This window comes from Lepisma saccharinum, chromosome 1 (assembly GCF_977018435.1).
Source record: "Lepisma saccharinum chromosome 1, izLepSacc3.1, whole genome shotgun sequence".
Lineage (NCBI taxonomy): Eukaryota > Metazoa > Arthropoda > Insecta > Zygentoma > Lepismatidae > Lepisma > Lepisma saccharinum.
The window spans coordinates 197311186-197455364 of NC_139229.1; the positions used below are offsets into that span (position 1 = coordinate 197311186).

A 144179-nucleotide genomic window follows, 5' to 3' on the forward strand; every position below is an offset into this window, starting at 1 on the left:
ATCAGAACTTCAATTATAGTGTCAGAAATTCATTCTTTAGCATGTTGACAAGTAGAACACATTTACGAGCAATTTTCTAATTACCCCAATGAGGTAATATGGGAATTGAGGTAGTAAGAGAATTTTTTTTACCCCAAAACCATACATTTCCATTCAAACTTTGTTGTATGTCAATGTTCTTATGGGGAATAAATTAGTGAAGTATTCAGTCATGTAAATTCAATGATGTGGTACCCCAGTTCTCTTATTACCCCATCTTTATATTCCAGCGTTAGTTCATAACTTGATGTGAAAAAAAGTAAGTGATAGAAATTGCTCCAGAACCTCATAATGTTCCCACTTTATTTGCAATTCTCACATTACCATTTCCTTCTTTTAAACAATGTTAGAACATAAAGTAAGTATGATGTATATTTACATTTTGTTGCAATGGGACACATTATTTACTAGTTTTCCTTTGAATTTCTGTTACAGAGAGAACACCACTAGCAGTATGTATTCTAGTCTTTCTTGCAGAAACTTTCAACTTCTTCACACACTTCTTTACTTTTACATCATCTTTGGGTAACTTGTGATCGGACTCAATTATGCAATCACTTTCATCACGATTTGCTTCAACTGTCTCTGCTGTAGAAACTTTTAACTTCTTCATACACTTCTTTAATTTCACATCATCTTTGGGTAACTCGTGATCGGACTCAATTATGCAATCACTTTTATCAAGATTTGATTCAACCGTGTCTGTTGCAGAAACTTTTAACTTCTTTTCTTTTGCATCATCTTCGGATAACTCATAGTTGGACTCAATCACAGAATCACTTTCAATGAAATCGCTTTCATTTTCTTCAACTGTCTCTGTATTCTCATGACTTCCACCTTCTTCTTCAAAATCCACACGTACACGTATTTTGCTGAAGTCTTGAGAGACCTTCAGGTCCTTCACTGATGTAGGTTTGAGAGTTGATTCTTTGTCCTCAATATTTACAGTCTCTTTGCTGGGACCTTCCTCGGACTGTGTGGGTGGTTCTTGATCACCACTCTCACCCTCAATACCTTGTGAAACGGTGAGAGGAACTTCGAAACCAGGTGGTGGGGTGTAGAAGGGTAACTTACCCCTCTGCCAATCGTTAAGGACAATTTTAGCTACAGCATTTACATCTGGTTCAGCTTTTTTCATCAGCTTCCCCATTCTCTTTGCTAACTGTTCCAAAAAATCCTGGGTATCCGTCCAATCGCTCACTTTGTATGTTTTCACGAGATACTCTTTTTTTACTTTCTCCAAAACTGCAGTAACATAATCTTCAGGAAACGTTACTAGCTCAACACGAACAACACCCTTCAATACCTTCTCTGTATCTGTCTCCCCAGATGGATATACAACTCCAGGACAATCGATCAAATAGATCTTACGCATCAGTGTAACATACTGCCAAACCTTAGTCTCCCCGGCAATAGGAGCAACACTACAAGCTTTCTTAGAACATAATGCATTAATGATGGAGCTCTTGCCAACATTAGGGTACCCGATCAAGCCTACACTAATCTGCTTCTTATCTGAATGAAGCTTTGAAAACTGTCTAAGCAAATTAATTAGTGAACCCTTACCAAATGAATTAGTCAGGGATGCATGGAATGCTACGGTGGGATACTCCTGACTCAATATTGCAACCCATCTTTGTGTAGCCCAAGTAGGGATTAGATCAACTTTATTCAAAATGAACATGAGATGTTTGTGTTTCTTCTCTGTAGCAAGGAAATTTTCAATGTATTTACATCTGGTGCCCATAGGATCTCGTGCATCCAGAACCTGCAACACCACGTCTGATGAATCAACGACTTTGTGCAGCTCATTCCAAATCCTCTTACTCTGTCCTGCATTCATCACCCAATCCCTCTTTGCATCTCTGACTCCTCCATCATCTCGTACCAAATCGTAGTCCTTGGAGCTGTCATATGAATCTTGGATTTCCACGCTCTTCTTAGAAAACTCCTCCAAGTCCGTTGTATTCAAGTTTGGTCTCTTCCTTGTCTTCTTGGGTCCGAAAACTGCACTAAATGGTTCCGTATCAAGTAAGTGAACTCTTGTATACTTCCGAGCTTCATTTAACAGCGTCACTGGGAGTTTTGTTTGCCTCATTACAACTTGGTACGGATCCTTCAAGGCAGTACCAAGTTGCTGCTGGAACTGCTGAAGGGCATTCTGGCTGATAACTCGAGAGTTGCTGAACCACTTCTGATTAGGCTCTACCCTTGCCATAGTACCGGGTGCAACCCAGCCTTGGAATGGTGCTGAAAGTAGTATACGGCCATTCCTGTCTCGCTTAGCCTTGAAGTTTCTGTACATCTGTAGTCGCTTGATGGTTGCTCTATCTCGAGGTCTGGCTACCCCTTTGAGATTCTCCACCTTCCTATCGATATTCAAGCAGTGGGCCGACTTCCCAATCGGCCCCTTGTTCTTGGCTCGCAGCTTATCTTTTCTCTTCGTCATTTTGATGAAACTGTAAAGAAAGAACACATTCATTTCATTAACAGGTAAATAATGGGAAATGCACATTAAAATAAATGGAAATATCTAATACACTGCAAATAAGACATTTTTCATCTAGCAGTGTGTTTTTTTTACCACACACATCTGTGAAGCCTATGCTGTGTGTATAATTTATATTCTTGTGTCATATAAATGTTGTGATGGTTGTCTCTTGCTGCTTATTCAAATGGGGACTGGGCAGTTTTCACACATATATATTATACATATAAAAACCCAATCCCAACTCTAAGATGAGGTCAGTGCAGCATACAATTCAAGAGTGCAGAATCACTAGTTTGCTTGAGACATGGTGTATGTAGGGACTCTTGCATGCTAAACTGCGGGAGTGATATAGTGCTATGCTACATGGTGCATAACTTCACAGCATTTTATGGAAGAGAGGGTTGTGTACAGACTCCTGCATAACTGTGGGAGCAAGTTAGCACTATGATAAATAGTACACTCATAGCACAAAGTAAATAGAAGGGCTAGCTAGAATATGTACCATATCATAACCAGAAGTGTGTATACCACGATTCAGCCTCACTTTTGAGATTAACCAAAAAAGAGGCAGTAAAACAACTTAAAATAAATCAAATCAATTATTATTGACATTAATCATTGTCATATTTATCAAGGTTATTATTACATACTTATATTATTTGATTTGATTTATTTTACTTCACTTCTTGTGTCACTTTTGGCTAATTTGCAAAGATGGGGATGAGTGATGATATGATGCAATTGATGCATAGACATCACAAACGTCCATGCCCAAGCCAGGATTCAAAGCCGGGACACCTGGCATCACAAGGCGATGTGCTAAACACTCTGCCAGGGGGGGGCCAGCATACTTATATTATTAGCTTCCACCATATACAGGAAAGTGTCAGTAAACAACACACCATATTGATAGCAAGTTTTACTTACATATGTGTATTCTAATAAGCTAAATTCCTTGCTTGGGTTATTTATGGGGAGACTGAATCTTTATAACCTTAATAATTTCAAAGAAGATAATTAATTTATGTCACTTCAGGAAAATGCATTGGATGAGATGAGAAGTGATATTTTAAACATATGTGATTCCACCCATAAGGATTTCTGGAAGAAAACCTCAATAATATTAAACAGAGAAGTATTTAGTGGCACTTTATTGTTAAGTCCTTTTGGGTAAAGGGTAAATTTTATACACAGCTTTCTTTTTCAAGTGCAATCACCAATGTATTCGAATGAGCACCCCTTCACAAAATCTCATTTCCACCATTTTATAACAGGCTAAGAATGTATTATAAACATATGCATTTGTTACAACATGAACTTAACCTAGACAAGCAAGTCACCATGACTAGTAAATACGACATAACAATGTTGAATAAATTATTAGGATGGAGAAATAGAAGTGTTACGAAGTTAAATAGGTATACAGAGAAAAAACAGACTTAAGTTTTTGGGTGCCAAAGCAAATATATAGAAGCTCACATCATAAAATGCTGCCTATAGAAATTTACTTCAAATGAAGAGACCAATTCTGAACTGACACTCGGAAAGAACAGCCATGTCCAGGCCAGGACTGAAACATGGGAACTTTGCGAGATCAAAGAGCAACCAAGCCAGGAAGGGACATTTTGACTGTTAGAAAACTTGCCTCATGTTTACCCATGTGATGACAGAGAAGGTTTTGGTGTTTTTCTTAATCATTTGGAAAATATTATTATTATTATGAGTTACAGACTCAATGAAACAATTATGAGGCACTTTGGAACCACCCATTAAAAAGCTGTGAACCAAACAAAAAGTTCCATAAAGTGACATTAATAGGTTTTGCAATTTGCATGCGGAAACTATTAATCAGTTACAAAGGTACAACCCTTTGAGGGGTAGAGCACATTTTCTTTTTCACAAGAGTCCTGTCATCATAGCTAACTGGCTATCTACACCAGAGACCTCTACTTCTTATTATTAATCAGTTTTCCAATTATCATTCAGATGCTGAGTCAACATCAACATTTTGAAACCAATTCTGGCAGCCTTTCAAAACAATTAGGACAAAGACACATTGCCCCTTGTGAGATGTAGAAATGGTATTATTAATGTCTACGTTAGTTTATTAACTCCATGATAAGACTAAAAATTCAACATTGTCTCTTGGAAAATATATATTTAGAGGAATATGGTTACTTTAGTTGCAAACATAATATGTTAATTGTGTTTTACATTATTGCAAAATGGTTGTAGTGTGTGCTTCAACATTTAAGAAGTTACCAAATTTCTAGTATAATTTATTACTGCTTGTATTTTAATTAATTCTGTGTCCTTAAAATAAATATGTACAGAATGTTTTGAAAGTAAACTTTATCATTATAATGTGAACATTTTTAGAGAAATTTACATCAAATTTACTGCATTACATAAACCCATCCTTAAAGATATATTGAAAATACTTATGCATATCAATTTACTCCATACTCTCTTATTATCCCAAAGTGCAAATTTCCGCAAAGGAGAATATTTAAAAAATTAAATTATAATTCAAAATATTGTGACAGTTGCCATGCTATATACCCTGGTTTGTGGCTAAAGGGGGAGAAGGGCAAGGCAGTATGCTCAATTACTGGTTGCATGACCAAAAAATGACATGAACATTATAAACCATAATTTTAGTCCCAAATTATATTTGCAATTGTAAATTTCATTGAATCTGGCAACACAAGTGGAGTATAACAATTCCAATAGGGTTTAAAATCAACATTATGTTCAAGTACGCTAACGAGTACTGCATCGGAACCTCTGTGTCATTTGATTCCACTTGGGGTCAAACCTGAGACTTCTCGATTGCAATGCAATAGTGTTACCACTACACCATTGGTAAAGACAACAAGACTACTTGTCTATTTCCATAGAGCTTGTAATGGATTGTGGGGTGACGTCAAACCAGGACAGCCTTGAGCAACTTAAGACTAATTTCAGGACAAGACAATATTTCACTATAATGTTAATTTTCATACTTTGCTCATGAAATGTCTATTCTGAACAATATAAAGAGCTCCACATGGATTGAACACTTTTAATTATGACCCAGTGGTAATTAATTTTATTCTGCCAAAATTAGTATTCTGGGAAAATATTTATCCTAAATTTCCACATTCATTAATTCGTAGAGGTATCTATATGGCACAAATTGGCAGTTAAAAGAAATAAAACTTAATGTAAAAATGTTTTACAGCTTTGGAATTAGAAGTGATCACAGTTAAAGATGGTTGACTTTTGAAATGCACCACATACTTTGATTTTTCTTTGTAAGTGTAAAAATAATGCTGTAAAAAGATCATTGTCAAACAATAAGTATTTCATAAAATACCAAATGCAGTTTACTTACGTGATGTGAGTATGTTCCGTGTACAAAACAACGTTTCGGAAGTTGACTGCTCACTTCTTCAGGTTACTTCCTTGCCTTGCGTTATCACTTCTTGCCACATCAAATTAGTGTAGAACAAGGAATAATGTCATTGGTTTCACTTTGGTAATAAAGGGTTGCTAAAAATTTGCCCATGTCTTGATAAAACTTCCCTTCCTCTACTCATTCTTCGTAAAAACCACCGAAAGTATTTAAATGTCAAAACGTAAAAATTTTTAAGCTTAAAACAGTAAAAACACACTCTCCTCATTTGCCCATGTAATATCCGGTTTTCTTACTTGCAGAATGCAGGAAGTTCCTTCGATTCTATTCCCCTTCTGCGAGACTCCCCTCCCCTCTGCCGAAATCCTATGTCATTTCCAACTTGAAATCACGTGTCTCCTGAACAGCATGGATTACGCCTGGCGTGACATGAAATCCTATTTATTTATTTTTTCTTGCTTACCTCCCACCTTTTAAACATCTTTATCCACATTTCATCTAGGTTCCAATCATCTCTATTTAGTTTAATATTCCTATCTTTGCATATATTAGCAGCCTCATATACGTTTATGTTTATTTGTTTGTTTTAATTTCTAATTACCTCCCTTTTCTTAATTTTATGTTCATCTTCAATAATGTGTTAGGATAAACCCGTTCTTGGTACTTCCTTCCTAATATCTTTATCGTGTTCTCTCCACCTTATCTCCATGCTTCTTCCTGTTTGCCCAATATATTTCTTATTACATTCACACCGAATCCTATAAACACCTTTTTCTAACCCCCCCCCCCCTTTCCCTGTTTTCCTTTGTCATTCCTTCCTTCTTGTATTCTGTAAAATGTTTTTCAATATTGCACGGAGCCCTCATCCCACATTTAATATCATAATTTTTTACTACTTTTTCAAACTTTTCCAAAACCCCTATAAAATACCCCATATACCTATACTTCATTTTCTCTTCCCCTACATCTACCCCATCTTCTACTTTTCCCCCATCCTTATTCATTTCCCTTTCCTCTCTCGCGGTGCGTGCTCGCCTTTGTATCCTCCTCATTTCGTTCTCCTTTTACCCGTTCCTCTTACCTATTCTCATAATCCAATTTTCCTCCTTTTTCAATTCCTCTTACCTTACATAACCTTTTTGCTCTTATATAGAAGTTTAAAATTAAAAATACATTGTTTTTGGTTCTCCTCGCATGTTCAGATTCTTTATTAATGTATAGATCCCCTGCTAATACTTTATGAAAAATACCTGTTCTAATTCCTATTCCAGTGTTTATAATCCTAAGGTCTAAAAAGGGAGGTAATTAGAAATGAAAACAAAGAAATATACATAAACGTATATGAGGCCGCTAATATATGCAAAGATAGGAATAATAAACTAAATAGAGATGAGGGAACCTAGATGAAATGTGGATAAAGATGTTTAAAAGGTGGGAGGTAAGCAAGAAAAAATAAATAAATAGGATTTCATGTCACGTCGGGCGTAATCCACGCTGTTCAGGAGACACGTGATTTCGAGTTGGAAATGACGTAGGATTTCGGTGTAAGGGAGGGGTGTCTTGCAGGAGGGGAATAGAATCGAGGAAGTTCCTGCATTCGGCAAGTAAGAAAACCGGATACTACATGGGCGAACGAGGAGAGTGTTTTTACGTTTTAAACTTAAAAAATTTTACGTTTTAACTTTTAAATACTTTCGGTGGTTTTTACAAAGAATGAATAGGAGCATGGAAGTTTTATGAAGACATGGGCAAGTTTTGAGCAACAGTTTTTTAACAAAGTGTAACCTATGACCTTATTCCTTGTTCTACACTAATTTGATGTGGCAAGAAGCGATAAAGCAAGTGAAGGAAGGAACCTGAAGAAGGGAGCAGTCGACTCCCAAAACGTTGTTTTGTAAACGGAACGTAAGTAAACTGCATTTGGTATTTTACTAAATACTTATTGTTTTACATAGTGAATAATTCGCACATGCAAAAAACATGAAGATCATTGTCGTAGACTCTGTATTCAAGTTTGCCCATTGTCGTAGCATTAGGGTAATTCCATGTCAAATCAACCAGTGCATAAACCTTTGATGTCATGGTTTGATTGATTTGGTGTTTTAAGTCCACTTTATGCACAGTAAGGATAATCAGGACTGGACCTACAGTTTAAAGTGGGATCCGAACTACTATGTGTCTCCACCGGGTATCGAACCCAGGACCCCTTGATTACAAGGCAACAACGCTATCACTGCACCTTCTTTGATGTCATAGATTTGGCAAAATTTTAGTATCCATGTTTCTTATCGTCTGAAATATAGAAAATATTTTTCTTGTTGCTGGTTTTTGAGTTATTGAAATTTGAAGATCGACAAAATTGCCCAAAAACCACTCACTGCTGAAACTATAAATACAATTTGCAAGAGACCTGTTTCAACTACAGTGTTGGCATGCTCTCATTTTAAAGCTTATGAAGAGGGCTTACATTTGATATACAACATGTTTGGTTTTTTGCAAAAAACAAATTTTGAAAGTATTTTCAGAATTTTATTTTACAATTTCCAAAAAACTAAATTTTCAAAAATTTTACATATAGGTACACATCTACTAAAGGTTCAGTCAAAATTTCAAGGTGGTATCTCTTTGGTATCATATGAAAAGTGAATTCCTTTCAAGACCATGCGATGATTTAAGTTAACATATTTTACATATCTAACCACATTATATATATAGAAGCAATATTCACGTCACAACAGTCATGTTCAAATTAAAGCTCATTAAAAGCTGAAGAGAATGACACAAATTTGAGCTCTCTACATCAAATAGTTTTTGATCTACTTAAGATTGGGTTTTCAAAATTTGTAGAATTAAGACCATAGAGTTGCATAACAGCAGGAGCCAGTGGTACCCACACTGTATGTGTTTGTACCACTCATCAAAATGTTAAACTAATGATAGCTGGAGCTCACTCAAATAAAATAACTCTCCCAGGACATGAAAATCCATGAAAAACATACCAAGATTGTCTTTCAAAAATAATGTGTAGGGTACCACAACAGAAGTGGTACATAGATGAGTGTGATTCCTGTCCCAGCATAATTGATTTCAAGGAAGCCTTGCTAACAAGCCTTGAGGAAGAGATGATTGAAAATATAACCTACAAGCAGTGGATCGCTGTTCTTTTGAGACAATTACTAAATCCACAGAGGAATTTGTTCAAGTTTTCAAATCAGTTGATCAACCGCAAGAAACACGATTTTATAGCCAAACAGCAATCAGTATATTTTTCTGAAAAGAAAAGTTCTCTAGTGCATGATGAAGCTGTGGTGACATGTGATTTTGCTGAGAATTACTAATTTATTTTGCAGGATGAAGTGCAAGGGTTCCACTGGAACAACTTAATGGCAACAGTTCATCCATTTGTAGTATATTTTAAGGACAACGAAGATATTCTAAAACATAAGAGTTATGTCTCCATTTCAGACTGCTTGATTCACAACACAGTTCTTGTCAATGTTTTCCGAAGAAAGCTTTTAGATATCTTGAAAATTGATTGCCTCACAAACTTACAGAAAGTATATTACCGTACTTCTCTGATGGTTCAGCAGTGCAATGTAAGAATCGCAAAAACTTTGCAAATTTGTGCAACCATCATAGAGATTTTGATGGCATTGCAGCTAAGTGGCATTTTTATGCAACAGCACATGGTAAGGGAGTGAGTGATGGTGTTGGAGGAACAGTAGAGAGGCCGGCAGTCAAAGCCACCGGTAGAACATACCAGCTGAAGCAAGGGGAGATGACACAAGCATCATATATTTTATCAAAGAAAGACTTTCTGTATCACTAAGCAGTTTCTTGGTACGTATGCTTCTGTATTTATAATGTGCTTAGGTATGTAAAATATGTTAACTTAAATTAGAGTTGGAAGTGGTCCGAAAAAACTGACTTGGGGGGGGGGGAACGGAGTTTTTTTTCCGCGACTTTTTTGGTTGGGCTTTTTTTTTTTGGCTTTTTTCACAAAGTGTGTCAAATCAATGAAAATACAGGAGTTGGCAGTATTTTTCCTCTTCCATGGTTTCGTGTATCTCCATACACTTCAAAATCTCTTTTTCGCAAAAAACCAAGCATATATCAAATGAAAGCCCTCTTCATAAGCTTTAAAATGAGACAATGCCCAGGCCTGTAGTTGAAACAGGTATCTTGAAAATTGTATTTAAAGTTTCAGCGGTGAGCAGTTTTTGGGCAATTTTGTCAATTTTCAGAACTCAATAACTTAAAAATCGGCAACATGAAAAATAAAATAATAAAATATTTTCTATATTTCAGATGATAAGAAACGAGTATACCAAAAATTAGTCAAATCCATGACATTAAATTCCAAAATTTATTTCTTCTTGTTGAATTGACATGGAATTACCCATTTTGCAATTTTGAATTACCATGTGGGCTAGCAAGCATTTTTTGGCCAGTGGATGTTCAATTGAGTTATTTACACAAGCAAATATTTTCTCCCTTCTATCATATGCATGCGTATTAAAACAAACACATGGCAGAATTATGGCGGCTTCAAGTCACGAAGTGGCCACCCCGTAAGCATGCATATCTAGCCTGCAAATTCAGCATGCAAGTGGAGGGGCTTGAAACTGATTAATTGATGAAAATGAGAGACAAACATTGCAACAATGCTCCTTTTTTAAATTAAAAAATTAATGAAAAAACTCTAAATTGGATCAAATCTAGTACATCAATTAAAGAAAAGGTGATATTGTCACAGAAAAATGAATGATAAAGACTCCAAGTTTGATGAAAATGAGAGAAAAACATTGAAGAATAGCTCAGATTTTTGCTGAAAGATGAATGAAGAAGGTTAAGCATTAACCTTTAGTAGATGGGTACCCCTCGGGATGGGAGGTTTTTAAGCAATATTCACTGCTGCAATCATACAAAAAAAAATCATAGAAGGAAAACTAAATGTTATAGAGCGATGAAATTGCTTTTGCACAATGACAGGATTTAAATTTAAACATTTTATCTCTCAGTATTAAAAGGTAACTATGGAAGAAGAATACAAAAAATGAAATTTTACAAAATATACATATTATTGATCAAGTTGATACGGTCACCACAATAAACTAAAGTGAAGGAAATATGTTGTAGTGGAGGGAGGTAAAATATTAATAATGTACTTATGAAAAAGCATTGCAAATTTTCTCGGGAATTCAGTTCTTGCATTGTCCCTAAAGAATCTAATCACTTTGGAGATTTTCAGAAAATTAGCACAAAAGAACCACCTTAGATGTCACATGGACTTGTCATATTACTGTGACAACAACGTTTTTTTTTTGTTGTTTTTTTTTTAAAAAAAAAAAAGAAATATTGGACTTCAGGTAAATCCTACCAGACCCATAACAGGTACACACAGAACAAAACAGTTTGTTCTTCAATCCACAAAAGATTCAGTGCTTACCTTTGCACATATAATCTATGCTCCCGGGAATCTCTGGGACAAGTGAATGAAAACAAGTCTGTGCAAGTGGTGACTCGAGAGGGTTTGACCAATGAACTAATGAGAAGTGAATGCGGCTACCAGCCATTTGCAGCAGTGTGTACTGCTTTGCTCTGCCAACTCTGTTTCTCTCTTCCTCTTCAGTTATGCGTAACCTTGCTCCACAGATCCCAGGGACAGATTATAGGTGGATTGAGAAACTTTTGGAGAGGGTCACAGTATGTGATGTAAGCAGCCACATGAAATCATACAATTGAAAGACAAAAACTTGTTTCATAGTCACGGATTTGCTTCAATATTTTTTTACTGATAGATACTTGGTCCAATATGATAATGTGTAATATTAGACTAGTCCAACAAATATATTGAAAGTTACAAATATTTGATAATTTGAAAGTTTTCAGAAATTGGGTGGATGACAGAAAATGTGCCATATCTCAGAAACAATATGGAATATTGTGATGATTTAGGTATTGTTGGAGACAGACTTGTCAAAATTATTGGGGGGGGGGGCTCTGATCACTGAAATAAATGAATGAATGACTCACTCACTCCCTTTTTTTAAAAATAAAAATTACGTCCTGGTATAGCAGTTTTTAAGCAGCTATTATATTCCTCATGCAAATGAAATGTAACAGGAAAAACATTTAGAAAATGTTTCAAAGTCTCTTTATGTCTTTTGTCTCTGCTCATCTGTTTTTTAGATAACAATTAACATTTTTATTGAAAAGTATGTATTTACATTAAGAGACCAACCTAACAGTTTTATGATGGCCTCGGTAGCCGAGCGTGTTGGGTGGTCGACTTAACTCGCTTTGATCCAGAGGTCTCGGGTTTGAGTCCCGGCGAGGGCATGGGTGTGTTTTAATGTCCACAACAGACATGTGATGGGTTGCAAATAATGAATATTTAACAGTTTTATTTAATTATTTACATAAATGCTAACACAAATCACAGGAAAATAGTTTTACTTGTTTGTTCTTGCTACAATATTTTACTTTTTAAATTTAATTTTGCAATAATAAAAAAAAAAATAGCATGTACACTAAGATATAAAGTGACATAAACAACAAAAACATATGAACATGATTTAAAAATAAAGCAAAAGTTGCTCTACGCAGTGGGTTATTTTTTATGAACTCGTCAACCAGCGGTCTCAGGTCCAAATTATCAAGCACAGTTTGATGTATGTGGAGTACCGCCAAGCTGCTTAGTCTCTTCTGCGTCATTGTAGATCTCAAATATGTCTTTAGCCGGCTAATAGCACTGAATGACCTATCGGCTGTGGCTGTCGTCACTGGCACAGTGCGGAGGACCATCATGAATTTAGCTCCTGGAGGGTGGTATCTTGCAAAAGAAACTTCCTTATGTCATGCATGGTAGTTAGAACCACTTTCTTCTGTTTGGCGATATCACCATGCATGGACATGTGTAAGCAGAGCCTATCGGCATCCAAATCTTGCCGAAAGAATTATCACGTTTGCTGAAAGTTTGTTGTGCAACTGTTCACAGACGAGATGCTTTCTTTCTCTACGGCTGTTACTCTTTGTAGTCCTGTACATTCATGTCCTTGTTTAACACATGATTTTGCTGTGTCACACACGTCAGTGTATATTGATTTATAATGCTATTTTGGAGTGTAGAACTTGTGATGTTTGGCAGCATCAGGATTTTCAAGTCTCTTAGGGACGTGACGTAGCTGGGGCAATTCTGCCTCATCAACGAGGCTTGATTTGACCTCTGTGCATTTCAGCCAGAACTGCTCAAAACCCATTCGCTTTTCTTGAACGATGTCAGTCAAGTATTTTAGTTTCGATTCCACTTCTGTAGCACCAATGCGTGGAAACTGAATCTTACAGTTTACCTCTTCTATTGGACCCATCACATGGCAGTAGAGGGAGAGAAAGAAAAATGTCTTGAAGTGAAGCATTGTCTCCAGGTATCCAGCACATTTTGATGATGCGTCAGTAGAATCTTCTTCAGAAAATTTCTCAAGAAATTTGAGAAGGTTTTCATAGTTCCTTAAGATCTGTTGCATACTGGAGGCTCTCAACGTCCACCGACGAGGGCAAAGTGGACGCAGTCCTTCTCATTCACATCAATAATATTCCTAAATATTTGCATTCTTTGAGGGGATTCCCAAACAGTCTTTAACAAGTCGTTGGCTAAATTCATTACGTCTCTGATTAATATATGTAAAATAGTAAATATGTAAAATTATATACTTAGTATATAGTAATTAAGTCATGTGTTTTGCTGTCTCCGGTCATAGAACCCCCAAAGTTGATGGTTTAGCAGTCTCAGCCCCCCAAAGTTGATGGTCTAGAACATTTCAAATATGTATTTAATATGTGGCACAATTCAGAATAAACTTTACAAGAGAAGAAAAATAATACATTAGATCCTCTTATAATAATTATTTGGGGGGCTCTGCCCCCACATAATTAACATTGGGGGGGCTCGAGCCCACCTAAGCCCCATGGAGTCGGCATCTATGGTTGGAGAGGAGAAGGACAGTACTAACAGAAAATAACCATGTTACCATTCTTACCTGTTCAGAAAGTAGAAAAATCTTTAAAGAAAGTAATATGTTGTGATGAAAAACACATTCCACTTTGGGTAATTGTTTGATAGGGAATCCCAGGTTTTATCACAATGAATTATTACACAGTACAATCAATACATGTCATATATAATGTTAAAAATCAGAAAGATAATATTGTTCATAATAAAAACATCACAGGTTTCAGTATTCAATGCATGAACCATTGTTTCCACTGGCACACAATTATATTTTTGAAGCATGGCCCTAAAACACTCACAAATTACCAGTAATATGAGTACACATGATATTGTTAAAAACGTTGAATACATGGGAGAAGTATTACTGTGATGTTTATCCACTTTTAGCTCACTGAAATTGTACTAACAAAGAAGGTTATCTAAGTGTCCGCCTCCGATTTCCATGAAACTTGGCAGGTGTATAGAGGGGCCCAAAGGAAGGAATACGTGTTTTTTGTTTCGGCAAAGAAACGGTTTTAGGGGGCAAAACCTCCCCTCCAATGTCAAGATGAGGATAAATTGAAGTGGGGATCTGACCCCTGTCCCCCCCTCCAATTTCCATGAAACTTGGATGGTGTATAGATGGGCCCAAAGGAAGAAATACGTGTGTTTTGTTTTGGCTAAAAACCCCCCTCAAATGTCAAGGTGAGGACAAATTGAAGTGGGGATCTCCCTGTATCCCCCTCCGATTTCCATGAAATGTGGCAGATGTATAGAGGGGGCCAAAGGAAGAAATACGTGTTTTTTTGTTTCGGCTAAAAAATGGTTTGAGGGGGCAAAACCCTCCCTCAAATGTCAAGATGAGGACAAATTGAAGTGGGGATCTGACTTCTGTGTCCCCCTCAGATTTCCATGACATATATAGAGGGGCCCAAAGGAAGAAATACCTGTTTTTTTTTTTTGTTTCGACTAAACAATTGTTTTAGGTGTTAAAAACCACCCTCAAATGTCAAGATGAGGACAGATTGAAGTGGGGATCTGACTCTGAAACCACGTAAATCTGGCATAGGAAAAACACACTCATATAATTATAATTGGAACACACACCGCACAGAACTGTAGGATTGTTAGTACCAGACTCAGTGCAATTGTAGAGATATGCCGAATTCATAGACACCGTTCGGATTACTGTCACCACCAAAACAGAATGCCACCGGATTCTCAAATGGAGGTGGCCTTTAGGGAAGATACCCACTCTTACACTATGCGTATTGGAAGACATGTCGAAACCTGGGTGAGGACAACTGGTTATGTGTGAGTGATTGTAGTTTGATAATGTTATTGCGTAGGTGGAGATTAATGTCACTGTGTAATAACAGGACAAGATCGGAAAACCGTCGCACGAAAATTTTCCAAATCCTAAATCCATACACATCTAATGGTTGGAGAGTGCCAGTCAATGCTTTAGGTATTGTCAACAGAGTAATGTTTTTGTCCCGTGGTGTCACCTCTCGCATAACAATATCACTATGTCCACTCCACGAATCCAATAGCAGAGCATGGAAACCCGAGGGGGACACAGGGGTCAGATCCCCACTTCAATCTGTCCTAATTTTGACATTTGAGGGGGGTTTTGGCCCCTAAAACAGTTTTTTAGCCAAAACAAAAAAACACGTATTTCTTCCTTTGGGGCCCTCTATAAATCTGCCACGTTTCATGGAAATCGGAGGGGGACAGATGGGTCAGATCCCCACTGCAATTTGTCCTCATCTTGACATTTGAGGGGAGGTTTTGCCCCCCAAAACAGTTTCTTTAGCAGAAACAAAAAATATGTATTTCTTCCTTTGGCCACTTCTATACACCTTCCAAGTTTCATGGAAATCGGAGGGGACACAGGGTCAGATCACCACTTCAATTTGTCCTCATCTTGACATTAGAGGGGAGGTTTTGCCCCCTAAACCAGTTTTTTAGCCGAAACAAAAAACACGTATTTATTCCTTTGGGCCCCTCTATACACCTGCCAAGTTTCATGGAAATCGGAGGGGGGACACTTAGATAACCTCTCTTGTAAGACCAGAGTTTTTGTCCAGAATGCATATGGGTGAGTCTATACCGAATGGTCCAGCACTGGGTGCTTCACCATTTTTTAAATTTTCAATATTTTTTTCTGCCTTACACACCTTTTCATTCATAATAGCTACTAACCGACTTACTATCCCATTTGCATTATGTAATTAATAAATACAATAATTTCAATTGCATGATATTAAAAATATTTTTATTTGTAACCAATAACATGCATTTGCCTTTTTTGCCCAAATTCTCAGTTATACTTGGAATCTCAATATAATTTATTTTTTACAGGTACCTCTCATAGAGTACTCTTTGTGCTGTAAATATCAAATTTCTTTTAGATTCCCCACATTTTGAAAAAAATGAAAACCTAACATTTTCAAAGAGCTATAACTAAAAGACCAAACCAGTAGCAGAGTTCAAATATGTATATGTTTCCTCTAAAAAAAAATAGCTTTGATATGACATTACTTCCCTACTAAAGAAAAGCTTAAACTTGATTTTTCATCAATATCAGTTTTGGTCCTAAATTTCAGCCATTTTCATTAGAGATCGTGAAAAAAAAACAGAACATAAGCTGGAAATGTACTAAAAACAACGTTTTTTACCACTGCTTTCTACAAGGGTTGGATAAAAAGTAATGGCAACACTGGTAAAATTGGTACTTGACTGTATTGGCAGAGGAGCACGTGTTACATTCCTTCAAAGTAATCGCCCCTCATCTCTACGACCTTCTGTCACATGTATGGAAGGCGTCGTACACCGTCAGCGCGTCCATCTCTGTCGATGTCCCGCAGTGACCACCCTATAGCACGTATGATGGCTTCGCGCGTGTCGTAGTGCTTCCCGCCCAGTGGTTCCTTCATTTTGACAAAACGGTCATAATCACACAGTCTCATACCGGTGAATACGGCGGATGTTCCAGTACCTCCCACTACCAGTTATGCAGGAGCGCCGTCACATTGTTCGCAGTGTGACACCTTGCATTGTCAAGCAGGATGATGGGACACCGTGCCGTCGCTTCCTTCTTAATGCGAGACGAAGGTGGTGTTGCAAGAAGGTGCAGAAATAGGCTGCGTTGACCATCTGCCTGAGAGACGTTGTTCTTCTTGCCTAAACATATTGTTAGGGCGCTTGCACTGTCGTCCTCTGCTTCAGAGCACTGCTGTTTTTGACTGAATAACATACAATCGCTCCCACTCACCATACTTCCTCGTCTGACATTCATTTATCAGCCACGAAACGCTTGTGGCGCTGTGACTCACCCCTTTCACAGGACAGCAGAGTTGCCATTACTTTTTATCCAACCCTTGTATCATTTTTCTTAGATGAGTTGTCATAATTATTGCAACTGTCTGCAAAGGCCAAAAATGCCGGAAGTAATGAAACAAAAAATGGTCACCATTTTTAAATGAAGTCAAGTATTATAAACATAATGCCTGCTTTGAACTACCCTTGCAAAGAGGTTAGAACAACAAAAATATTGAAAATTTCAAAAATGGTCAATCAGACAGTGCTTGACCATTTGGTATGGACTGACCCATATGCATTCTGGACAAAAACTCTGGTTCACGGACACTGCCGGCTTGTAATGAATACATTGACTTTCAATGGAATCGTGTGTCCGTGACTGTACAATTTCTGTGAGCTAAAGTGGATAAACCTCAAGTAATACTTCTCCCACCTATTCAACATTTCTAACAATATTATGTGTACTCATATTAGTGATAAATTCTGCCATGCTTCAAAAATATGATTGTGTACCAGTGGAAACAATGGTTCGTGTATTGAATACTGAAACCTGTGATATTTTTATTATGAACAATATTACCTTTCTGATTTTTTAACATTGTGTTTGATATGTATTGATTATACGGTGTAATAATTTTCATTGTGGTAAAACCTGGGATTACCTATCAAACAATTACCCAAAGTGGAATGTGTTTTTCATCACAACATATTACTTTCTTTAACCCTTAACCCAAACCATGTTTTTCTTGTCAGTAATACGAACCACCAGTCTGTCAGACCAACACGCATTTATTTATTTTTTTTACATTCAATTTATTATTTTTCTTGTTAATGACAATGCAAAATATGTGTTCTGTGAGCCTTAATTATAAACTTACAATTATTTTATCTATGTAAGGTTCAATAAATAAGAAGTAGTATTTATTATTTATTCAGAACACAGTAAAAATTGGTCCACCTGCTGCCTTCTTTGAGAACATGGAAAGCATATTTTCATGAGTGGATTTAAAAATTCCGGAGTACCAAAAAATTATAAGAAGATCAGTTGTTATTTTGAGCAATGCAAAGATGTTTTGGCGTTCAACACTTCTCCATCGCGCTGCGAAACTAAAACTGAGGAGGTGCTTGAGGGGCATATGACACGTCAGGTGAAGTTGGCTCTGGAGGAGAACAGGTGACGACACAAGCAGGAACTTCACAGTCGTCCAGAATCTGTTTTCATTATTGTCACTACTTGTTCCAGAATCTCCACCATCCTGTGACTCAGGAGAATAAATGGGATCAGCATCAGAGTGTTGTCGATTGTCTCAGAATCAGCACTTCACTTTCAACACTGTCATCCTCGACTTCAGACTCTTTGTTTCCTAATAGTTTCCTCCCTGGATCGTTTTCTTTCTTGGGCCATGGGAACTCTGTTCACAAAAATACTACAAAAGAAACAAAAACAAATACTACAAAAGAAACAAAAACAAACACTCTCCACACATGTACACAACTCGAACCACGCGGTATTATGGACCGGGGAGATTCCAACGTAACCCAAACTACCCAATCTCACAGACTCTGTTAATCACAAAAAAAAACTACCGTGCCGATCGATACTCAATAAGCCATTGATACGGCTTGGCTCGTTCAGAGGTAAAGATTGTGGAGAAAATGTACTGGGAGTTTCAGGGTGGAGAGCGCAACAGTGTTGTCACATGAACCGGATGAAATTTTCAGGCAGTCTGCCAGACCGATTGTTCAGGTTAAGGCTTAAAGATTTTTCTACTTTCTGAGCAGGTAAGTATGGTAACACAGTTATTTTCTGTTAGTACTGTCCTTCTCCTCTCCCACAATACCTAAATCATCACAATATTCCATATCGTTTCTGAGATATGGCATATTTTGCATCATATGGTGCATTTGTTCATTCACCCAATTTCTGAAAACCTTCAAATTATCACAAATTTGTAACTTTCAACATATTTGTTGGACAAGTCTAATATTACACATTTGTCACACTGGACCAAGTATTTATCAGCAAAAAAAAAAAGAAGCAAATCCATGACTATGAAGCAACCTGCTCTGGGTGATTTCCCGTGGAATGACACTTATCCAAGCATTTGTGCTTCTGAGTCAGGAGTCATTCTTGGTTGATGGTTGACTACAGTGGGAGGCTCAAAGGGGATTTCATGCTTGAAACCAGATATTACATTGATCAGCTGTTGAAAGCATTTGGGAACATTACTTTAATGCTAAGAGTCCAAAACTTATCTTGCCAAGCCTAAAACTGAAAATATTTAGGGATGTAAACCCCATTTACATCACATGTCAAGTGACATAGCAGCAGTCCAAACAACAGTAAACAAATGGCAATACACAAAGAACTATGCATATTGAAGAATATGCATGGAAAAAAGCCTTTATCCACTAAACATGTATTAAGTAATAAATAGAGACTGGTTTTAAAAGAGAAGGCCTTTTTTTTCAACACGGATCATGGAAAAAATAACAGTGTTGATAATTATCTTTCACCAACAAGATTACATAGTTTTGACTTTCCTTTTTCAGCCCACATTCCCTCCTTTTCCCCCTTTTTTAAAACATTTTCCTTTCTGGTCACATTGACTGGTTTTTCAGCCTACATTCCTATTTTCCCCCTTTTAAAAAAACACCTTCCTTGGTCCCATTATTGACAAAACATTCAACAATTGTCTATTTGTGTAGTTTAGAGGAAAGAAAGAACAAGCACCTTCTACCTTTCCTTCACTCCATAAGTGTTGGGAGTATGTTGCAGCGATTTTGAAACATTGCGATCTGGGCTTATGCAGCAACAGCACATTGTAAGCCCCGCATAAAATCAATGACAATGTTGTGGCATCTGGAAATAGCGGTAATTTTTCATGTGTCCAAGCTCTTTGAGCAATCGACAAAAAACGATATGGAGAAAAAGCGAAGTTTTGCGGTGTAGATCCTTATGAACTGGACGATAATGAAATGAAAAAAAGGCCTAAATCTTTGGCCAGCTGTCAATTTAGGACTCGTTGATGTATCATTAATATGTTTTAACCAAGCAGTACATTTGTCTGCCAGTTCGCAAAGCCTATTCTACACACAACTTTTCTCATTAATCGGATAACAATTAATAACAGTTGGTGTAAAAATATAAATAATCAAGTACAAACGTGCAATTATCAAGATGAATTTAACTTTGAATGTTATCATTTTTTATGGTCAAACTTATCGGAAGTACCAGCATTTTTCTACCAAAAAACAAAGAAACACTACTTGCAAGTATGATTAAACACACCAGTTCGATACATTTGTACTAAAAGGCAAAAGTGATATATGAACTTACATGAGAGGAAATGTTCACTCCACACACTGTAATGTTTGCATTGTTCATTGATGTTGGTACTATTTATTCTCGCCAATTATAGAGTTCCGTGATGTGAAGCTCACTTTCTGTTCTTTCTCAGAAAATTCGAGGATAAACGTGTTTCTGTTAAACAACCGGATACTGCACAATGTACCATCGTAAAACAAGGTTCATATCGCCTACCCGCCCAGTTGAATTCCGTATGGTTACAAGAACCAGCCAAAATCATGGCTGCTCGATCCCACAATGCAGCAGTGTGTGTGACGTAGGACGTAGTGTGACACACTTATAAGCAGTGGCCGGAAGTAGTGCGCTACTTTGTAGCGTCACTACTGTAGCTACAGCTACAGCTGTAGCAATGCTACATTTTGAAAATTATAGTTGTACCGCTAGTGAAACTACAAAATTCATGTAGTTGTAGCGAAAATTACGCAACAGCTACATTTTTTTCTGCATTTTGATGTAATTTTTTCTGCATTTTGATGTAAATTTTGAATGTGGCAATAGTATAAAAAAAAATCGACAATAACGCTTACTTTTGCAGGAGGTTCATAAAAACAGTCTACTACATGGAAATACGGATAATCTAGATTATAAATATCTTGATATTGTAGATTATAGATACCTGCATAATTTATTTCACGAGTATTTGAATAATGTTAATATCCAGATTCCTAACTGACATATATGTATATTTTCCTGGTAACAGCTACGTTTTTTTGAGCTGCATCGCTATTTTGGGTAGAGACATGCCTAGTTTGCGTCACCCCCGGAACAAAATCCATGGTGTAAGAGACAGCAAAATATCAATAATTACTATGTAAAACACAACTTGCAGTGCATAAACAAGCAATCCATTTTCAATTACACTGACAAAGCAATAGTGCCAGCAATCAACAGCTCAGTACGTTAACAGCATTGATCATTGTTAGTATATAGGATCTCACCAGCAATAAATTATTGTTACAAGAACGATAGACATACACTTTCTGGAATTACATTTATCTTCGTGATAATATTTGTTCACAAATTTTAAAATTACAATATGTTTAGAACACTCGGGTTTAGACGTCAGTGTTAGTTTCCTCAATAACATTTTATCATATTGTAAAAAGTACGTACGAGTTATTGACTTTTCTGTAGAAATGACAATTTTCTTTAGTTAATATAAATAGTTTTCAAATTTATGTATCTTTCCTACTTTGGATCAATTTTCTGTAACTTTTGCTAATCATGGCAATAAGGATGACTGGTTTATTTAATTATTATCTTATCTATAGTCACTTTCTGCCACTTTCGGCTAATTTTGAGAATGAGGAAGAATGATGAGCAGTGTGGGGAGTGGATGAGCAGGAGAATTCCATCCTCCCAACAAGGAGTTTTTCCTAGTTTTTATTTTGAGTCCACTTTATACATAGATAAACTACACTGGATCAAACTTGGGGTCCTTTCATTACAATGTGACACAATTTCCAATGTGTCTTCAGTGAAGCAATCCCAAAATGAAAACTTACATAAAGCATCGCTCCACCTGTTTCTCATTTATACCACAAGAAGCATCCCCCAGCTATCCCCAAGGTTTGAGTAAATTCCCCACCCCAACTAACATTCCATTTAAGTGCTAAAAAAATAGAGTTGATAAATATCACATTTTTATCTTTTTTTTTTTTCCAAATTTTACACAACACGTTATAGTTAATTTCGATACATTTGATAAATTCCAATTAATTTTTAAAAACTCGTCCACCACAGAAATATTTTTGATATGACAACGAGAACAAGACACAGATGTGTAAGATCCCGTTCTTATTAATATTCCATGCAAGCAGCAGGGATTATTAATAAGAAAAATGATCGTCGTAAAGCATAGTTTACCCTCCAACATGTACTTTTTGTTCAAAATGCTGCCTTCATATCAGTCTATTAAAAAATGAAATATTTGTTCTCAAGAAAAATATGTTGATATGTGAACATAGATACGTAATCCTACCAAATTTTATTTGTGTTTAGGGCCCAAGTTCCTTTTGTTTTATTGTGATTTCATCATGCTACGAATGCAATTTTTACATGGTTCGATTTTGATGTACGTCTCTTAACACATACTACGGAGTTTTAGAGTCGAAGAGCTATATGAAAGCAGCTGACCTTGAACAAGCTTCGATGCGCAGTAGCAAAAGGCGGAAGTACAGACTGCCGGAAAACGCGCGATGTCGTTCTTTTGTTTTTCGAGCGGTAAGAATCGGTTTGGTTTTCGTTGTGACTGTTCGTGTTTCTTCAGTGTGATCACAAAAATTTGTCAATATACGTGTGCAAGATGGCTACAGAAACACCTAAGCGTCATGTTCTACACAAACAAGCGCGAGATATGGTGTACAAAGTGTATCACTTCTTCCAAAGTTTATCTCGCAGTGCAGACAGTGCCTCGTGTTCGTCAGTGTTGCAAAATGTCAGGAGTGTACAGGGGCTGCATGTGGGGATAGGTCTGCGTACAGTTCAGACGATTGCGAAGGAAGCCAGGTCGACGATCGGTTTTACAGGGTCGGTTTCTTTTCGCTCGCCTGGCAAATGTCGTAATCGGCGAAAGCATATTATGCAATTGGACGATTTTGATAAAGGGGTATTGCGTAATATTATATTTGATATGTACGCAAATGGCGAATTTCCTACTGCAGTGAAACTTAGGCCTAAATTGAAGGAAGCTATCGGGTTTGCAGGCAGTACGTGGTCAGTGTTAAAAATTTTGAAAAACATGGGGTTCAGATATAGGAAAGGCAACGACGGGAGGAAATTTTTAATGGAGAGGGGCGATGTTGTAGCTGCGAGAGTGATCTTCCTCAGAACCATGCACGAAATCAGGAAAGCTGTTACTGCAAATATATACTATTTAGATGAAACCTGGGTCAACCAGAATCACACGAAGACGAGCTGCTGGAGAATGAGTGATGGTTCTGGTGAGTTAAAGGTGCTTGTCTTATAGTGTGTCATGCTAGTTCAGCTGCTACAGGCTTTGTGCCCCAAAGTAAATTGGTTTTCCGCTCCAAAACAAACAGTACTTACTATCATTCAGAAATGACGCCTGCCGTGTTTCGAAAGTGGTTTCGCGAGCAATTCTTGCCTTTCTCGCTCCTGAATCCGTGATTGTAATGGACAACGTGAGCACATTCCTTGCAAGTGGATAAAATGCCTTGTTCGAACACAAGGAAGGTGGATATTATGGCATGACTCTGTGACAAGAACATTCCCCACACAAGCACGCAAACCTGAGCAGAATTGTTGCAGTTGATGAAACATCATACAGCAACTCTCAAAAGTTACGAAATCGATATAATAGCAAGAGAATATGGTCACAGAGTTGTTCGTCTCCCACCTTATCATTGTCAGTACAACCCGATTGAAATGATTTGGACCCAGGTGAAGGGGTACGTAGCTGACAAGAACAAGACTTTCAAAATTGCCAACGTAGAGAAACTGACTCACGAAGCAATAGACAGAATAGGTGTTTCCAAGTGGGCAGATTGTGTGGGTCACACAGAGAAAATACAAGAAGATGACTTCCATCGTGAAATACTCAGAGAGGATGTCATCGAGCAGCTCATGATAAATTTGCAAGACACGGATTCTGAAGAACTTGAATCAAGTGACGAGGTTGAGAGCAGTACGGAATGAGCATTATGTAAGTAAATGGCATTTTAATTTTTCTTTTCAGTTCATATTATGCATGCCAGACAGTTGTTTTGTTATTGCGAGTGCCACAAGACCGGCGCATGGTATCTGCGGCACACGAAGTTGCCTTTGCTGCACCACGAAAGAATGAATCAAGTTCTTCTCTTGTTTTCTCAGTAACCAAATAACATATCGCTGTAAATATTATACGAACTTAAAATTTGGAGTATTCTTTGTAACTTTCTCACTGGAAGTTATTTCAAATCTAATTTAATAAAAATCGGCTCGCAAGAGAACTTTTTCTCTATTCAATAATGGTCAATAAAATATTTCATTTCTTTCACTTACTTTCACAATTCTACACGTTTAATTTAAAGCACAATACGATTGTCTAAAGCTTTCTGGCAATACTCGTGCAGGATTGGTATCGATTGTTGCAATAATAGACGTGCAGCGACAATTTACAATTGTTCGAATGTAAGCCGTTGTGTTTTATTTTGTAAGAGCTGGCGAGAACCCCGAACAGTGAGTAGGCGGCAACAACGGAAATGTATCTCCCTCTATCTCCGCGGGGACTTGTCAAGGTCAGTCACTTTCATATTGCTCGTCGACTCTAGCGATTACTTAAGGTTTTGTTCAACATATGCTTCCGTGGTTAGGTTAGGCAGGTTAGGTTTGGTTCCCTTAGCATTAACATAAGGTCCCTAAATACATTCTACTAAGGTTCTGACTTATTTCTACATTCATTCTCATGCTTCTACGATATTTACTGTCGCTTATCGACGGAGAATATCTTGTCCATGAGAAGTGCGTAAGGTAATTCTCAAGTTGTTTTTTTCAACATAAATAACTTTTTTCAAGTCCAAACAGTGCTCACTGCTTTAAGGAAGGTTCAAATTTCGTGTGACAATGATTTCCAAAATTCTACGATAATTAGTCTTTGTGCTAGGTGAAATCATAAAACAATCGGAACCGTTACCATGTATAGTTGTAATCATTAATTTGGGTAACACCCTAATTGCAATATTCATATATCAAATTTGAATTGATATGCTGCTTACATAGGTATGTTATTCTCAAACGCTAAAGTAAAAATAAGTAACTGAAGCAACACTGTTAACAAAATTATTGATTGACGGGATTCATGATAATAAATAATCTATTTTCCAGCAAGTACAACCATACTAGGGGCTTCTTTTGAATATCCATATGGTGGTTTTTATTTTTTTTTATGCAGAAGTAGCGCAAAAGAAGCGAAGTTACATTTTGGAAGCGTATCTGGTACTACTTTCGTATAGGTGAAACACCTAGAAATGATTTATTTCGCACTTTTTTACATTGCTAACGTACTATTCTGGGTACCAGTTAGATAAGCCGGAGACACACTTAACTCGTTTATTTTCAAATAAAATTCATTTCTACTTAACTCATATGCATACCGGAACATTTTTCAACTTTGGATCACTTTTTTTTCCATGAAAAAAAAACGTTATTTTTAACATTATATTTATTTATTAGTCGTTACTAATTCGGCGGGCAAATCTTGACTCACGTTATCTATCGTCAGCTGATATGCAGTATCGTCAGCTGATGTGCAGTGTTTCCAAACTTATGAACCGATAAATGACGCACAAACTTTTCACAAAAGGTTTTTAAGCGAAAATTGATCCACAAACCATAAGCGAAAATTGATCCACAAACCATTCATGGAAGATTAGGTTAGGTTAAGTTAGGTTAGGCAAACATAGAAAATTGAATTGAAAAAAAAAAAAAAACGCTCACACATCATCTTGTAAAACTACCGCGTGGTTGTTACACTAACACTTATTAACCGAAAAATGATTGTTATTAATCTACAAACCATTCACGGAAGGTTAGGTTATGCAAACATAGAAAATTAAATTGGAAAAAAAATCCCACTCACACGTCATCTTGTAGAACTACCGCGTGGTTGCTGCACTGACAGGAGGTTACATAAACGAACGCACGGAACATTTGATTCACGTAGTCGACGGTAATGGTGGGTCGAGGTATCATGCAACGGAGATGCATGAATGACGAAAAATACCTTACTTACAGGCCAAATAAGTTGCAAGATTCGAAAAAAAACATTTCAGCGACTTCAGAAAGTCCACAACAACTCAATTCCGTAAGTACTTTCTCGTCTTTTCTCCTGTAAATTTCAAGAAATGTGTCTCCGGCTTATCTAATTGTTACCCTATTCTGCATTGCGGAACATTTCTTTAGGTGTAATAATGAATTTCTAACAAAAATAATGTCTATTTCTTACATTTCAGACTACTTACTGTTCTTTATTATTTCGATTCTGTAACACACAATATGGCGATAGCGTACTGGTTCATCACACGTTGTGCCAGTGTTTTGTCGATTTGGAGTGTGCATGCAGTGTTGCAACCTTGTTCACCGAAAAAAAAAACATTTACTTTTGTGCTCAGATTTGAAATTATGCTAATATCTCACAAACCATTGACGTTAGTCCCACAAAACCATTTCCTGTAAGGTTAGGTTAGGCAAGCATAGTTTAAAAAATTTTAAAAAAAATTAAAAAACTCAACACGTCATGTTATAGTGAAAACACGGCGAAGTTTGAAACACTTACTGGGGGTTACGTCATGTAACACACGGCACATTGTGCTCACGTGCAGAAAGTAAATAGCAGCAGCAACAATAACGTGTAGATAAACACATGATTTCGCATTAAAATGGATCAAAACTACATTCCCGAATTGAAACAACCCTACAGAAAATGATTTGCAGGTAACACTTTACTATACCGGAGACGGATTTCTTCAAATTTACAGGAGAAAGTACTTACGCAAATCATTTTATGTAGCGTTGTTGATGTTCGGGAATGTAGTTTTGATCCATTTTAATGCGAATGCATGTGGTTTTCTACAAAAATCTATTTCCGACGCGCTATTGCTGCTGCTGCCATTTGCTTTCTGCACGAGAGCACAATATGCTCTCGTATTGTTCGTATATGCTAAATTGAACGAAAGGAGTGCTAATGGAACCTAACCTAACCTAGTAGGTATACCTCGTCCCTGTAACGGTTCGTGGGGCTATCGTGAATTTTTGGGCTAATGTCAATGGTTTTTGGGGCTACCATGGATAGTTTGTGGGAAATAAGGAACAACAGTAAGTACTCGTTAATGTAAGAAATATACATTATTTTCATTAGAAATTCATTATTTCACCTACATAAATGTTCTGCAATACAGAATAGGGAACGAGTTTACAATACCGGACCACTCTCCAATTTCTATGAAATTTCGCCTACTCACTAATTGTGAACTCCTAATCACAAATCTACATGTAATAATTAGCGGTCAAGTATGTAAATCGAGAAAAAAACGAAATAAACTATGTTTTCTTAACGCAACTTAACCCTACCATAAGAACAGTAGCTCCACGGAAGACGTCATTTTGGTGTCACTTATCGCACAACACTTTAGCAACATTGTGTTCCGACGTCACGGGAGAGAGCTCTTTCATGTTATGGAAGACAAGGTATAGTTCTCTCAGCCAAAATATTAATTTTTCTTTGTATTTATGCTAATGGAACTTAGCCTAACAGGCTTAACCTAACCTCGTAGGCATTCCTCGTCTGACGTCAATACACAAGGTAGCAAGATTGTTGTGCGTAAAGGAGACCATTAACGAATTGCGAAAGAAAGATGACAAGGTATAGTTCTCTCAGCCAAAATATTTTTTTCTTTTTATTTATGCTAATGGAACCTAACCTAACAGGCCTAACCTAACCTTGTAGGCATTCCTCGTCTGACGTCAGCAAGATTGTTGTATGTAAAGGAAGACCATTAACGAATTGCAAAAGAAAGATGGTTCTGAATTGCTGTGTATGGACAATCACAGTGGTAAATCGCAAGGTTATCTTACAAGTTCTACACGTAAATGTACAATTTTAACAAGTGACCGCCAAATATGAACTACAGATATGTCATCAGGACACCGAAATTAGTAAGTAGGCGAAATTTTATAGAAATCGGAGAGTGGTCCGGTATTGTAAACTCATGCCCAGAATAGTACGTTAGCAATGTAAAAAATTGCGAAATAAATCATTGAAAGGTGTCTCCGGTATAGTAAAGTAGTACCCTAATGTGGACATAAATTTAGCTTTGTAAAACATTTTAGGGAGGGTGTATAAAAAATATTGGGGCGGTGTTAGGAGTATGTGGATGTATAACTGGGTAATTGGAGGGTGAATTGGTGTATTGTGCTACCGCAGTGGATACTTAGAAAACGGTTAGCCGTTTTCTGCCTTGCGAAATGTATGGACTTGTTAACAAATTCTATGCAGATGTTTTGATTCAGTGTGTAGTTAAATATCGTGTAAATTCTAAATTCCCTACCACATCTGCTTTACGTAGACTTATATTGCATTCTTATGGAATGCTATTCAATGGAAATTAGACCATATCAATAACTCAATATCGACATAAATAATACACATTGTTTTTTTTCTTCAACATAACTCAATATCGACATACATACACATTGTTTTTTTTCTGTATTTCTACGAAAAATAAATTCTTTCATCCAGTTTACATAAAAAAAGAGAATGAAATGCTTTAAAACAAGGAAACTTACTATATTTAGTACAATATATCTAAAACACCACGAGGACGATGTCGTGCAGCTATTTCGTATTTCATTTGTTTCTAACGGGACTAGAAGACCAAGTTTTCATTCATGAGCGATTCTACATGTCAAACAATAACACAACTGGAACCTCTTATCTCATCGTTGCGGTTAAAGAAAGTGACGGAAAAACGACGTAAAAGGAGGATAAAATATATATATATATATATATATATACAGGTAATGGACAAAATAATATGAACACCTTGGTTTGCAAAGGCCTATATACGCCGTCGTGGAAAAGGAACAACACTCAGCAGAGATTTCAACCATCTAGTGGCGATGAAAGCAAACACATTAGTCTATCAGAAGCTGGTGTGAGAGTTGCATGCGAGCAGTCAGCTATCCGTCAAATGCAGGTATGTCCGACCTTTCAGACTTCAAAAGAGGCATGATCATAGGAGCCCGCCTGGCTGGAGCATCTGTGACAAAAACAGCTACACTTGTTGGTGTAGCGCGGAGCACAGTGTCAACTGTTCTGACAGCCTACAGACAACATGGAAAGACAACGTCTGCAAAGGAGAATAGTGGGCGAAAAACAAAGTTATCCAACAGGGATCGACGTGTGTTGAAGCGAATAGTGACTCGAAAGCACAAGACAACACTGTCCCAGATAACCGCAGAGATGAACAATCACCTCCAGGACCCTGTATCAACGAAAACCATTCAAAGGGAGCTGTATTCTGTGAACATTCATGGCAGAGTTGCCATCTCCAAACCGTTGGTAACTCCACATAATGCAGTGACACGAAGAAGGTGGTGCCAAGAGCACACGAATTGGACACAGCAGCAATGGGAACATGTGATATGGTCAGACGAATCGTCTTTCACATTATTTCAGACCACAGGACGTGTTTATGTGTGGAGAACTCCTGCTGAAGCATTTGATATTGACTGCTTAGTGCCTACCGTGAAACATGGTGGGGGGTCTGTGATGGTTTGGGGGGCTATATCTTGGAATGGTGTTGGCCCACTTGTCGTCCTGCGTGGGAGAATCAACGCAGAGAAGTACTGCACCATCCTGGGTGACCACCTCCATCCCATGGTTCAGACTTCGTTTCCCGATGCATGTCCCATCTTCCAAGATGATAACGCCCCTATTCACACTGCTAGGTGCGTTGATGCATGGTTTGATGAGCACAGTGATGAGGTAGAACATCTCATCTGGTGTCCACAGTCCCCCGATCTTAACATCATTGAGCCTTTGTGGGGTATTTTGGAGGCCAAAGTGCGTAATCGGTTTCCACCTCCAATGACACTTTCGGAACTTGAGACTGTTTTGTGCGAGGAGTGGCTACGTATTCTAGTTCACACTGTACAGGACCTTTATTTTTCTATCCCACGTAGGATACAAGCTGTCATTCAGGCAAGGGGTGCCCAACCCCCTACTAATACAAGTTTTCTGCAATTGCATTGGTGTTCATATTATTTTGTCCATTACCTGTATATATATATATATATTAACTGAAGAAAACTGTCGTTTACTGCAGTAAATTAAAAAAACTCCGCGTACCTTGTTTTTACCGTATGACCATATGATATGGTCAAGCAGTCAGTCAGGCGGCCATGATTGCTACTTAGAAAGTTAGTTCAGCGCCAACTAGGGCATTCCTACTAGAAATCCAGTTTCTTGTGATAGGGGCTTAAGGCTGGGTACAATTGGTCATGATAGAAACAGGTTAGGCTTAGGGGGAACTACATTGGTGCGTTCCAAGAGGACGTCCACCATATTAGTGGCCGCCATATTGAATTCAACTTATTTTTTAAAAAAATGGGAAGGGGGTGATGTGCATAGGCACCGATTTCTTAAGAGATTTGTAAGGGTAAAGCTAAGTAAAGCATAAATATTGATTTCTTTCTGTTTGCTGGAAGAGGGGCAATTTTCTTTTCCTTAAGGTGGAACCTAATATCCTTGAATTAACCTTTGAAAAATAGTAATTGCAATAACTGTCTTTGACAACAAAACATATACGTATATCAGGGTACATCGAACTTCATTAGCTGGACAAAAAATTCACTGCACTACTGTGATTATGTAATTATACAACATAATGCTTTAAATGCAACTTTTGACTGAGAATTTTTTATCATATTCTGTTTATAATACTTATTCTTACAATCCTTTATAGGAGTTTAATATCTTCACACATATTTACATAAAATAGGAAGGCCCAAGATACAATTTTCATCTGGGCGTGCGATTTTTTACATTTCCGAAGGGAAACAAAGGAGCCTATCTTGCAATGGACTGGCTCATTCAAGAGCATGAAGACAACAGTGTTTCCATGCTTCTTCCTCTATTCTCGCACTTATTCATTCCTAATATGCCATGCGTTTTCGTTAATTCATTGTCAGTTTGAAAAAGGAAATACTGAAATAGTAAACGCACAAGCACAAGAAACACCCTCAAACTGAGTGATAGTACCACATTATTGATTCTGCCCATTTTAGAACAGAATCCTGCGTAATTTGCCACCTCTAGTGTGCAAAAGTTATATAATATGTTGGAAGATATGAATTGGACCCCTTATATGGGGGTCAAACGAGAACTGGATGGGTCCTCCCTCATATGTGATACATTTGTTACAATCATCCAGTCAAAACTCTTTCCTGATTAAAAATAGGTTGAAGAAACCTTCACCACAGCATTTCTCGTGAAATTGTAGCCTGATTTGATCTATGGTCGGTATTTTTCCGGCATTGTTCCCTACCCGTTGGGGGGAGGGTGTAAATTTGGCCGGAGCGTGGTGCTGATCACATCACCTCCAAGATGTCCGGCATCGAAAATATCTGGGGCCCTGCCCCCACATATCCTAAATGTGCCTTTATGGCACGGTGCTACATGCACAGGGAACTTTACCTTTACCTGTGTGTATTGTATTCGTTTCTGTACCTCGGAGTAACTACGTTTATTTTTTATATGCGCATATACGAATCCTCTACTATGTCAATGGCTGAGGGCCCCCTACAGGCTTACTTGTCTCCGCCCCCCCCCCCCCCCCCCAGGACCGCAGCTAGAATTGATCTCCAGAGGGGCTTTGTAAACCAAGTTCATTTTTCAAAAGTTTAACAGTATTAAATGAAGTTTAATTGTGTGTGGGGGGAGGGGGTCATTATATTATAAAACAAAATTTAGAAATGCCATGCAAGTACTACAGTTTCTTCTGTATCTTCCAAAGCATCTATTGAAGTGTTAATTGACTTCTACTGACATCATCCCGTAATACACACTCCATACTATTTTCGATGATACAGGTATTTATATCATACAAGTAAAAATGTACAATATTCACTTCAATCATAGTGCCTACCGCACCCCGGCCGAAGCAATAAAACTTCCCTTCGTTCCCAACACTTTGGATCTGTTGTCATTTGACGCAGCTGTGGAAGAAATGTGGATCATGACGTTAAAATTCACAGATATTTGTCAAACAAAAGACTGCAACAGGGGCATGGAAGTTACAGATAAAGAAGCTTCCCTATGAAACAAGATGAACAAATGTAATGGTTGCTGTTCATGTTCAGTGAATTTATCCTCGTGAACTTGTGAACAAAATAATATATGCTGTCTACATTTTCACCCTTCACCTCAAGGAAATTAGAATACAAAATAGATTTACCTAATGTCAAGAAGGCTGGCGGCAGCTCCCCCTGGTGACACGTGCGTGGCAGCAGACTCGGCCTTGTCTTAAATATCACATGTAGGCTGTTCGAGAAGCTTATATAACCCACAGTTGCCAGGCCCCACTGAGTCCACGTGGTAGCTACTGTTTTTTTTTTTTTTTACAACATTTCATCGTGAATGCAACTAAATATTAAGAACAATGTGCACATTTTGCATAAGTGAGGAACAAAACGGTTTCATCCATGTAGTATCCAATTTTAAAAATATTTTAAACACCTGCAAAAAACATAGCCAGGTCGTGACCAGTGATGTGCCGTACACTATAAGTTTTCGTCTACATGCGTTGTTTACACGTAATCTACGCGTAGATTTCATTGGGTTGTAGATTACATAGAATACGTAGACAATCTAAAGTTCATTAAAATTAATTTTCAAGGCTTTCACGAAAGGAAAGTGACATTTTTAACTGAATTTATTCATAACGAAGTGACAAGAATCCTATTTACAACAAAATTTATCTTCTATTCTCTCATCAACTATGAAAGAAGATAAATCGTATGCAAGAAAAACAACAGATGGCAGTCGTGAGGCAAAAGTAGTATTTTTCTCGTAAAACAGTAGAATATTTCCTACGTTAAGTTTTCGTAGGTGAGAAATTGTTCAAAATTGCAAGGAAGAGTATGAAAGTTTCTTCTCACACATTAGCAACTGACATGCGATATAATTTGGTTTTATTTCTACAGCGCGCTTTGCTAAGTTATCACCTTTCGCCAAGTGGTATACATGGATTACGTCATCTACGTGCATAAAATAGTCTACGTGTAGAATGTAGACTATCGTTGTTTACGCGTAGACGCACATCACTGGTCGTGACCCACTCTATTCATCACCTATGTCTCTTTGTTAATTCAATATACATTTTGAGCCACTGAACAGATTCCAATGAACAATAAACAGAATGATACGCATTGCCTCCCCGATGGCGCAGTGGTAGCGTCGTTGCCTTGTAATCAAGGGGTCCTGGGTTCGTTACCCGGTGGAGGCATATAGTGGTTCGGATCCCACTTTAAACTGTAGGTCCAGTCCCGATTAGCCTTACTGTGCATCATCAAATCAACCAATCAATGATACGCATTGAATGAAAATGCTTAGTTTCAAAACATGCAAATAACTAAGTGTGTGCGGGATCCCGAAAAGTCGGGACCGGGATCGGGAAAAGATATTTCCCGTCCCGATCCCGACTTTTCGGAATCCCGAACAGTCGGGAAATACCGAATGGTCATTTTAAAAAGTCGTTAATTCTCGACGTTTTCTGCGTTGAAAAATTTCTGGAACTTATCGTAAATTGTTAGTTTTTAATCCAGAAATGCAAAAACAATCACTTAAAGTGAAAATGTCGTGTAGAATTCAAGATTTTCAGAGCTTCGGGAAATTTCGAACATTTCCCGTCCCAATCCCGTCCCGACACAGAATATTCTGTCCCGCACACTCCTACAAATAACCACAAACTATAAAACATCAAGTATCAAAAATGTTTTAAACAAGTCTGAAAAAAAAATGTTTAAACACTTTGTATTAAACATTTCAAACATTTGTAAAAAACAAAGTCATGTGTTTTAAACATTTAAAACAGGTTGTTTAAACACTAAGCCTTATTGAGTAAAATAATATCACAGACTTACTATTCATATGAACAGCACAAAGTGGTTCGGATCCCACTTTAAACTGTAGGTCCTGTCCCGATTAGCCTTACTGTGCACAAAGTGGACTTAAAACACCAAATCAACAACAACATATGAACAGTACAAAATACACCATAAAACTACACTCATTATCAACTGGTCCCGGGTTCGACACCCGGTGGAGGCACATAGTGGTTCGGATCCTACTTTAAACTGTACGTCCAGTCCCGATTAGCCTTACTGTGCACAAAGTGGACTTAGAAACACCAAATCAAGCAATCAATCATTATCAACTCTCGCCAAATTAAGATATTTGAGAGGGGCAAGATCGCCATAAACAATATGTAAATATACATAAAATGTGTCCTACGTGAATTTTGGGGTGGGCAGAAAGTGTCTTCCCCCGCCAAAGTTGGCGCCTATGCTCTGGAAATATCTATAAGTACTACACGTAACACTATTTCTATGTAAGAAGTAAATGTTTTGCTAAAATGAGAAAATGAACCATAGCAACAAACTACGATAAGATACGATACGTCTGTTTTAATGAGCAGCTACAACCGTGCTTAAATCCAAAGATTTTGTAAGCTCCTTCTCAAAGGACAGAATAGACAGGACACTCAACCTCTCGTTAATAATTTGGTTACGAAGGTAACACTTAATTTACCGCAAGCAGCCGTTGATGGGGGTATGAATATTTCAATAACACAAAGTTTATAAAGTTCGTAAAAGGTAATTTTAAATGTTTCATCCACTGCAAGCAGCTGCTGAAAGGTCTTTATTTTGAAATTCCTTTCTGCCTCATAGCGTGTCATAACTCTAATCTGTGCTCTAAAGTGTCGAAATCACAATAGTAAAAAGAAAGAAAAAAGTGGACAATTTGTATACTATTATCTATGCTGCTGGCTGTACAACTCTCCACGTTTTTGCTAGGGGTTCTGCCACTCGCTTGATGTACGGGCAGGCCCGTAGCTAGAATTGATCTCCAGGGGGGCGGGTCACGGGTTATCAGGGGGACATTGTAAAACAAGTACATTTTTCAAAAGTTTGTTTGTTTGAGTTGGTGTTTTAAGTCCACTTTATGCACAGTAAGGCTAATCGGGACTGGACCTACAGTTTAAAGTGGGATCCGAACCACTTGTGCCTCCACCGGGTATCGAACCCGGGACCCCTTGATTGCAAGGCAATGACGCTACCACTGCGCCATGGGGGAGGCCCTCATTTTTCAAAAGTTTAACAGTGTTAAATGAAGGTAAAATATTTATGTGTGTGTGTGGAGGGGGATCATTAAGTTAATATTACATTTAGAAATATCACACAAATAGTACATTTTTCTGCAGGTATCTTCTAAAACATCTCTTGAAGTGTTAATTGCTATTAACATCATCCTTTATTACATACTACACACTACTTTTGATGATCCAGATATCATACAAAAAAATGCACAATATTCAATCATAGTGCCTCCCGTACATTCCACCCCCAGCTGAAGGAATGAAACTTCCCTTCGTTCCCAAAACTTAGGAACTGTTGACCTTTGATGCAGATATGGAAGAAATGTGAATGATGACGTCAAAGTTACAGATTTCTGTCTAAACGGGAGACCGCAACAGGGGCAGCAAAGGTACGGATAAAAAAGCTCCTCTGTGAAAGTACATTTTATAGTCTAGAGAATCTTCTAAATACTTGCCGCTACTTCGACTTCAGCTCATAAACAAGATAATGTTTATGTTCTGTTAATTTATCCTTCACCAAGTTCTGAGCAAAATAATATCTGCTGTCTACATTTTCAATGTCACTACAAACAAATTATACAATAGTTTTACCTAATGACCGGGTGCTAACGACAATGGGATGGCTGACGATGATGCCAGGGGGGCTCAGCTCCCCCCGGCCCCTGCCTGGCTACGGGCCTGTGTACGGGATATGATTATCCAACAATATGTCCGTCTATTCAGGGGTGAAATGGGACACGATAATGCAAGGACCCATGTCAGTGAGTCCCTTAAATGAGAGGATATCCAGCGCATAGATTGGCCGGCGAGTTTTCCCGAAATGAATTCAACAGCACATTTTTTGGGATATGCTCAGGCAACGCATTGCGGGAGGGAATCCCCCCTCGTCTTCCTCCGGAGCTTTATGCATCATTGTTTCAGGAGTGGGACGCTATTTCTCAGGAACAGCTCAATACTTTTACTCGCAGTATGCCACATCGTTGCATGAGGCATCGCTGTCAGGGAATACCATATTTGCTGTTAACGTTTCCATGAAGCCATCAAATTTGCCTTTTTGTGAAGGCGTACAAATCACTTTTTCATTTTTCAATTAGTCTTTCTGTGCATAAAGTGGACTTAAAAAAAATAATCGAAACTCAATCCGAGTCCGCCCATAATCTGTCACTTCATCTTGTCTACCTCCCAGGAACATTTTCTGTACTGTTGGATTTTCAGACGACAAACAACGTTTTCTGCAAGTACAGGTATAGGAGCTTGAGGTAATTCTGATATCTGGCTGCTGCAATGATGGAGAGAATCTTCACCATAGCTTGTAACTGCAAATCGTTCACGAATAGGTTATATTAGCATTTATCAAGTTACATGCAATGCTGGTCATTCGTAGTGATCATATTTTAACTACCTCTTGTTCATTGTCCATTTTTTTCTCACAAATCACCCAGAATTTAGAGATTTCCATTCTTAAAAGGCAAAATATAATTTGACATAACGAGAAAACACAAATTATAAGTAATAAACAAAATATTAAAAATCATTCACAAGTAATCATAGCATGTTAGGAAATTCACAATAGCCAGTCCGCCATTTTGAAATTCGTTTTTGGGGTCTTTCCTATGGTCCGATTTTGTCTGAGTTTGGATATGTGCAATGATTCCTGAGCTAGAAATTGTCTAAAAAGCTTCTGAAGCAATTTTGCCCAGGTTTCAGGGGAAATTGCTTTAGATTGCCTGGACTACTGAACTTATGAGAAAAATATACTTTTTATTTCAATGGACTTAAATTCTCACCAATTCACCCAATCGTATACAATTTACAACAATTGATCATTCGATTGTATAATTTATTCCTCATGACACTGCTTTCGGGCTCGAGTAATTAACAAACATATATTTTGCTTAAACTAGTTTTATGAAAATAGCTTTTACCTGTATATCATTATCAGTTATGAAAAAAATAGTTTGCTTGCAGTTGATGCATAGATTAGGCTATCTATGAACAAAATAACTACAAAATTTGAAAAAGGCACTGTGACAGAGTTACTTTTGAAAATGGTTCTCGGTTACTTTTAAGAAGTAACATTTTGAAGACTATAGTGGCTAAATAAGAACCTTATTTACTCGATAGCATTTTTTTTTCATTTCCTTCCTGCCACAGGACGAAGCATCGAAATGTAGCTATTGCATGTTTCCATTGCGTATTATTTCTGGTTTACAAGAATGTTAATGATGTATAAATATTGCAAAACTTCATCCTCTACGATCAGTTTTTTCTGTGGAGTTTTGTGTAGGTCAATGCTTTGGTGTATAGTGACATCCAATGAACAATAGAATAATCACAGCATCTAATTCCGTTGGCCAAAAGGAAATGCTGAGTCGATCTCAATAAGCTTCCTGCTTCTATAATACGTATTATCTTCCTCGTCAATCTCTCTCCTACTATTGATATCGAACATATTTTTTGTGGTACATTTCGCCACCCGAACATCCTAAGGTAATCAGACATTTGCAACAGAACAGGTGACGAAATAACATGAGGATAAATTATGTACTAATGACAGCGATATTCAATAGCATGATACACTATGAATCGTGTCTTCTTTTACGTTTTCTTGTACAAAACAATACCATTTCCTGTCGGCATTGTGGTAAGTTAACATAAAAGGAAAAAAAATCCCTGTATATGAAACCGAATATTGTCAACATACTACCACAAGGCTCTCTTATTATATAGCTTCAGTTCTAGCATCATTAACTGGTTTTCGCAGTTGGAAGGATGAGTATATACGTTACAATTCTGGTATTATATTTCGCAAGTGCTAATGCACTAGATGGAATTAATGCAGAAGGAGTTGGAGAAAATCTAAAAGTAAGTGTGTCTGTGTAAATGGAATTGCCTGTGAAATTTCGAAAACGAATTTGTATTCTGAAAACATCGAGACACTTATTTTTTAGGTGACCAGTAAAGGTACAGTACAGGGTAGTTATCAAGGACACCGAGAGAGAAGACTTATCTGGAAAAAGTTCATGTAATTGGAATGGGGAAATTCTAACAATATTTTATAACCAATAATATTGTTGTGTGATTTAGGGGAACGGCGGGCAGTACGGCCCATTTTTTTTTTCAGGATTTGACTCAAGGTAGCAACATCCTATACAGTACTAGTTGTCAGTGTAGTCTGTTAGGAGGTATTTAATTTTATTTGTGTTGTAGCTCTAGGCGTGCTGTCTCGACTAATTTTTAGGACTTTCTGTGTTGAAATAGGTACGATAGCAGTTCAATATACTACAATATGTCCTATGGCTTTCAAACAGTAATGTTTGTTCGTTTGGTTAGGAGCCATTTTCTTCCTTAACGATCTCCGTCGGGCGGTATGAATTGAATTATTGATTTAAGTCCACTTTATGCACAGAAAGGCTAATCGGGACTGGACCTACAGTTTAAAGTGGGATCCGAAACACTATGTGCCTCCATCGGGTATCGATCCCGGAACCCCTTGATTACAAGGCGAGGACGCTAGGTCGGAAGGTATGGCTCATACTGGCGATATGGGCTAAATAATGACATGATTTTATTTCAGGGGCCGATGCCAATGTTTAAGAAGAAGCCTGCAGGTGAAGGCCATGGAGAATGGTCTGCAGGTGATATGAAATTAGAGAACAAAATGTCAGTCCGGAAATTAGAGAACAAAAAGTACAACAAAAACAAAAAGTCCGGACCTCAGCAGAACGGCAAAATGTAGCAAGAACTACTTTACGCAGAAAATTTCATAGTGTTAAAACTAAACCACAGGTAGAAATGAAACCTCAACTGGGTAGTTTTAAACAAGTCCAACTTAGGCAACTGTAAGTCCAAATTAGGCAACCGGTTTCCCAGTTTGGACCATTTATCCAATTATTTTTTTCTTATTTTATACATGTTAGTACTTATAGATTTTAAAATTTATTACTATCCGATGAAATATTCTATACTTTAAAAATATATGTATTTCGAATTAGTCATTAATAAAAAGTTTTTAAAAAAGGTAAAGTGCTCCCCTGTGCTTAGCACCACGCCATGAAGGCGTATAGGGGGTGTGGGGGTAACGCCCCACACTTTCTTGATCGGGTCGTGAGTGGGTGTGATGTGATCAGCATCACGCCCCTGACCGCCTTTACCCCCCAGGATTTCCCCCAGGTACCCATGTTATTCGACGCTGGGTGGGCGCCGGGGCCGCTTCCATCGTTAGAAAAGTTCCAGGATTTGAACCGGCCGGGGATCGAACCCGGGACCTTTAGCATGGTAGTCAGACGCGTTACCGACTGAGCCACCGCGGCCAACCGAATTAGTCATTAATAGAGAAATAAATTAGGAAAAACAAAACTGGTCCAATTTCGGCAACCTTCCCTTATATATCGATTACTTTCGATTGTTGACTAGCTCACACAAATTGACGAGTCGATAGAGAAGATGAATATCCCATCAAGGAGAAAATTAAGTTCTTTCCACCCACCAAATTTCATATCGATAGCTTGAATTGTTTGAGTTTTCGAGATATAGGCAGGTCGCCTTTGATCAATTGTCGTCTCTCATGTCCAGACAGACAGGCTGATCAAGTCGGTTTATATTGTCAAGATCTATTATATAGTAAGTCTATCAGTACAACAAAATATGTTTTTATGTCTCTCGTAGTTTCCGAAGTACCGATATTTGACGCGAACGGACATGACCGTCGCATACAGATTATATTTTCAACTTGTTCTGATTTGTACCTTAAAGATAAGAAAATCTGATAATGTTCCCTTCTGTCTTCTCAAAACTCGAACTTAAACACTAGTATTTATAATTTTAATTCAATTTTCTCCTACAATTCGTAGATTGTGACATGACATTTTCACTATGACGGAATTCTACATAATTAAAGGTAGCAAATAGAGATTAATAGTCTAAAAGGTATCCCTCTTCACCCAGTGAACAGTACTATACTACGTCCCAGTAGTCTGTGAAGCAACGCCAGGCATAACAATAGAAAAGGCGAGCGGGCGGAACAAAGCAGTGCGCGCTGCGCAAACGGCTGGTAGCTGCAGTCTCGTCTCCCTCTGATTCATTCATTGGTCGAGCCCTCTAGAGTCACTACTTGCGCAGAGAATTGTTTCCGTTCGCTTGCTCCACAGACTCCTGGGACAGATTATAGTTGTTCCTCTCCATACTATGACGAGTTAGATTTAATTCTATATGTGTTCTTTTGTCTCTAACATAATTTTATTTCAAGATCGAATCCTTCCACTGTGTTCATTTGTATTTTGCATATTTGACTAATTTTGTCGCTACGTTAATTACGTAATACTTTTGTACTTTTCAGGAAATGAAAATGATGATTACCGAATTTGAGCCATGCGAGGGATTCGAGAATAGCGATGTTGTCTTCTACAACACGGATATATGGATGAAGACCAGAAAAATGGTAGATATCAACTGCACTATCGAGTTGAAACGAGATATCGATGACACCTTCAAGGTATGTTGAGTTGGAGCAAGGGAAGTTGTTAAGGACACGATCGATTTTCGAGCTTTCCGTAAAACTGTCATGAAAAAGAACGATTTAAGCTGTTGCTTTTATCATATGGGAGTTATTCCTGAGTAAACAAAACATAATCGATCAGGCAATTCGATTATAGATTGGGGGGGGGGAGAACTTCCGGTTTGGTCAATTTTCCAAAGTAAATAAGTGGAATACAGATCGTCACCGAGCTTATTTTCTTATATAATTTATCGGATACAAAATGGATCACTTGAAATTTTTGAGTGATCTAGAGAGACAAAGGTACCTAGAAAAAAAAGACCTGCAATTTCCCTGATCCTTTGGATGAAAATTTACGGAAAACTAGTAGTCTCTTCTAAGGCAATGTTGATCTTCTACAAACAGTTCCGTGTTAAGACTTCTGCAGGTTGAAATAAAGCTTACATAAATTATAAACATTGAATTACTTCAATTTTACAACAGTAGAATGTATAATTTTCGACAATGTATAATCAAACACAGCCCCTTTAATTTTAGCTTAGTTTTATCATATGGCTTAGAGAGAGCGTCGTCAGAAATTTTTGTAGGGGGTAAAGGCCAGTAATAAAAGTAGAATAGTAGAAATAATAATAATAATAATAATAATAATTACAACTGTTGTAAATGTCATATAATAAATAATTACTAAACTAATGAAATAAACTGATTTTATTCGAAATTTATTATTATTAGGTTATTTATTTATTAATGTTATTCGAGTGCATATCCAGCACAACAGTTACAATACTGAAATGCACAGTTATTGTATATTATTACTAACTTTTACAAGTGTCGTTCAAGAAAAGAAAAGTTTACATTGATTACATTAAATTATATTTTTTAGAATTCTGGATGATTATAAACAGTTTCAATTTTTAAATATAGGCAACACATGTGCGTTAGACGATTATGATTTTCGAAACACGTAAACATTTTCATTTGAATTACTCCGGTGATGTAGTGTCGACTATAGAGCCTATTCCCTCGTGTTTGTGTCCAGTCTTTTCGCTTTGCTGCCTGAATTCACTGATTTTTTCGTATCGGATCTGTCTGAAAACTATGTATAGATACCCGAGAAAAAGTATTTGTTCCCAACCTTGTGTCGTAGCCACAAGACACACAATGATTGTTGCCTTTTCTTAAAAGAGTGCCTTTACACCTTCGAACTCCGTACTATTGAAAACCGGAAGTAAAGTTCCCGCCAGCGCCAAGGAAGCACAGAAATGTGAACATCCGGTGAATAGCCCCCCATAGTTTCGTGACACTCTAAGCCTGTTTTCTTTCACAGGTATCTAAACCACAGTTAAGCAATTTAAACGCAAATTTCACTAAAGTGCTCTACAAGGAATTCTAAAGAGGTGTGATTTTTCAGAAACTGAAGTATAATAAGGAGTTTTCTTCTCAAATGAGAGAAATTTTCGAAAATGTCTTTGTTTAGTCTTAAAAGGTTGTTCATGTGTAAATGTGGTTCACTTCTGTTTTTCGCACTTGCCAAACCACCTCCCCTTTCTACAGGTGTATTCTACGAATACACTCACCTGCTACTACCCAACGGTGTGCAGAATGCTAAAAATGCTAGTTTTAAGGTTCTAATTATTGGGCTTGTTCTTATAAGTACTGCGAACCTTCTACACTCAGAACTTGGAGTGCTCAGTTGATGCACAATTTGGGCTTCTTTGAAATAATCGTGTCCAGGGACGTAGCTAGGTTGATCAGTTCGGGGGGGCCAAATATGAAATTTGTTCCTATGTAAATATTTCCAGACAGTAAAGGTAAAAAACTCTGTGTGTGTAATGTACACACACACACACACACCACAGATATATATATATATAATATTATATTACATTATAATATTGCTACATATATAGTGCATTGGTATATTAAACTACTAAGAAGTGTATATAATATACGTATATGTGAATACTGGAAGTCAAATAAAAATTAGAGTTCAACAATTTTCAGTAAGCAAATCAATTTATGTAATTACTATTAAACTATTACTTTACAGTTTTCCTTAATGTATTTTACTTTCTGCTTGTCTCAATGACAACCTCTTCTTTTTTATCGAAACTATATCCTCTGTGGAAGTGCTAAACTGATAAATTATTCTGTGTAGGATCTTTCCTATTCATTCTGGAGGATACCGGGATTTTTTTTCACCTGTTCGAGCGGCTCCGGTGCCCACCCAGCGTCGTACGTATAAAGTGGGTACATGGAGGAAACTCTGGCAGGTAAACGAGGCCAGGGACGTGGTGCTGATTGATCACATCACCTCCACCTTCGGCCGTGATCAAGAAAGTGTGGAGCCCTAACTACACACCCCTATACGCTTTCATGGCATAGCGAAAAGCACAGGGGAGGACATTACTTTACTTTTTTCATTATTTGGTATCCAGTACGTCATCATTAACAAATCATATTACATACACGCACACGCACACATATACACAGTTTTTTGGGGTAACCATTATAACTTGTTACTTATTAGAAACGCTTATATTGAAAGGGAAGCGAACAAGAAAAATATTACTAATTTCATACCTTTCATTCTTTCAAACAGGCAATAACAAATACTTTCACGAGTCATCATGTAAGTAAACTGCTACATTTTCTTCGTCCTCTTGCATCTGCCCCTCCTCCCTCCCCAAGCCCTCCTACCTCCTCACTAAAGTTATTGCTTGCTCGAAGGCAGCGAGGTCATTGGACTGTTCTGGTACTTGGCACCCTGGATAGAAGCAAAATCTAGCAGAATGAATCGAAAACAAAGGTTTACTGGGGAAGGGAAAATTTAACCGTATTTGCGTATTGCCTTACAGAAACGGTGCACTGAAACAGCAGGGGTACAATAACTCAACCCAGGGATAAGTCTTCCCTGCCATTTGAATGCCATTTCCTTCCCTTAATCCCTTAAAGCAAGAAAGACCGCTCCCTGCAATTTGTCAGGTTCGACACAAAGGGGTCTAGTCATACAGTGACGACCACAGATTAGAAATGGGTCTCGCAGGAACATTTTATGACGGGCAGTTCAGAGAGTATTTGGGACGCAGTGCCGCCCGCCTTTGGTTGTCCGCAACCATCTCGCCAACATTTGTTGAACAAGCTTGTTGTATTGTCTCCATTCAAGCTTTGTGCTGGTCTTAGGGCCGCCTGTCAAGATGTTGCTTTCCTGAAGAAAGAAGATCGCGTTTTATTCTAATTTCTGGGCCTTCCCGATGGCGCAGTGGTACCGTCGTTCCCTTGTAATTAAGGGGTCCCGGGTTCGATACCAGGTGGAGGCACATAGTGGTTCGGATCCCACTTGAAACTGTAGGTCCAGTCCCGATTAACCTTACTGTGCACAAAGTGGACTTAAAACAACTCAATCAATCAATCAGTCTTATTTCTGGCTGTGAATTTAGGCAGGGACGTAATTATAACAATAATAGGACGTTATAAAAACATTAATAATAATAATAATAATAATAATGACGCTTTTAACATTGAAATTATTGTCAAATTTAAATTCTAGTACATTTAGTAGTATTCCAGCGCAAACAGCACTTTAAATTATGCGAGTGATTTGTAACTCTCCTCTAGACACTAACGTGTGCAGGTTTTTTTTTCAGAGGGGAGGGGAAGGGACAGTATAACATATTTCATAATTAACCACATTTAAGCTTCCTTTTGAAAGTTGCTCAAAGACAGAAATTTCGGGAGAGTTATAGCCGCATCAGCTCCCCCATGTGTACACCAGTGCCTCGAGATGTAGTAGGAAAAATAGATGCGTGCCACTTTTTTTGCGGCAATTTCGAAAATTGTGCACCTCTTAACTTGCACCCTGCATTCTCCCAAAACAACGTTGATGGTTTGTGCAAGTATCATGCACAAAGACACTGAAGTAGGTGTTTTCACACTTGTTTATTTCTGTCTTGAGTTCGTGTTATCAGTAGGGAGAGGGTTTATAATAGCCACAAAGCAAGCTAAATAGACAGGTAAATTGGCGCCAAAAATGACAACATTTGACAACTTCAAAAAGCACAAAAAATAGGTAGTAAATATCAACTTGTTATTACCTTTCTTTTTCAGTTTCACACCTATGTTTTTTTTATTCTACGTATATTATATTCTTTTAAATGTTGTGCCGCTTTTCTGTTACTTTTAGTTAATCGCAATGTTGACGATCATGAATGGCAATTAATGAAGGAAAACTTACAAATCGCCATCACAATTATGATATGTAATATGCAGAATATTATTGGCGACTCAAATGTTCTGTTTCTTGTTGTTGTTGTTTTTTAACATTCTTAAGAATAAATTCATGTTTTTGCTTTATATTGCATATTTATTATAACGTCACGTTTACCACGGCGGACCTCCTCGGTGTGGTTTACCACGTTGCCTTGTAACCAAAGAGTGCCAGGTTCAAGTCCCGATGGAGACGCATTGCACAATGGGTCGGAGTCAAATTTAAATTATAAATTCAGTTCCAATTAATCTATTTGAGCATAAAATGGACTTTAAACTATTTTTGATTACGACGACAATGGGATCAGTTATTGTATAGTGAAAGAAAATAATATCTCCTTCAGGATTCAAACCTCAGACTCAGTTTTACAGAAATTGTAATCTCTAGACCAGTGGTTCCAAAAGTGTGCCCTGGGGCGCCCTGGTAGGCGTACGGGGCCGCCGCAAGATGTTCCAATATTTTCACTGAAATTCAGTCATTGATATGATTGTTCCAAATACATGTTCTTATTTAGAACATTTTACATAAAAAATGTTTCTGAATTTGAAATATATGTTTATTTTTTAACTTAAGGAAATCAACCTATGCACACTAACAGAGCGTTACAAGTGTTAGATAGGGCCTCCCCGGTGGCGTAATAAAGGGGTCACGGGTTCGTTACCCGGTGCAGGCACATAGTGGTTCGGATCCCACTTTAAACTGTAGGTCCAGTTCCGATTAGCCTTATTGTGCATGAAATGGACTTAAAACATCAATTCAATCAATCAATCAATCAAAGCAAGTATTAGATAGGCCTACATTCTGATTTGGACGCCGTGAAAAAATCTTGAAACACTAATGGCGCGGCGAAACGAAAAAGTTTGGAAATTCCTGCTCTACACCATAAAGATTAGCTTTGTTCCTTCGTTCGTCAGTGCTATATATAATTTTAAAACAATGCAAATATAGGTAAATATTATTTCTCCGTTGTGTGAGGTATCAGTAGACCGTTAACATCTGCTAGCAATGCCAACAATGCATTAGTGTACATTGTTATTAGTTAGGCTTCCACTCTCCCCGACATCCATTCTAAACAATGGCATTACTTATTTCATTTATTCCAGTGTTCGTGGCGGAGTGGTAAGCGTAAAGGGCTACAGAATCAGAGATCCCATGTTCAAACCTCCACCAGCCATTGGTTACTCATTCTGTTTGTCTATGCTCCCATCACCTTTCCACCCGTCCATCATTCATCCATCCACATCGACTTGTAAAAATTAACCTGCGAGGTAGGAAAAAAGGTACAATAGCCAAAATGAAAATCTATTGAGTTCTAGCCGCCTGTGTGGCTGAGCACGTTAGCTACCGAATTACGATTTTGTCCCAAATTGATCTAAGTTCGAGTTCGTGAGTTTTTGTATTAAGTCCTCTTCATGCACAGATAGGCCAATCGGGACTGGACGTACAGTTTAAAGTTGGATCCAAACCACTATGTGCGTCCACTAGATATCGAACCCAGGCATATCTTTGACATCAGTAAAGTAATGTAAAATCAGGAAACGAAAATCAAAGTACATCCAGTGTTCAAATTGAAATTTTTAATTTAACTCCTGACCAGGTAAAGAATTTTCCTCTTAAATATTCTCGATCATATTTTGCTATTGCTAAGAATTTGACGTAATCATTTCTTTCAACTTCAAGTAAATATTACATTAATATCAGCATATAAATTGTCAGTTTCTGTACTGAATTTTACATTAAAATTAATACTGTTGTTGGTTTGCAAATTACAATATGTATTTGATGAGAAAATATTTCCTGATTAATTTGCCTTCCTCTAAGAAAAATAATTCTGATATGAAATAAAAGTCCACTGAGACGACATCTGTGATTACTGAACTCTTGTACATTACCTAATTGGAAAATTTGTGTTATTTACTTTGAACCATCAGTCCGTATGTTTTAGGTACAAATCTCAAAATTTGAAAAGAGAAGCTGATATGACTTTTCTCCTCAGCATTTTTTCAATTTGAACACTCGATATACAGACATATACATATTTCATTATTTAAGTTAAACTACGAACACACACACACACACATAATTGTTTTACAAAACTGATTGGTACTCACTTTGTAATTCGCCCACAGTTCCATGCACTTTAGATGATAGGACGTTCCTCGTTTTCCTTAATTTTTTCACATGGTTTCTTCCAGTTGCGAATCCCTATTTTCCTGAAACTTGATTCTGCATATCCTGAATCTGTGCAAAATTTACGGCATGGAAAACAAAAGCATGTGTCAAGTTCCACACTATATTCTAGCCACGGCGCAGATGCAAACCAGTGTTTTTGAAACGACCGCTTTCGCTTTCCGAACGTAGTATTTGGATAGTTTTGCAAAAGTGGTTGCCTAGGATTATCTACCCCAAGATCAGTAATTGTTTTCACATTAGTACATTCACTTGCTTTGTCTAACTTTGGAACGTCAGAACTTGGACCAACACCCTCTTCATTGCCGTCATCTTCCACATGTTTTGAGATAGTTTTAAAATATCCGGTTTTGATAAATTTATCCATTCAAGATGGAAATGCACAACAACGCTAGAACTCTTCCCACACACGAACAAATACACAGTGACCGTAGGAACCCGATAGCAGACCTTCCTCGCAAGCAAGAACACAAAGCTAATCTGTGGCTCTGAAGCTGAAGCATACAGCAATTTTAACTCTCAGAACAATGTCAGTACTGGAGAACTCTCTCCATAGCCTATGTCGCTCGACCACCTACTGTTGACCGCTCGGCCACGGCGGAGTCTTTGATTCCATCTGTATTGGGAGGGTCATTTGCAACAAAAGGGTCGGATCTCTGGTTTCCAGGAACTTAGGGCAAGGGTAATAACCTCGAAGCAGGCAGATTTTATGACCTTGGTTATAATCTGGTAAGCAAGGAAAGGGTGGAATTTTGCTGTCCTACATTTGCTTCCGAAGATTTTCTTCGGAACAGTGTTTCCAACTCTGCTACAAATTTACCAGAAAATAATATGTAGTATTAATTTAGGATAATTTTTAATCGATCAAAATTTTGTTTGCGGGGGCCAGAGTTACAACTGCCGGGGCCAAAGCCCCCCCAGGCCCCCCCCTAACGACGTCCCTGATCGTGTCTATTTTTCTAAATTGATGAATGCTTAGAGAATCACACGGAGTAGCAGCTGATAAAAGTACGCTTTTATGCATTTATGTGTGTATTTTGATGCATAAAAGTGCATCATTAGAAGCTTATGCACTCTTGTGAGACTGAAGCCAGCATATTTGTGTCGATTAACATATTTTGGGCCCTTCGTAGCAGTGGGCGTTGGTGGCTAAAAATTTGCGAAACATGTTATTCTTGTGCTTCTCAGTTTCGAACCAATAGGCACCGGTGTACTTTCATTCAATTAACTAGTACATGAAAGTCAAAACTTCTTTACAATGGGTCCCGTGGTTATTCCTCTCCACTTCTAACTTTCGACAAAACAAAGGAGTGATATAACAGGATTCCCCCCCCCCATTAGAATCAAAGCCTCTCAGGCAACAAATGCAAATCTCATCTTTGCCAAGGGAGATTCACCCATAGTGTGAGCCACACTCACGGGCGTACTTAGGTAGGGGCTAACCCCCTCCCCCCCCAGAGCCTAGCGTTAGCCCACCCCTCAAACGCATGCGGGATATGCGCAAAATAATTAAGTAAAGACACTGAAAAATCATCATGAAACTTTCATGTGTGGTGTGACAGTCACACTTGAAAGAAAGAAAATCAAGTTTTGATGCAAGCAGTATACAACAGAAGGAAGATGCAGGATGCGATTTATTTTCTATAAAAGTTGAAGTTCATGTGCATATCATATGCAAGGACAAGATTTCAAAGAAAATATATCACCCGTTATTTTCCACCTTGGAGCTCATGGTAAATAATAATGTTATTGTTTTCAAGCAGATTGGCATACAGTGTTAACATAAATGGAGTCTCTCAACAATGACTTTCTACAATTGGCCTCTTCTCAACGTGAAAAAGACCTTGTCTCAAGGCGCCTCTTGTTCCAAACCTGGTGGAGGCACATTGCACAGTGGTCAGATCCCATTTTAAAATTTAACATAAAGTGGATTTAAAAGATAACAGTAACAAATGTAACAGTAACATTGTATAGACTTGAATAGAATGACAGTTTCCAGGGGGGGGGGAAAGGCATCAGAACCAAAATAAAAAGAGGGGAAACGCCGAAATAAGACCACCTCCACCCGCATACATTCGTGGGTATGCGCTTAATGTCCTGGTACCTTTAAATAAACCAGGACATCATGATTTTTAACGGTTCCCCAGCCATTTATTCGTCTCTATTTTCAATTTTCATACATAAAATATAAATTCAATAAGAAAATAACATAGATGAAAGTTCTGTACATACATTTAATAATTTTGAGCTTATTTGAGTGTTTTTTATTTCAGAACAACAAAGTGAAGTTAGTTCCTGTAGATCTGCATTACGTACGTTTCATTTAGAAATGTACACCTGAATGTTGTGTGAATGTTATTATGTCGCTATCATGTAGAAGCGATTCAGTCCCACGCAATCGCTTCATTAAATTATCTTTACAGTGAATTAGTGTAATCGTTCCTTGCCAAGTCATTTGTGTACTTTGCGCCACGTCACGAATAGCGTATGCAGATGCGCATAACTTATTTGAATTTTTCCATTGTGCGAGGGCGGTGCTGTTGAAAGTAGTGTTCAACTCTCTTCGTATCGGGTGATATTTCTTGATTACTTCTAGTGATGCTGCACTAGGAATCTCAGGTTAGATTATGTCTTATGGAGATAAGAAGAAGCTAATTTGTTGTCTCAAGTAGCCCACAGGAAGATTATCGTGGAAGAATATGTGCTTATGTTGGTTATCTAACATTGTAATGTTATCTTCTTAATCTTAATCATCTTTTGGAGATTGGAAATTAATGGAAAATCATTCTTTGATGTTTTGCTCATATAGTTTGTGAAATTAAACCACAGTAGCATACTCTCCAGCTAGCTCCAAGGCTCGATCAAACATCCCACGAGCTAAGAATTTTCACTGATTAAAATACATATTAGGCAGTGCTGTAGCGTCAAAATTTTCAGAGGGTATACGAGTTTTATGAAATGTTAAGAGAAGACCATATTCCATTAACTTTGGATTATATTTTCATTAAATATAAGGATGAAAGCATTTAACTTCTACAAGAGAAATGCCATTAGTGGCAGAATAATGTTAATTATGATATAGCCACTCATGAAGGAGATATGTTATAATAGAGGACTTTCAAAATGAAATATAACGTGTATTTTAATAATCATGTTTACATATGAAGGCTACAGTAGTACTTTATGCTAAACAGTACGGCATTGTATTGCATTTTATTTTATTTTTAATATTGTTTGTAAACTGATTGAATGAATTGCTTTATTTTACTTCGCTTTGTGCCACTTTTGGCTAATTTGCGAAGATGGGAATGAGTGATGATATGATGAAATCAATAAATGGACACTCACAAATATCCATGCCCAGGCTGGGATTCGAACCCGGAACCCCTGGTGTCGTTGCGCAATGTACTAACCACTCCATCACAGGGGCCGGCCGTGTTTATATACTGTTCATAACTTTAATAATACTACTAATAACACTAAAGGTGAAAAACCTGGGGAAAATACTTTGAAGACAGCACTGTTTACATTGAGAAATAAGAGCCTCCCCGATGGCGCAGTGATAGCGTCCTTGCCTTGCAATCAAGGGCTCCAAGTTCGATATCGGGTGGAGGCACTTAGTGGTTCGGATCTCACTTTAAACTGTAGGTAAAGCCCCGATTAGCCTATATGTGCATAAAGTAGACTTAAAACAACAATTCAATAACATTGAGCAATATGAGCCTTCCAAACATTATGTAACCTATCTCGTGAAAGGAGAAGCACGCTGAATGGAGTAATGACAAAATTACATAAATATCAATAAAGAAAAGTAGAAAGTACACGCGCTGTACCTGAGAGTAATGCTAATGAGTACGAATAGCCAGATGGTATTTGGCGTGTACCGCAGTATACCCTCGACTACAACCCTGGTATTAGGTTTGTAAAGCTCAGGAGTCTCGAGATTGTTTGGCAGAGTTACATAGCACAGACATTCAAATCCCACGTTGAACCACAAGTCCAGTCCCTATTAGGCTATTTGAACATGAACGGAACTCAGGCTGTGTCCGAAAGGTAGAAAGAGCAGGCTTAAAGTACGGTCTTGACGGAAATGACGTCACCTAGCTATTACGGTTCGAAAGTGCCAAGTACACGACCAATAGAGACTACAGGGCAGACAACGCATCGTTGTAGGCTTGATCACATGGCTTGTGGACTCGTTGTTCATTTGTTTGAAATCACGGAAGTAGAAAGCCAGCGTGTTGTGCGTTGAAGATTTTCTAATGTGTGGAAATGTATGTATAAGAATGTTCTAAAATGCTATGTGATTTCTATGGTGAAAAACAAGTGTTTAAAATGCGGGAAGAACCACGTGTCCTCAGTTTTATCTACTGATCGTATTTGGCGCTGCAGTCGAAGTGCAATTCGAAAGACTTTTACTTCCAGTCTACGACTTCCAGACCGCTTTGGGTGACCATTCTCGAAGTATGCTCGCTTCAAGTACGGGTTTGCATCGACACGGCCTTAACACAAACTTTTGAGATTGAAATTTGCATGAATTCAGTAAGAGATAAGTAGCTGAGTTTATATTTGGGATTTATTTATTATATTGATGTATGTAGTACGCCTATGGCGAGCAACAGTTATTGGCGTACAATTATATCGTCACGTTATTTTTAGTGAAAATGGCGCCGTTATTTCTGAAACTGCTTCTCGTTGCAGTTTCTTTAGAACATTGCCAATGCAATTAATATGCTTTTTACTACTATTTGTAAAACTTTGCCCCAACGACAGGGTTGAATTTATATTGATTACTCATTTCGAAATTTGCACTGTGTTTTTTGCTATGCATATAAGTATGTAGGACAATGGCAGAAATGTTCTATTTCTTTTCAGATAACTTTGAGCATAGAGAAGTGTCCAGTAGGTTCAAGGGCTTCCTGTGAAACGTTTCCAGATCTTGAAGCGGATGATGTATGTGATAAATTATTCGAGCCTGGTTCAATCTACGAGGCTATAATCGAAAATGCAGAAAATCTAAATGTTCGGAAATGTCCAATTCCAAAGGTATAGTGAATTTCTATTTTCTGAGTATAATAAACGAATCATAAACGTTCATGCTTATAAGATAATTTATGAAAGTGGTGGTGATTGGAGGGGTGTGGTGTTGTTCCCCTACTTTTTGGCACCCTATACATACGGCGCTCACTCTCGTGTATCTCTCTGCATGCATCTGGCTCTGTGCAACTGTATAAGAAACTGTCTCAATCTATCGAGTCCTATATCTGAGTATGAGAGTGTCTGAGAGCCGGCAACTGTCTGAGTATCTGAGAAACTGAGAGCCTGTAACACTATTTCTAATCTGTCCAGTAACAAGTCGGACCCCGGTATTTATACCTCCTACAAACTGGCCCGCCACCAACCACTGGGGCAAGGCCCTATTGTTACTTTTCAAATAGGAAGGCCGTTGAGGGAAAACAACCGCGTTGGCTTCCCCCGCTACCGGGCAGAAAGAAGCCTAGGCAAGAACATTTACAAATATCCAAACTTTTACAAATATATTTCAATTTTCCAGCTGTGAGCGTTAAAACCACACAACACATGAGAAAGTAAACTGTCTTTGCCACCCTCACAGTTTTGGCTCACAGTCGCCGCCACTAACTCATTGTAATTGTTCAAATACTTTTACAGACGCAAGATGCAATTTAAACATCCGTAAAGTCATGGTACACCTACGTGCGTGCGTGGGTAGGTAGTTCAGGCACAGATTTGTAGGGAGGACACACAGTTACGCCAGCAATGCGGATCTGATTTCGACGAATAGGAAGGACTTTCTGCATTTTCTTCCATATTTTGATTTTTACAAAATTTCTGCAGACATGAAAAATCAACATTTTAAGCACCTGGAAATGTGAATATTGGTCCGTTGGCAAAAATAGCCCATTTTTTCCTTCATGTTAGGCAACTAGTGCTCTTACGAGGGACTTTCTTAATGGCTTAAGGCGTTTAAGGAAACTGGAAGTGTTCTGAAACAAAAGTCGCCAGGTAGGCCGTGTGTTTCTGAAGAGGACGTGGAAAGAATTCGCACTTCATGTGTACAAAGCCCCAACAAATCCTTGACACGACGCAGTCTTCAGTTGGGGATACCAAGATCGACTGTTCATAAAGTGGTGCACAAGAGGCTTCGTCTAGCAGCTTGCAAGGTACAATTTTTGCATGAAATTAAGCCTACAGACAAGACTAAGAGATCACAGTTTGCTGTTTCTATGCTGAACAAGATTGACGAAAACAATGATTTTCTAAACGATGTTAGTTTTACCGATGAAGCCACATTTCGTGTCATCATAATATGATGACAGTCACTAGCATACGCAGGATTTTTTTTAGGGGGAGGGAGGGTACTGTTAACCGACACAATTGTCGCATTTGGGGCTCACGACCGCCTCATGAGTTCATTGAGCATCAACGTGACTCGCCCAAGTTGAATGTTTGGTGCGGTCTTATGCATGACCGAGTTTTTAGACCCTTCACTTCCTCCCTTAGACTTTTTCCTATGGGGACATGTGAAGAACATGGTTTATGCGGAGAAAATTCAAGATGTCAACCACCTAAGGCAAAAAATTATCGCTTCTGTGGCAACCATCACCCTAGACATGCTGGTCAGTCACATCGTTTGGATGTGTGCGGTGCTACAAACGGGGCGCACATTGAAATTTACTAAATTGTAAACAAAACTTGATAACATTACCTTCAACATTTACTTTTTCCTTAGTTTGAGTTCTTTTATGGACACCCTGTATATATGTATGAATTAAGTTATATGTTTTTACCCGTAAATTCACACATTAACATTGAGGTAGATAGTTTATATAGGGATGATATTGATAGAAAACTTGGCTGTGTCTCGCCTCGTCTCGAGTTGTTAATGTCTGTGTACGTTCTCAAATTCGTCTGCGTTTATAAACGTCCGTCTCGTTCTCGTTTTGGTCTCAAAGAGTAAGTCCCGACCGGTCTCTTCTCGAACTACATATAGTCCAGTCAATTTACACTTTGACCTGGGCAAAATTGCTTCAGAAGGTTTTTAAAGAGTTTCTAGCACAGATGAATAACATATCCAAAATCAGACAAGATCGGACCACGGGAAACCATCCAAAAACGGATTTCAAAATGGCGGACTGGCCGTTTTCTATTCAAGACAAAAATAAAGTAATTTACGATTATAGAGAGATATAATGCTTTTATTTGCATTTAATAATTTTTAAACTGAAACTATTAAAAATTATTTGTAGAAGTTGGAAATCGAGAAAATAACAATTACTTCGAATTTATTTTTAATGTTCTCTTAACTATAAAGTCAACTTCCAATGATGTTCTAAGTTTAATTGATTGTCTTCATCAGTGTAAACACTGGCGTACACATGTGGTGGTGGTGGTGGGGGGGGGGGACTACAGTAACTCCCGAACTTTTGAGAAAAAAAAAATCAATGCTAGCAGCAAATAACTTAGGAAAACCAAAGTGCTAAATGCAAATCCCTCTTAAATAATACCTCATATTACAATTTTCAGTGAAAGTTACAAATATTCAAAGTATTTTATTGTCACCCCCCCAAACTACAGTAGAACGTAGGGAATAACTATTTTTACAATTCCAACCCTCCCTCCCCCTAAAAAAAATCCTGCGTACGCTAGTGACTGTCATCATATTATTGCAACCACTCGCTACGAACTGTTAAAGAGGACAATCGACTACGTTTGCATCGACATCGGGAAGTATGATCAAAGTTCGCCGTACCGGAACAGCAAATTATCTTAAGTAGGAAATCTGGATTTAGTGGGTGTACAGCTATAGCAGGAATTATTCTTTACATATCAACCCCACCCTTCTGCCTTGATCCTCTCTGCTGTATACATCCAGATTATTGTTTGAAAGTGTGTGCGAAATATATGGTACTTTGTGGTAGAATCGGTAGGTGACAAACACTTAGGTGTAACAAACGATGTATCTGCAGTTATCTTTTCAATTAACATTCGACGACATAGTTCGCTTGCAGTCATACAACAGAAGCATTTCTTTTCTTCCAACGGCTTCAATATCTGGAATGTTGATAGAATGTAAACAAACTGAATTTGCAGCTGAACGGAGCTCAGTTACCTTCAACAGTTTGTCTAATGCTGACGATTTCCCAATTGAACACATTCGGGATGTTGTTTTGAGCTTTTGTTTTGGGTCCACTTTATTCACAGATACGCTAATCAGGACTGTACATGAAGATTAAAGTGGGATCCTAATCAGTACTTGCTTCCAATAGGTATCAAACCCGGAACCCCTTGAATACAAGGCCCCGGATGTTGTCACTACGCCATCGGAGAGGCCAGAAAAATTCCGGGTGTGGTATTAGAGCCCGTGAAAACATACAGAAACAGGAGTAGCTTGCGGATGTTACGACCCAACAATGATTGAATTCCGAGGATATTGAAGACAGTATTGGGGTCTTCGCCTTATGTCCGCAATAGTACGACTCGAAACCATTGTCCTTGGCATGGTACGGAAGCGAGTCGGCCTGTTCCCTCTATTAATTATGTACAAATACTTGCATTTTATGATGATGAGAACTGCAGCAGGAATGATGTCCGCATGTCGTTCTCACCTGCGTTGCACATAGCACACCGGTGCTTCTTCAACATCTCACATACGAGGGTCACTATTTATATTTTGAGCCTAACAATGAAAACACAGGAATTTGGCATTGAAAACTGCTTTATTGTTTTTCGAAGTATTCTCCTTTATGGTCAATACACTTTTGCATTCGTTCGAATCATTTGTCAAAGCAGTTTTTCCAATCTTCTTGAGACACCTCCATAATATGGTTTTTTAACGCATCAACGGCGTCTTCCGCCGACGAAAATCGTTGTCCACGCAATGAAGAATGATCCGACGGCGTTTGTTTGTTTTCCGTATTTGACCGAAGACCTCTGGCAAACAAATTGTTGTGTACCATTCAGAGTTGACCGTTCTACGTTCCTGTAAAGGCACAGTTGCCACATGACCAGTTTTCCCGAAAAAACAGGCGACCATTTGTATCGATGTGCTTCGAGCGCGAACAACTTTTGTTGGATTGGGTTCATATTGAAGCACCCATACAGTCCACTGCTGTTTACGTTCCGGCTCATATGCATATATCCAATGTTACAATCTTATATACGTCTTTTGAAGCATCACGATTGTATTTATTGAGCATTTGTTTGCACCAATTGACGCGAGCGTCTTTTTGAGTTTTTGTCAAATTGTGTGGGATCCAACGAGAACATACCTTTCTCACAGCTAAATGATCATGTAATATTTTATATATGCTGGTGGAACTAATGCCTATGGTTGCCTCAATCTCACAGTATGTCACATGACGATCTTGCAGTATTAGGTTTTGCACAGCATCAATGTTTTCTTGAACAACAACTGATTTTGGACGACCTTCGCGAATCTCGTCGGTGAGCGAATGGCGGCCACGATTAAATTCGTTATACCAGCGTTTCACAGTGGCAAAGGATGGGGCTTCATCGCCAAATGTGGAAGTAAGTTGATCGATGCACTCTTGTCTTGATAATCCACGTCGAAAATCGTAAAAAATCATCGCACGAAAATGTTCACGAGTTAATTCCATTTTATTGTTGTCGCGCAATCTCCAAGTCAACATAAACAACACAAATGAAGCTATTGACAAAACATTTGAAGTACGTTATGGTCAATAATGCCAGACGATTCCGTGCAAACGTCAAATCGCGCCTAACTTCAATCAGTGTTGCCAAGGCTCAAAATATAAATTGTGACCCTCGTATAAGGGAAATAATTGCTTGGTTGTTTTCATTAGCTAGGCTAATTATTATTTTCGCTGGCGCTGAAATAACATTCCTACTGATCTTGATGGAGAATCTTTTGAGGGTCATGCCCTTCGTCGTAGGAAAGCCACTGTAGCCATCAGTAACAACGATAGCCCTTCCGTTTCAGTATTCTTGTGTGTTTCATTGTTATGCAATGGAACTCAATGTAGATAGATCCACTATCCAAAACGCACTGACTGGTACACTGAACTTCTTCCATTCGTAGTTTGTTGGTGTATTTGAGTATTGCAACTCACTCCTTGATCAGCTGTGACTGCTGTACTATAGTGTTGTAGAAACTTGAGTCAAAATGGAAAGGGGATATGGATTCCAGTTGTTCGACTGTTTTCTTAATATCATTATGTTCCCATTTTTGTCTACCTTCTTGCACTTGATTGTATTGTTCACTACTCTTCAACAAAACTCTAGTATATTCTTGCATTGCTAAGTTCATTCCAATTCAATTAAAATATTCTTTATTTAAGGGCGAGTTTCAGCCTGCGACTGTTCTGCCACCTAACCTAAGTAGAACACAGATGTATGGAAAACAGCCATGTTGCCTTCTGATTCCTGTAAATCCACTTCCTTGTGTCAGTCCTCCCTTGCTTTGCAGTGTACTTGTTCCATTACGAGGTCTGATCCGAGTCTAACGCAGGTTCCCGGATTCGATACCTGGTGGGGTATCCCATGATCTGTCACTTCATCTTGTCTCAAATTTAACTCCCAGGAACATTTTCTACACGGTTGGATTTTTAGACAACAAACAATATTTTCTGCAATTACAAGAATAGGACCTTGAGGTAATTGTGATATCTGGCTGCTGCAATGATGGAGAAAATCTTCAGCATAGCTTGCAACCGCAAATGGTCGACGAGCCGGTTCTATCAGCATTTATCCAGTTAAATGCAATGCTGGTCATTCGTGGTGATCATATTTTAACTACCTCTTGTCCATTGTCCAATATTTTCTCACAAATCGTGTACAATTTAGAGATTTCCGTTCTTAAAAGGCAAAATACAATTTGACACAACAATTAAAAACAAATTGTAAGTAATAATACACACAAAATAATAAAAAAATCTCACAAAGAAACATAAAATATTAGGAAATTCACAGTAGCCAGTCGCCCATTTTGAAATCCGTTTTTAGGAGTTTTCCCTTGGTCCGATTTTGTCTGATTTTGGATATGTTATTCAGCAAAAGATTTCTGAGCTAGAAATTGTTAAAAGAGCTTCTGAAGCAATTTTGCCCAGGTTTGAGGGAAAATTGCTTTAGTTTGCTTGGACTAAGAGTATAAACAACATCTACACCATGTATCCACTATCTTTCATGGCGTATAGAGGCCATAAAGGGAAACAACAATTTTCTTAATAATTTTTTTCAGTTTTTTACGTCTCGTTCCGACGATACGAGTTTTTGAAAAACGGAATTTTATCCTGGATATACTGTATTGTACACTGGTGAACTTTAAAAAAAGGTCTCCCTCCTCTTAGTTAGATTGGAAGCAACAAACCAAAACCAATATTGAATTGGAAACACTCCAGCGTCAATGCCGAAACTCTATGCAAGATAAGGAAGAGCTGCACAGCTGTCAGAAGAGCAATGTTAACCATGCGTCATCAAGGAATTAGCACAGCATTACTTTCTGTGGTCATTCGGCCTCAGAAGAAATATTTGTTGTCTATTTTGAACTTTCAAGAAATCAGGTTCTGAGCTGGCGATTTATTTCCTTCATGAATGAAAATAGGTTGTTTATTTTTTCGTTTCTTTTCTCTCTTTTGTCATTAGCTCTGAAACAATTATAAAAATAAAACGAAGTAAAATAAAGCAAGTCAATCAATCAATCAATCGAACATAGGGTCTCCGGTTTCATAGAGCAGTATGCAAAGCACTCGGTCATGAAGACCCTCAAAATTGAAATAATAAGTGGAACAAAAAACCTGATATTAGAGTATTTTAAGAGTTTATGCAGATTAACAGTTCATGTCAACCTACAACAATTTCACCTGTATTGTGTGATATATGGTTCTGCCCTAATATAATTGAACGTGCTCTTGCGATAATAGTTACACATTTTCGTCTTGCAACACGCAACCTCGACTCGGCACGATATGTGCATTTCCTTGCCCCTTTTCTGTATTTTTTTCAATTTAGGATATATTATGTTTCCTTTTTGCCTCTTGGTTAATCCGTGGCGATGAGAATGATTGACCAATTGATAACATAGATGTGATGGGGCAAACATGCCTTACTTACAAGCACGTTACAATCTGCCACGTGTGTCTTTTCATCTCGAGTCACCATTAATTTCAAGAGGTAGAAAACGACGTTACTCAAACAAATTGTATAAATAATTTCCATGACCATAAACATTTGTTGCACTTGTTGAGAGAAATATTATAAGAAAACGTCAACCTAGTTGATGTCCCAGGAACCCTTCCTTACACGAAAATCACAGTGTCCACAGGATTTACGACTGAACGCTTACTAAAGTAATAGAAATGTGCATCCCCATTTCCATTAATCGTTCACTCTTCGTATATTTTGAGGTCAGCTAATTCGAACATACGACCCTAAGACAGCTACACACTGCCAAAAAAACTGCAGTGTCAACAAAGTAATTACTGTATATTTATATATTTTATTTTTGGTAATGGAATATTTTTTTCTTCAGCTTCTTATTTATGTTTGATTTGGATTATTTTACTTCGCTTTTCTGCACTTTTGGCTAAACGCGACGATGAGGATGAGCGATGAAAAGATGAAATTGATGAAGGGACAGTTACAATGAACACCGAACGAACACAATGCCAAGGCGGTGTATAAGCAAGCTGTGTTATCCACTCTACCACGGAAGCCGGAATCTTTTTTAGTTAGGAGAAATCGTTCCTTGACAGCGAACTAAGAACAGTTAATATGCGTCACGTCAGAGTTATAATATTTTAAATTTCTATCAATCAATTGGGATTTACTCTTAACCATTTTTTTGCCTACATAAAAACTTCCACACAGTTAAGATCGTTTACACTAAGGACAACAGCGTTAAACTCTATGCTTTAAGGAATGATTAAGCACACTATGATGACGGAAAATAATAATTCACATGACTATAGTGATGCATTACATCGGTGAAACATTAATTTTTGTTCAGGAAGAAATATTGAAAAACGCAGGGACAATATGACCAATTGATTTATTATTTTTACTTCGCTTTTCTTCCGCTTTTGAGTAATCACATAGATAAGGATGAAAATGCAAAACATTTCTATTTGCTCATTTCTACTACAACCCTGGCGAAAAAAAGGCGGCTGGAGCGTGGTGCTGATCGTATCACCTCCAAAATGGCCTAGCTCGAGAATATGCGGTGCCCTACTACCACATCCCTTAAATGTGCCTTCATGGCACGTTGCTATACGCACGAGGAACTTTACCTAATCTTTACTACTACTAACTACTCATGCTAGGATGGTATTTTTTATACTTTTTTATTTGCCCATTGCTAACCTGGTTCATTCCCAGCCATAACAGCAATTAGTCGATGCAATAAAAATACGCCAAACTTAAAAAGAAACGGGTGTCGGCGTGCGCGCATGCGCACGCACACACACATACACAGAGAGGGGGGGGGGGTAGGAACACAAAAATCTTCCACAAACTGCCCAGATCATGCCTGATAAGACTCCAACAGAAAGCTTTCCGGAAACAAGTTTACGTGCGCATAAGGTAGTGATGGCCTTGTCTGCAACTGCCTTCCCACACTTTCTTATCCAAGACAGGAGTAATGAAGTGTTTCCAACTACCTTCCAATCTAACTAAGAGGAGGGAGACCTTTTTTTAAAGTTCGCCAGTGTACTAAACATTGTAATATTATTGAACTATAGGTCTTGTCTAGGCTTACGGCGTGCAACCTACATGCTGGCAGGAAAAGTGGGGAGCGGGGAATATGCCGCAGACCAACAAGAGAACAGCGGTGACGTCAAGAGCTACAACGTCGCGGGAGGAGGTACTGCGCGCACCTCGTTCTACAGGCTGCTGCGTTTCTTATCGCGCTGGATTTGTCGCTTCCCCACTCCCCACTTCCTTTGTCAGCATTTACGACGGCTACCGTAAGACTGGACAAGAGTTACAGTGAAAGTTGAACTTTTCCCATTCTTTAGTCCTATAACGGTAGTGCTTCCATCAGTGTATCCTGGTGTAGTAAATATTCCATGACATAATCAATAAATTGTGGTTTTGAATTTCTTACAGGGTACGTACAGGTCAACTGGAGGTCAGCTTGAGATAGTGAAGAACATGCAGGAGAGTTTGAAGTTGAAAAGCTTCGAAGGGGACTATTATATTCATGTGAAATATTACCTTAGCGATGAAATAGTCGGCTGCCAGTATGTGGAAGGCGTGCTTGTAGAACAGAGTGGAGCAAAGAAAGGAAAGTAACGCCATCTGATAATTGCAGAGCCTCTACGTCAACATATGCATATTGTATAACTATAGCATGCAATATATGTACTTTACAAATGAATGAAGTTTCTTTGTTCCTTGGGAAGAAACACTCTAACAACAATGGAAGCTTGAACCTAAAGTAAACCACTGGTGATTTTCGATTATTTTTATTGCGAATATTTGTGTGCATATGAGATATAATGTCCGAAATTTGAAAATAAATTTGTGATGTGAATATGAGGCTTGACTAGACCAAACTGCTTGCGAAAATCTGGCGCTCATATTACAGTAGAAAATCTATTTTAAAACATGGAGTTTGTAAATTACAATAAAGCATTGTTCTATACAATTACCGAGAAAAATATAATAAAGAATGAAGTAGAGTTTAAAAACTTGATAATTGTCCAATTTGGGATCATACTTGGTTTAATATAATGATCATATTTCTCAGTTTGTACTGTTTGTGCATACAGTGAGTGTAAAAAGTGTTTGGACACCATTGATGGTACGTAAACAAAGGATCCGCTCAGGGTTGTGGGTGCAGGTAGGCGAGTGGAATGAAAACCACATTATTCTACCTCATATACGTGTTTATCTGATACAACAGGAAAATACAAAATATAAAAAAGAAACCATCTATAAACAAATCTAACGAAAATATCACATATTTTGAACACAAAAAGTCTTTGGACACTTGCCATTCTTGTCCATATTTTCTGCAAAAAACACAAGGATTTAATATTTTGTTGGATTTCCTTTGGCACGAATCACTGCCTGGAGCCTGTCTGTTACAGATTTTACCAGATCTGCAGTAACCTGAGATGAAATGGCATTCCATTCTTCCTGCAATACTAATTTTAGGTCGGATTTGTTGGATATGTTTCTTTTTCTTATCTGTTTCTCTAATACACTCCATAAATTTTCTATGGGGTTCAGATCAGGGGATTGAGAGGGGTGTGAAGTTGTTTTGGGGTGTTATATAACAGCCACAATTTTGTATTAAGGCCGGTATGCTTAGGATCGTTGTCCTGTTGAAACAAGTAATCATTACCAAAGTTCATTTGAGCCGCACTAGCGCTCAAATTATTCTTCAATATATCAATGTACATGTACTGGTCCATCGTCCCCTCTATGAAATGCAACTTGCCGACCCTGGCAGCACTCATACAACCCCATACTAAGAGTGAACCCCCACCGTATTTGACAGTTGGGATTATGTTTCGCGACTCCAACTCTGTATTTCTTTGCCGCCATACCATACGCCTACCATCCGACCCAAATAAGTTGAATTTGCTTTCGTCCGAAAAAAAATACCTTGTTCCAGAAGTCTACATCGTAATTGCGGTGGTATAGGGCAAATTCGAGGCGCTTCTTTCTGTTTATTGCACTAACCCAAAATTCTTCCTTGCCACGCGTACATGGCAGGCATTTCGTCGGCATACGTTACGAACTGTACTGGAGAAAACTTGCTTACCTCGGTCTTGAAGGCATGCAGCCAACGTCGGAGCACTAGTTTTGGGGTCCTTTTTGATAGTTCGCAAAATAAACCGCTCGTCTTGCACAGAAAGCACTCTTGGTCATCCACACCTCGGCTTATTTTCTACTGTTTTTCTTTCGCCAAAGCGATCTATGTTCAGGTGCGCTGTTGATTTAGGAATTCCGGACAAGCGTGATATTTCCCTTAACGATTTGCACTGGTTGTGTAGCCGGATAACTTGCCGACGTTCACAAACGGTGAACTCTCTCCTTCCGGGACCCATGTTGCACTATCGTGTTCAATGAGGCGGAGCTCTTGCCGGTACTGAGACTTCCGAACTGAAAGCTGTGAGCCCAGAGGTTGAATGTGGCAGTGGTACGTGTATGGCAGTCCAGGTGTATTGATCGTGTTTCACAGAGGTCCTTTTTAATGGTTTTTACTAAGTGTCCAAAGACTTTCTGTGCCCATAATGTGTGGCATTTTTGTTATAATTGTTCATGGATTGTTTATGTTTTGATATTTTTATTTCGTTGTTGTGCCAAGAAAGAAAGAATTTGAGGTAGAATAATTTCACTTTTATCCCGCTAACCTACCATCATCCACAACGCCAAGAGGATCTATTATTAACGTAAGTACAGCAGTGTCCAAACACTTTTTACACTCACTGTATGTGCGTGTGTGTAGTTTTCATATGCATAGTATTTTCAACACTGATTTTGAAAATTCAAATTTGTGCCCATATTCCTAAAATCCCGTAGTTACAACTATATGGTATCTTAAGTTGTCAATTTTAAGCATCAGTGGAAATGGAAAACAATTGGGATTTGAACTTCCATTGTACTTGGGTACTTAGGGCATAGTGGCACAATATCATTCCGTAACGTTTATGGATTGTTACGATTCACCTCTCAGTAGGCCTATTATAAAAGTAGGGAAAGACTGGGGCACATTTGAACACTGAACCAATTTTATTGTTTTATTTCATAGTCAAAATTGTTTTATTACATTTTACATTTTACAAGAAAAAAATAAACGAAAACAGTCTTCTATTACACGTCAACAATTTTACACACAACATTCAAAGTTATTTTGCAAGTTAAATGCCTTAAACATAACATCGTTAATATGTTCAAATCTGCCCCATACATAGAGGACGACATTTGAACAAACATGAACAATGTCTTGTTTTTATTAATCTTATTGGAAATCGAAAGTTTAATATTAACATGATCTTCGCTTTCGTGTTTCTTACAACCCTGTTTGTTACAGACGATGACTCGAAATCGTTAGAGAATAACCATATCTAGGGATTTGCAAATATCCATATACTATACTCAGTCGTAAACAAAGTTAAATAGGCAGTGAGTGGTTCTAAAAGATACCAGGTCGTGAATAGAGATTATTTTTCCAGGATTGGCTGTCATCCAGTCGTTTTATGCTACAATTGATTTGATGGGTTCATTTTAGGGCAAAAAGCATCTAGTGGCTGGACTTGATGCGTTCAGTGAGGGGGAAATCCCGTTTGATTGCCTCCATTTTTTTCTTCGAGCAAATTTTTATTTCATTTTATTTATTGCGCACATTCTTATTTTATTTGCTGTGCGAATTTTTGAATTTTAAATTGAATTTTGTTTTCCAAACTTTTACGATAAATACTTGTGAATAGTATTATAGTATTTATTTCTAGATCATTTTCTGGAAAGAAATGTATACCTTCCGCCAGGCATAACATTTTTTTTAAATAAAACACATGGACAATTTAATATGTAAATATTTGTAGAATGATGAGAAAAGTGGAAAACTATTGTAAAAAAATCATATTCATAAATAAAATTGAAAATGGTAAAATAGAGATTTCCACCGAAAAATAAAGTAAAAATATATTTCTCCTTTATTTCAATAAATTATTAAATAAAATGCAAACATTAGTTGCTCCAGTTATTTAATATAAATTGTACAGTAGGACGGGAATCGAACCTAAAACTTTCGGGACGTGAAACTTATTCGCTACCACGGGGCCACCTGGCCGCTTGAAAGACATACAATAGCTTCGCCTTATCAGGGCACTTGGAACGCATCAGAACCTTCAAGCGCTTTTCTTCGGATTTCTTTTCTTCTTTTAAGTAAGTAAAGTAAAGTAAAGTGCTCCCCTGTGATTAGCACCACGCCATGAAGGCGTATAGGGGTGTGGGGGTAACGCCCCACACTTTCTTGATCCGGTCGTGTCCAAAAATGGACAACAGTAAAGTTTCTACTATTAGTGTATACAATTTCACAAATCACCCTACTTAGTATTGATACTTTTCTGTCTATCTTGTGTCAAACATTTTGCGAACGTTACAGTATTTCCATGGCTATCTTGCACTGCATTTTCAATAGCAAATTCCTTTGAGAAGATTGATAATTTGCTTTATTTTACTTCGCTTTTTGTGCCACTTTTGGCTAATTTGGGAAGATGGATGATTCATGACATGATAAAAGGGCACCCACAAACGCCCATGCTCAGGCCGGGTTTCGAACCCGGGTGTCATACGTAGCATGATGTGCTAATCAGTCCACCACGGGAGGCGGCTCCTTTGAGAAGACTCGAGGGGAAAAATCTTAACTAATTTGACAGTTTCAATATCGCAGAAATTCCACAGAAATGGCCAACAGCCAGGGTTAAAATATGTGCTGAACAATGTACACTTCTCTGAAATCATCTATCTGACCCCCTTAATGCTACCACTCATTACATCAGCACCATCATATCCTTCACCAACAATTTTTTTTCTAAATCCACACCCACCCAACCCAGAGAGAGTAGAAGTACTAATAGCTGAAGCTAACCCAGATACAGTTTCAATCTCCAACAGGAACTAATCGGGAAGAAAGTTTCCCACTGCAATCTAGACTTTCGGAAATGATTTATCGACCCTTCGGGATTACCAAACAGTCGAGAAATTTCAAATTATCAAAAAATTAGAATCTGAAGAATACTTAATTCTCGAACGGTAACAAACCATATCGGACACTTATAATGAAATATTAATATTCGCGCTATAAGTTCACAAACAGCTGCTTCGGGCAGAAATTACAAGTAGAATGTAGAATTTGCGAAATGTCAGAACTTTTCTGAGTATATTCCAGAGAAATTTCTAAACTATCAGGAAATTGCAGACATTTGCTTTGCAGTCCCATCTGGTGTGAGGAATTAATCTATTTCCCATCCGTATCCCGTTCTATACGCTTGTAATTTAGAACAAAATAAGTATGTAGAAATTTTTACGAACAAGTCTCTGCTAATAGCGGGTAGAACAGGTAATCTGGTAATTTTACTGAACCAAAGGGGGGTTGGACCCGTTGATTCTCCCTAAATACGCCCATGCATATATTAATATATTCCGGCTAACGGCTACGTTTTGTTGAGCACATACAGTGCGAGCTATCCATTTTCCAATAGTGCCAGCAATCAATGGCTCATTACGTTAACATGATTTTGATCATTATCAGTTTATAGGATCTCACCAGCAGGAAATTAATGTTACAAGAACGAATAACAATGCACGTCCTGGAATTACAATTATTTTCATCATAATATTTGTTTACAAATTTTACAATTACGACACGCTCAAAACACTGGTTTACACGTGAGTTTCCGAAATACATATTATGATATTGTACAAAGAACGTAGGAGTTATTGAACTTCCTGCAGAACATATATTTTTCTTTAGTTAATAGACAGTAAAGTTTCCGAATGTATGTATTTCCCTATATTTACGTCGCTTTTCTGTAACTTTTGCTCATGACAATGAGGATGAATGACATTTTTAGTATTTCTATTATATAGAGTCACTTTATGCCACTTTTCGCTAATTGTGCTAGTTAGGAAGAATGATGAATGATGATGAGCGGTATATGGGGAATGGAGGAGCAGGAGGATCCCATTCTCCAAACTAGGCATCTTTCCTAGTTTTGGTTTAGAGTCCACTTTATGCACAGATAAGCTAATCGAGACCTGATCCAAACCACTATGTGCCTTCGCTTCTTGTATCGAACCTGGTGCCCTTTGGTTACAAGGTGAGAGCATTTTCACCGTGTCTTCATGGAAACATTCCCAACAGGAAAACTTACGTAAAACATCATTCCACTGTTTCTCGTTTATACCTCCCCCTTTCCAAACTAACATTCCGATTAAGGACTAACGTAAGAAGAAAAAATTGACAAATATAACATTTTTATATTACTCACCATTTGCACAACACGTTAAAGTTAATTTCGATACACATGACAAATTCTAATTAATTTTCAAAAAGTAGACATTGACAGAAATATTTTTTATAAGTTAATTAGAACACCCACTCGTGTAACACCTTGTTTCATTAATCTTCCACGTGGGCAGCAGGAATATTTAATAAGAAAAATTATAATTACAAAGCATAAGTTACCCTCCAATTCATGCTCCTTTTGGCATTATTTAAATCTGCACGGATGGCAAAACTGCTCCACACGTAGTCTTTCCGTCGGCATAGTAAAATGGACTCTCGAGGAACAATGACAAAACAGCCACGGACCAGTGGCGTATATGCATGACGCACTACTGGTCTCGTAACTTTGGATGGCTCGTTTTTTACCCTAAACTGAGCAGACAGAAACCGAGAACGCACAGGCAGGCCCGTAGCCAGGAATTCTTAGTAGGGGGGGCGAAGTCAATCCCAGAGGGGGCAAATTTTTAATATATTGTGTCGCATTGACAAATATAGGAGGGTGCACATAGGCACTTGCCCCCCTCCCTCAAAAGCTATAAGTAACAGGAAAGGGATGATATCTTGAAACTGCAACAAACAAAAAAGTTCGAGCAACATCAAATAACAATATTTCGATAATGATCCTTCCGGACTGCCAAAGAATACAAAGATAAAGTCCAGTCGGGAGGGACTGAATCTATTTTATATTTACAGGTCGATAATGTTAATAGACTATTAATATATACCAACAGCTTTGAGCACCTCTGCAGAGCTGATTAAGGGATCCTTTTCCTTTATAAATCGTACTTCATAATGTTTCCCTCTAGTTTCGGGTATGAAAAAATTTTACGCACAAAGGAATCTAATGAGAATCCAACAACACCATTGTGTTGTGTTATGCAAGAAAAATTGCATTAATAAAATAATAATGGTTACATATAATCTACATTTTGATAATTGTGTAAAAATTTGTATTTTTTTCTTTTTTTGTACTTGCTAAAACATTAAAACATGGGTCCCTTAGTCCACCACGGATTCTATTTGCTTCAAAGGGGAGACTCTTGCATCACTACAGACAATGTTTGCCTACTAATGACGTTAACCATTTTGCAAAATATTGTGAGAATTGTATTATTTTGTTGTTGAAATACATGTGTTTCACACCTGACAAACAAATAGGGATCCCTTAATTGATCAATGACTTCTTGGATGACATTGTCATCATTAATATTTCATATTAGGATTCATAGAGATAAATTATGTATCCTCTTTACATTAATAATAGTATGGTATGAAACCAAATAATACAAGGGGCCTCGTTCGCCATACCCCATCCCCGCGGCACGAGGTCTGTGGGCCGCTTATCGCCACGACTTGATGAGCAAAAGCGTACAAACCTCAAATATCAGTTTTTTTATGCTGATGTCTGCCAGTCATAGAATGGCGCCATGGCATTTTCTTTAAGACATTTTTTATTTCATTTAGACCGTTTTGGCCCCATAGCTATGGCTCTGAACTTGGACTATAAGAATAACAAACGAGCGAAGCGAGCAAGGAAATTTTACGAAAATTTGAAATCAAGGGGGGCAATTTACCCTCTCTGCCCCCCGCGAGTTCCCTTGTCCGTCTGGAAGAAAAACAAATTCCATCTTGAGTACCCATTTGTCCTGCTATTCTTAGATTCTGCTAGTCTTGTTTTTTTTACTGAAATGTTTGCCCCCCCCAGAAAGACTTCCGTTCAAGGTTGAGGGGGATAATGCCCCCTGCCCCGTGTGGTTGCGGCACTGTTTGTGATTGCCTCTTTATCAATTTCACGTCATCACTCATTGTGGCGATTAGCTAGAAGTGGCAGAAAAGCAACGCTAAGTAAGAAAAATTAGATATCCATTCCCTCTCTCTACTGCATGAATCACTATTACGAAATGGTAGACTTGGGAAACAAATATTATTAAGTAGTTCAAACTTCATAACAACACATCCAAGAAAAACATCCAAACACATAAGGCACCTTTAATACAAGACTACTCAAAATGTCACAACTGTTCTAGATACTGAAAGTTACGAAACCATTTCCCGAAGTCTGAATCAGGGAGGGATTTCCCCCCTAATCCTAGTACGACATTATTCGGAATCCCACACACCTCAATAAATCACAAAATCAATAAGTGTCTTTGTTATGTTGCTAGAGTAATAGAGGATATAATTGTAAAGATTAGTGAGAATTCCAGGTAGGTATGTGTTCTATATTTTTCACAGGGGAGCAAAGCAGGCTCTCAGGGGGGGCAGTTGCCCCCTTGCCCCCCCTCTAGCTACGGGCCTGCGCACAGGGGTCATGTTTCTATGTTGTGTCATGTTACTATAGTTAAACTAAGTAACTGAAGTAACACTGCTATCAAAATTTTCAAATGATGAGAATTATAATAATAAATCACAGACTATTTTCCAGTAAGTACAACTCTCATATTAGGGGTTTCTTTGGCATATTTAAGTTTTTTTATGCAGAAGTAGCGAAAAAGTAACGAAGTTGCGAGTAGCGAACAGCAGTAGCCTAGCGAGCTACTTTTTGGTAAATGTAGTTGTAGCTGTAGCAAAGCTACTTTTAAAATGTAGCGTTCTGATCAATGCCTCTTGGTAACGTTACCACTACGCCATCCAACCGCCCATACAGCCAATGTAACGGAATGTCATTTGGTGATTGAAATGGCCATTGCTTAGTTATCCACTTTAGTTATTGCTATTGATCTTGCTACGCCCCTGGGGGTACGTACTTAAATGTTATTTATACCACGGCTACAGATATCTTAATCTCAGGGGATAGGTTCTTTATTTCCAGAATTCCAAATAAGAAAGCGTTTTATAGCCAAGAGGATATAGTTAAATGCGGATCTATATTCTGATAACTATACATAATACAGAGAAAATATATAGCGAAGCTTGTATATACATTGAAATACTTGCTGATTCCAAATTTACGTCGGTTATAATTCTTCTTCTTTCTTCTCGTAATTTCTGGAAATTGCTTCTTCTTCCTTCCTATCTTTGATTTGGGAAAAGCTTTTTCTTCTTTTCTTCCTTCTATTTTTGGAAAAGACTTCTTTTTCTTTCTTCTTTCTATTTAGAAAAAGGCTTCTTCTTATTTTCTTCTATCTAATTTTGGAGAAGGCTTCTTCTTCTTTTCTTCTTTCTAATTTTGGAGAAGGCTTATTCTTCTTTTCTATCTTCTATTTTTGGAAAAGACTTCTTCTTCTTTTCTATTTAGGAAAAAGGCTTCTTCGTCTTTTCTTCTTTCTAATTTTTGAGAAGGCTTATTCTTCTTTTCTTTCTTCTAATTTATTGTCTTTCCTTTCAAAGCGTAATCTTATTTATTACATATATGCCCTCGCTTTCCCCGCTTCACAAGCTATACTTATAGAAAGATTAGGGGCGTCTAAACTGACAATAGCGCCACCTCCTATGTAACGACCAAAAGGGGAATAGCCCAGGATCGCTAACAGCAAGCGCTGCCTGTAGCCCAGTGCGTCTAATAAGAAGCGCAACCGTAAGTGCTTCGGGGCGTCTAATTTGATCACAGCGCCACTGAGGGACGGACAAATACAAAAGCTGACGATGTTCTCCTCGTCAGAGATTCAAAAGAAGAGAGAGATAAATTTCTGAATTCATTTGCTCCCTTATTAACTTTCCTAAATGTTTCATATATGAGCATATTCTTAATTATCTTAATTTGCTATGTACAACATTTCATTCACTCCTTCTATAATTTTTATACTCTTCCTTTATGTATTTTTCATTTACTATAATATATATAATCGCTCTTCTCCGCTCCAAGTTTCTACAATGAACTCTGCTCTTCTTTATATGGCGTGCTGCCATCTGTCGTCGCTCTCGGGAAACATTTCTTCTTTGCATTTCTCATTGTGTCTTCCAAACTGGCACGTGACAATCTACAGAGTCATAAACTAGGTAAAGGAAGTTGAGGAAAAGTCCTTTTTTTTCCTAGTGTCCGAAGACGAGGACCAACATAATATATGTTTATTTTGGGTCATTGTAGGCCAGAAAAAGGTGGGTTTTATTTGTCCTTTTTTTGCCTTTCCCGGCGTTTTATGGCTTATTGGTCCTTTTTTAGCCTTTTTTTTAGGTCTTAATGGCTTTTTTTTTGCAACTTCACCTTCTACTACGTTTTTACTGCCCATTCTCATTTCGAATCGGCATCGGTTCATCACCTCTTAAACATCCTTTCTGTGGTAAAGAAATAAAAAAATAAATATATTTCAACCACTCCTGAAATGAGAGAAAAACATTTTAGGACGACTGAAGCAGGTACGGTACAAGATCCTCTAACCGTAACTTGTCTGGAAGGTCGCAACTTTTTCTTCTTTTGAAGCTTTCAGTTTTTTCGCACTGTGTTTTTTATACCACCAGAATTTTGTATTTTTTTTATTCATTAATATGTAATTAAAACTGGTTATTAATTAATTTTGATCACATTTAAACGTCCTTTTTTTGATATTTTTAGGTCTTTTTATAGGCCATTTGTTGCAATTTATAGGTCTTCAACTTCCGACCCCTAGTCATAATCAATTTTCTTCATTCTCTCTTTGTAAAAGCTTTTACAGTTTTGGGATTTAGTTTTTCTCCTCCACACCTTACTGACTCCAGTGAAGTGAGTTAATCAGATCTATGGACCATCTTTTGGATGTCTTCGATTATTATTATTACAACAGCGGCAGATCCAATCCACAAGCGTTCTACAGCAACCCTTCTATCCTTTTATTTATCCACTAATTTTAGCTTTGAGTGCCAAATAGACTAAACAAAAACAAGTCCTCTGCGCAAGTTGGACACGAGAGGGTTCGACCAATGAGTGCGTGAGTGCATGGAGGAGTAACGAAGCTGCAGCTTCCAACTGTTTCCAGCAGCGTGCACTGTTTTTTTCGTCCACTCGCTTTCTCCCCTTCTCTACCGTTGTAGAGAAGATTCCCGGTACAAAGTGCAACTAGACTACAAAAAAGTACTTGCAACAATCATGTATAGAGTTCAACAACATGAGAATGACAGACAAATGTGATATTTTTCTGAGCTAACTAATGCAAATATTTGCATCCAGGTTAAATCAATATTTTCAGGATAAGACAATTAAAATTGTATATTATATCCATCTACAGCACATGGGCTACTTTAAAATGTTACAAAATATTAAAAATATTCTTTAAATGTAGCACACATGAACAAGAAACATTAAAATGTGCGTATTCTTGCCGAAAGTAGCGAGTGAAAGCGCGCACCTGCGTTCACACTTTATTAGCTACAGGACACATTTTAGTAGCAAACTTGTCATTATTGGTATCAAATTAAACATAATTTTATACTCTACATCTTTCGTTTGGATAATTTTCCAATATTATCACTCGTAACGAAAATACAGTGCCAAAAAGAAAAAAAGTGAGTTTAAAAATTTACATTTTTTAAAATTTTATCTTACAATTAATCAAAAACCATTTGGAATATCGTAACAATCCCTAAGATTGTATGTTTATTTTATTAAGTCTCTCTGAACGCTTCATGTTGACCAGGGCATTCACTTGTTTTTCTCAGCTGTCTCAAGCCTCTTAGGCATGTTTACAATGCATTGTGTTGTGCCATGCAAACCTCCTGAGCATTCAGGAAACAGGTAATACTTCTGGTTATAGAGTCAGCGGTTTGCATGGTAGCAATTATAATAAACACGATTCGGCATAGAGGAAGAGCTCGATGGCCTGGGAATATAGAGGTGAGACAAGCTGAGGGAAGACTGACTTTTGGGATTGACTTGAGAGAGGGAAGGCAGTAGGTGAGAAGTGGAAGGACGCTTTGGTCAGCATAGGAGAGAAGCTTACAGAGGACTTCGCTATTTTGATTCAGCTAAAGACTTCAGATAGACAGGTAATTATCCTACACCCAGCCATGATTCAGGTTCAACGGTTCGGAAAACCCAACGAGTGACCATTGTATTTTCTGTAGTTAAGTTCCTAGTGTAATATTGTACCTTTCGCATTGCCAAGCGATAACTCGCCATGCTAATGACGAGTGGTCTCATCAAGGATGAATGATGACCAATTTACAACACCCCAGCAATTAATTGCATAAACAACTGGTTCAGATCCCTTCATTCTTTAGAATGACACGATATTTAAAACATAAAGATGATCAAATTTAGAGAGAGTAAAGTTGGCACTGAAATAAAAAAAGAACGTCCCGATATGTCCACTAGAGTGCGCATCAAATCTCCTGCATATGACGATAGCCAATAGCAGCGCACTGAAGCGGTGCCATGTCAAAATGTGACACGGAAAAGAGACAGCGTGGTTGAGCGAAACGCCTTGTCACTGAACTAGGCAACGCCGCACGTCTGTGATTCGCTGTTTCTGTCCAGCCGTTCAAGGCCATATGCAAGAGATTTGACGCGGACTTTAGTTTCAGAGCTATGGACGTTTTCCTAAAACACTGCATATTTAATATTCAGGAGGGCGTAGGGGGTGAAACTACTGGGGGAGGGGCGGGGACTCTTGGGAAAATACATCTCTTATGATGGTCTAACAATACACCAAAATTCAGCTTTCCCCTAATTATTTCCGACAACCCTCCATTTTTGTCTTCAGTTTCTTGGATTGAAGTGAACTGAAAAACATAGATTGGCACTTAATGAACAGATAGGCTAATAGGAACTGGACCTACAATTTGGATGCGACATTACCACTACACCACGGGGGAGGCCCAAAAAGAGAACGTGAAAGTCTTTGTGCAAGTAGTGACTTTAGATAACTCGACCAATGGGCGCGTGAGAGGGGAACTGAGTGATGGAGGAGAAAACGCTACCAGTCGTTTACAGCAGCGCGCACTGCTTTGCTCCACGCACTCGCTTCCTCCCCTTCTCTGCTGTTATGAGAGACTTTGCTCCGCAGATTCCCGAGAGAGTACAGTTTTGTATGTCCTGTCAGCCGTGGAGCAATAGTCCAACATACCAAAGTCGGTGAGGGAAAATAAGTTGTATGTAGCCCATTCCCATCCATCTTCCTGATTTTGTAACCTTATCGTCATTGTGAATCTCTTTCCTTCCACTGATACGCGTAAAATACAATATATTTATTTCGTGTACAGAATTCGGAACATGCTATGCCAGAGAAACAGGATGATGAAATAAAACCAGAGAAATATAATGATGTAATGACATGAAAGTGTAATCGCGTGATTAACTATGAATCACATTTTGTATCTCTATGAAATCGCAGCAGAATCAGTAGTGAGTATGTGTATGCGTGAGTTATGTAAAAGGGATATTCTATATCAAATCAGGCAATAGCACATAGTAACACAGTTGAAAGTACACGATAATAGATGCAAAAAAGTCTCAGTAAACATGGGTCTGCAAACGAACCGTTTTCGAGATAATTGTGGTTACAAGCCGCCACTGACTTCATTGTTTGTAAACGTCGTCCTAGTTTGTAAAATGCTAATAATACAATAAGAAATGTCATTGGAGATCTCATTGCTTTTATTGAACATTGATTTGATTGATTGATTTGGTGTTTTAAGTCCACTTTATGCACAGTAAGGCCGGAACTGGACCTACAGTTTAATGTGGGATCCGAACCACTTGTGCCTCCACTAGGTATCGAACCCGGGACCTCTTGATTACAAGGCGACTTTTATTAAACATTCTACTTACTTTAATAAACGTTAGTACGTTACATGTTACAATTGAGTACTAAAAGTGGTAAACGTTGTAAGTGCCAAAAGCGAAAGTGTTGGAAAATCGCATCGTTCCGCACATCAGCCCGTAAGAACATGCACACCAGTGACCTCTTTACACGCCCTTTGAACTACTTAGAGGGCTACCAGCTACAATTCACGTTTACCACATTATAAAGCATGGCACATTTCAGAGTTTAACGTGAAAAACTGTGTTTGCATTATTGTGGCACCTACAGCGTTTACCAATTTTAGTCTTCAATTACTGTACACTCGTACCTGTTAAAGGAGATGTTCAAAGTGTCGTCCTTGGATCTGAATGCAATACTGTACGCGATTCCGCATTGAGTTTCGAATTCTTTCGAACACCCCCTGTTCATTTCGAAATTGGTTACAAGCATGTACTGATTGTATCCATCCTGTTTGATTACAACGTCACCACTCGGAAATGTTCTGTTTTGTAAACAAAGAGCAAACCTTGGAACGCGCAAGGAGTAAAGCACTCGGTGTTTACAAAATGCAATCAGTGACGGCTTCTAACCACACATTCGCGCACATTATTAGCATTTTATCAACTAGGACGACGTTTACAAACAATGAAGTCAGTGACGGCTTGTAATCACACATTCGCAATTATCTCGAAAACGGCTCGTTTGCAGACCCATGTTTACTGAGACTTTTTTGCTTCTATTATCGTGTACTTTCAACTGTATTAGTTTGTGCTATTACTTATGATAACACCCAGTATACGCTTGTAATAGAGTGTTCAGACAAGCATTGAAATATGTATGTCTATTAACTAGTGCGGAGTGGTTAGCAAATCGCGCTACAACGCTAGGGATCCCGGGTTCGAATCTCGGCCTCGGCATGGAAGTTTGTGAATGTCCATTCATCAATTTCATCATATCATCACTCATCCCCATCTTCGCAAATTAGCCAAAAGTGGCACAAAAAAGCGAAGTAAAATAAAATCTATTAACTGGCTACAACAAAAGATCTGAACAAGCCTGCAAACACTCTACATTTTCTACGTCGAGTGAAAAGATGCTATCTTCAAAGTTATGTCACGAAGAAATGAATGTGACAGACCCTTTCCGTCTTATTTATTTGAAAGAACGACAACACTAATTTATATTAATAACAAGATATCAATTTTTGGAATGTTTTGAGAAACTGCAAATTTTTTCAAAAAATGTGAAATTTTACTTTTTTCCCCATTTTTCAAATTGTTTCCTCCAATATAAAAAAAAACATCTGTTGCACTGAAGTATCTTTCCAGGAAACTGCAATTGTTAAACTCAACAATAACTTTTCTGAACTACCAATGGCCACAAATTGGAAAATATTAATTTTTACACTTTTAGAATAGAAATATATGTAATAAAACACCTTCGCTTTTTTCAAAATAGTAGAACTAATCTTCAGGTATTGTCCGTAAAAACTGTGTGATAAGTGGACAATATTTTTGTTATAATAATTTTTACATCTTTGCATTGGCAGTATGGTGGCTGTTAACTAGAGTCAAATATCTATCCTCAAGTGTTTGAATGCAACATATATTATCAATAAGGTATTTATCAAAACCGATTTTGATAAATAAGTGAAATATAAAGTGTTTAATTTTGTCTCACAATTCTGAGATGAGGTCTTTTTTGATCAAAAATTATGTCGATTGCCCATGTGGGAAAGTAGAAGGCATCTTCCGTAAAACGCTGCTCAAAGGTATTGGGTATACGTACATGGGTAATAAGAGCCACAGTTCTATAATAATTGAGATACATATAAATAAATAACCCAGCATTGACCCTCTTCCAATATATGTATATCTCAAAGTATTGCGTCCTCCTCCGTGGCCGTGCTTTGGACGGCAGCTGCGGGACGGCATGGGTTCGATCCCGGGTTCAGTCTCACACATAGCTATATTTACGTCTAACGTATGTTGCAGAGGGTATTAATTTGCCCCTCCCCCCATATGTCGGAGAGACATTTAGAACTATAACTTGAAAACTATAAAAAATAGTATGACGGAAACTGGTACTCTGGTAGAGCAGTAACAGTATCCCAAAATTATTGTGTGACAACATTATAAATTCGTAAACAAAAATTCAAAATATATGGTATATTAGACATTTGTAGGACGTCAGGGGTCCCGTGTTCGAATCCCGTCATGAGAATGGGCATTTTGTGAGTGTCCCTTCATCAATATCATCATAATTATCATCACTCATCCTTATCGTCGCGATTAACCAAAGTGTCAGAAAAGTGAAGAAAAATTGAAAAAACAAATCAATTCAAGCATGTTCCAAAAATATTACATCAATGGTTTCTTATGTGAAAAGTACCAATTGTCTAATCGTAATTATTCACATGTTTGAAAGGCGTTTCGATTCGAAATAAAGGTAGCTAATATACAATTCAGGAAGATGATAATTTTCACCTCGTAATTTGGTAATTAATAATTTACATAGGAATGTTCTGAAAAGATATCAACCCCACAAATAATATTATGAGGGCTCTCCTTCTGTTCATGACGAAATTGCATAGTTAGTAGGCAAAATAATTGGCTAATAAGTCTCGTTAAGAACGACCAAGAAATATAATCTATACAGTGTGTTGTAAGTGTTGATATGGTATATTACTATATTTTGTGTTGTTTTCGAATTGCAAGTTGAAACATCCCTTACGATACAATGAACAATTTTAAGTACTGTGCATACAGACTTAACAACCATGCATTCCCAAATATCCATTATGTTGACAAAATTACACCATTCTTGTAGGTTCCGGGATTGGGATGCGGAGGCGGGGTAACCCCCCTCAGTCCATCGCATATTTGTTCACAACTATGTGTGTGTGGATGTTTGTACACTGATATAAATGAATTTGAATGTCTTCCTTTTGTCCTCTATGAATTTCTATCCTGACAAATAATTTTATAAATTCAATTCCTCCTGTAATTCACAGATTGTTCCGTGGACTTAAACATGCTGAATCATTTTACACAGCTAAAGGTGACAGGTCACTAACATTGAATGCATGGATCTAGTTGTTCCTGATCGTACTATGGAAAGTTAGATCCAATTCAATTTAATTTGTGTTTTTTAGCTTCTGCTACAACATTATTGGTTCACAACTTGCAAGAACAATCATTTTCTTTCTGCTTATATGAATGTTTTGTGTGTGTGTATATATGTATATGATCTTGATTGGATGCTGTTATTCTTTCAGCAAATGAAATTCTTGTTAAGAGAATTTGAACCATCCAAAGGATTCGAGCATAGCGCAGTTGTTTTCCACTACACTGACATATGGATGAAGAATAAAATAATACTGGAAAAATCAACTGCACTATCGAGTTGCAACGAGATATCGATGACCCTTTCAAGGTAAGCTAAGATTTAGGATATTAAGTATTTAACTGTTATGGATGTGCAAATGTTCACTCCTGTTAAGTACATATTTCGCATGTTTCGAGCACGTAGAAATCCATGCCTAATATTCAAGCTATCCACAGGATTTACTTGAGGAGGGACTACTACTTTTTCAAAGTTATGATGTCAGAGATTCACAACTGAAACTTTTTCATGTTTTGAGAAATTATCAATTTCCTGTGAACAAATTAACGCAGCGTATAATAAACAATTCCCTTTTATTCTTTCTCCATTATCTATATCTGTGTAGGATCAACCTAAGATCACTTCTTACACCAACTAATCCTACAACTTCTCTCTGCCACCTCACTCTGGTACTCAGTCATTTCTACAGTATTGTCAGGGACAATTGATTCATTGATATGCTTTATTTTACTTCACTTTTTGTGCTACTTTTGGCTAATTTGCGAAGATGGGGATGAGTGATGATATGATGAAATTGATAAATGGACACTCACAAACACCCATATCAAGGCTGGAATTCGAACCCGATGCACCTGGCATCGTAGCGCGATGTGCTAACCACTCCGCCACGGGGGGCGGCCCTCAGAGACAATTCTTCGTTTGCTTCTTCTGTCTTTTCATTTGATTTTTTTTGATAACGTTTTCGTACACACTGAGCTAACCGTGTATTTTTCTGTGTTTCTTCCATGGTTTGAGGTAGAGTTTTTTCTCGTATATATTATTGATTTGTTGCCTTTTAAACATTACTTAATATATTGTCACAGTTTTAAGAGGACAGACAGGTATAAGAGGAACATGAATATTTGGTTCATTTTTATTCTCAGCACGAACATGATATTGTCAAGACGTATAACTTCATAAATTTGAAATATAGCTAATAAATTGTAGCCCCTGACTTTGATGCACTTTCTTTAGAAAATATTATTCCATATGTATTAAATCAATAGCAATTTATCGTTTATGAGCAACGTAGAAAAACCAATGACTGGACATTCTCTATCGCCCAACTACACTATTCCATTTCAGTACGTGTCTTGAAAGCATGGAATTGGTTACAAACCAATATTGAATGTACAATAAGTAACATGGTCTCAAAGCCACACTCGAAAAGTTGCTTCTGCAGGAACTGCGGCAAAAACACTGGCACATATTAAGTAAAATTGCACAACAGAAATTTATTTAACACTTACATTTTTACAATTGTAATTAGTATTATTTCATTGTTACTATTTTCAAATGTTTTATATTATAGAAGTAGACTTATGTTAACTTGCATATTCGTTTCTTTTTCTCTCTTAATTTCCCTCCGTTCGTTCTATACTTCCATATAATTTTTATAATTGCAATTCATAATTGAATAGAAAAAAAAATTTCTGCTTTTGTGTAAATTTATCGACATGAAAACTTAACTACAGTCCTTGCACTTTAAGAAAAAAATAATTGGCATCCATTAGGAAGAATTTCAATTTCAATTTATCATCCATGATGTTGCTTCCTTGTTGTAATATGATTTTAATGGACCAAATACAGATCGGTTCAAGGGTTGAAGGGCTTGTGTAGTGAGACTTGGCAAACACAAAACGATAACACCAACTTCAGCCGCATACTCCAGAAGCTCTAATGCATGGACATGTGATGAATGGCCATCTAGGAGTAGAAGCGTTTTACTTGGATGTTTCCTGGGAAGAAAGTGTTCTTTGAACCATTTGATGAACAGATCAGCAGCACAGATGAACGACGATTTAGGGTTCATGTAGACATCGGATCCTGCAGGATGTCCATCAACAAATTCAGGTTTTTTTTCACACCTTTCATAATAAGAACAGCGTTACATTTTCTCCCCTTTCTTTTGGAGTCAATCTGTGTACAGTCTTTGAACCTTTGGATGTCACAACATTTTCAGGTCTGTTAATGAGTGAGAATCCTGTTTCATCGACGTTAAAAATGTTACCTGGTTTATTCATTAGATCATGTTCTTCCATAATCTTTTCTAGCAACGTATAATAGTTTTTCACATCTTCACGATTCATTCCTTGAGCTCTGTTGATAGAGAGGCCTTGAGCATGTCGCAAAGAAAGTTCAGGATATCTCCTCAGGAAGGAATATAACCACACGTTTCCTGCCATCTGCGATTCATGCGAAAAAGTGTGTTTAATATTTAATTTTTCAGCAAATTTGTACGCCAACACCCTAACTGCTTGTCTGTTTGCAGCGAAACCTGCTGCACCTAGACGTTGAATATGGGAAACTAATTTATTTTCATTATGTGCACCGAAAACCCCTTCAGGTCCAAGACTCTTCTTGGCGAAATCGCCTTTTTCAATCCTTCGACATATGGTTCTCGCTGGAATGCCATAATATCGTTCAGCTTCCCTTTTCCCTATGTCCCCGGCTTGCACTCTGGTCCATGCCTCTTTCAGGGTTTCATCAGACCACACAGCTCTATCAGATCTTCTTCTGTATGTGTTGGGCGTCTTGAATTCTGAAAAGAATAAGAAACGAGTGCTTAGAAACGTTTAGACAATTTAATATTTAAATACACTAGATTTTACATAACTTATATACAAGCATAGATAACATGTGTATATTTGTTGTGTTTGTGTTGCATTCTTTGTTAAAATACATAGCCTACAGTACAGTCACGGACACTTCTGGCTTGTAACGACCTTATTGAAGAAACACTGAAGCAAGCCATCCATGTCTGACCACCAAGCGCCTTGTGACTAGACAACCCAACCAGCATTGCAATTCTGCGGCTTGTATACCAGTCACGGGTATACATCTCTGTAAATTGAGTAGTGATGCCAAAGAGAAATACGAAATGAAGATTGTCGATCGTAATGTCTCGTGTTCTCGACATGGAATAATACTCGGTCCACGTTACGTTCCATTATTTAATGTTGTTTGGGAACGAACCTGACGGACTGGGTTTATATTTTCACTCCTTGTATTACAGTAAATTCCATATTTTACAATTATGTTAATGCTTTGAACGAAAATAATACCCAGAAAAATATCGAACACACGTGCACACCACTCTTCTCACACACATGAACGTGAAAACAAACACACAAAGCTAAGTTTTAACTTCCAAGTGAATGTCCAAATAACACTAAATGGAGAAGCACGATGTGCGAAACATGGGATTTTTCACACAAACAATGAGTCTATTTTTTACATACGTGGTTCCTATTAATAGACAATGAAACAATTATGAGAGAAATTAAGATGCATTTTCGTCTTCAGATGTTGACGACAGAAACAGACTGACTGGAAATGAAGAAAACGTGGTGTTATTGATAGAGTGTTGGTTAGCGTACAGAGCTTTCACCAGTGAGATCTAGGGTCGAATCCCACCAAGGACAACTTTTTTTATTCTTTTCTATTAGTGAAGACGTATGTGCTAATGTTTCCTAGGCATTTTGACGAAAGGATACACATCAAATTTGTTCGTTTAATCTGTATTTTCATTCTTCTAATAAGTTCCCTATCAAAAGGGGATATAGAGATTCTCTATCTAGGCGATAGATATCTTCTCAATGGTTCCGTAGCTACGATTCTCCAGTCCCTTCCACCCACTTGTCTTATTTATTTACTTTATTCATATCAACTCACGAAATACCATGAATCTAACGAAAACACACAGATATAGTTAGGACAAGAAACACACCTCGCGTCGAAGGTTCCAGACTCTGAGTTCTGGCTTTTTTGCGAGGGTGATTATTCCTGTGTGTCTGTTTATCATCTTTGTCTAAAAAAAACATTCCTCATTATTGCCGTGATTAACCTAGGGAGAGACCAAAGCGACTGAAATAACAAAAGTACAGAAAATGCAAGACACATCTGCCTAGGCATGTTATGCCTTGGGAATTAGCAATCTGAAAATTAACTTGCGTTTCAGTCGACTACTTGCGAAAGAGTTCCGTGTTGTTTCGTTTGGAGTGTTGGTTATCGTGTTGAACTAGCATGCGCACAACCCGAGTTCGATCCCAGCGGAAGGAAAGTTATTTTTTTTTTTTGTCTAATTTCATCCAATCTTTTTATAAAACTGAGGTTTCTGCAAAACCTTTTGAATTGCATGCCAGTAGGGAGAAAAAGAGAGTTCTGGAACAGAAAGTGGTGCTTTTTTTGCAACCTTAACGGAAAACATCATAAGGCAAACGCGAAAGTGGTGCGCTCGTGTACTTTTCTTAGTCTAACTTAACCTAAAGCAAAAAGCTGGCAACCTTACTTTAGGTTTGCCTTATGTAGTTCGAGTGGATAAAGCAATGTTGGCAACCTGCTGGGCTCTTGCCATAGCCTTTTTCGATGGGGGTTCTAGAAAAAAGAATTGGGAATTGGCCCACCCCGGCCCCCCCTTTGACTTAGGACCACCAAACTTGGTATAAATCGACAAGGGTGGCATCTAGCAATACCCTTTAGGGCATTACTATTTTTATTTTTGCCCCTATTTTTAACCGTTCTCCAGATATGGCACACTGACGAAATTTCGGGGGTGGGCCATATTAATCGTAGCGCGCTCAAACTTGGTATGGGTATTCTCTACTACCATAAAATGCTTCTTTGAAGTCAAAATCGCGGTCTGTTTCTCTCTATCTCTTACTGTTTCCGAGATATTAAGTTTTTTTTATTGAGGAAACCTAAAGGGGGTAAATTTGGTTCTATGACGACCTATAACAATTTTGGTAGAGGAAGACAGAGGACACCGAGACGATGTTAACGCAAGAAACCCCACGTCTCTGCGACCACCCGTTCGAAAGTTACGAAGTCTAGAAAAAATGGAAATTTTTGGAAGTTGGCCCACCCCTTGACTTATGACCACCAAACTTGGTATACGTAATCTACATTACCATTTTTGCTCTATCTCTTACCGTTTTCGAGATATTTAAGTTTTTTTATTGAAAATTTTCGGAGGAGGAGAGTGGCGCCATCTGTTAGTAAACAAAGGAACTATCTCGAGCTGGGTGGCGCTGTCAGCACCATCTATGAGGAAACAAAAAGCTAGGTGTTTTGGTGGGTTTAAAAGGACAAATAGGATCTTATCTGGTATGTTGATTGTGTGTTAGGGAATACTGTAAGTGGTATTGTCTTATATTAGAGCGCTCTTTTGATAATTAACTTATAACTGCACACAGGCTGCAGTAATTAACATAAAATATCCCGCCCCTGTTTCTTCTAGCTTGTGCAATGTCATTTTGGGTAGGATCATAGGGTGAAATGTGATTCTCCTATGATAATATCCGGCTGACTAGCATATGCGATTACGAAGGACATGGCTGCGCATGTGACTTCTAGGATCAAGCCTATGAAATTGGGGTCCTAGTAAGTTGAAGCAAATGGCGGGATATTTTGCAAAAATTTTCCTTAAACAGTTAACATTTTTTATTTCAGACATTAGATGGATTTTTTACAAATATATTAATAAAAAAAATAGATGGAGCTAATAGCCAAATATATGGTAACTGTGTTATTAGTCCTATAGTTTTGCGAAGTTACTGCCACGAGCGATGGTTTTTTATTATATATAGCTGATGACCCTATGTCGGACCCCATCGTGTGTCCAATATAGGACCCCTCAAAATAATAACATAATCTATGTACATGTACTTGTATATATCGGTCATTACACATTAATCTGAGGGGTTGCAAGTTGTAAATATATAAGCAGTAATTAGCCTGCGCTAGAGGCGAATGCTTTTGATATTGTGTTTTCTGATTAGTTAAAAAATACGTAATGTGATGACTCATATCTTCTGATTGCGCAACACTGCGGCAAGTTATTACGTAATGTGATGGCTCATATCTTCTGATTGCGCAACAAATTATGACGTAATATGATGACTCATATCTAACGTGGTCTCTTATGATTGGTGGAAAAATATCTCATACTTAACGTGGTCTCTTCTGATTGGAGGAAAAATACGTCATAAATAAACCGAGGTTATATAAGGGGGTGCGCAGAACAGTCAGTCACAGTCTGCGAGAGCAGCTTGAAGAGTACGGACGTCCTGTGCAGTGTTCCTCGTAGATTTGCCTTACATGGTGAGTAGCAATTATTTTCTGTTTGATTTTTAAAAATTGTATACACAGTGCAGTGTAGTTGAGTTTTTGTGAGACTGATTGAAGAGTAGTTATTTTTTCTTGTAGTGCTTTTTTTGGGGTATCTATTTGTGCAACACTCAGTACCTAATTGTACAATACTCTGTACCTAATTGTACTGCACTTTATACTTAATTGTACAACATTTTGTACCTAATTGTACAACAGTACGTGTGGTTTCGACATCTAAAAAATTCATACATCAGCATATCTACATATATAAATAAACACCCCCCAAAAATATGCGTCCTACGAAGATTTGTATTACATGTAAAAAAAATATTTCCAGTGCTCATTATGCACGACATAGTCGTACCTGTGTGCCTGGCAAGAATTTAACAGCAACCGAATTGTGTCCTAAGTGTAACAAACACTTTACAATTGCACATGTCAAAAAGCATATGCTTAATTGCAAGGGTACTGGAGACCCTGTGCTGAAACCATCGACCTCGGTCAATAGGAAGGCTGAAGCAGATTTTTTTAACATATTACCATCTGCCAAACGCGTCAAGTCGCCAACAATAGCAAGCCGGTTTGCTTTTCATCATATATTAGAGGATTTTGATTTTACCGCAGATAGCTTATGCGATGTACGTAGCTTCCTAGAGAGTGTGCGACCCAAGATGATTTCTATCTTAAGTGATATACTGGATTTAAACTCTACTAAATTTTATGCATCGCTGGGATGCCAATACAAAAAACCATCTGATGAGAAATACAGCTTTCACCATAATACCAAGGCAAAAATATTGCACTTGGCAGATGTTGCCAACCTCGAGAGTATCTACGACAAATTCTTGGAGGAGCTGGTTGCCAAACAGGAAGAACATCAGGCTGAAGGCTCGGGTGGTTCGTTGTGTGGTACTCCGCATAAACTTAAATTGAGTCTTAACAAGTTTGTTCCACTGTCTGGGTCTAGTTATGTTCCACTGCCGGCAATAATTGCAGTCAAGAAGGCTGTTCTAAACATCCAGAATAGCGATTCAAAATGTTTTCTTTGGTCGGTGCTGGCAGCGCTACATCGTATACACCGGAAAGATCAGCCGCGTCGTGTTACCCACTACATACGCTACGAATCAAAATTGGAAAATGCGATGGCTGGGATTACCTACCCAGTTCAGTTGTCGGACATAAACAAATTCGAGACCCGTGCACACAACTTACTAAACCTGCAACTAGCTATCAATGTTTACGGCCTTACTAAGAACACAAATATTGTATACCCTATTCGAGTGAGCAACATGGAAGGTGAAGCTGTAAAAGAAATCAATTTGTTACTCATCAAGAACGAGACTTGCCATCATTACACGCTTATTCGCTCTCTCTCCCGGTTAGTTTCAGGTCAAAAAAGCAAGCATAATGGTTGCATAGAAGTCTGTCGCAGGTGCTTGTCCACGTTCGATAATCAAAAACCACAAGATTACCAACACATTCAAGGCCCCGACATTGCTGCCCAGAAGCTTGCACACCACATGCGCTATTGTAACGACAACAGACCTGGGGTTGCAGTTTTACCCGAGCCTGGTATTGTGGAGCAATTTCGGGCGCATAGTGCTATGGGAGAGCACCCTGCTATTATTATTGCAGATTTAGAGGCCTTCCTTGAACCGCTGTCCACCTGTAAACCCAACCCAGAAGTTTCTTCTACCACGCCTTGCCAAATTCACAAGATCTCCAGTTTTGCCTATGTTGTGGTGCGACGAAATCAAATAATTGCCCCTGAGCCATATGCATATCGCGGTCCCGATGCAGCCAAACATTTTCTGGAGAGGATGATTGTAGAAGTGAACAAGATACGAGAAGTATTGTTAGATCCTATAGCTATGCGAGACTTAACTCCCGAAGAAAAGCGTAAACACGAAGAGGCTACACACTGTCCAGTTTGTAACGAAAAATTTATTGATAGTAGGTTTCGACGACTCGGAACAAGGTTTCTTTGTCGAGGTGGACCTCGAGTTTTCCGAGAAGCTGCAGGATGTCTTCTGCGACCTCCCACCAGCATCGGAATTCAAGTGTCCACCTGCGTCGAAGCAGAAAAAACTTATTATGGATTTCGAACCCAAAAAAGCGTTACGGGTTGCACTACCGAAATCTTCGGTGGTTGATGCAACGAGGGGTCACGATTACAGCAAGTCACCGAGTCCTCACTTTCAACCATTCAAATTGGTTGAAGCCATACATTGACCTCAATACTAAACATCGTACTGCTGCTACCTCGAAACTTGATCGCAAATTTTTTAAGGATATGAATAATATAATATTTGGTAAAACAATGGAAAACACGCGAAATCGTGAAGACATAAGGCTGCTTACTAGCGTCGACCGTTGTCGCAAACTTGTTGCAAGCCCACTGTTTAAATCTCGAACAATCTACAACGAACAGCTTGCTTTGGTACACATGAATCGTGGTGAGGTAAAGCTCAACAAACCAGTCTATGTTGATGCCACAGTGTTAGAGTTAAGCAAGCTGCAAATGTTCGAGATATATTATGATATACTACGCTTGCACTATGGTAACAACACCAATCTTCTCTACACAGATACGGACAGTCTGGTATATCACGCCCACACTGCTAACGCATATAAAGATATCACCACGATTACAGCTCTCGTTAACTTGTTCGACACGTCGAGCTATCCCCAACCAAATCGATATGGAATCCTGGCTCGAAACAAAAAAGTGCCTGGTAAACTAAAGGACGAAAAAGATGGGGATATTATATTAGAGTTTGCTGGTCTTTGTGCCAAACCATATGCAATTCAAGCTGAGAGTTCTGTGACCAAAAATGCTAAAGCCATAGGCAAGCAGGTGGTTCAGAGAAAACTCAAGTTTGAAGACTACGTCGAGTGCCTCGAAACCAAAAACCCGATTCTGCGAAAAGAGTATCGCATCCAGATTGTTAAACATATACTTACAACCAAAATTGCTCTGGATGCACGAGACGACAAGAGATGTGTTCTCGAATGTGGGATTCATACCCTGCCGTGGGGTCACTATCGCCTGAAAACAGGTAAAACTTGCTCTGTGTGCCCAAAATAAAAAAATAAAAGTAATTTGATTTACAAGTGTTTTTTTTATTTGCCCTCGAATGCAAAACGAGGGGGTGGAGGTGGGATATTTTTTTCAAAATATTAATTTCACAGGTTTTTTTTTTGTAATACATACTATATATTCAATCAACAGAATTTTTTGTTGACCTACACAAAAGAATACAAAAAATTAACAATGTCTGCAAATATATAGTATGTATATTTTTTTAACGGAACTAACTCCCGCCGTGTCCTACGGGACGAAAAATTTGGGGCATGTGCAAGGCCAAAGGGGAAGTTCCTTTGTGGGCTCAAGCATGGCTTTTTTTTTATTTCTTGTTATTTCCTATGCATATTTAAAACTGCTCTGTTACTCGCTCGTTCCTGACATCATACACAAAAATTTTCTCTTCAATAATGATGACGCTGCACAGTGTGTCCGCAGGCAGAGGATCGTGGAACTCGCACACAATCTTGATGTTGGTGCGATCGTTAACAACTACCTGCTTTATTTTAGATGTGTTGATGACGAACATGGGTCTGCGAGCTATGAACTCATTGGGGTTGTAGTACACGTCCACATTGCCGGAGGTCACCCTCTTGTAAGCTGTGTATGCCTCGTACAGTTTCAGGTAGTCGTTGTTTGCAATGTTCAGGTTGTAGTTCTCACGCGGGAATATCTCGTTCCTGCCATTTTTGAGGTAGATGTTCTTGATCTTGCAGTTGTCGAACTGACTCAAATCTTTTTCTTGGTTGTTGTCCTCCCCTGTCTGGAAAGCACGACCACAAACCCTGGCATATCGTACCGGATGCTGTTAAACTGTGTGGTCACGTCAAATTCATAATGGTTGCCAGAAGCAGGTTTCTGCACGCACTGGTAACCGTAAAATTGGATGGGTACTTGGGGATTCTTAAAAATGTCTGCTTTGTACTTGAGAGCGTAGTTAGTTTCGTATTCCACTATGGGCATGCGCAGCTCCATGGACTGGATGATGCACTTGGCAGGATCAGGTAGTGTGTTGGGGAAGCGCTGAACCGTCTGCACTCAAGGTGCTGTAACACATCAGCGCATTGTTGTCGTTGTCGCGTCTGCGAAAAGTGACGCGCAAACCACCCTTCCACATAATCTCTGTGTAGTCGGAAAAGAAGCCAGGAAGCAGGCGCATGGGAAACAGTACTGTGTGACTTTGAGTTTTGATTTTTGTACCTGCTTCGAATCCCCCTGCCTGGTAGTATGCTGCATCGGTCTTGGAGAGTTTCAGTTTTCCCACAGCTGTAGAGGTAATCCCGGGGTAGTCAACCCTATCGATGACGGTGCCATGCTTTCTAACTTCCACCTGCGAGAATAGGTACGGCACAAAATTATCTACAAGTCTTAAATTTGCATTGGCAAGGAATGCTTCGCCGTTGTCTCTCTTCACAACATCAAACTTGATATACAAATCAGCTCTGTGAGGGTGAATGAATCCATCCCTGACGTCCACGTCGTATTCTATCTCTCGATTCGCTTCTTTGAGGTTGGCAAACGTGCGACGATTGGGAGGGAAGGACTGCAACTCGTAACTTTCGATTTGCTCCATGATGGTTATTTATTATATGTTAATCTCCACGCCGGCAGTGGTTGTGGCTCCTGCAAAATCAACCACCTCTCCCTTCTCGTTGGTAATTGCCAACTCTATGTTGTCTATGCGATTACGAGATACAGGAAAGCATATCGGTGGGGAGGGTGTGTAGATAATTGGCTCCATGAACTCAGGGTTTGGTTTGAACGTAGCGATAATACCTGTCTGCTTGTGACTCCCTGGGATGCCGTCAGAGGATTTGGTGATCATACCTTCTGCCACATTGCAATGTATGTTCAGAGTCTCGATGGCTAGAAATTTAGGAATGTTATCACCGATGTGCTTGATGCCAGGTTCGATCTTTGTGTTGTTCTCGAATCCCAAAAGCTCTCCGATGGTACCCAGGTCTACGGTTTCCGTGGCAGACACCAATTCCACCCTGTGAGTTACAGAATTTTGCGATAGCAGTACACTTCTTGGCAATTGAGCCTGCAAGGTAGACAAATTGTACTGGCCAGGGGTGATGCTGATTTTTTCGCTGCCAATTTTGATGGTATTGTTGTGTACCGTCACATTAGGTATCAGGTACATACTGTAGAATGCACGAAGAGCAATAGATTTAGGATAGATGATATCGTCATGCAATGTGAGTTTCAGAAGCGAAGTCTCGCTTGTGAGATGGAATACTATCATAGTGCTTTAGGTGCCACAATGCTTTCTGGAAATCCTCGATTGTTGGGTTATTTATTTGCGAGAGGAAGACAAGCATGGAAACGCAGAGATGGCCACAGTTCACATCGCTGAAACCCTCGATGCGTTCGTCATTGTAGTAGAGGTTGACAACACTGATACTTTACCGACCCAGCACGTGGCATGCCTCCGAGTGAATCGAAAACAAATGCTTTGTTGTTGTTGGATTTGAGGTAGCATATCCAATGTGTACCTGGATTTTCGTAATTGTCCAGGTTAACCACACCACACTCTTTTTTCTTCACAACAGAAGGTAGAGAATCAGACATGAAAACGCCCCTGAAGTACTTAACCCCCAACAATTCGATCAGAGATTCAATATCAAAGTTGGACAGGTTCTCTTCTTTTTTTAAAACTTTTTCAAAGCTTCGAGGTTGTTTTTTCGCTTTTTGGTCACACCTTTCCCCTTCTTCTCCATAGCCAGGTTGTGGCGTTTCTGCTCTTCCAACTCGGCCTTATTCTTTTTTGCATCGATGATGATCTTGGCAATGGCGGCACTGCCTCCTGCCAAGCTGCCTACAGCACCCAATGCTGCCAAGATAGCCGGGATGCTGAATATGAAACCTCCAGTCTTCTGCTGCTTTCGCGAACCTTGTAACCTCCTCAACTGAGGAATACTAAGCAGCAATTTCATTCCATGACCTTTTGCCAAGCAGGAATGTTTCTTCTCGCGCTGCTTTTTGGTAAGCAATCCATCAAGAGCTCCGAGAGACTTGAGGTTTGCGTAGGGTATTTGGTAAACGACACCTTTGGGCTTCATGGTGATAGTATGTTATTTATATATCGTGGAAGGGTAAGGCTTTGCCCCCTAATAGGTTGGTTATACAAAGTTGCTTTTTTCACAAGGGTTATTTATTTACAATCCCCACCCCAATTTTCGTTTTGTGTTCATGGCGATGGTCGTACCCAATGCGGCAACACATACACCTAGCGTGGCATCTCTGATGACGAGTCTCCCGAAAGCTGCAAGCTCCAACTTCCTGTCGGCATCATGACGTGCGTCGAGATCTGTGTGAATATTGTAGGCAATGTCGTGATCCTTGCATGCTGCGTCCAATGGATTCACTCCCTTGTCTCCTCTCTCCAGTCGCTGTTCGAGTTTGGTACCCGGACCGCAGTACTGGTAACCTGGCAGATGCATCTCGAAGGGTAACTTGTTGATAATATCGTTCACCAAACCTCGACCCTCGGCTACATTCCAGAATTTGGGAGGCAGGGTGTTGATGATTTTGATGAGGTACCCTATACCTTTGCTGTCGTTGACAATGAAGTTGCTAAGCTTGGTGCTAATCATGTCCATGATGCCCAACTTCTCGTTGTGGAAGTTGCGATTGCCTGCATCTTCTTCGCCTGCGATAACCAGAAAACTGTCCACAACCTTCCTTACGTGGTCTACCCAAACAAACTCTTTAGGTAGGGTATTGTAGAGTTTGACACCACTGCCAGTCTTGAGCTGGGTCCATATTGGCTTGATGAGGTTCCTGTACTTTTCTCCGCTGCTAGATTTCACGCGATTCTGTGTTGCATCGTTATTTTGGTACAGGGCGTCCGTCATGATCAAAATTTCTGTGTAACTTTGGTAATCCTCGACTGTATAATCTTTAGGTTGCTTCTTAGTGATAAGTTCCCACAGTCCCACCGTGCCGGGATACCTAGTCCAGCTGTTCTTCTCGCCCAAATTAACTTTTACGTCGTCACCCTCGAACGTGACTTTCGATTTTCCAAACCACACCCTCGTTATGTTCCATGGTCGGGTACAATCCGAATACCTCGTCTTTTTCGAATTTCCCGGTGCTTAGGTAATCCCTCGCCAACGGGCCCAGCTCGACTAGCTTGTCCGAAGAGGTACTGCCTAGGGCCTGACGTCTCGGAGCCGGAGCAAGTTAGAACGGAGTAGTGTGAATGCTGGATATTGGTGTGGGTATGGTATAATTTCGAGCAGTAAGTGGCACAAGCTCGTTGATTAACTCTTTGTTTTGCTCGGTGACATATTTGATTTCTTTACCAAGTCCACTGATGGCATCGATGATAGGTTGGTCCTGACGCTTTCTCTCTTCGTAAATTCCACGATTCTCGGATTTCCAACCCATAAACCGTTTTGCCAGGTAGCTACGCAGCTTCAGGTTGTCGTCTGCAAGTTTGCGTTTCATTTTTTTTGTATGTAGTTATTTATAATAGGTCAAGACGTTTCTTGTAATGTTGCAACGTTTAGAAAATTATTAATTTTGTTTCTGTATTTTCCCTTATTGGGTTTCCTCGTCATGTCGATTGTGACAATCCGAAATCATCTTGGTTCCAGCATGAAGAGCAAAATTTGGAAAACTGATTGTAGTTTATGTCCCCACCTACATAATCATCGTAAGCGTGTTTTAAATTGGTGTAGTCTTGACGAAACAAACAAATAAAATTAGCATTGTCTCGGAGTAGCTGCTTGGGGATTTTGGAAAAAGTCTGAGCAAGATAGAAGCAGTCCATGCCTCTGTGCCGACCCTGAGTAAAAAAATTGCGAATTTCGTTCTGGTTCTCCAGGATCACATCTTCAGAAACCACCACCGAATTCTCGAGACAGCACTAGTGGTATCACTTCAGAAGCAAATATAGCTATGCCTAGTTCCTCGTACAGTTTCCATAGCTGGCGATACTTCGCTTGCTCCAAACTTTTGGAGAAAACATACAGGTGCCTGTTCTTCCAGATTAACCAGTTAGGTGCAAGAAGAAAATTATCAATAAGTAAAGTTGTTTTTCCACATCCAGAAGGTCCAACAATGAGGCAGCGAATGTTGTCGGGTAGAAGCTTGCCATTTTTCCTATCCTGACGTTCCGATGGAAAATCTGGCAGTCGCCGTACCACATCCCAAGCACCCGTTACACAATCACCTCGTTTGCGTCGATCCAACTTTTTTCCTCGAGTCCCAGCCATTTCACCAACAGTTTGTCACCTTTTCTACGTAATACTTTTTCAATAAGATACATGTCGGGGTATTTTGTTTTAGAAAGTTAAAATCTTCCTTTCAGAATTTCGTCGGGATTATCTTTTATTATATACGTGTGACGGTTTCCGGGTAAGACTCGAACTACGGTGAAAAGTTCCGTACTCCAATTTTTTGTGAAGCCTTTTTCGAACGCACGCTTAACCTTACTAATTCTCACCTGATCTCCAATTTTGTATTTCGGTTTCTTGCTTGTAAATTTGTACTTTGGACAATAAACCGTGGAAATTAATCGTCGCTCGTCAGATTTGTTGACGTCAGTTTCATATTTATCGTGCGATGCAAACTGTGATTATAGCTATTAACAAGTTCCGGAAGCATTTCGAGCCACTTGTAATTCCCCTGAAGCGTGAATTGTTTCCACATCCGTGTTTTGAGAGTTCGGTTGAAACGTTCCACTATGCTGGCTTTTATGTGACTGAAGGTGGAGTAATGTTGAATATTTTGTTTTCGAATAAATTGCTAAAAGACAGAGTTGTAGAATTCTTTTCCGTTGTCTGTTTGAAGAAATCGAGGTCGCCTACCACTTTTATCGAAAATAATTTTGAATGCTTCCACTACACAGGTTAATGTATTTGCCTTGAGGGTAAAGCCCACGCAATTTTGAAAATGTGTCTATAACAGTGAGAAGATACTTGTACCCCTTGTTGATTTTATGTACATTTTTAAGTTGCCACTGCTCATTTCCACAAGGTCAGCTCCCCACAAGTCGTCTATGCCTTTAGTCACTACCGCCAGTCGTTTGTAGCTTCGCTGTGCAGGTTTGTGCAGCTCGTTCACAATAGCCTGCCTAGACATTGCGCGAAAATAAGAATATTGCTTGGATGGGATTTCTGGCTGCAGACAATGCCGGGTTTTCTATGTACAGCTTATCACCTATTTCTATGTCGATAATTTGAGTGGCATCTTCGTCATAGGCAGTCTCGCGAGTTTCGGGTGGGTGAAATCGGCCAACTCCACTCCTCTTATTTTAGGTTCGTCACTGATGTTCGTCACGGTCATGGTTGGGTAGTGGGTTGGGTGAGGCAAAGACCAGTATGAAACCTTGACGAACTGAAGTGTGCCAGCAAGGAAAAACTGGTGATAGGCTTTGGCAGGGGTCAGCATGTAGGGTTTGGCGCCCGGATGGAAGAGCATGGAAAATTTCCCGTTTGGAATGCTGTACAGTTCGATGACAACAGTGGACTTGAGATTGTCGATGCTGGCGTTCAGGGTGTTTACATTGGTTCGAACCTCGCTCTCCACATCCTCCAATCTACCGTTCACCGATTCCAGGTGTTCTTCGATAGCACGGACAACAGTGTCGTAATCGGGCTTGATCTTTACATCGACAATTAGCCTCTTGAATTTTTCGTTGAACTCATGTAGTTGGGTACTGAAATTGGTTATGGCCGATTCCAGCCCTGCTTCTATGCTACCAATTTGCTCTTTTACTTTGGCGATAATTTGATGCAGGCCCTCCACAAGTGTCAACTTGACGTTTTGAGCTGCAAGGTCGTGGACCTGGGTCCTAATTTCTGCAAACAAGGCATGTAGCTCGCCGACGTTCTGGTTGGTAGGCAACGTGGCAACAGCATCCCGAAGCGTTGAAATTTCGGTTTGAATTTTTTTTAATGTCGTCCGATTTGAGTATTCGGTTCAGGGTCCTCTTCACGCTTTTCAGTTTCTGAGAAGTAGGCAGGGTGGCCACCGTGTTCTGAAGCAATTCCAGAGCTTTCTTCACAGCATCCAACTCCGATGCATTCGCAGCCGCGCTTATACGTTCCTGCAGTTGTGTTATGTCGTCCTGGGTGGGAGTGGATTTTTTAAGTGTTTCCAGCTTAGTCTGTATGTCGTCAATCAAGTGATGAAAATGCGACAACTCTGATTCGGTGTTTAGATTTTCCAGCTTGGTAATTTGATGTTGAACACTGGCCAAAGTGTCCCTGATACCTGGCAGTTTGGATTCAAGTGCCTCGTGAACATTCGCTAGATCATTTTTGATGACGGCAAGTGCATCCTCGATGTGAGCTATGGTACCTTGCCGTTTCCCAAAGTCCTCGTAGGTCTCGAGCTGGAGCTTGATGTTGGCAACGCTGCGTGCAATAGCATTCAGTTCGCTGGACGAAGGTATATTGTTGATGAAGTCTTCCAGCGTTTGTAGTTTAGTTTGAGCGTCGGTGATGGCTGCGTGCAAAGCATCCGTTTGAAGCTCTGCCTTGAAACTTTCCAACGTAGGTATTTTGAAAGATTGAAACTGTTCGCACAATTTAGCAATGCTGGCGTTGACGCGATCGTAGTCATCTTGTGTTTTGATGCTCTGGATGATGGTTTGCAGTTCGGTTTGGATGGTGGAAGTTTGGTCCTGCAAGTGTTGCTTCAGCTGTTCCACGTCGGAGATCTGCGTTTGCTGCAGCTTCAGAAGCTCGTTTTGGAGCTTGCCTACGCTCAGCGCCAGGTTCTCGAGGTTGTCTATCGACGCCAAGTCGGTGTATTTTTGCAACAGCGATTTGAGTTCTGCATCGATCTTGAGTACAGGGTCCAGGCACTGAGACTGCAGGCTGGCTATCTCGGACTGGAGGCTGGAGTTGAGCGTGGACTGCAGGGCCTGCAGGTCGCTTCTCAGCTTCTTGACGAGCATGAGAAGCTCCTCGCCGTGGTCGTCGCGTTTCGTGTGACCGAAAATGTCGTTAGGCATTGCTGCTACTATGGTTATTTATTTATTATAGGATAGGTTATTTGAAGCTCCACAAAAAGCGGGATGAGTTTGCATAATCACCCAGCAACTCCACGTACAAGCAATCGTCGGCAGATACATCGTACATGGTGACATTGTTCATCCTATCGTGCTTGAGGCGATAAATATTCTTGCCGAAAGAAACCTTGACTTCACCTACATTCTCTGGATTGACAGTTAGCTTAAGTTTACCGCTGATTGGGAACTTGTAGAAATTTAAATTATTGTTGAAGACGTAAAATGTTTTGCCAACGTCCTCTTCGTATTTCGTCCAAATGCTGTTCAGGTGAATAATGAACAAGCCACTCAGTTTGGATAGCATGGACGGCAACAGGTCGAAGCTTGGCGTTGCAGCCTGACTCGGTGCTTCCATGACAGTCTGCTTTTTTAATCCAAACAAGTTCATAGGCATGGTTATTTTATTTTATACTCGACAGCAAGTTGAACCAAAAACTGTTATTAATATATTTGTAAAAAATCCATCTAATGTCTGAAATAAAAAATGTTAACTGTTTGAGAAAATTTTTTGCAAAATATCCCGCCATTTGCTTCAACTTACTAGGACCCCAATTTCATAGGCTTGATCCTAGAAGTCAGATGAGCAGCCATGTCGTTCGTAATCGCATATGCTAGTCAGTCGGATATTATCATAGGAGAATCACATTTCACCCTATGATCCTACCCAAACTGACATTGAACAAGCTAGAAGAACAGTGGCGGGATATTTTATGTTAATTACGGCAGCCTGTGTGCAGTTATAAGTTAATTATCAAAAGAGCGCTCTAATATAAGACAATACCACTTACAATATTCCCTAACACACAATCAACATACCAGGTAAGATCCTATTTGTCCTTTTATACCCAAGATGGTCTGGGAACCATGTTGGCCCACCCCCAAAATTTAAATTTAATAGGCCATATCTCGAAAACGGTAAGAGATAGAGCAAAACCGACGGCGATTTTGACTTCTATGAGCCATTTTATGATAGTAGAGAATACCCATACCAAGTTTGAACGCGCTACCATTAACATGGCCCACCCCCGAAATTTCAGGGGGTGGGCCATATCTCGAGAACGGTTATAGATAAATAAAAATAGTAATACCTTAAAGGGTATTGCTAGATGCCACCCTTGTCGATTTATACCAAGCTTGGTGGTCCTAAGTCAAAGGGGGTGGGCCAACTCCCAATTTTTTTTCTAGAAACCCCCATCGTAAAAGGCTATGGCAAGAGCCCAGTAGGTTGCCAACATTGCTTTATGCACTGGAACTACATAAGTCAAACCTAAAGTAAGGTTGCCAGCTTTTTGCTTTAGGTTAAGTTAGACTAAGAAAAGTACAAGAGCGCACCACTTTCGCGTTTGCCTTACGATGTTTTCCGTTAAGGTTGCAAAACAAGCACCACTTTCTGTTCCAGAACTCTCTTTTTCTCCCTACTCATGCCACTTCGTATGTTGGTAATCTGAAAGCAGCAAAGATGAAAATTTGATGTTCCGAAGCGACGATGTATTTGTGTATGTGTTGAAAAAACGCAGTTATTTATTAGCGAGAAACATGCAGCCACGTGATCATTGAGAACGCTTCCTAGTTGTCAGTGCTAATATGGCAGTAGCTACAGTCTGTCAACACACACCAACTTTCACGTTCCCCGTAAAATGATTACCTTTCCACGTTTCAAAATCATGAGTGCTGTCTAAAGCAATACTTTGATACTTGTGTTTGCATGTTCGAATCTAAAGTAATACGATTTTTTTACCCAGCAAATGACATTGAAACCATTAATAACTGTTTGCAATGTTATATTGATATCATATATGGAAAGAATAAAAATGTAGAATATCGCTTAAAACAACTTATAAATATATTAAATTATGTGGATACCTGATCTGAAACGTACGATGCACGCTCAGAGAGCCTGAATGTTGCATTGAAAACTGCAGAGAACAATGACTGACTTGCGAACAGTGAAAGCACATTACACTAACTGAAAGACTATTTTCAAAATTAATAATATTTGGATAACTGGCAGATCCAAACTTGTGGTTAACTACGTAATGCACTTGATAATCAGAGGAACATATTTTTTCTTGAGCATGCCCTTTATTTTGTGTCTTGTTTGATGAAATAATACGTTGAAACGAACAATAGTATGTTTTAGAGTGTGTTTAGAATCTCTTGTGTACTGCATAGGAATACTGAAGTCATTTTTAGTTTCCTAATCAAATAACAATTATTCAGTGTAATCTTTAAAAAGGATAGCCTTTGTTTCTTCCGGTCGCGAAGTCCTATAACGGCTGGGGGTTGGTCGGGCCGACCACCCGTCCCCCTAGTCTGGCTGCAGATCTCCACTCCCCCCTGGTGGCCCGCGTGGGAGGGAGGCCAGCAGTCGGTAGGTAAGCCTTGGCCCAATATTGGGCTGTTGCGCTATAGGATTATTATTATAATATAATCCGTTTCTGTGGTCAAATAACTCCAAAGAAAAAGGCAATAAAATTGTCAGTTTGAGGAGACGGAGAAATAATTTCCTTTTATCTTACATTATACTCTGTCTGCATGCTTAGTGTGGTTTGTCTGTCCGAAAGCTGAAGGCAAACCTCTGTCTGTTGTAACGCGTGGCATGTTTTGTTCCAGCTTACAAATCACGTAAAATACCTTCGTTCATTTCAGTATGCTGGTTCTGCAGGCACAAGGTCATGTCGACTGATAAGCACTGATACCACGTGACTCCGGGGCCAACTGTCATCACCGTAGAGAAGCTTCGGTAACTTTTGCGAGGTTCCTTCTAGTCCTTGACAGAGCGTATGCTCCGTAATTGTGTGCAGAAAACCCATGTTTTCTGTGTACAAAATTTACGTATGTTTGGATTGTGTGCTCAAATGTTGAAGTAAAAATAACTCCGTGACACACAACAAAAATTACAAGAGCTTCAAAGATTAGAAACTTAGCAAGCGTTACTCACAAGACGATTATAGTGTCCTACTGACAGAAGACCAGGTGGTGTGGTGGTAGCGTGTTAGTTTGACACGCAGGAGATATTGTGTTCGATTCCCGTTTGATTGCCTCCAATTTTTTTCTTAACTGGAGCGACTATATATTTCAATTTATTTATTTCAAGGCTCTCAAGGGCTGTCGCGCTATGGGTTATTATTACATTCTTATTTTATTTGCTGTGCGAATTGTTGAATTTTGAATTGAATTTTTTGTTTTCCAAACGATTACGATAATTTCTTTTGAATAGTATTATATGTATTTCTGGATTATTTTCTCGAAAGAAATATATACTTTTCGGCAGGCATAACATTTTATTGAGTATGTTTGTAAAATGATGAGACGAAAAAAACTATAGTAAAAATAATTTTTACAAATAAAATTTAAAACGGTAAAGATTTCAACCCAAAAATAAAGTAAAAATGTATTTAACCTTTACTCCAATAATTTATTAAATAAAATGCAATAATTAGTTGCTAGAGTTTTTTAAAAAGCAATAAAACTGGAATCGAACCCAAAGTCTTCTTTCCGCTACCATGGGGCTACTTGACCACTTGAAAATCATGTTATAGCTTCGCCTCATCAAGGCACTTGGAACTCATCGAAACGTTCAAGCGCTTTTCCTCTATTTTTTTTCTTTTCAAGTCCACTTTATCCACAGTAAGAAAACTGGATCTATAGTTTAAAGTGGGATTCCAATCACTTGTGTCTAAACCGCGTATCAAACTTACCAATACTCGGTTCGAGCATGGATGTGTGTGTTTGTCCCAATGAGAATAGAGAGAATATAGAGGAAATTGACATGTGTGACAACTGAGAAAAAGGTGAAAAACGGGTGATACTATTAATTTTGAAAATAGTCTTTCAGTTAGTGTAATGTGCCTGAAATTGAATTCCCTATTTTCAACCGTGAACGTGTTTTGTTTCTTCAATTAAAACTTTTAGTTTACAATTTAGTTCATCATACCAACCTGTGTCCTTCTGGCTTGTTTATTTATAGTTATAAATAAAATCCCATTGGAGCATGGAAAAACCTTTCACTGTTCATAAGTCAGTCATTGTTCTCCTCAGTTTTCAATGCAACATTCAGGCTCTCTCATCGTGCATCGTACGTTTCAGATCAGGTATCCACATAATTTAATATATTTATAAGTTGTTTTAAGCGAAATTCTACATTTTTATTATTTCCATATATGATATCAATATCACATTGCAAAGAGTTATTAATGGTTTCAATGTCATTTGCTGGGGAAAAAAAAGTATTACTTTAGATTCGAACATGCAAACTCAAGTATCAAAGTATTGCTTTAGACAGCACTCATGAGTTTGAAAGGTGGAAAGGTAATCATTTTACGGGGAACGTGAAAGTTGGTGTGTGTTGACAGACTGTAGCTACTGCCATATCAGCACTGACAACTAGGAAGCGTTCTCAATGATCTCGTGGCTGCATGATTTTCACTTTTTAATAATTGCGTTTTTTCAACACATACACAAATACATCGTCGCTTCGGAACATCAAATTTTCATCTTTGCTGCTTTCAGATTACCAACATACGAAGTGGCATGCAATTCAAAAGGTTTTGCAGAAACCTCAGTTTTATAAAAAGATTGGATGAAATTAGACAAAAAAAAATAACTTTCCTTCCGCTGTTATTCCATGTCGAGAACACGAGACATTACGATCGACAATCTTCATTTCGTATTTCTCTTTGGCATCACTACTCAATTTACAGAGATGTATACCCGTGACTGGTATACAAGCCGAAGAATTGCAATGCTGGTTGGGTTGTCTAGTCACAAGGCGCTTGGTGGTCAACCATGGATGGATTGCTTGAGTGCTTCTTCAATAAGGTCGTTACAAGCCAGAAGTGTCCGTGACTATACATGTAACACTGTATTCAGAATATTCAATGTGTCAAAAGGTGAAATAAATGACACTGTACACCTTATAATATGACATAACATTTTCCGAACAGAAAAATGTGCGTCATCTCTCTTTTGTGTAACTCCGGCAACAATCCTTTTGGCGAGGAGAGATGCCGCACCAGTTGCTTTTTAATGGTTTTGTAGTTTCGGTGCTGTCACGTGCCAGTTCCGACGACACAACGAGAAATGCAAGTGACAAATGTTTACCGAGAGCGACGATAGATGGCAGCACGCCATATAAAGAGGAGCAGAGCCAAGTCAATGAAACTAGGAGCGGAGAAGAGCGATTATATATATTATAGTAAATGAAAAAATATATAAAGAAAGAGTATAAAAATTATAGAAGGAGTGAATAAAATGTTGTATATAGCAAATTAAGATAATTAAGAACATGCTCATAAATGAAACAATTAGGAAAGTTATTAAGTGAGCAAATGAATTCAGAAATGTATCTTTTTTTGATTCTCTGGCGAGGAGAACGTCGCCATGTTTTGGATTACTTGTCCCCGGTGGCGCTGTAGTCAAATTAGACGCCCCGAAGCACTTATGGTTGCGCTTCTTATTAGTCGCACTGGGCCATCGGCAGCGCTTGTTATTAGCGATCCTGGTTATTTACCTTGGTTGTTGTTTTAGGTGGAGGCGCTATTGTCAGATTAGACGCCCCTAAAAATCCTCTATAGCTTTGGTTCAATTCTCTACAAGGAATGCAGCATAATGATTTGTCTATATTATTGAGAAGAGATTTGGTAAAGAGAATATTTGCGATAAATGAGAGAAATAAGATTTTTTCCAGTGGCAAAGAAGAATAGAAGAAATAAGAATTTGCTGTGGAAAGAATAAATAGAAGAATTTATCGAGAATATAAGAATATCTCGGCGGAATATATAAGATAATAAGAATTGCTGCTGAAAGAAGAAATAAGAATTGATATGAATAGAGGAAATAAGAACAGCGATGAATAAAAGGGGATGACTATTTTTTGTGAATAGAAGAAAGAGATTGCCATAAAGGGTAGAAGAAAGAAAAAGAAGATTATCCTTTTACCAAAGAAAAGAAGTGGAAAGTGAAGAAAGAACGAGCCTTTCTATATTTTATCATAAAAGAAATTGATGAAAGAAGAAGAAGCCTTTTACCAAAATAGAAGGAAGAAAAGAAGAAGAAGCCTTTTCCCAAAATAGAAGGAAGAATAGAAGAAGAAGCATTTTCCCCAAAATTGTGAGAAGAAAAGAAGAAGAAGATTTCCTTTCGATTATACATATAACATAACCCACAACGCTACAGCCCTTGAAGGGCCTTGGCTTACCTACCGACTGCTGGTCTCCTCCCACACTGTTCCTCCGTCACCTGTTATAGCGTGGAGGTCTTAGACCAGTACTGGGGTGACGGGTGATCAGCCCGACGAACCCCCAGCCGTTATTGTAGGTCTTCTTGACCAGGTTACGCTCACTCACTCGGAGCTTCCCAATTTCCTCACGATGGTGGGTTGCCACCGGCCCTATACGAAGGCCGAATAAATTCCGACCAGAGCCGGATTCGAACCTACGCCGTCCCGCAGCGAACGATCTCAAGACGAGTGAACGCCTTAACCCGCTCGACTACGGAGGAGGACCGATTATACATATATTTATTATATATTTCAATGTATATACAAGCTTCGCTATATATTTTCTTTGTATTGTGTATAGTTTCCAGAATATAGATCCGCATTTAACTATATCCTCTTGGCTATAAAACGCTTTCTTATTTGGAATTCTCGAATAAAGAACCTATCCCCTGAGATTAAGATATCTGTAGCCGTGGTAAATAACATTTAAGTACGTACCCCAAGGGCGTAGCATAGTGGCGCCCATAACGTGGAGCCTTACCTTAACATACACCCAAGGGCGTAGCAGTGCAAAATCGTGCGAAAGGTAATCGCAATACTGTAACAAGTATTCTATAAAATATTTGTTACGTAGAAACTAGCGTGCGTTCTATTACGATCTATCACACCTACCTTCAATAAAATTTCGACTATAAATTCACCAGGAAATTTTCAAAGGCGCCCCACTCCTTTCCACTTGGCTTTACTGATCTGGCATGGTGGAATGGATGACAGTTACACATCCTTGCAGAATGTTGCTGCCATCTGATGTGTACGAGGCAAAGTACAGAATGTGCGGCATCTTTCCTCGTTTTACCTTATATATTATTATTACTATTATTTGCGGATATCTCCTTAAGTGTAGTTTAAGTTCGTTATTTTACCTTTCCTTTTATCTTCATTGTAGTCTTTCTGCATTAATGCACCTTTATATTTCTATGTATCCTCTTAACCATGTTGATAATGACAAAAGTTAGGTGATTGAGAAGACTACGACTGAAGTCTGCCCCTAAATAAAGGGACTGTTTTTGTTCTTGTCATTATTATTATTAATGGGAACTTCAGTCCTTCTTGTAAATTGGATTATGCCTCTCTCTATGCCTATAAATCCTGAATGAACTAATCTTACAAGTGAAAACTTTTTTCAATGCAATCAGCATGGTGTTTTAATGGATTGTCTTATCAGATTCCATTACACTTTGAAATTTGTAGAGTGTTCTTCATATACGTTTGTATATCTAAGACAGTGTCAGAAATTTACTTTTGTTTTCCAGGCAGTTTTGACTGTAGAGAAATGTCCAGTAGGTTCAAGAACTTCTTGTGAAACATTTCCAGACATAACGGCGGACAAACTATGTGCTAAGATATTCGAGAAAGGTCACGTGTATTCAACTATAGGAAAACGCCGAGAATCTGAACGTTCGGAAATGCCCAATTCTAAAGGTATAGTAAATTTCTACTTTCTGAATTTAAGTTATCAACATAGTTCATTACTATGTGAACATAAATTTCTCCAACACTGTATACTTGGGGAGTCAATATTCAGGTATACTTACTTATAAGAGAGTAAACTAAAGATCTGAATTTGAATATACTGCTTTGGAGTTTTCGAAAGAATCCAAACGGAGAGGGAGAGGAGGAGACTTTATAAATACGTATCTTCTTTTCATATTCAGGTATATACTTCAAATAATGTGAGTTACACAAGAAGTAAATTCAAATTGTGTAATCACAGAAAGCTAATTTAGGGCATATTTTTTACAAGTCAAAGATCGAGTGTGAGTTTTTGTTTTGAGTCCACTTTATGCACAGAAAACCTAATCGCGACTGGACCTACAGTTTAAAATGAGATCCGAGCCACAATGTGCCTCCACGACTATCGAACCCTTGACCCCTTGATTCAAGTTACAGATCATTTGAAATGTAGTAGATGAATTTTCGCACGCCTTCTTTAAAAATTAAGTTCTATGATGAATAACAATTAACTCTGATAGTATGTTCATACGGCAAGGAAGGAAAGATAATTAAAAATAACTATTTGTTCAACATAGAGAATCAAGCATTATACAAAATATAATAACAACAATTAATGTAAAATATGTTATTCTAATAATAACACGTGAACTAACAACTGAATTTCGTTTCGTTTGCAGTTAATGTTCCTATACTTTCTTTCTCCTTCCGAATTACTTTTGAACTCTTTTATATTTAACCGGAGAGATATAAGGAGTCTGCAGTGAGTCGAGTTGTATAATGCCAGTTCGAAGGAGCATAATTTTCAGTCATTTAGTGGACGTATCTTTATCATTTCCACAAGCAGCACGAAAAATCCGTCCTGTGAAATTACCCCAGCACAAATGGTTTGAAAGAAAACTAGGAGTTGAGATAAACTTTAGGGGTACGCAGTGTGCGAATTAACGAGGTAGGGGGGGGGGCAGGGATTTTATCCTCAGCAAAAATATAATTATTTTATTCCTGCCAGGGATGTTTTTATCTTCCTCAAGGAAAATGGGATTGATAGCACATAATATACAATATCTTCACTATGTAGCAAATACAACAGAAAAATGATTCGTGTCCATTAACGGTTTAGTCACCAAATATTTCCCTGCCAAAGAGTATGCAGCCTTGTGGATTAAAGGACAGTATTGTGAAACTGACCAACCTTACCTAGCCGAGACAACAGCAGGCTGTTTTTCCACTTAAGTTTTCATGGCACAATGCTGATATTTTACAAGTATTAGAGCGTTCACAAGAAACTAGTAGGTAGATTAGATCAACATTTCGTTTAAACGTGGCACTAGAAATTTGGAGTTACTAATTTTCGGCTTTACTAGTTCGATAGCTATTCTTGTGTGTGACTGGGTTTTCTTAGAATTTAAATATGATAAGTATTTCTAAATTTCGTGTAAATATAATCATAAGATCTTATGACCTACGTTAGAACCAATTTTCTAAGGTGTGTACTTAGAACCACAAGGCAAGAGTTTAGTTTACTGGCTGGTAACATTTAGACCTACAAATGTGTATACGGAAAAGAATAATATCTTTGAAATGTCATCACAAATATTCCACTGAGTGGGCATACCCCCCAACGTCAAAAAGCCTAATTCTCACAGTAATGATGCGTCAGTACTTTCGCTATTTTACGCTCGTCATGTTATCTAGGGAGTTACCCCTTTATCCTAAAATCCATACATTGGACAACTAAGAATATTGGTATCAATAGAGTTCAGGATAGGAATGACTGTTTAACCTCCTAGCAGAGGCGAGTATTATAAATCAAAACAGCAGGAAAGATAAAAATATTTACTTTCAGTGTTACTGATTGATAGAACTGAATCAACAATATTCTTAACGAAAGACATAATATTGTATATAACTATATGGTTTGCTTGTGAACAATAGAATTCTGCAAAATCATCTCCATGAAAAAAACATTTTCTTTTTAACTTATTGCAGGGTACATACAACTCCAGTCAAGGCCCGCTTGAGATAGTGAAGAGCTTGGAGGACAGTTGAAAGCTAAAAAGCTTAGAAGGAGACTATTACATTTATGGTAAATATTACCTCGATGATGATATAGTTGGCTGTCAGTATGTGCAGGGCACTCTTGTTGAAGAAGAAGGTGAGAAAAAAGGTGGAAAGAAGAAGAAAGGAAATCAATAATATTTACACACACAGCGATTGTACTTGAACATGTGACAAAATAAAATGTTTTCGTAAGCATTTTAAGATTGTAGTTTCCTTGCAAGGTATTATTTGAATGTAACTAAGCACCAATAAAAATTGGAAATAAAAAAATAATACTTCGTTAGCTTCTGGTGATTTTTGTTGCGAATGATTGTTATTGCATGATTTTGAGTCGTGGCTATTGCAAACTAGTTGTAGAAGGAGTCTGTAAGACAGAGTTTAGATTGGAAATATATTTTGCAACACACATTCTATAAAGCACAGTAAGTCATTGTCTCATGTGTTTTGTATGTGTCTTACATACTGTACCTATAGATACAGAAACAGTTTAGAAACTTGATGTTTGGTCAGTTTGTGATAACACTCTGTGCTATTTTAGTAACAGATTTCCTCCGCATATGTAGACTTGGGTGACGTGAAAGTGCAGAATGTTTAAATACGACCTGAAGTGCAGAAAGGTGTTCAAATTACGGAAAACACAGAACGCATTAATACACATTTTGTACACTTCGAAAAATACGAAATTTTGGTACTCTTGGGGTTGGGAACATAATTTTTCACACTTTTACTGCATTTTTGGGAGTAAATTTAGCATTTTGAAAGTTTCTCATTATTACGGATTGTTATAACAGGATCAACCTGTTAATTGCAGAAGTTATGGAAAGCTACTGTGGTGCATGACCTGCCAGGATCCTGCCTTAGTTTGCCAGCAGGTAAAAAGGTGCATAGCCTGCCAGAATCCTGTCCTAGTTTTCGAGCTGGTAAAAAGGTGCTTGGCCATAGGTTTGTCCGAGAGACGGTGGAAAAAGAGAAAACGTCAGTGGGCTACACATTTGACAACTGGATCCATTGGTGCGTTAGTGAGGGAGCAACAGGAGACAGCCCGTGCACCTGAAAAACAGTCAGGTTTACGTTTACTTGTGTGTGAGTCCAACCTATATATGCTGCACTAATAAACCGTTCTTCTTGGGTGTTTTTGGCGAGAAGCTCTTTGGGGCTGGCTTCGAAGTAACTTCTGCACGCATCTCTATTCAATCTGGCCCAATGCCATCCGTACGCTATTATCGAGGAAATCTCTTATTCCAATTTCCTCATTTTAATGTTGCGTAAACAAGTTTAGAGGAAGCGCGTGATCCAGCTTACGAAATGATTTTTGTAGCGTGGTCTTTAAGCAAATTTGTTAAAGGTCATTCCAATCAGAGTTAATCCAGATATACTTCATAACTGACATTGCCCTTTATGAGTGCTCATATGAAATGTGGACGGGAATTTGATCTCAAGGACAAGTATTGATTCTTCTATGTTCATGGGGATAATATTCAGATCTGTATTTATGAAGATTACTGATAAGATCAGTTGCATGTATGCCCTTGTTGTCTGTTTGTATAAAACGTTAGTCCTCCTGTAATAAAAGTTCCTGTCATTCCTCATATATTTTAATTTTGCAAGTGTGGTGTAGGCATTGAGTTATTTCGGCAGAGAAAAGTGACGCTATGCATTTCACTCCCATTTATTTTGCTCTGTCTTCTGTGGTTCTCATCTTGTTTGGAATCCGATGTGTGAGAAGTCAAACTGATGACAAGGAAGAAGGTGTAAGTAAGGAATAAGCATGTCACGAGGATGTTTTTCAGTAACTCTTTCTTTCAAAGCTCATAACAACATTGTGACATTAAGAGACATTCACAGAGGCTTGCATGAATCGAATCACACATCCCTATCGTCGCGATTAGCCAAAAGTGGCAGAAAAAGGCAACTAAAATAGCCAAATCAATCAATCAATGTAAATGTGGTTTGCATTTCTTGGCAATAATACATAAATTGCCTAAATTATTATGGCTAGTTAAATAGAGTTTTCTACGAGAAAATGTCTCTTCCAAGCATTTACTGATTTAAGAGTTCAGCTGTCTACGTGGTGAGAATACCAGAGCGGTATTTCGTTCCAGCGGTGTCGTCCTAATTGCAACAATCGTAGTTGCGAACAATTTCTGCCAGAACTGGAATAAAACTATATTACCTCGATGGCCTGTGTCCTAATTACGAACATATTTTTCTGATTTGTAACCTACAACTTCCCCTCTCGCACTTACCGAGTCTTTTTAACGAATTTTTTAAATGGACTCAGTTCCACGCTTGCGACTGGTCAGTGCCTTGAGCAACACAGTTGGAACACAGTTGGCTTAATTTTTATACAATTACATACAGCAAAATTATTATCTGAAAAGAGCTTCGTCAATTTAAAATTCCATTATTAACTTTACCTACATTTCAATTTCAAATTTCAAAATATATGACACTGCTCTTAAGAATATATGAATATCACCAATATTTGTTACTCGCTATCCTTTAAAAAAAAGTCCTCTTTAAACCTTCCAGGTTACATTTTCACACTAAATCATGCCATTAGACTTTTCTGCTTCAGTCTTTAAGCTTTTTATGAAGTATTTAACTCTTGGATATGGCCTACGAAACTCACCGTTGATTTTGTTGTTCCATTCCTTCACTGCATTATTTGTCCCGGTACCTCCTGTTGAAGCAGTTTCACATTTTTTTGGCATTAACACTAGAACGGCGGAAGGGGTCAAAATGACCCCTACCTTCACCGTTTCTTTAATAACTATCCAGTTTTTCTTATTTTTTTCTCTCTCGAAATTTTGTGACTTTTCATAATTCTTTGTCCTTTTTAAGATGGTATATTGAAATCTACTAAATATAATTTATTTCTGTGAAATTTCATGTTATACCTCCAGAACAGCGGAAGAGATCAATTTGAGCCAAGTAAAATTTCGTTTATGAGTGCTGCAATATCAGCGTTAAGTTGCGGTCCCTGTGTAGTCCTGTCTTTAGCATGTTCCCACTTGTCGCAGTTTACATGTTGTCATGTCTTCTTGGACCGGGAACGACGTCTCCGAACATGTCGCATGAAGTAGCAGTTTCTCGTGGTAAAATGTTGCATATTCTGGAGTGTTCAATTGTTGATTATATATATATATATATATATCTGTGTGTGTGTGTGTGTGTGTGTGTGATCAAAATGTATCACAACCACCTAAACACTTTGATTATAATACATAGAGCACAGAAAATAATATAAATTAAAAATATATTTCCATTCTAAAATCATTAGAATTTTAAGTGCATTTCTCATGAGGGGTCAAAGTGACCCCTTTCTGCTGTTCTATGGGATACTATATCCTTCGCCGTTCTAGTGTTAAGGGGTTTTCGAGACATTAACACACGAATGAAAATTTGAATACATTGGCAGACTGAAAGGGTGAAATGACTTTGCAGGGATTTACAATGGAGAAGACCATGATAAGTCAATCTGGCTGGCTATTGTTGCTAGTCAAGTCAGCTGTTTCTCTAGGTTTCCACCCTGATTTTTTTCTGAAAACAGGTTTTTTCAGTTTCGTATGTTCGCAATTAGGACATTGCAATATTTCTCACTTTTGTGTATTCGCAATTGGGACATTTTATGCATTCTTCGCATGGGGAGAAATAGGGAGATTATATGAAGACTGACTAAGGAAAGACAGCAGAAATGATAGAGAGGGGAAAACCCTAAGCAGCATCAGATCTTTGAGGGCAAGGTCAAGTGTTTTTCCGGTAGGTGACTGCATCGAGTCCCTTCGCTACTTTTTTCTAGAGCGGAGTGGAGAGAGAGAGAGAGAGCGAGATATAGGAGGAACACAAAAAGAGGAAAAAATATATGTAAAGGATAAATAAGAAAACGTACACTAGCAAAAATAAATGGGAAAAGAAATACAAACGAAATCGGGAGAGAAGGGGTGGAAGAGGAGGAGAGGGAATGCATGTTTGTGAAACTCATACACACACACAGAGACACACACACTCACTCATTCATACACACTCTCTTTCTCTCCCTCTCTATATATCTGCCCACCCTAATTTATCAATATGAAGATCCTGCCCACCCGATTAAAATTTTCTGGCGCCGCCCCTGGTCCAGTCCCGATTAGCCTTTCTGTGCATAAAGGGGACTTAAAACATTAAAATCAAGTCAAAGCACTCATCCTCATCTTCGCGATTATTCAAAAGTGGCAGGAAAGCGAAATACAATAAAACAAATCAATCAACCCCTGTATTACATAAGCTGCTTACTGAATTACCGTATTTGCCATTGTATAAGACGCACTTTTGCCCCTTAGAAATAGGCCTGAAAAACAGGATGCGTCCCATACGCCGATACTGAGTTTTCGATTAACTACATTTCTGGAAATTTTCTCTGTTCCGAGTTAGACGATATCTTTCTTGCTTCCTTGCAGTGTGTGACGAAGAAGATTAAAATGTATTCTTTCCTAGTTAGATTAGGCAAGTTATTTGTTGAAATTAATTATAAATTCAGTGATGAAGCTTTCTCCTAAAAAATATGCCAAAAAATGGAGTGCGTCTTAGACGCCGGCAAATACGGTAAGTAAAAAAAAATTTGAAGGATGTTGGAAAATTATGTGCATTTTGATATTTTCTCTCTCTCAGGATCTGATGGTGAAAATTTTAGAGTTCACACCTTGTGAGGGGTATGAGAAGAACGAACTAATATTTCGTGACACTGAAATATGGATGGAGGACTCTAGAACTATGGGGCTGAATGCAACGCTTGAAGTTAAGCGTGAAGTTGACAAATCACTGAAGGTGAGTGTAGCACATTCCTTTGATTTAATTTAACAACCAACTATATCTAATATAGAAATGAGAATACAATTTTGTATCTTATGTCTTATTGTCATGTAAGGAAGATTTTGTTTTTACAGTTTTGGCAATGTTTGAATACATCTGGCATTAATAACGTTCCCCACGCTATCTCCATTATGATCCAAATCGCAAGGGTATTGGGGAAAGAGCACTTTAGTCTGAAAATGCATTTTTATAGCACACATTATTACCGTTTAGCAAATAGATGGTATACCTACATGTTGGATCATCACTGTCACATCATCTTTACACATGTCCAACATAACGTCGTCGCCTTGTAATGAAGGGGTCCCGGGTTCGATACTCGGTGGAGGCACATAGTGGTTCGAATCCCAATTTAAACTGTAGGTCCAGTCCCGATTAGCCTTACTGTGCAGAAAGTGGACTTAAAATATCAAATAAATCAATCAATCAATGCCCAAAACTATACTTATAATATTTTCTTTAGTTGATTCAGTGTGACTCATTCAACCATTTATTTCAATCGAATTTACTCAACGAATGCAGAGTCAGGCCTGTAGCCTCTTCCTGGATTTCGCCTGTTTGCCTGTTTATACCGCTGATGACCAGGAAGAGCTTAAGTGCTCTCTGACACTGCATCCACTGATGATTCTGAATATTTCCTGATTGGATAGCAATGGTTCAATGACTGGGAGTTGGAGTTCGTTGTACATGATAATTAAGAGATCCTACGGATCGTTACGAATGAAAGTTTTAGAAAATCTCAGTTTGTAACTGAAGTGCCTTTTCCGTAACAACCTAGTCATAAGTCATACCCTTTCACTGATATTAAAGGTAGTACCGAGTCGAGCCAGCATTGTAAAATCAGGTCGAGGCAGAGACTTAGTGTTCGAAACTCTCTTTCCCGCTCGAAACTTTCGTATGTTGTTTTAATTTTTACTTCAACCAAAATTACTTTCAATGCTGTTCTACTTCAGGCACACCAAGTGTGTGTATGTATGTATGAATATCAATATACAGGGCTAGCATAAATGATTCATTCGTTTTGAAAAGGCTATATTTTCAAAAGTATTACACGTACACACATGAAAGATATATGAAAAGAACCACAAACTCACCAAGTTTGAACACTCTCTTCTGAAAGCGCGTTGCACAGCTATAACAGACGAACATCTGACATATTCAAGCACACAAAAACTCTTTCCTTGCTTTCCCTCCATTTTCGACAGGTACTAACCTCGTACTGCCACACTGCCACACCCGATCGAAAAGATTATGATCTCGTGCTGCCACCTGGAATACACAATACAAACTTGGTGAGTTTGTGGTTCTTTTCATATGTCTTTCATGTGTGTACGTGTAATACTTTGAAAATATAGCCTTTTCAAAACGAATGAATCATTTATGCTAGCCCTGTGCCCTGTATGTATACCTGATTTTTTTTATAGATATTTCCTTCTTAATAATTATCAAGTTAATTCATTAGTGGCAATTGTGAGCCTGTGCTGCGTGGTTGCCTATACTGGGTGTCCAAACAGTCACGCAACCGAATTGAATTGTTGTTTTAAGTCCACCTTATGCACAGAAAGGCTAATCGGGACTGGGCCTACAGTTTAAAGTGGGATCCGAACAACTATGTGCTACTATCGGGTATCAAACCCGGGACCCCTTGATTATAAGACGATGACGCTACCACTGCGCCTTCAGGGAGACCAGTCGCCCAACCGAGATTTTGAACGTCTTGAAGTACTCATTTTGCTGCAAGGAGTTTTTTTGTGTTGCCTATCTCTACGGCGATACGTAGATTTGAGCAAATATTCAATGGCAGCATCAACCACCACCACTTGTTAGGTAACACTCCTAACGCCTTGCAGGGAAGTGAGTATTTCAGGATCTAGGTGTCACATTTTTATTGCCGGTGACTGTACTTAACTTTTGTACAAAAAAGCGATACAGACATGAAAGTTACACTTAGTATGAACTTTCTCTATGTGGATATTTTAGAAACACTAAACAAGAAAATCATGCTCTACATGAACAATCAGAGGCGGAAAAATGTACTGAAGTGTAGGTGTCGCCTGAAATAATGTTCGATGTGCAAGAATGGTTTCTGTAGTTATTTATCGAATTGAGTAAAGAACGATACATGTTTTACACATTTTATACATTAGACGATTTAATAGGGTTAATTGTGACATATAGATTAAAACTTAGGAGGTGTACTGGCAACATTGGTCGTGTCAGAGGGCAGAATCAGGTGTGCCGACATCTGGTTATGTTATGCAATCAATACCCAGATGAAATAATAGAGTTCAAATTTATGGTGTAAAAACTAACCTACTTTCACCTAACTGAACCAAGCATCAAAGAAAGAAAAAAAGAATTTACCGAATTTTTTGCCTTAATTTATTTTATAACACTGCTGTATAACTTCTTTACACTCTTTATTTACTCGGACGATGGATGTTCACTAATAGACACGACACCCAGAACGAGACGGTCATTTAAAACTCAAAGCGAGAAAGAGTAACTGCTAAGTCTCGTGTCGCTCTCGGTAACATCCTTACCTTACATGATTTTATGCATGATGTACATTGCACAGGAACGAGGTTATTTAAGGGGTGATCTTTTCCCTGAAGGCACTCATTGACAACCTGTCATTCACGTAGACAAGTTGCAGCAAGTCTAATGTTCTTTGGAGTTTTACATTGTTCTGTGTCTTGTTCAAACGTGTGCTGAGTGACTATATACACCTACATATAAATGGAGTATTAATTTTAGTTTCTAGATGTATTTTACGTTGATCTTGACGAGTTCATCTCTACAGAACTATGATATTGTTAAGGAAATTATAACCTTTCATTAGGTGAAGGGGCAAATAGCCTCATCGTTGTCGATTAATTATTATAGTATTGATATTAACTGAATAATATTTTTCAGGATTTGAGAAGGGGAAGTTACATTTCTATCGGCTGATTAATTATATACCTAAATTTTCAATTACCTGAATAATTATATAAATTAAAATGCAGCAAATCACTTTTTAAGAGCAACTTTTTATCACAATCTTCCATAACAACTGTTATTTATGTTACTATGGCAATATTGCCAAGGCTCATAAACGTTACATAATTTAACATAGCCTAGATAGGAAACAAACCTTAATGATCATTTTATACAAACTTGAATATTAACATTTGACATTTACAACTGATATAAATGACATATTTTAAATTTACAATGTAAAGAAGAAATATTGACTTGTGCTGTAATCGAGAACAGTCAGAGCCTCGATCTGTAAAGAGATCTTCACGGTGAAAAATTGCTTTTATAAGAATGCAAAAATGAATAAATATTTGAAATATGATAAAAACCTCACTAACAATGTGACAAAACTTGGCTTAAAAGTTAGAACTTTCTCACAGTGTTGTTTGCCCTGGGCCTCGACAATTGTAAGAGAATTGAGTGTTCCGGGCTCAACGTAAAGAGGCCACCGATAGCAGGGGAACGTGCAACTGTAAGAGATTGATAATGCAAAATTGTGTGCTTAAAATCGGAATAGGTAAGCCACATCCCACACTCTCATTCTGGTGTAACTATAGCAACACTTCAATATAAGATGACAACACTCTGCACAAGAGAAGGTGGTTAATAATACACTGATTGGAGAACAATTCGTACAATAATGTGTGAGAACTATTTTACCTTCAATTTTATCATTACCTGTTTCCTGCTGCATGAAAATATCTTTGTAAATTACACTTCTTTCTTCTTTTTTCTGTTTGAAGGCCTTGTTTAATGTAACCAGGTGCGAAGTAGGTGATAGAAATTCTTGCGAGAACATGCCACTAGTTGAAAGGGAAAATCTTTGCAATGACTTCTTCGAAGCGGACACAGTTTGGTCAGCAACTGTGAAGAGCATAGAAAATCTAAGTGTGGATTATTGCCCCATTCCTGAGGTGAGTACCAGAAAGAATGCGCCAGAACTTTGACACAACAATTCATTAAATTTACAACTCATAAGTGACACAATAAAATCAATATGCAAGAGCTCTTGCACAAGCAATTCCATTAATATTAATACTAGAATACTCTATGGTAGGGGTTACCAAACGTTTTCGTTTCACGGCACCCTTAGTGTTTCAAGATTTCTTCACAGCGCACAAGTCTCAATTTAGGCCTATCTAACACTTGCAACGCTCACTTAGTGTGGTTAGGTTGCTTGCCTTAAGTTAAAAAATAAACACATATTTCAAATTGGGAAGCATTTTATATAATATAAAAAGTACTAAATAAGCACATATTTGGAACAATCATATCATTTGAGTGAAAATATTGGTGCATTTCGCGGCGAACCTGTAAGCCAGCTACGACGCCCTAAGGCGCCGCGGCGCACACTTTGGGATCAACTGCTCTATGGAGTAAAATGCAAGAACAGGCCTCTGTGACAGAGTGGTTAGCGTAACGTGCTACGGAGACAGAGGTCCCAGGTTCGACCAGCCCTGGCTTTCAAGGCCTGGATTGCAAGGCATCTCCATACAACTCGCCACTGTTGACTTTTGTTGCCATGGTAACCTAGATTCAGATTACCTTAAGTTAGACGGTGCAGTTTGGTATCAACAAATTTCATCATATACCAGCACAATTCAACCGACAAAAATTACTATAATGTAAAATGTTGTTATAATTTAGAAATATATTAGGTTATGTATTCCACCTATATCGCATACTTTCAAGGGGTAAATGGAAATGTTTGTAACGACCTTGCGAGTAGCTACTATGACGTAATTGTAAAATAGCGTGGTTGACGACCAACCTTTATGTTGAATTCTTAAAAAATATGATAATGAAGTTGGTTCGTTAAAAAAAGACAAGGATATGGATGTAACAATTTGTAAACTTAATGTTTTTTTTATTTCTACAGTGTCTAAGGTTATTAACGTTGATAAAACGTAATACTGTGTACAAGTGTGTTGGTTTTAAAATAGATGAAGGTATAGGTATATTGAAAATATTTTTGAAGTGCGTTATTTGTGAAAGTAATATCATCTGTTTTCGTACACCCACAGAAGTTAGTGTAAATGAAGATGATGTGGCTCCTTGCCTTATAAATAATCTGAGAAGTCCGATTAAGGGAAGTCAGCAACCTTAGGACAATTTACACACAAGTTAATAGGTTCGTCTCATGTATGGCCACAAAAAAAGAGATATGAAAGAGTACACATACCGTTGACAATATCCGCTGACTTTACAAATCGACGAGTTGATTCATATTTTTTAATATATTTTTCTAGGGTGAGTATATGGCATTCAATGCCATGATGTCCTTGGCGGCGGACGAACAGCAAGAAGCCCAACTGAAGGCTTGTCAAGGGGAGTGGCTGGTTACCTGCTATTACTATCTCCAGGGCGAAGAAGTGGGTTGTCAATACTTGGAGGTTCAAATATCAGAAAGCAAGAGCAAAAAAGGCTAGAAGAAGGAAAGAATAATAATAATAATGAGAACTAGAAGAATCCATGACGTTGGGTTAGCGTAGACGGCGTTGCTCGTGGGGTTATCGAACATTTAGATATTAACATGTCTTGGTTGTCCTTAAGAGTCCTCTTTCGTTGCTGCTTGAATCAGACAAGAACAACACCTGTCTGTACTTCTGTATTTTATGTGAACATACTTAGATAGGAAAAATGGGAACGTCAACTGTCAAATGCTCCATAAAGAAAAATGTTTCGCAACTTTTCAACTTTAGCTTCTTTACCTGCAATAACCAACAGTCTGTCCACTTGTTTGGTTTCATCATCCTCATAAAGGTATCCTCATTTGGAAATTTCAACATGCCATAAGAAAAACCGATGGAATGACTCCTCGCTGAGTTTTGGTCAGTCCTTGTTTCGCACAGCTAAGTCTTTGCGTTATTCAGTCTGTCAGTTCGGTTACCAAGCCATACCTAGGATTCTCGAGATCCTGTAGAAGGAAAAAGTTCAAAAGTTATTTCAACAATATTAAGTTGATAGGAAACTATATGGTATAGATACGATAATGTAACGTTGCCGAACATTTTTTAATTTCTAAATATATAAATACGTTCCTTGTATTAGAATGGAAGGAAACAATTTTTCATTTCTCGCTTGGAAGATTTTACGACACGTGCCCTGTCTTTTTTCTTAATTGTTGAACTACTTCATCTCATATTCAGGGTAATTTGACTCGTGCGAACGTTCTTTAGGCTTTTCTCAAATATAACAAGCATCATTTGTTTTCAATGACCCTTTACACTTTAAATTGTTTCTTTTCGTACTTAGCCACGTTACACCTTCTAACTATATAACTTTCCGACACTTGGTAACCGTTAGACTAAACTCAAACTTCCGTTCAAAATTTTTATAAATTCGATTTCCGACATCTTTCCAGTTTCAATCGGTAGAAAGTATTCAGATAGCAACGAGAGTGTTAATTCATTAAGGATAAACAATGCCGGTATGTATACATGTTTGATAACGTCATGAATATACCCCGCATGTTCTAAATATGTTCGCTGTTGACACCCAATCCTAAAAATCAATCAGTGTAAATGGTAATGATTTGTAGATGATTTTTGGATTGATCGTGATTTTTCAATAAGCGACTGCTTTTGATTACAAATAAAGTGTTTACTAAGTGCACATGTTGTTTTTATTAATTTATTGGTCTAATTTATGTTCACTGTGATCATTCACTTAGAGCAGGAAGCAACATTCTTTGAACTTACCTTCGCAGCAAATTTATTTTCATTAAAGATGGCATTTATGGAAATATGAAATTGTGCCAAAATTTCAGCAATAAATATCGAGACGAGACAAACCGAGACTTGACATAATTGTCTTTGTGTTTAGATGAACTCTTCACTGTAATTGTCTCGAGATTAACAATCTGTCCCATTCTCAAGAAACCTGAAGAAATAAGCTGCTGAGTAATAAATGTGACAGGTATAGATGGGAGTATTTTAATCCTTCTGTTCGTTATTTTCAGTTTCAGTAACATACAACTGTTTATTTATAATGAATTTTTAGATTAATTTTATGCGCTGTAGACCATAAAGGAAGCAGAGGCATGTCAGTTCTTATATTCGGTGTTTTCATTACTTCACATTTTCAATATACTTATTTATGCAGAAAATGAGTAAACTGTGATTTCTGCTCATAATGACGGAATATGAAATGTTATAAATTTTATTAGTGTCATAAGCAGCAAATATCCCACAATTACATCTTTTGTGACGATTGAAACAAAGAGATAAAATAGAAATATATAGCAATTTTGAATACGATTACTTCCCGGTGTTTCTTTGGAAGTGAGTACACAAATATTCATGGTCTCTTTATCGTTCTTGGTGTCTGTGATACGTCAACCTTCTATGATTTGCAAAGAGAAATACAGCATTCGATTTTATATATTTTTGAAAGCATAACAGACTCTTCACCGCCAAGGAATGACATAATTATACTGCCGGAACAGTCACTCATCTCGTCACATTTTACCATAAATTGTATAGAAGAATGTTCGAACGACAGTAAACCTAAATTTGACATAGGTACATTTATTTCTTCAATTGTGAACGTTAACACTTAAAAAACTCTGTAAAATCATTTTCAATATTTTAAATTTCCCTGACTTCCTACCCTTGCTATCTGTTAAAATGAGCTCAGTACGAACTATCTCAGTTGACTCATTTCGAAGTAAAATTGCTTCCTCAAACTTCATATACAGTCACGGACACTTCTGCATTGTAGCGAATCCATTGAAAGTAAATGGGGCAATTACAACCAAGAAGTGACCGCGACGGTACAACAAGTAACTCTTGTAAGTTTATTGTTTGAATGAAATGTAAATAATATTTTTTTTTTATTTATTTATTTATTGAACTCAACAGGTACATACCAAATTACAGAGCCCATGGATACATAGTGAATACAGTTACATATATAATATAGAAATAGAAAAATATAATAAAAATATATTTTAAATTATTAATTATAATATATATATATACATACATACATACATATATATATATATACACACACACACACACACACACACTTATTTTATCACACCATATCATTAGGAAATTATGTGTTTAAGCTTAATTGTGTTAATAGTGGCTTTACTTAGCTCCCTTAGGTTCATAGAAAAGATGTCAATGGTCTTATTCTTGGTTAGAAATTTATTGTAACTGGTGCACATTCCCCACAATGGAGATTTCTTTTCAATTTCCGATCTAGCCTTTCTTATAAGAAAAACTTCATTGTTGGGTCTAGTTTTCGTCGACGGGATTCGAAAATTAATCTGACAGAGTAGATGTTCAGCATCTATCTCGTGATTTAGCAACTTCCACAAAAATACTACTTCATGTAACGTTCTTTTGTGACACAGCTTTGTAAACCGACATTAATATATTAGGTGTTCGTAGTGTTCAAATGTGGGGCAAACTCTCTCAAATTTGTATTTTAAAAATCTAAGACATCTTGATTGGACTCTGTCTCTAGAATCCTTCCAGGTAGTACCATGAAAAGAAACTAATCCCTCTGGGGCTGACGCCGTATTGAAGGCCTTACCATAGAGCTGGAACAACGGACACATCAACAAATTTGTATATCATACAGGTCCTTTAATTCACTTGACATTATACAATAATTAAATATGTTTGCACACACACTGATGAATACAAAAGCCCACATCCGACAGGCTAATTGAAAATGTCCTTCCCGCTGCCGCGAGTCGATATGCACCATGCCGCTATGCTATGAATATCGCACTCCCAGAATTCCGATCGCCCACAAGAAGTTCCCAGCAGTAGTAAAAAGAAGAAAAATGAGGAGCGGAAAGCAAAATTACATACAATCTTAAACAGACTGTTTCAATTGCTTCACTGTACTTTGCTGTGTCTATATTCCATATAAGATATGCATATTCGAGTTTTGGTCTTACATATGAATAATATAAAACTTTTAGTGTCTCTATATTCTTGAAATCCCTCCCATTCTAAGAATAAATCTAAGATTCTTGAACGCTTCACTAATTATTTGTTCTACGTGTTTATTAAGTGTAAGATTTGAATCAAAAATGACCCCCAAATCCTTGACTATAAAATTTCTTGCTAGAGTATGGTTGTATATTTGATATTGAAATTCAACGGGTTTTTCTTTCGAGTATATATTACAAATTACATTTATTGATATTTAGTGTTAAATCATTGTTTATTGTCCACGTTTCTAACTATGTAATATCATTTTGAAGTTGAACACTGTCATCTTGTTTGCTTCTTTTCCGGTAAAATTTCAGGTCATCTGCAAACAGCAATTTGTGTGAATTTTCAAATGAATCAGTCAAGTCGTTAATAAGTAATGTGAAAAGAAGTGGCCCGAGGTTAGACCCCTGAGGTACTCCTGATGTGACTTTTATCTCTGAAGATGTGTGGCAACATAATCTTGCACTGCATGAAAACAATTTGGTTAGAACAAGTGAAGATATTTCAAACTCGCCACAGGTTGCACAAAGTGAAGAAGCTGAAGAGCTTGCTGGAATATTTCTCTTCTACTAGTAAATTTTAAATTCTGTAAAGTTTCTACAATTAATGAATTAATTTTCATGTCACGCTACTTAGTATTGCTACTTTTCTGTCCATCTTGTTTCAAACAACTTGAGAATGTTATGGTGTTTCCATGATTTTCTTGCACTGCCTTTTTAAAAACCAAATTCCTTTAAAAAGACTCGAGAGAAAACAGTTATAACTGATTTGACAGTCCCAATGCAGTTTCTTATCGCAGAAATTCCGAAACTACCAGGAAATTGCAGACATTTGGTCTGCAGTCCCATCTGGTGTGTGGAATTACGTAATTTCCTTGCCATCCGTATCCAGATCTATACGTCTCCAATTCAAGAAAAGAAAAAAAAATGTCCGAAGAAATTTTTATGAACAAGCGAATATTACAGGTAATCTGGTAATTTTAATGAACCTAAATGGAGAGGTTGGACCCGTTGACCCCCCTCCCCACCATTAAATACGTCCATGTGTATGTGTATTTTGTTGAACTGCCTAATTGTCAGTACGGGGATATAGAAGTAGAGACATTCGCTTTAATTTCTGATCCAATATTTATTACGACACCCAGACCATACGGACCCGAACAAGGACAGGAAAAAGACACCCCCACACTTACCTAACGCAATGTCACTCATTCCTGGTACCTCCTCACTTCCAGCACGCCACTCTCTCTCTGGCACCAGCTTCTCCAAACGATCCCCCAAACGCTACTCCCGATCAGCCAAGACTTCCTCCCGGCCGATGTCTCCCAGTTTCCATGTCAGCAATGACATTGCCTGATCGGAAGTCGCACCTGCATTCCTATTTCAATTCTTTTGAAAAGGGAGATAATGCTTGTAGACAAAATAAACGTCTCGTGTCTATTACAAACCAGTTCCTCTTAACAGCAGCATTTTCTGTCTGTCAAATTTATTTAAGGGAGTACAAAGGTTGCAGTATGAATATGTGGATTCCGTCATCCGCGTCCTCATATTAGCAAAAATGCCCCCCTCGCGGCACTCAATGCCGCCCTATCATTATTGATGCAAATCGATGTTCAATTACACTAACATTTACTGGCGATCAGGCGAAATATATATCAATGCAAACGCACTCTTGAAGCAAATGAACGAAAAAAAATTATTTTAGAAATAATGAAAACTTTACCATATAATGAAGGAACTAAAAGATGGACCCACCACTTACAAAATTTTCAGTGTATTTTTGAACAATTTTCAAAGTATTTTTCATAACTCTTCAACGTATTTTTTCAAAACGAATTGAAATCGTACAACTTATATGGGCTTAGAATGGAATTATTTGTTCCAAAATTTTTCAGACAAAATCTTACTGGCTCGCAGAGAAAGCAATCAAATGTTTTAAACAAAACTCCATGAAACTTACAAAATATTTTTGAAATGTTCAAATCTCAAAATGTTTCTCCTATTCTTACGACATATACTTAAGAAATGACATACTGACTCAAAATAACTGAACAGATTGTTGTCACTTTTCAATGCCGTTATTTTGAAAAATCTGACAATTCGTATGGGTACTGTAATGGTTTCTGGATACAAATAATTTGCATTTCTAACAACGTACCGTCGTTGTATTCTTCTTATATCCGCCAAATTCATGGCTGGCGTGCTGTGATTTAAGGTAGGAAACGTTTCCCCGCGCGGCATTGAGTGCCGCCATAGGGGGAGCGGTCACTTCAGAGGCGTGTAAGATATTTAAAGAAAAATGCCTCTATGTTTTCGTGGGAATAGTGTAGATAGGTTACCTAGTGATTTCTGACCATTATTGCGCTAGTAAGGAAAATAATTCAAAATTTTAAAAAAGGCGGCTGGTTACTGAGGATTAAGGGGATACTGTACCCCCTCTGATAAAATTTGAGGTACACCACCATTGCTGCTCCACTGGCAATATACTTTTACACTTTGAGAATCGATGATTTGTTTGCGACGCTATACTGATTTATTAGTTTCTAACAAATACTAAAAAATCCCCCATGCGTGTGCATTTCTATCCTTCCTCTGAAATTACGTAACGCATTGCTCTATGTTCACATTATTGTTCATTGACATGAAATATTGAAGGTCATTTCATTTTTATTAAAAATGATAACCATCTTTTTGTGTGTTCCTGTCACGGAACTGTGTGCACATTGAGATCCCCGTCTACAAAACGGAAGCGAAGCCAATCTGTGTCGGACTTACAGGGTTGGTTTACTTATTTCTAATAACTAATACGAATAGTATTATCTATTGAACACAGCATATTGATGCACACTTTGCAAAGGCGCTATACTCGATCCCGTCGGTGGCCCAGATATATATAAATCTATTTAAAATTAGAAGAAAACGTATCTTTATTTGCTGCTGGAAGAGTTTGTTTATGAACAGAGGCACACAATTCCTCCCTCGGCCTTTTTTTTCTCCTTCAGTGTTCAACATTCTGCTTTACTTCAATCTTAGCCGTGTTTGACTCGTGCAAATATGCTCCTCCAGGCTTTCATGACGTGGATCTTCCTTTACTTGCCTTTTGCTGGACACAAGATGTCGCCACATACAGTCACTGATTCAAATCCCGACGTGGTCCTGAGTGATCCTTCGTGAATTCCTTCAATTGCCTCCAATCATCAATCATTCTCTTCGTCGCGGTTAACCTAAGAAAATAAAAGCGACTTTAAATAAGAACACTGAAAATACAATACGAAGGCGCTATGGGGCCTTTTTGATGGTACTTCGAACACTGTCGCCTTGTAACCAAGTGGATAATCACTTCGAAAATTATTTCTCGAAGGTAAATGCTATACTACAAGAAAGGAATTCAACACTAAAGTAAAAGTTCAACTACATGTATACACAACGCCATTTATAATATTGGAGGGACAGAATACTTAAAAATTGTTGCTTTCTGGAAGGTAAGGGCGTGGTGTAGTGGTTAGAGATCTCGATTGGGCTGCTAGCGGTCCCAGGTTCGCTCCTCCTCAAGAGGTGTTCTTTTTTTTTTTTTAATTATCCTTTTATTAATCAAGAGTATTGTGGCATTTATTTGCAATAACCGTGAATAGTGGCTACATTGTTCTGCATCTGGAATTTATATATAAAAAAAAACAACAAATAAATGAATTGACACACGTTCAAAGGGATATTTTCATATATAAGATCGCGAATTATGATACTCTAATGATAATTGTGTACTACTTCAAAGACATTGACAAATATTAATGAAATAACTATTTATATTTGTGGCAATTCAGGACATACTAATTTTACTCATTTTCCCACTCGAGTTCAGTGCAAGGATACCTCCACAAATATCGACTGAAAAGTTTTCATTAAATGTTTGCACCTATTCGTACTACCTCCGTTTTCTTATAGTCGTAGGTTCAACCCCGCGCAGTTCGTAGCGAGCTTTGCTCTTCGCGTGCGAAGGCTTAGTGATCGAACTGTCCGAGTTAGCTAGGGCCGTATACGGTTTGCTAGTGTTGTGTTAGTTTGTTTTTTTCCTTTGGACTGCAAGAGAGGTTTTGTTTACAATTACCGAGAGCCAGTGAAGATACGATGAAAGAGATCATGATGAATACACAAAGAGAAAACACTTAAATTTGTTTTCATTGATATAAAAACGCGACCCACGCCATTGGATTTTCATCGATGGTTTCATGATGTCTACCAAGTGCCTACGAACCAAGTGCTCAGTTTCGAAATAGATTACTTTCGTAAGTGTTTGTACTTGAAATTTGCGACAAAAGTGGTAGGAGAAAGGTTACTAAATTATTGTGGTGCTGAGGTAATCTATAGTGACGTAGATGGTGACCATAAAGTTGAAGTAGAATGGGCCCACCAGCGACATGTAATGGTCAGAATCCATGTAGTCCCAATTGAATTAAGTGCAGAAGTGATAAGTCGCGTCATGAGGTCTTATGGGGAAGTGTTGAAAATTGAAGACGAGACATACTCTGCAGATCACATTTACCCTACTCGAACTGGACGTGTCTTGATCAAAATGATACTACGTAAACCCATAGCCTCATATGTAATCATGAATGGAGACTCCTATTGGGTAACATACCCTGGGCAGGCTCGTACGTGCATCGCGTGTTCGGGAGAGGGTCAATTTGTCGCCCAGTGTCCCAAGCGTCGATCCCCTGGGAACCAGCCCCGCAGGGGGCCGTTTAATATACCCGCTGACAATGTACCGATGGTATATGAACCTACTGTGCTACCCGTACTGACTAAACCAAGAGATTCAGCTCCATCAGGTGCAGAAGTTCCTGCGTCAAGAGATAACAATGGAGGGAACACGGACAGCCCCACCGACGAGCAGACAGGTACCAGACAATCAGTTAGTGAGAAGAATACACCAACAGGAAGGGAAGAGATGGAGCAGCCAACCTTGTCCACTTCCGAGGAGATGCATCACATACCCACACCCCCACCCCCAAGTGCTTTGTTCACGTAGGCAAAATTCCCCGTAGTTACCTCCCCTAGTAAATCACGGTCAAGATCTGTATCAAGGTTACGGTCAGTGGCGGAAGAGTCCATGGTGCTACGTAGAAAGAAGAAGAAAAATAATGAATGTGCAAGTTCCACAATAGTTCATAACGAATTTAGAGTAGAACCTGGTACCCCAAAACAAGATGTTTCAAAGGTTAGTTTAACAAGTAATTCAGCAAATGTAACTAAAGAAAAACCTTCAAGGAGTAACAAACTTACCCCAGATTTATTTAGTGGAAAGCATAGTTAATGCATTCTAGGCAGAAGTTAGAGATCAGTAATGTTGAAGAATGTGAGTAACTTTAGTGTTCTGTTGTGGACAGTTATAATCATGCAAACCTTTACCTTGGCATCTATAAATTTGAGGGCCTCCCCGATGGCGCAATGGTAGCGTCATTGCCTTGTAATCAAGGGGTTCCGCGTTCGATACCCGGTGGAGGCTCATAGTGGTTCGGATCCCGCTTTAAACTGTAGGTCCAGTCCCAATTAGCCTTACTGTCCATAAAGTGGACTTAAAACACCAAATCAACCAACCAACCAACCAAGCATCTATAAATTTGAATCAAATGCAAAGTAAGACCAAAATAATTGCTCGCAATGACTTTCTCATTAAATTGTCTATTGATGTCGCCATCTTTCAAGAGGTCGCCATAGACGATTTTTCTGTACTGAGCATGTTTAAAGTATACAACAATTTTACTCCCTTTGCACAAGGGACTGCCATAGCATGTAGGCGACACTTGGATTTACGTAATGTAGTGCCCCACCCCACGGGCAGACAAATAAGTGCCAAATTAGGCTCAGTGTTTCTCTGTAATGTGTATGCTCCGTCAGGAAGCCAAAACAGACGGGAAAGAGAAGATTTTTTTTCCACTGTTGTTGACATCCCACACACTAGGCACTATACTAGTGGGGGATTTTAACTGCGTAATTCGTTCGCAAGATCAAAACCCAGGATACAACTTCTCACGTACGCTCTATGAATTAACGCAGGGGTTACAACTGCGTGACGCTTGGATGCACGCCAACGGTGAAAGTCCAGGTTACACACATATCACCTCCAATAGTGCGTCAAGAATAGATAGGTTTTATGTGGCACCAAGATTTCAGGAATATATAATTAGTGTTCAAAATTTTCCAGTATGCTTTAGTGATCAGTGTACCAATTCTCAAAATAAATTTAGATTTGATCAAACCTCGACAAGGTAGAGGATACTGGCTTATAAATAGCACATTATTACACAATGCTAGTTATGTCCAGCTAATCAGGGAAACGTGGAACGAACTCAAGGCCTCTCGGCCAGTGCAAGAGACCCTAATCGAGTGGCGGGAAACTCGAGTTAAGCCTAAATTTCGTCAGGTCAGTAAAATCTTCAGTGCAGAGGTTAGTAGAGATCAAAGAAACAAATATAATTTTTTTTGTATACAGTCTTGAATGATCTCCATCGTTTAGCACTGCAAGGTAATTTCAATCGTCCTTATGCAAATGAAATAAAAGCGCAATTACTTTCTATACATAGGAAACGAAAATCTGCAGCAATAATAAAAAGAGCAAAATTCTTCCTATAGACCCGGACGAGCAAGCCACACTAAGTCACATTCTTTAAGAACATAAACACGCCAGGAGTCACGTCATTCATAAATTAACTTTATATTCCGGTGAAGTTGTCACTACAGGTTTTTGCAATACTATAAAAATCTTCTTGGTCAAGCCTTTAAACCAACAGAAACGCAATGTAATTTTTTGAACTACCTCCCCTCATCACTGACGGAAAATGAAAGAACTGAGCTCACACAACCGTTTAGTAAAAAGGAGGTTCATAATGCAGTATTCAAAGCTCCGAGGAATAAAACTACAGCCGAAGATGGATTACCATCAGAATTTTATCAATGTTTCTGGGATTTAATAGGAGACGAATTAACGAAATGGGTCAACCAAGTGTTGACAACAGGGACAATAGGGAAGACTAGTAGCACGGGAGTTATAATGTTAGTCCCCAAAAAGGCAAATCCAAAGTTCGTCACAGATTTTAGGCCAATTTCAATATTGAGTAGTGACATCAAACTTAAAAATCAGCGTTTAAACAAATATATGGTTAAACTTATTGCCAATTTACAGTTCGCTTGCAATACGTCTCAAAGTATACATCACTTGCTGCAAACGATAAGAGACGTAATTATTACCAAACAAAATAAGAATGCATCGGAAGCAATTCTAACCTTAGACTTTTCCCAAGCATATGACAGAGTGAGCCATGTATATCTGTACAAAGTCTTAGAAGCATATGGCTTCGGAGACACTTTTATTAATTGGATCAAAACCTTATATAATCACACGCTGCTAAAACTCAAAATAAATGGTTTCTTGACAACAAGTTTTAAAATGCGACGGGGTGTACTACAAGGTAGTCCCTTCAGTAGCACATTGTACGTCCTCACAATAGTCCCCTTTCTGTTTAGTATCCAGCATCATTTACAGGGCATTTCTATGGCTTCCATCACAATACAAGTTGGCAGCTTCATGGATGACGTGACCATTTTTCTCAAGGTGTTCAAAGCCAAATATACACTTTTGAGCACACATCAGGAGCAAAACTAAATAGTCGGAAGTCATTCCTGATGCCCCTTGGCAAGGAGAATCCTTTCACAAACTATACGGAGATCCCTGTAGACAAGAAAATAAAAGTTTTAGGTATAAACCTCTATGCAAATATCGATGAAACGATCGAAGCAAATTGTAAACTCACGTGCGAGAGGGAAATCTACGTCCTCAGAGCGAACAAGTTGTGCTCTCTGAGTTTAAAAGCACGAGTACGATTTATCAACATTTTTGCTCTCTCTGAACTTTGGTATGTAGCAAAAATCCTGCCCTTCAAACCACACCACTTAGCCAAGGTCAACAAAGCTGTTGGCTGCTTTCTGTGGCATGATACAATTTTCCGGGTGTCAATAAATGAGGTCACGTTATCAGAGAAGACAAGTGGGTTGGCACTAATACTCGCGAACACACAGGCAAGAGCATTGTTTGTACAGACTGGTCTTCAAATAGCTTTCTCACTGCACGAGACAACGACCCAAGCATGTATACAGACGATAATACGGAACATTCTATTAGAAGCTCCCATCGATATAAAAAGTATCCCGAAAAGGTTTTTGTTTTATAAGGACATAGCTTTACAAGTATGCTATGAGTTATTACGCCATGAGACAATTACACCATCTGTTAAAAAGTTATATAGTGAAATCAATAGTTCAAAGAACATAGCACCACGAACAGTCAGGGAGTTAAATACACATAATTGGCCACAACTATGGGAAAATGTCTCCGCCAAACAACTTTCAAAAGCTGGCCAATCAATATGAAACAAAGTGGTCCATCTTGTTATAGTGACAAGAGATAGGACATACCAATATGGAATCAGTGACTCTCCTAACTGTATATCCTGCAACATGCCAGACTCTTTAGCCCACAGGTTAACGAAATGTCGAAAATCCTCCACGGCATGGAACAAATTGAGAACAATGCTCAGTCGTATATGCCGCACCTCATTAACAAAGTTCACGGATACAGATATACGAGGGATGATCGAAAAAAAGGTTACAAAGCATATAACTTTTGTTTTATTCACTGTAACGTAACGAAAATTTATGTGTAAATTAATAACATGTTTGTCTTGTTGAGAGTTTGAGGACTTCGGATTCTGAATAGTATACCCGAGAAGCAGACATTTAAAATGGTGACTCGTCTAGAAAATTGGTCAAGAGTAGAAGTGCGGTTCCTGTGGGCCAAAAACACTACACCTGCTGACATTCATAGGCAGATTGTGTAGGTGTATGGGGAGGGGACAATTTCAAGGCAACATGTAGCGAAGTGGTGTCGTGCCTTCAAAGAAGGACGGACCAGTATTGTTAATGACAACCCTGGACACAGTGGTAGGCCCAGTACCTCAACCACTGACGTGAACTGTGCTCTTGTGGATGAGTTTATTCGTGAGGACAGAAGAAGAACATTACGCTCAATATCAGCTGAGCTGGGACTACCATTTGGTTGGCTGGCCACCATTATCTGACATGTGATGATGTCAAAAGGGCTGCCTCATGGTGGCTACTAGAACTTCACGCGGATTTCTGTACAACCGGTATGGAAAACCTCATCTACCGTTGTGACGAATGCTTGAACAAAAAAGGTGATTACATCGAGGACTAGTGTTGAGTGCCTTCCATCATCAGGTGTGTTGATCTTTCAGCTATGTCTGACACATACGCCGTAATAGGCTTTGTAACCTTTTTTTTCGATCATCCCTCGTAGTTTTTCCTGATTTCAATTTTCTTTCCACCAACTATCAACGAACAGTACAATGGTTGATAACTGAATACTTATTATATATATTTCACAATGACGAGAGCAGTTTTCAGAAACAATTCAGTATCTTCTTGCAAGAACAATACGAAAAAAATCATCTCCAAACAAGGAAGAAATGGTATGCAAATTTCTTAATAATGATTTATACTTAATTTAGGTCAAACAAAAATTTAAAGTTTTCAACCAGATAGAAATACAAATTTGTAATAGCAGTATACACTTATGTAAACAACAATGTAATTCCATAACTTAACAGAATGAGACAATAAAAAAAAATAGTGGTTAGAGATCTTGATTGGGCTGCTAGCGGTCCCAGGTTGCAACGTCCCTCCTACACTCAATTACCACACTCTAAACACTTCAATTAGGAGGACGGCAAAAGTCTACCCATAACTTCTTACCAGTCGTTGAACACAGATTCTAGATATCTCAGGGCTTGCTGGGTAAAACGTGAACAACAGCTTTATATATATATATATATATATATATATATATATATATATATATATATATATTATAAACTTATCGTAAGAAAGTCTGTTAGCACACCAGTCTTTAACCTTTATCACTTAAGTGCATTTACATTTACCATACACGTGCATTCACCACTTCTGGATTCAAAAGGGGGGAAGGGACCATTCAATTTATTCCTCGCAGTGAGGCGCCAGGGGGAGTATAGGGACCTAATTTTATTTAGGCCGCTGTTCGCTGCTGACGTCACGGGCTCTCCTGTACCTCCGACAAGCGGGCGCTGGGTAAAGGATTTAAGGATGCCGCGACACCCCCGGTGCTAGCTAGGACCGGTGTCTCCTGTACAAGGGCGGCAGGTTAGGAAGGAGGTCTAGGTGCTCCTAGACAAGCCAGGCGGGTAGAACCTGGCACCTAGACTGGGTAGTTAGGTTGCTGCTAGGCTCTTCTTCTTCTTTCTTCCTTCTTCCTTCCTTCCTTCTGGGATGGCTGCCAGGCTTCTGGCTGGATGGCCGGTTTTTCCCAGGATGTTTGCCAGTTGACATCCGGGAGCCAACTGAGCTCCGGCCTCGCTGCGCTGGGTTTTATAGTCGCGGTGGCGCATGGGTGGTGAAAATTTTAACTACAAGTACGCGTTGCTAACTCATTTTTTTTTTTTACATATTGCAAACTTCGTACTGAGAAATATCAAGGTTTTGACATTGAGAAATCACTAGTGGGAAAATAACTAGATGCACGTGACAATATAAACTAAAACTGTGTGCATTCAGACAATACAATTAATAATGAGCCTCGCAGGACTCTTCTATTCTAAACAACACGTTGAACAGTGTAAATGCCAATAATTGATAACATTAAAAAGAATATAGGGACCACGCAGGGTCTAATAATGAGTGAAGCTAGTACACGCAGAGGTGGAACCGTTAACGTTTTAAGAATACATTAAAACTAAAAGCGTACGCCTCGCAGGGACATTCCGCTTAACTCTTTCATCCGATTAAAAAGAATATAGCGACCACGCAAGGTCTAATAATAATTAAATGGCGACCAAGCAGGGTCGTTACATATGTCCCTTCCTCGGGCGAAAATTTTGAAGAAATTTAAATCTTACAATTTATGAAAATTTTTCATGAAACATTAATTTAAAATTCAATAGAAAACCTGACGGTAATATGAGTCTGTTTCTCCTACACATTAGTCACTAGGTCATCTTCTTCCCCTACCACTTTTCTTCTTCGCTCCGATGAACACCTGTAGAGGCGAAGGTTGTCGAAGTTGACTCGGTCGACGGGTTGCTTGGTCCTGGCGTGAACTAACATTGCTGTGTTGTTCCGAAGATCAGTGGCTAAATAAGGTCCAATATACACTTCGAAGAGCTTAGCTATTGTTTTATTCTTTCTCGAACTAAGCTTATGATTTCGAACAAGAACCAAGTCGTTTTCGTGCAGCTCGAGCGCATGGCCTTTAGTCTTAAATTTTCGTTTGATATTTCTAGAGCGCTCTTTGGACTTGGCTAGAAATAGCTTTTGATTCCAGTTGGAGATTTGCGGGTCTACTTCGTTGATAGGCCAGTTGAAATGATCAAGGACTTCGTTAGGAACGGGTCTGTTGAAGAATAATTCTGAAGGAGCAAAGCCGGTGGCTTCAGATACCGAATTATTGAGTAGCCAACAGATTTCAGTTAAAAATTTAGACCAACTTTGATGTTCATGATGGCAGAACAATCTGAGTAACCTTACAATTTCTTGATTCATCCTTTCAATTGTATTACTGCTTGGGTGGTAGGCGGTCGTGAAGAAATATCTTATGCCTTTCTGGTCAAGGTAGTCTTTCCATAGTCCTGAAGTAAACTGGGTACCCCTGTCTGACAAGATGGCCTTAACTTTGGGAAAGTGGGAAAAGTATCCTCTCTCCATTATATTTATTATTTCTCTTGCAGTTCCTCGCCGTAAGGGATAAACTGAGACAAACTTTGTACCAACGTCTACCAGGGACAAGATGTATTGGTATCCCTGAGATGAAGGTAACTTTCCAATTAAATCTATGGACAGCAGCTGGTGAGGATCCTTCTGATTTATGTGCAGCTTGTCCTTAAGGATTCCTAGTTTATCCATCTTAGTCTTAGCACACGTGAGGCAATCTCTAACATGCTTAACTACATCTGCCTTCAATTTTGGCCAAAAATAACGAGTCTTAATTCGGTTTAAGGTTTTGGCTAGGCCGAAATGTCCCTGCTCGTCGTGATTTTCTTTCTTAACTTTCTCCTTGAACTTTTCTGGAACACACAACTTCCACGTTACTTCATCTCCAGAATTCTTCCTAAACAAAAGATTACCATACCTTTGGTACAACTTCTTAACTTTTGTTTCTGCAGGCGAATCTTGCTCTTCCTTTTGTTCTAGGATTTTGATGACAGGCCGGCAAAAGTCATCAGCTTCTTGAGCTTCTATCCAACTTTCCACCTCCTCTATTTCATCTCGCTGCTGCCAGATGTAGTGTACATGGAAATTTCTGGTTTCTGGTTCCACGTCTTTATTTTCCGCCGGATATCTGCTAAGCACGTCAGGTACTAAGTTTTATTTTCCTTTGATGTAAATAATCTCGAAAGAGTAGAACTGCAATCTGAGGGACCATCTAGTAAGACGGCAATTCCAGTTCTTAGAGTTTTGTAGCCATACTAATCCACGGTGGTCAGTATAAATCTTGAAATGTCTACCCTTCAAATAAATTTCAAACTTATTCACTCCAAATAAAATGGCCAAACATTCAAGCTCATGAATTGAATAATGCTTTTCATTGTTCTTCAATTTTCGACTAGCATACTGAACAACAGCTTTATCTTCTCCTTGGTCTTGAAATAGGATGCACCCTAAACCTTTAGTTGAGGCATCGCTTTGAATACAGAACTCTTTATCTAGATCCGGCTGCACTAACGCTGGAGTACTTACCAATTCTTCTTTTAACTGAGAAAAAGCTTCTTCTTGAGCTGGACTCCAATTCCATTTGGTAGCTTTGGAAAGCAGCTGCACCAGAGGTTCTGTCTTCACAGAGAAGTTCTTTATGAATTTTCTTCTCCAGTTTGCTAGTCCTAAAAACTTTCTAACGTCCTTTTTACTATTAGGGCGAGGGAACCTTAGAATGGCTTCATTCTTCTTTGGATCTACCTTGATCTGATCACCAGAGATTAAATGTCCGAGATACACTAGTTCTCCTTTCACAAAATTACATTTTCTTAATTTCACCTTGAGACCGACTTCTTCCAGTCTGCGAAGAACTTCTTCTATGTGTGTTAAATGAGTTGGAAAATCCGAATCAAAAATAAGGAGATCATCAATATACACCGTTAAATAACTTTCAGTCTCAGGTCCAAACACACGGTGCATAACACATACAAAAGTAGAAACTGCATTCGATAAGCCATAAGGCATTTTTTGGAATTCATATTGACGACCTTTGTAGGAAAAGGCTGTATATTTTCTACACTCTGCTCTTAGGGGAAACTGGAAGTAACCTGAGGCCAGATCCAAACTAGTGAAGTATCGTGATCCTCGGAATCGTTGTAAAGATTCGTCAATTGGTGGAACGGAGCTCTTAGGAACCACCATGATTGCATTGGGTTGACGAAAATCCAGACAAGGCCGTACACTTCCGTCAGGCTTGTCGACCACTAATAATGGGTTCAAATACGGAGACACAGATGGTTGGATGATATTCCATGCTTTCCAGAGATCTAATTCCTTTTCCAAAGCTTTTCTTTTGGAAAGCGGTACTGGGTATGGGTGGCGGTAAACTGGTTCAGAACTTTTCAGTACGATCTCGCATGCAGCACTTTCCATGGTTCCTGGTTTCTCTGAGAATACCTCTAGATACTGCAGCAGCACACTGAATAACTCCTGTTTCTGGGAATCGAGCAAAATATTTATCGTCTCGACCTTCTCTCTGAGGTCAGTGGCTTTATACATCCAATCACTTCTTCATCTTGGATTCTTTGGATATACCGCACTATATCAATATTTAAAGGATTCCCCTCTCTCTCTGCTCAGAAGTTTTTCCGAACGACAACGTTACCATATTTTTCCTGAAGTTGATTTCAGCCTCGTGCTGTTTCAAGAAAGGCATTCCTACCAGAAGATCAGTTCCAAATCCTTTTAAGATGAAAACCTCAGTACTGAAATTTAAACCACCAATTTCTAATTCCACACGCCTGCTTCCACATACACGCTTCTTATGACTTCCAGAGAAATCTACCAATTGCACCTCTGGAACTTTCTGGATCTGTATGCCAGGTATCTTATCTACTAACTTATTCCAGATTGAATAATTAAGGATCGAGCATTCACTTCCAGTATCAATCACACAGGTTACTGTAAAGTCCATTAATTTAGCTTTCACCACTGGAGATCTGTATCTAATTTTGGATTCCCTTGCAGACTTCAATTCCTTTTGTAAATTGGTCTCTTCAGTTTCTGTTAGCTGGAAATTTACTAGTAACTCTTGGACATCTTTATCTATTAATTTGGGCCGCTCCTTCGAAGTTCCTTGCCTAAACAGGAACGAAGTATTTAGACAAGGTCCTAGTTTGTCTGACTAGACTGGGACATTTGATTTTGATGAAACTCCCGCGCTGTTTCTACGGCCTCCTCCTGCTCCGATGTAATGTTTTGTCTAGGAGATGGAGGTCCGCGAATCTCATTCTGCTCAGCCGTAAATCGTCGTCTCGGAGGACTAGGGCTACTTCTACCCTCACGGATCCTTCTTGGGTCAGGAGATCTACGTCTTTGGTTTTGGTAAGGTCGGAAAGAGTTTCTTCTAAAATCACGCCTGCCTCCTCTTTCATTAGTGAGACGTTGAGGGCGCTGATAATTACCTTCTGACCTCGTTTCTATGTTCCGGACTTTATAGTTCCTTGAGGGATTCTGTTCTTTTCCCTTCGGTTCATCTTTGTTCCTCCATGCATCTGGCTCATCATAGATTTCAAAATCCTTCAGGAAATGAGTTAGGTCATTACAGTTCTAGGCACATGTGCTAAACAACTGTTTCGCATTCTATAAGGAAGTTGCCCGATGATCAAATTAAGTACTTCTCCTTCATTAAAGTTATCACTCAGGTTTCTATAGGCCGCATAAACGCTCCAGGCAAAGCTCTCCATACTTTCGTGGACAAGTCTGGAATATCTCCTGTTTCTCACAGCGGTTAGCTGCCGTTGTCTCGCCTTCTCAGAAGCGAATTCTTCTTTGAACCTGGCGCAAAAGTCAACATGATTCACGAAACTATCAATATTTCCTGCAAGCCAGTGTTCAGCTTTATCAGTGAAGACTCTAGCAAGCAACTCTAGCCTATAATGTTCGGGTACCTGCATAAGTTCAAAGCTGACGTTGAGCTCCCGAAGATATTTTTCAGCTGACTGAGCCTCAATGTCGCCTTTAAATTTAGGAATGTGGGCGATATCCGCCATTCTAGGCATCTTAAAATCTGGCCTTCTTCTAGGTGGCGATCCATCTGAAGTATCGAGGCCTCTTTCTTCCATCAGCCTTCATTCTGTTGGCAGCGAATAGAGGTTTCTCAGCTAACCTGGGCGGCTCATAAGGAGTAGCATCCGGATTCAGATCTCTATCCGGAGTAAAAGGGCTGGAATGAACATCTGGAGTGGGTTCTGGCTGAACATTCAATCTTTGGAACTGAACCTAAAGTTCGCTTACCCTCTGGACAAACGTTCCTGTCTGATCTTGCATTTCTCTTCGCAGAGATACTTCAAGCTTCCTTGTCTCTACCCTAAGAGAATTCACCTTCTCTTCAGTTGCCTGCTCTACGTTCTTCCGCAGAGTTGAGGTCATTGACTCCATCACTTCCTTTCCTGCACGACTTTCTCGATGGATTCGGTCTTGTCACCCAAGTTTTGGACAGCTTTCTCAATGGACTCCACTGTAATCTCTACTTGTCCGCGCCACTGAGATAATGGTTCTAGTTTTTCCTGAAGAGCCTCTTTTAATCTTTCCTCAACCTTTACTATATCTTGCTGAGAAGTAATTTGGATACTTTCTACTCCGGCCTTAAGACCTTCTATGTCAGTCCTCTGCTGGGCAAAGAGGGCTTGCAGTTCATTTCTACGCTTCTCTTCTTCTTCCTCTTTTTCTCTTCGTCTTTTGGCTTCTTCTTTTTTTTCTTTTTTTCTTACTTCCTCTTGACTCTCAATTAAAGCTCTGAGAGTTTCAAAGTCCTTTTCTCTTTTCTCTTCAATTTCTCTTCTTTCTAACTCTCTTTTCTCTTCAATTTCTCGTTTTTCTAGCTCTCTTTTCTCTTCATGAAACTCTATTAAGGATCTAAGTTCTAACAGTTCCTTTTTTCTCAGCTTTTCATCCTGAATTGCCTCTCTCTTACACACCTTGTCTTCCTCCTGTTTCTCTTTCCTTCTGTCTTCCCTATCTTTCGTCAGCCATTCCAACAACCAATGGTCTGATGGAGGCTTGGTCAGCGGACTTGGTTCTTGTATTGCGGTCTCCGCTACCTGGGTCTGCGGTGCAGATTCACACGTCTGGCATTTAACTCCTACAGCAGGGAAGGTAGCCACATCTTTTCCATAACAGTTCCAGTTAATTTGGCGCTGGCACTGGCAACACTGGAAATATGCTGCCTCTTCTCCCAGTTCTTCACAGCAACCAAATCCAGACTCTGAATCCAAGGTCTTCCTTCCTCTACTTCTCAGGTTCATACCAGTAAATTCTTGGTCCATGTTTAATACAGTCCACACTTTCACTTTCACTGGACAGTCCTTTTAATGCACGATTCGGTTGGCTTCACTTAATTGCACTGTTAAGTCGGGCCCCAAATTCTTTTGCAACGTTCCGTCCACTTACACACAATTACCAAACTCTAAACACTTCAATTAGGAGGACGGCAAAAGTCTACCCATAAGTGCTAACTTCTTCCAGTCGTTGAACACAGATTCTAGATATCTCAGGGCTTGCTGGGTAAAACGTGAACAACAGCTTTATATATATATATATGTGTGTGTTTATTATAAACTTATCGTAAGAAAGTCTGTTAGCAGACCAGTCTTTAACCTTTATCACTTAAGTGCATTTATATTTACCATACACGTGCATTCACCACTTCTGGATTCAAAAGGGGGGAAGGGACCATTCAATTTATTCCTCGCAGTGAGGCGCCAGGGGGAGTATAGGGACCTAATTTTATTTAGGGCGCTGTTCGCTGCTGACGTCACGGGCTCTCCTGTAAGAGAAAGTAGTATGTGCGCGATACCCCCAACCACAGCTGGGAACTGGCCGTAGCCAGCCGGCACCTCCGACAAGCGGGCGCTGGGTAAAGGATTTAAGGATGCCGCGACACCCCCGGCGCTAGCTTGGAATCGGCAAGCCGACCGGTGCCTCCTGTACAAGGGCGGCAGGTTAGGAAGGAGGTCTAGGTGCTCCTAGACAAGCCAGGCAGGTAGAACCTGGCACCTAGACTGGGTAGTTAGGTTGCTGCTAGGCTCTTCTTCTTCTTTCTTCCTTCTTCCTTCCTTCCTTCTGGGATGGCTGCCAGGCTTCTGGCTGGATGGCCGGTTTTTCCCAGGATGTTTGCCAGTTGACATCCGGGAGCCAACTGAGCTCCGGCCTCGCTGCGCTGGGTTTTATAGTCGCGGTGGCGCATGGGTGGTGAAAATTTTAACTACAAGTACGCGTTGCTAACTCATTTTTTTTTTACATATTGCAAACTTCGTACTGAGAAATATCAAGGTTTTGACATTGAGAAATCACTAGTGGGAAAATAACTAGATGCACGTGACAATATAAACTAAAACTGTGTGCATTCAGACAATACAATTAATAATGAGCCTCGCAGGACTCTTCTATTCTAAACAACACGTTGAACAGTGTAAATGCCAATAATTGATAACATTAAAAAGAATATAGGGACCACGCAGGGTCTAATAATGAGTGAAGCTAGTACACGCAGAGGTGGAACCGTTAACGTTTTAAGAATACATTTAAACTAAAAGCGTACGCCTCGCAGGGACATTCCGCTTAACTCTTTCATCCGATTAAAAAGAATATAGCGACCACGCAAGGTCTAATAATAATTAAATGGCGACCAAGCAGGGTCGTTACAAGGTTCGCTCCTCCTGACGAGGTGTTCTTTTTTTAAATTATCCTTTTATTAATGAAGAGTATTGTGGCATTTATTTGCAATAGCCGTGAATAGTGGCTACATTGTTCTGCATCTGGAATTTATATATAAAAAAACAACAAATAAATGAATTGACACGCGTTCAAAGGGATATTTTCATGTATAAGATCGCGAATTATGATACTCTAATGATAATTATGTACTACTTCAAAGACATTGACAAATATTAATGAAATAACTATTTATATTTGTGGCAATTCAGGACATACTAATTTTACTCATTTTCCCACTCGAGTTCAGTGCAAGGATACCTCCACAAATATCGACTGAAAAGTTTTCATCATGTGCAATTCTCCATTAAATGTTTGCACCTATTCGTACTACCCTCGTTTTCTTTGTTACAAACGAGTATTCTTTGCACATTACATGTAGGATGAGAGTTACATCTACATTATACCTGTTTTCAAGAGCGACAGCTTGTAGGATAATGATTACCGTTAAGGATTGTCAACTTGGTGGTTGTCGGTTCAAACTCCTCCGGTGGCAGAAAATTTTAATAAGTTTTAGACATATCCCATTGTGTTCATTGTCCACACTGTGTGAAACGGAATGAATCAGTTTGGAATTAACGATGGGGGAGTGAAATATTATATTACAAAATCTCCATTTCACCGAACCGAGAAGTGGAGAGAAATTTCATAATTCTTAAAAATATTAAAATTACATTCATGTTTTTAGTGATATCATCGCAGGTAAAATCAAATATCTTACGTGGAACATTTTATTTTGCTCTGAAAGCCATAAGACATATCGCACCAATCTAATACATTCTCCAATACATTTCAAAATGTTATTGAATGTTTCAGGTCGATAATTTGATCAATGCATCAATTCTTGACGCCGAGACAATATTTTCTCCAACTACCTCTTCTCTCCTCTCGTCTCTAGTCCCTGCTGTTCTTCTCTACACTCTTTCTCCTCTGCTTTTATCTCATATCACCTTCCCACTGTTCTCGCATGTTTTCTTAATTCCACTCTTTCCACTCCACTTATCTCCTCTCCTGTCTTAGATTTTCGACTCCACTGTACTTTTCTTATCGCTCTTCTCTTTTTTCTCTCTTTTACCCTACTCTCCACTCCCCTCTTCTCGTCTCCTCTTCTCCTCTTCTCGTCTCCTCCTCTCCTCTCCTCTCCTCCTCTTCTCTCATATCGTTTTTCTCCTCGTGTCTCCTCTTGCTCCATTTTCCTGATCTCTCCTCGAATCTTTTTCATTTCTCTTCATTACTTCTCCTATCTACTTCTGTCGTCTATTTTCTTCCCACATTTACTTTTCCTCTTCCCCTTTCTCTGTTCTCCTATCTTTTATGAGCTTTCGTTTCCTCTCAACTCTTTTCCTTTCTGTAGACTCATCAGCGATGAAATACTAGAAAACCTATTATTTTTTCTTTCAGAAAGAATTTTGTCATTTGCGATGTAATAGTGATATTTTTATAATTTTATACAATAATATTTGTTTTTAATTCTTTCGCGTATTTCATAAATATCTATTGTGCATGTGGCAACCCTTAAAATTGAGCCAAACTCTACAGGCAACCCACCAACTCCTTGTGTAAATTGGGTTGCCTAGGTTAAAATGTCGTTGTCCTAAAACTTTTGAGAGACACTGTACATGGCAACTCCATCCAAGAAATACCTCATCTGTTGAAGAGGTTATAGAGTTTATTCTATCTGATGTGCATGGTAACTCCTTCCAAGAAATATCAAATCTGTTGAAGATGTTTTAGAGTTTATTTTATCTGATGTACATGGCAACTCCATCCAAGAAATACCACATTCGTTGAAGAGGTTATAGAGTTTATTTTACGTTGAGTACATGGCAAATACATCCAAGAAATACCACATTTGTTGAAGAGGTTATAAGGTTTATATTACTTGATGTACATGGTAAGTCCATCCAAGAAATACCACATATGTTGAAGAGTTTGGAGAGTTTCTTTTATCTGATGTACATTGCAACTCCATCCAAGAAATAGCACGTCTCTTGAACAGGTTAATAGTCTCTTTTATCTGTTATACATGGTAACTTATCCAAAAAATACCACATCTGTTGAAATGGTTAAAGGTTTCTTTTACATGATGTACAGTGGTATCCATGAGTATTACCATGCAAATTGTCCATTACTATTTTCATTAATTTTTCACTTGCATCGTATGTGTTTTCAAGAGATGGATTTTTATATATGCTAGTGCAGAAGTTGTCTACAGCTTGCATTGAGTTTGCTCTTAATCCTTGAAGCTCCTATTGGGTCAAATCGATCATAGTGGTGGACACTTTGCATGGTTATACTCATGGATCCCACTGTGCATGACAATTATTTCCAAGAAATATCACATCTGTTGAAGAGGATATACAGGGTGATTCAAAAGTCGCGCGACATAGGACAACTCCGTTATTTGTGCAGATACCGAAAAAACGATAGAGGGCATAAGTGTAGGAAATACATTGTTGGAAATCATGAGCGTAATTGTTGCGACAGCCGATGGACCATTTATTAGTCTGCTTGAAATCACAAACAAAACAAAACAAAATGACTGTCAAAATGGCAAACGGAAAGAAACACAAACAAATGAATGTCATAGCCGTACTCCATTTACGACAGAACAACAAAATTGACAATCGCAATAGAAATAGCAACCGCACGGAGTGGCAAATACGGGACCGATGAGAACATCCCCGTGTATGCCACACCACACATTTAACCTTGGGTCAGTCTGATGATGAGGATCTACAGCAATGTATGGGTTCTCGGTTGCCCAATACACAGCGTTATGTCTATTCACTGTTCCGTTTAGATGGAAACAGGCCTCATCGCTGAAAAGAATATCAGCTTCAAGGTGTGGCTGCTGCGTTCGTCTTTCAGTAAACCACTCACAGAACTGCACCCGTCTATCTGTGCCATCTCCATGTAGATCCTGGACAAAATGCACACGACATGGATGGAAATGATTTCTGGATAGTATCCTGGACAGGGATGCTTGACTGATGACACATTCTTGAGCCACTTTTCGTGTTGACCGTGTTGGACTGACTGTCAGCTTAGCTAGTACGCTTGCTGAGGTTGCATGATCTGTTGCTGTACGTGGCCGCCCAGACCGTCGTTTGTCATGGATACTGCCTGTTGCCTTGAACCGCTCCAGTAAACGACCAATGGTTGCATGATGTGGCTGTGGTTGATCTGGATGCCGTCTGTGATATTCCACCGCAGCTTCCCGTAGACTCATCCCTGCAACATGGATAAGAACAATTTCCACCCTTTCCTGAATTGTGTACTGGGACATTGTTGTTGATTACTGGAAAAAAAAGAAAAATTCAACATTACGGTCATGATTTAAAACTTATTTTCCAACAATTTTGTTCTTGTTTCCTGCACACAATGAAAATAATACAAATGCAACATCACGGTCATGATATCAAACATATGTCCAACAATTTTGCCCTCTATCGTTTTTTCGGTATTTGCATAAATAACGGAGTTGTCCTATGTCGCGCGACTTTTGAATCACCCTGTATAGTTTATTTTTAATTATGTACTTTGCAACTCCGTCTAAGAAATACCACATCCGTTGTTGAGGTTTAGAGTTTCTTTTATCTGATATACATGGCGAAACGTTCCAAGAAATACCACTTCTGCTGAATAGATTAAGAGTTTCCTCTATCTGATATACATGGCATAAACGTCCCAGAAATACCACATCTGTTGAAGATGTTAAGTTTCTTTTATCTGATGTAGGCTATGTACATGACAAAATACTCTAAGAAATACCACATTTGTTAAAGAAGTTAAGAGTTTCTTTTATCTTATGTACATGGCAATTCATTCCAAGAAATACCACATCTGTTGAAGAGGTTAAGAGTTTATATTATCCGATATACATGACAATTAATTCCAAGTAATATCACATCTGTTGAAGTGCTTCAGAGTTTCTTTTATCTGATATACATGTCAATTCAATCCAAGATAAACCACTTCTTTTGAAGAGTTTAAAAGTTTCTTTTATCTGATATACATGGAAAATTCTTCCAAGAAATAACATATCTGTTGAAGAGGTTTAGAGTTTTTTATCAGATATACATGGCAAATCATTCCAAGAATTAGCACATCTGTTGATGATGAAGAGGCCATATCATGGGCAGCGGAAAAAAGACCTTCATTCCGTACACTTTTACTCGAAAACCATTTGAGACATTTGAATGAGCTTTGTGGTATATTGATTGCAAAAGATGAATCTTAACAGTGAATATTGAAAAATGGTTTATCACTTCTATAGTTTAAAAGATATTTAGCTACCAAATATCTTATTTTTTGGATCGGCGTGTAGTGCCCGATTCTAAGTTACTGCAAAAATTTTACCTTGCAGATCTTTCTTGCATCCTTCCTGAGTAAACTAATTTTAATTTTATTCAATTTGAGAGGTCCATTGTGAGTGCAAATATTGATATCTTTTTCAAGACCTCAATGTGCCTTTGGTATCTTCTGTCTAACGTCGCTATGTTCTCGGATGTTCGAGTCCTACAAGTACAGCCGTTTGCCAATAGAATACTCTGACGAGGTTTTAGTACAGAAGGCGTGCCCCCTGAAGGAGGCTTTCTTCTTCTTCTTCTTCTACCCTTGGCATTGTATTTTCCCTTGGGGGCGGCTATTGACCGTGCTCCGAGCATTTGGGAAACTCCAAATTTGATTTCATTCACCCGGCTGTTTGTTCATTGCGTTTCATTTGCCTTATTTCTATTTTCCAAAAGGATAAATACATTAATACAGAGACTGTCCTAATTGAATCTTACATAAATTAAAGCGAAATTAAAGTTTGTTTTAAGTGAATTACATGCTCAAGTAGAGTAATCGGAATTGGACATAGAGGATGAAGTGGGATCCAGACTACTGTGTAGTTCAACCAGGGATCGAACGTGAGACCCCTTGAATGCAAGGCGATATAATTACTACTAATTTCATTGAGGAGACTCAATGACGTATTCGGGGGGGGGGGTCCGGACTCCTCCCCAAGAAAGACTTAACAAGTGCAAAAATTAAATAATGGAAATATAATTCTTTCTGGAATTCGAACCCGGGATCCCTAACATTGCAGTGCGATGAGATAACCACTCGGCCACAGGGTCCGGCACTGAGCCATCATGGCCCTTATTACATAATCGATGGTTATAATTTCCTTTGAACTTATTGATTCCCTTCTTGTTTTTAAGTCCAATTTTTGGAAAAAAAAGGCTAATCGGGACTGGACCTTCAGTGTAGAGTGGGTCTCCATCGGGTATCGAACCCGAGACCCCTTGATTAAAAGGCGTCGAAACTACCACTGCGCCATCGAGGAGGCCCCCAGTTTGAACTTATTGGAAGGCAGATTGGAATCATGGGACTTCGAAGGACAGTACTAAAGATTTATGCTGGCACGCTACTATTTATAACAATATGTATAAAATATTAATCAGGAACTTTACTTTTCGCCAACGGGATATACCATTTAATTTTATTCAATAAAAATTCAATTCTTCATCAATTTGAAATGAATTTCTTTGCCAGTGCACTTGTTTGTATGCAAATTATACCGATCTTAATTACAGGTAAGCTAGATAATGAATACGTGAAGTTATTCGATCCTTTTACCTATTTATGTAATAATAATATGATTTTAACTTAAACATCATATTATTATTATTATTATTATTCCTGACATACTTGGTTGGGTGTATATCTAGATACGTGCCTTCTGGAGGCTCTACAGAAATTGGAACGAAAGGAAGTGAGACAGTCTGGTTCCCTTTCATACTGTAAATCTCGTTCTTGCCCCAAGTTATGTAAACGCTCTCTCGTTCTCGTCTCCTTCTCTGAATATAATCTCAATTATAGTCACATTAACTTCAACGTATTTTAAAGATACAATTTGTGTCTATATAAAGAACACGCTTGGGCAATACATTCACATTTAGAGAACACCGATCTATTTCATAGAGAAGTAAGACAACTATGCTGACGGTAGATATTTAAATTTTAAAAATAATTCACTGCACATTCAATTATACTGTACGTAATGTTATGTTATAATAATGAACCCACATCTTGCAAATTTTCTAATTCTAGTTTCATTAATATTTTTCATTGGCTATTATGTGAATACATTTATCGTGATGGAGAGAGAAATCACACCGGAGCGACAAGTGATCGGCGACCGTGTCGTTTGAGGACTTCACCAATCGAGCGTAGGCGTGTGTGGCCTGTCATGCAGCTTAGGTGTGAAACGTTGCTGCTGATTGGCTCGTTCCCAAGCCACATGTGTTGCGTGTCGCTTCGGTGTGAGTTCTCCCTAAGAAGGCGAGTGACAATGAATTCAATTACATCTTCATAGATTGTTCATAACTGAAATAAGCTACTCGTGTCGCATGTCGCTCGGACTGGGACTTTCTCTCCATATCGTGTATCGTGTCGCCTCGGTTTGTTGTTCGTGCATGTTTTGCTTTAGACTGAATTAACTCCTGTTGCTTGATGTGAATGTTCCAAGTCGTTTGGGAACGAGCCAGTCAACAGCAACGGTTCTCACTGTAGCTGCAGACCGAAGTGACAAGCGACACATACCTCTACAGAACAATACGATCAACAGCAACGTTTCACACAGCTGTAGGCACATATGTCACACAAGCCTGCGTTCAATTGTTGAAATCCTAAAGCTTCACGGGTATTTCACGATGTCTGAAGCAAAATATTAACTGCGCATGCGCGAGCAACAGGCCTGGGCGACA

General features: G+C 38.5%; 3 protein-coding genes and 1 non-coding gene across 4 annotated transcripts; 2 read left to right on the forward strand and 2 right to left on the reverse strand.

Annotated features, from left to right (window-relative positions):
* Window positions 1-316: 316 nt before the first annotated feature.
* Ns2 (nucleostemin 2) lies at window positions 317-28978 on the reverse strand. Its single transcript, XM_083110580.1, has 2 exons — window positions 28895-28978; window positions 317-2498 (listed from the first exon to the last, which is right to left on the reverse strand). The coding sequence occupies exon 2, from the start codon at window positions 2486-2488 to the stop codon at window positions 440-442; it is 2049 nt and encodes a 682-aa protein (XP_082966706.1). The 5' UTR covers window positions 2489-2498; window positions 28895-28978; the 3' UTR covers window positions 317-439.
* Window positions 28979-35393: 6415 nt separating this feature from the next.
* Window positions 35394-35468, reverse strand: TRNAA-UGC (transfer RNA alanine (anticodon UGC)). The gene has a single exon. It is a non-coding gene; the product is annotated as a tRNA-Ala (tRNA).
* A 2718-nt stretch (window positions 35469-38186) lies between these two features.
* On the forward strand, window positions 38187-62128 carry LOC145991097 (uncharacterized). The gene is made up of 4 exons (XM_083126837.1): window positions 38187-38352; window positions 40826-40981; window positions 52317-52487; window positions 61545-62128. Exons 1-4 carry the CDS (start codon window positions 38260-38262, stop codon window positions 61728-61730), a joined length of 606 nt encoding a protein of 201 aa, XP_082982963.1. The 5' UTR covers window positions 38187-38259; the 3' UTR covers window positions 61731-62128.
* Window positions 62129-107107: 44979 nt separating this feature from the next.
* Window positions 107108-116966, forward strand: LOC145991104 (uncharacterized). The gene is made up of 4 exons (XM_083126849.1): window positions 107108-107269; window positions 110172-110327; window positions 114137-114307; window positions 115643-116966. The coding sequence occupies exons 1-4, from the start codon at window positions 107171-107173 to the stop codon at window positions 115820-115822; spliced, it is 606 nt and encodes a 201-aa protein (XP_082982975.1). The 5' UTR covers window positions 107108-107170; the 3' UTR covers window positions 115823-116966.
* The last annotated feature ends 27213 nt before the right edge of the window (window positions 116967-144179 follow it).

Excerpts from the sequence above, each read along its gene's own strand:
- LOC145991104 (XM_083126849.1), top strand. The coding sequence starts at position 107,171 with ATGCATTTCACTCCCATTTATTTTGCTCTGTCTTCTGTGGTTCTCATC. Across the intron at positions 107,270-110,171 it reads CTGATGACAAGGAAGAAGGT|GATCTGATGGTGAAAATTTT; the intron begins GTAAGTAAGGAA and ends TCTCTCTCTCAG. Across the intron at positions 114,308-115,642 it reads ATTATTGCCCCATTCCTGAG|GGTGAGTATATGGCATTCAA; the intron begins GTGAGTACCAGA and ends ATATTTTTCTAG.
- Ns2 (XM_083110580.1), bottom strand. The coding sequence starts at position 2,488 with ATGACGAAGAGAAAAGATAAGCTGCGAGCCAAGAACAAGGGGCCGATT.
- LOC145991097 (XM_083126837.1), top strand. The coding sequence starts at position 38,260 with ATGAGTATATACGTTACAATTCTGGTATTATATTTCGCAAGTGCTAAT. Across the intron at positions 40,982-52,316 it reads ATATCGATGACACCTTCAAG|ATAACTTTGAGCATAGAGAA; the intron begins GTATGTTGAGTT and ends ATTTCTTTTCAG. Across the intron at positions 52,488-61,544 it reads GGAAATGTCCAATTCCAAAG|GGTACGTACAGGTCAACTGG; the intron begins GTATAGTGAATT and ends AATTTCTTACAG.